This window comes from Coregonus clupeaformis, unplaced genomic scaffold (genome assembly GCF_020615455.1).
Source record: "Coregonus clupeaformis isolate EN_2021a unplaced genomic scaffold, ASM2061545v1 scaf0053, whole genome shotgun sequence".
NCBI classification, from domain to species: domain Eukaryota; kingdom Metazoa; phylum Chordata; class Actinopteri; order Salmoniformes; family Salmonidae; genus Coregonus; species Coregonus clupeaformis.
The window spans coordinates 179,398-323,576 of NW_025533508.1; the positions used below are offsets into that span (position 1 = coordinate 179,398).

The 144,179-nt window shown below is 44.6% G+C and overlaps 3 protein-coding genes across 4 annotated transcripts; all 3 read left to right on the forward strand.

Annotated features, from left to right (window-relative positions):
* The first annotated feature begins 11,096 nt into the window (after positions 1-11,096).
* Positions 11,097-51,166, forward strand: LOC121562834 (nephrin). Its single transcript, XM_045212816.1, has 29 exons — positions 11,097-11,187; positions 11,617-11,820; positions 14,295-14,417; positions 24,150-24,272; positions 25,708-25,801; positions 28,278-28,369; positions 30,167-30,291; positions 30,495-30,666; positions 32,060-32,217; positions 34,116-34,257; positions 34,688-34,812; positions 34,944-35,112; positions 35,335-35,464; positions 36,802-36,974; positions 37,771-37,911; positions 41,448-41,588; positions 42,737-42,861; positions 43,309-43,471; positions 43,701-43,857; positions 44,328-44,479; positions 45,657-45,768; positions 45,962-46,143; positions 46,412-46,456; positions 47,359-47,484; positions 48,269-48,314; positions 48,977-49,109; positions 50,183-50,261; positions 50,357-50,529; positions 50,762-51,166. Exons 1-29 carry the CDS (start codon positions 11,097-11,099, stop codon positions 50,882-50,884), a joined length of 3,819 nt encoding a protein of 1,272 aa, XP_045068751.1. The 3' UTR covers positions 50,885-51,166.
* A 14,435-nt stretch (positions 51,167-65,601) lies between these two features.
* Positions 65,602-80,670, forward strand: LOC121562835 (intercellular adhesion molecule 1). Of its 2 annotated transcripts, none has more exons than XM_041874996.2 (11): positions 65,602-65,816; positions 67,692-67,737; positions 72,360-72,458; positions 75,650-75,922; positions 76,009-76,335; positions 77,972-78,022; positions 78,659-78,721; positions 79,209-79,238; positions 79,387-79,461; positions 79,630-79,675; positions 80,362-80,670. In XM_041874996.2, the coding sequence occupies exons 1-11, from the start codon at positions 65,805-65,807 to the stop codon at positions 80,384-80,386; spliced, it is 1,047 nt and encodes a 348-aa protein (XP_041730930.2). In that variant the 5' UTR covers positions 65,602-65,804; the 3' UTR covers positions 80,387-80,670. The 2 variants fall into 2 exon arrangements, with proteins under 2 accessions (XP_041730930.2, XP_041730929.2); XM_041874995.2 differs by lacking the exon at positions 65,602-65,816 and adding an exon at positions 65,845-65,977.
* A 47,469-nt stretch (positions 80,671-128,139) lies between these two features.
* Positions 128,140-143,533, forward strand: LOC121543058 (IgGFc-binding protein). The gene is made up of 15 exons (XM_041852752.2): positions 128,140-128,412; positions 128,643-128,778; positions 128,976-129,274; positions 130,319-130,507; positions 130,666-131,037; positions 131,195-131,232; positions 131,358-131,549; positions 137,192-137,239; positions 139,254-139,820; positions 140,019-140,233; positions 140,344-140,589; positions 140,782-141,355; positions 141,564-141,595; positions 141,757-142,706; positions 143,046-143,533. Exons 11-14 carry the CDS (start codon positions 140,542-140,544, stop codon positions 141,802-141,804), a joined length of 702 nt encoding a protein of 233 aa, XP_041708686.1. The 5' UTR covers positions 128,140-128,412; positions 128,643-128,778; positions 128,976-129,274; positions 130,319-130,507; positions 130,666-131,037; positions 131,195-131,232; positions 131,358-131,549; positions 137,192-137,239; positions 139,254-139,820; positions 140,019-140,233; positions 140,344-140,541; the 3' UTR covers positions 141,805-142,706; positions 143,046-143,533.
* Positions 143,534-144,179: the final 646 nt, after the last annotated feature.

A 144,179-nucleotide genomic window follows, 5' to 3' on the forward strand; every position in this document is an offset into this window, starting at 1 on the left:
ATACTTGAGTTCCATAAAAATAACTCCAGTCAAGTTATTTGATAAAGTCTCACTCACTTCTCCCCACACCTTTGCATCATGCTCCCTTCACCAATGTTGCCATAGTAATGTTATGTGGTGTGTTCATTCAGACGTGTAAAGCCTTGCTTCATACACAGGGGGTCATAACAGGGTCAAATCTCAAACTACTCTTGACCTTCCTTTTGATTGGTCCACCCAGCGGAAGGCGGTGTGTTATTTAATATGCTGATGTCGAGCATCTGACTCACAATATCAATGTATTAAATAGCTGTTATGCACAAGCTTGTTAGGGGGTTTGGGGTAAATGGAACAGATTTGGGGAATAATCCTTCCCCAATCTGGCCACCACAGCTGGTTGTCTCAACCTCCCCCGCCGCCCCCCTCGACCCAGCCAACACCATCACCACCACCACCGCCACCCACCCACGCACATGCACACGCACACACGCAAAACACACACACACACACACACACACACACACACACACACACACACACACACACACACACACACACACACACAAACACTGCCACCCACACACACAGAAAGAGAGATAGAGAGAGGGATCGAGAGGGATAGAGAGACAGAGGCAGAGGGTAAGGGAGATGAAGAGGGGTCAGGGAGAGATATAGGGATAGAGGCAGTGGATGTCTGATTGGGTTCTCCCTCTTCCAAATCCCTCTTAACCCAGATACCCAGGGTCCCTCCACCTACTCAAACATGGCTGGGTCACACCAGGGAATTAGGATGGAAACCCTAGACACAAACACACACACGAATGCATGCACGCACGCACACACACACACACACACACACTATATTTCCCCTGAGGGATTGATGCTGAATGTGACGTCTGGCATGTAATCATACTGCCTTCCTCTTTCCTCTCTGAGTTATTTAGGCTGTCTCAAGACCTTTAGCTCCATCTCCTGTGGCTGCTTGGGAGCCAGATTGACCGGAGAAAAGCATTGTGACCTTGCCGTCTGACACGGAGCGTATCGCCACACAGATACGACAGCTAAAGCAGCTTTAGCAGGGAAACAACAGCACAACAAGAAATAATAGAAGCAGGTTAGCCTGTTGTAATTAGCAGTAGGCCAAAAGGGTTGGGATGTAATTATTTTGCTCAGGGTATGGAGAGACCCAGCAGCCCCTGTGGCGGGCCCTAGGAGACCCTGTAGGGTCACGCAGGGTCTTTTTTCATTAAACAGGCTCCCCTAATACCTACAGGGCTGAAAGCGTTAAACCCTGCTATTGGTGGAGATCACATATTGGATGTTGAACATACTGTATCTGTCTGTCTCTGTCTCGGTCTGTCTCTCTGCTCTAAGCCGATCGGCCCAAGCAGGCGCCGTTTGCATTTCATAATTAAACTATTTTTTTGGTGGTGACAAGTGGCACGCTCTGATCTGTTACGTTACAGACACTGATCCAACTGTCACCCTTAACTCCCCTGTCACACACACATCACACACAGGCAAACACACACGCGCACACACACACTTTCTCTTTCTCTCTTATTGCCCTCCTTTTTCATTGCAGTGCTTATTGTTTTCCTCTTTCTCTGCTGCCGCCCTCAGGGCCGGCCCTAACTTTTTGGGTGCCCTAAGCGAGATTTGGTTTGTTGATGGCGAAGAGAACAAATTGAAGTTTTAAAGTTAATTTCCTACATTTCTACACATCTTGACATGGGGTGGAGAGAAAATGTTGCTGTGAAAGGTCAGGGCCACTGGGCACATGCCCTGCGTGCCTGATCAGTAATTTGGCCATGATTACTACAAGGTGTAGATAGCTGGCTAGACTAACTTACCAATTAAATAATGTTTTGCTGACATGGGCAAATTGAATGAATTTCATTGACTGACATTACAAGAAAAACTGCTGATGCATAACCAAATTTCGAAATTGCACCTTGTGTATTCTATTATTCTAACTCTCAACAGTAAGTTGAGACCCCGACTGAGTTCCCATATATATATACATGTTTTGGGGTTGGGAACCCCTAGCGGCCGGGGGCCATAAGTGAATGCCTGCCCTGATTTGCATCTGAAGCCTTCCTGTTTCCTTCCTTATTTTTTTTCAAAACAACTTGTTCATGTCAATCATCTCTCCTGTAGAAACTCCTATCAGTTTCTCTCTCATTCCTTTCATTCCTTCTACTCCTCTCTCTTCTATCTTTAATTTTCCTCCTCATTTCTCTCCCTGTCTCTTTCTATCCATCTCTCGTTTCCCTCTTTCCATTATCTATTTCCCTCGTTCTTGTCTACCTTCCTCTCACTATTTTCCCACTACCTGTACAGCCTTCTGTCATCAATTATTTTCAACCCTCCTATTTTAAGCCATTTTCCTGCAGTTCTTCTCTCACCATCCCTCTCCTGGTTCACTCTCCATCTCCCCCTCCCCTCTGTATCGCTCTTTTCTCTCTCCATCTCTCTGTCACTCTCCTCTCCTCCTGTCTAGCCGCGGAGGCTCCTGCGTTAGCCGTGTTGCTGACAGTGCTGTTTGTGTGAGCAGTGAGCTCCTCCATGGCCTCCCTCGCCTCCTTGCCTCCTCCCCTATCTACCCCCTCCATGCAGGGTAATTAACCTTTCAGCCCTGGGCTACTGTATTTAATGACTGTCGGAGGGGCCACCTCCAACTACATGGCCCAGCTGTTAGCATCTGTCCCCACAGCACAACCCCCCACACACACACACACAGAGGAGCAGGCAACCACACACACACGCACACACACAGCACAGCACACACACTACAGGGGCTCCGTGCCGCTGCCCTCTCTTTATTACCTGCAGAGGCTGTGGAAAGCTTATTAACACCACAGACAATGCCTGCTGCAGAGGGTCTATGCCTAATGCATGGCTGTGAATACTGTATAATATATGCTGTATATGGTTGAATATGGCCTGAATACTGCAGATTGGACATAAAATGCAGTAAGTGGGGTCTATCCTAAGGTCAAATAAAACATACATACTGGTAGAAAACTAATGTGACCTTTGAGTTTTAGTCACTGTAGAAAGGTTCCAATTTGGCTCTCGGTCTCCAGCACCATTCACTTTCAGGTGTGTACTTTAATATATATATGAAAGTATACACCTTGAAAGTGAATGGTGACTGGAGACTGGGAGGCATATTGGAACCATTCAGCACGAAATCAAATATTCTGCAGTGGAAAATGAATTCTGTGTAAAGTCTCCAACTCTTCAGCAGTGCAGCTGAATCCCCCCAGGACTATTCAGTATATAAAATAAAGTAAAGTGGATACTCGCTGTCCCATGCATTATGTATGAGCATAAATGTTACAAAACGGGCGGCAGTGGAGACATCCATGTTGCCTTTGTATCTTTGAAGGTTCCCTTGCTCCCTCACACCCCAGACACTATGAGTTCCGTAGTCTCCATCTGAAAGGATGAGCAGGGGAATCATATCCTCTGCTGCTGCTCTAGCTGTTCATTACAGCTACAGTGAGGGAAAAAAGTATTTGATCCCCTGCTGATTTTGTACGTTTGCCCACTGACAAAGAAATGATCAGTCTATCATTTTAATGGTAGGTTTATTTGAACAGTGAGAGACAGAATATCAACAAAAAAATTCAGAAAAAACGCATGTCAAAAATTTTATAAATTGATTTGCATTTTAATGAGGGAAATAAGTATTTGACCCCCTCTCAATCAGAAAGATTTCTGGCTCCCAGGTGTCTTTTATACAGGTAACGAGCTGAGATTAGGAGCACACTCTTAAAGGGAGTGCTCCTAATCTCAGTTTGTTACCTGTATAAAAGACACCTGTCCACAGAAGCAATCAATCAATCAGATTCCAAACTCTCCACCATGGCCAAGACCAAAGAGCTCTCCAAGGATGTCAGGGACAAGATTGTAGACCTACACAAGGCTGGAATGGGCTACAAGACCATCGCCAAGCAGCTTGGTGAGAAGGTGACAACAGTTGGTGTGATTATTCGCAAATGGAAGAAACACAAAAGAACTGTCAATCTCCCTTGGCCTGGGGCTCCATGCAAGATCTCACCTCGTGGAGTTGCAATGATCATGAGAATGGTGAGGAATCAGCCCAGAACTACACGGGAGGATCTTGTCAATGATCTCAAGGCAGCTGGGACCATAGTCACCAAGAAAACAATTGGTAACACACTACGCCGTGAAGGACTGAAATCCTGCAGCGCCCGCAAGGCCCCCCTGCTCAAGAAAGCACATATACAGGGCCATCTGAAGTTTGCCAATGAACATCTGAATGATTCAGAGGAGAACTGGGTGAAAGTGTTGTGGTCAGATGAGACCAAAATCGAGCTCTTTGGCATCAACTCAACTCGCCATGTTTGGAGGAGGAGGAATGCTGCCTATGACCCCAAGAACACCATCCCCACCATCAAACATGGAGGTGGAAACATTATGCTTTGGGGGTGTTTTTCTGCTAAGGGGACAGGACAACTTCACCGCATCAAAGGGACGATGGACGGGGCCATGTACCGTCAAATCTTGGGTGAGAACCTCCTTCCCTCAGCCAGGGCTTTGAAAATGGGTCGTGGATGGGTATTCCAGCATGGCAATGACCCAAAACCCACGGCCAAGGCAACAAAGGAGTGGCTCAAGAAGAAGCACATTAAGGTCCTGGAGTGGCCTAGCCAGTCTCCAGACCTTAATCCCATAGAAAATCTGTGGAGGGAGCTGAAGGTTCGAGTTGCCAAACGTCAGCCTCGAAACCCTAATGACTTGGAGAAGATCTGCAAAGAGGAGTGGGACAAAATCCCTCCTGAGATGTGTGCAAACCTGGTGGCCAACTACAAGAAACGTCTGACCTCTGTGATTGCCAACAAGGGTTTTGCCACCAAGTACTAAGTCATGTTTTGCAGAGGGGTCAAATACTTATTTCCCTCATTAAAATGCAAATCAATTGAAAACATTTTTATCATGCGTTTACCTGGATATTTTTGTTGTTATTCTGTCTCTCACTGTTCAAATAAACCTTCCATTAAAATTATAGACTGATCATGTCTTTGTCAGTGGGCAAACGTACAAAATCAGCAGGGGATCAAATCATTTTTTCCCTCACTGTATACTGTACAGGCATATTTAAGCTTTTTATTATACATTTAGAATATTCTAGTAGACTTGAAATGATATTGCTTCCCTACTCCCTATCCCTAGCCTATATACTCCTTATCGCTAGATGTAAAACATCTAAAAGAGTGGCATCACTATTTAGTTGTCAGCTGTTTTCTTGTCATCTATTTTTCCTTAAGATGTCCCCCCCTAACCCTCCACACACACACTCCTCTCTCCTCCTCCAGTGTCTTTCACTGTCTAAGAAGAGGAAGATACAGTACATGTGGAGTCAGAGAGTGGGAGAGTCCTATTGGCATTCTTTCTCATCCACACGGCACACTTTTGTTCCAAGCGGCATCGTGAGATCAGGCGAGACATAGAGAGTGGCTCCCGGGCCTCGACGTTTCTCAACAGGTAAGCACAGCTCTTCTCTCTCTCTCTCATGCAAATCCCTACGCATATTCAAAGACTAGTGGCTTCTTTATGAGAGATGCACTCTCTTACTCTTTCTCTCTCTCACTATCGCGTCTCTTTTTCTCTCTCTACCTCTGTCTCTCTGTGAGCTCTCAGGAGACAGATAAGGATGAGTCAGTGGAGGTTTGAAAGGAGGTCTTCTCTCCTGTCTCTCTCTTTTTATCGCTCTTCCCATCACTTCGAGAGGTTTAACTTTCTCTCGAGGCAAGTGACATGTGAGGGAGTCAGAGAGAGAGACACATTGAGTTGAAGTTGACGACTCTGCAGACCAGAAACAGAAACCGAGCCAAGCAGACAAACACTCTGCTCAGGTTGGTGAGAAGAGCTTCTCGGAGACATGCTGTCCAGCTGCCACAGTAAATTGCTGGACGAGGCTGATGCAATCTGGCTCGTCCACCTGCCCGTCCTTGACTTGGCTTGAGGTTTGCTCTGTCTATTTGCGTCTGGACAAGCAGGCAGACTCACCCAGGCAACGCTAATCAGACTGTCAGAGGACCACCATGTTTTCATGCACAATTAATGACTTGGATTTGATTAAGCCATGTGGATAACCTAATCTGCATCTTTGGCCTATAACTGATTCTGCTGGTGAGTGTCAGTGGTGTAATGGGTTCACAACAGACCTCCCCTATGAGGCCCTGTAATTGGGCCCACAGGCTAATGGTGAGAATGGCGGTGTGTGGGCGAGCCTGTTAATAAGATGTAGGACCATATCTGAATTGCATGGTTGCATGAGGTTGAGGCTTCATTTTCTGCACATTGAGTGATTTCATGGGGTTTCGCATCAAATTGGTCCAGGATTGAGTGTATTGAGTCGTTTGATGATGTTATGAAAGAAGCCATTAAAAATCTACCTGTCGGGGTCACGCTCGATGCCTCTGCTCTCTCCAATACCCTGGAGGAGAGTACAGCTGACTTGTCTCCGAGAGCGAATCAAATTTCAAATCAAACTTTTTCATTTGCATCTGTGGAAAGCTACTGAGGGACTAGGTCAGAAACTGTAGTAGCAGTGAAGGTAGAATGTCTACTGACTTATACAGGCAAGTTACAACAATGCTTATCCTTGGTGGTGAGCACAATAGGTTTTCAATCACATCCTGACTCATACAACTCTATTGTTGTCAGTGAAATACAGATTATATTATACAGTACAATGTTTTCCTAGACAAATAAATGATTTAGTTTGATGGCACTTGCGTAAATGTGGAAAAAGTAAAGGGGTGTGAGTACTTTCTGAAGGCACTGTAGATACTGAATGAATGTAATTGTTCATGTATTCCATTATACTGTGTGCATGCGTGCGTGTTATGAAGCTTGTTGAGCTAGTTATGGATAATGACAGAGATCTGTACAAGGACAAGAACTCGAATAGCCGCCAGGGCTGAGGGCCTGGTTTGTAGCTGTCTGTTTGTGTCTCATATTGTGAATTTTGAATATGTGTTTGTGTGTATGCTTGCGTGCATGTGTTCATGCATGCATACTCGTGTGTATGGTTTTCTCAGGTAGCCTAGTGATTAGAGCGTTGGGCCAGTAAACAATAGGTACCTGAGCTGACAAGGTAAAACATCTGTTGATGTGCCCTTGAGCAAGGCACTTAACCTTAATTTGCTCCAGGGGTGCCGTACTACTATGGCTGACCCTGTAAAATGACACGTTTCACTGCAGCTATCCGTTTTTGTGACAATAAAACATATATTTATTTATTTGATTATTGTTTTCTGCATTCGTTTTCATTCTAACATGAGTTCATCAGAGTTCATCCGACAGACACAGCACTACAAATAACCGCGCCCAGACCCAACCCTAAAATAAACATTCTCATGTACAACGAAACTAAACAAAAACACACACACTCGAGAATGAACCAATTCTCCATTTTGTGCACGGACCTATTTTCCCAGTAATTAAGCCCTGTGTTTGGGTTAGCGGTGGTGGCGGTGGCGCAGGGAGGGGACGAGAGGTCAAAGTTAGTAGGCTGCGCCTCTTTTCATTAATATGTCCTGTAGAAAAGTGTTGAGTCATGTGGCCTTCCTCTCCAGACCAGTTTCATCTCTCTGCCTCCCAGCCCAGTCGGGGCCCTGCAGTTCTGCAGTTCTGCCGTAACAGCACCCGCTCCCACAATGGAGGAGGGAAGGCATGGGGAGCTTTCATTACACATATAGAAACCAACCAGCCAGCACTTTACACACTCTGGCATTTAGATCTCAGATGTGAGGCAAAGGGCAGACTGGGATGGAAAATAATGTATGAGGAAAATAAATTCATGAACATCGGTTGGGGTTGAAATGTTTATGGTGTTTTAAAGGGGCAATCTGCAGGTGAAATAAAAACAAAGCGCAACCCTGCCCCTGAGGGATGGGGCAGGAGAAATGTAACCAAATTCCTAAACAGAGCAAGGAATAACAATCCATGATATCAAAAGTATAATTTAAACATGTTTTAAGGCTATACAGTGTTAGTTTACATTTACTTTGTTTACAAACATTGGAGTAAAACAAGCGTTTATTTTGGGCTCTGAGGGGATATGACAGTTGAACCAAGCTCATGAGGTTAAGTTATATTGAATATAAGTAATATTCTTCAAGAATCAATGGGTACATATAATATATACAGTAAGTCCAAAAATGTATATACATGTAGCAACTTCAGATTGCCCCTTTAAAAGGTGTATTAGAAAGGGGGAAAGGTAGGCAGAGAGAGAGAGAGACAGGGAGCGAGTGAGAGAGAACGAGAAACAGACAGAGAGAGAAAAACAGAGAGAGAAAAAAACAGAGAGGGAGAGTGAGAGTGAGAGAGAGAAACAAAGAGAGAGAGAGAGAGAGTGAGAGAGAGAGAGAGAGAGAGAGAGAGAGAGAGAGAGAGAGGGAGAGAGAGAGAGAGCGAGAGAGAGAGAAAGAGAGAGAAGGCAGATGAGTTTTTGAGAGCTCAGAACAGACGTCTAATGTGGTGAAGGGGGAGCAAATTGCCCTTGTGTGTTCAAAGTGTATGTTGGGGGGCTCTGAAATGCACTGATGTTTCTGAGAGCCAGGAATAAATGAGTGTGAGCTAATTCTTATCAAAGCCTGTTCGAGTGCAACTAATCGACCAAGGGAAGATGCCTCAAAGAACCGTTGCTTTTAATTCATTTTGTTTATTCAGATGAGAAAATGTTTAGTTTTCAATTAAGTAAATCACAATTATTTGTTCCACCGCGACAGATAAATTGATTGATTGCAAACTAAGTGCACATCGGGTCCCTTTCCAAAAAGAAACAAGCAGAGGGGGACTGTTAGATTTTAGAACAGAACACAATGTAATGGAAGTAGACATAGTGTTCGTCATGAATTTAACTCAAAACTGTTGATGGGTTAATTCACTAATGCATGCAAGAGTCATCCAATGATCAGTAACCAGGTTAGTCTGTTTTCACCAACATAGCTAGCTACAGTAGCTAGCACAATATTTGGCTATGGCTTTGAGAATACTTTGTATGTGCTCAGGAAATTGACTGTAACGCAAAACTTGACATTGAGTCAACTTGACTAACTCAACTTTCAACAACATTGACTAACAGTTCACTGTCTGTCTGCTCTGTGATTGGTCGTTTCAGGATTCCGCAGGGCCTGGATTGAACGATTGGAGCCTGAGGTTTGAGATGGGTTTGTCGTCAACAACGTGTTCCCCTAGTCCCCTTCTTCTTCTCCTCACTCTGCTATGGGGTAAGATTAACAGCCACAATGGACCTATTGTCACCTTTAGAAAATCAGCAAGTCCTTCTATTAAGTTACACACCATTATAGAACTCTATAGCACTGTGCTCTCATTGACTTTGTGAGAGGCATAATCTAGAGTTCCGTTCAACTCAATGGATGAGTTTGCATCAAGGTTTCTGTGGACTGTTGTAGTGTTGTTGATAATTGTATGCAGCACTTCAGGAATTGTTCCTCGCTAATACCCTCGGCTGTTGCATTGCTTTTCACTTACCTTGCATTGAACACTTCTGGCATTGGGTTGTTATTTATCAACAACCACATTGATACAATTAGACATTGTGCTAAGACCTCACCATTTACCATTCTAGCCCATTATACTGCCATGCCAATGTACCAGCTGGTTCCCAGAAGAGCACAACCAACTGATTGGGAGCAAAAACAGGACAGCTTAACAACAGCACATTGTCAGAAGAGAAGGATCCTGTGACGAGTGGCTAATCATTTTCTCAAAATACGCTGTCGAATCACCAAACTGTCAAGGTTGTTGTTTTTCCAATCTGTAACCGTCTGTTTATTGCTGCTGGAACTCCTCAGACAATGACATCTGTTCGGATTATTTTGTAAATCATATTAAAACATGGTGGCCGTCAATCAACATGAAATCAAACAGTACTTGTAAGCCTTTGCTCTGTGAAACAAATATAGTTACAGTGCTCATAACATTATTATGCAGATTTACTGACACATACAGTAAATCATCTCCAAAATAAAACTAACAATCACAACCAATATTTATCATCCAAACTAATCTGGTAATGGAACAGATTCCACTGTACTGCTGACATAATTATTTCAAGTTAATGAGGTCTGATAGCATGCATTTATATTTAAATTCTCTCTCTCCTGCCTTTGAAAGCATCACAGAAAGAAACAGAGAGACATTGTAAGTTAACAAGTGCCAGGTATCATCTTCTCATAACCTCTACCTGCTTTCTGTCGACCCTGTCCAATGTTTTGATACTAATAACTTCAACTGCAATTATTACAGATGCTTTTCACAGCTGTTCAGCTGTTACACCATACCCCAGAGTATGGCTAGCCTCTGCTTCCATCTCGTTGTAACAGCGGATGCCATAGAGTTTTGTGGACAGCATCAGCGTCATAGCATAATCCCAAGCCATTATCTAGTTCAAATAGATGCCAAATCCTTGGATGAGGAAAGGAAATCAATGGCCTACGATGTTTGCCTGTCTTACCACCTCCATCCCCCATGCACCTCTCTAGGTAGTGGAAGAGAAGAATCCATTTAGTTCCTGTTTGTTTTTCAACTTCCTTTTACTGCTCTTTGGTACACTGAATTGTTGTGTATTCATTTATGTAAACTGATATGCAAATGTGATTGTGTGGCTGGTTGTTTGTATGCGTCGTCTATAATGGCCAATCTTGCCCTTCACGTTTGCCTTGAGGTGACTGATGTCCCCTTGATCTGAGAGTTCTCCCTCTCACTCATGTTGCCGAGGCGCAGCCGAGCATGCAGTTTGCAAACAACATTGTGATTGGCTCAAAGAGGGTCAAGATTCAAACAACCTTCCGGAATTAGGCGGTGTAAATAGCTGCTCTCCTCTCCACTGCATAGTTTAAAAATAAGATGCATGGTTATATATTAGGGCCCCTAATTAGCGTAGGACTTTGCATGCAGCTACAATCGCATTACCTTGTGATCCTGGTCTCATTGTTCTAGCCTCTACCTCACTCACTCACTCCCAGGCTGGCTGAGTGGTGGTAAGGTTACCTTCCAGCCACCAGTGCAGTGTACCGGAGCGTGTCACTTTATACAGGGAGTGAGGGATGGCCCACGCCCACCTCCTGACACCTCCTGACACCCCCACACCACCTATGACAAACGAGGGCATTAAACCAAATATCATTACTCTCATCTGTAGGAATTAGCCGAAGGGACATCGACAGTGAAGAAAAAGCAATGGGTGAATGAGGGCTTGGTGGGTTCGCCCCACTCCCCCCTCCTGCTCCTCCTCGTCCTCCTCCTCTTCCTTTTCATTCCTTATCTCCTGGACCGAGGAGGGGTTTAATTCGCAGTCATTACATTATTGACTCATTTGCAGGGCCGAATCGCTCCAATTTCCCATCAATAAAACATAGGATGTGATGAATAATGTGGCCCGACTCTACCGTGTTGATTTGAGCCCCCCTCATCCCCTGCCTTCCTCTTTCCCTTCTTCCTCTCCATCTTCTCATCCTCTCCCTCCATCCATTTTCCAATCCCCCTAACCCATCCCTCCCACATTTCCCTCTTTCCTCTCCATCCTCTCACCATCTTCCCTCCTTTCCCTCCCTCTCTCTTCTTCAGGTGTGATGGAGGTGGGGGCCCAGCAGGCGTTCAGAACCCAGCCCAAGAACATGACGGTACGTGCAGGGACTACGGTGATGCTGAGGTGTGAGGTGCTGAGGCCCTCAGGGGCCGTCCAGTGGGTGAAGGATGGCCTCCTTCTGGGTCCCCAACAGAGCCTGCCGGGGTTCCCTCGCTACAGCCTGTTGGGGGACCCTAAGAGAGGTGAGAACCTGGGGAGGGATGGGGTTAGAGTTAGGGTTGTGGTTGAGGGTTAGGGTTGAACCAGGATGTGGACTTGAAGCTAGGGTTAGGGTTATAGCCAGGGTTGAGCCAGGCTAAGGGCGCCTTATGTCAGCATTAAATTAATTGGCTGTATGACAGACATAGTAGCAGTAAGCCTAAACTGTATACAGTAGCCTTGATATGCATGGAGGACACAGTGATAGGCCTGAATGAAGTTACCATGGGGACCTGATGGTAGTGGCTTAACAGAGGACTTCTAAACAGAGGCCATCTTTGACTACAGAGACTATGTGAGTGTGAAATAGCCTTGTGTGTACCGCCATTGTCTCCCTCAGAAGTGAATAAAAGGAAAATGAAAGCGGCAAGAGAGAGTGTGAGAGAGAGAGAGAGAGAGTAAGAGTGAGAGTGAGAGTAAGAGTGAGAGTGAGAGTGAGAGTGAGAGTGAGAGTGAGAGTGAGAGTGAGAGAATGTGGCTCAGTAGAATGTGGATGAGAATAAGCAGGATCCGCACACGGCGTCTATAAAAAAGAATCGCCAATTAGAAGGCGATCCTAAATAAGAGCATCTGCTCATGATCAACCAGCACCGAGCCGCATGGTGCTATTCCACGGTGCCATGGCTGTCGTGAGACACACGACGCTAGCAGACTGGCACACGATAGCTGACAGACATACAGGTACGCACTGTACTCTATACATTGCACACATATTCACAGAGACTGATAGGTAGACTGGCATGCACTACACACTCACACACACAGACACACACACACACACAGACACACACACACAGGTGTCTGTGAATATGTAAGTGTCTGTATGTGTGTCTGTGTGAGTTCATGTGTTTTTCAGCTCCAGTGCGTGGCTGTGCTGGTCTGTGTGTGCCAGTGTCTGCCAGTGTTCAGGTTGCATCTGACCCCTACTCCTCTGTGAGGTCCCTCTTTCATGTCCCCTGCTCTACTCTCCACTGAAACTGGGTCAACGGATAAAAGAACAACAACCACACACACACACTGATGAACACACAGACACCTACATTTGCACGCACACACTTATGCACACACACACACACACACACATATTCACACAAACAAAGAGACAGATATATATGCTTAGAGCAAACATATATTTACATACTATAGAAGCAAAAACACAAGCGCTAACACTTGACGCCACTCCATGATACTTGTCACTGATTGTCACCGTCAGTGATGTCTGTTGGCGCTGAAAGAGCTCTCACACTCTCACATACGCTCACACACACACACACTTGGCAAGTTGATTGCGGCATTTGTGGTGAGTAATTTCAGGAAAGAGGAAAATGATTAATAATTCGAAGTCTTCCCTCTCCGCTGTATGATAGCATAGATGTGAAAATTGCTGCTGGATGGTATTAATTATCTTGCCAGCTTTGTTGATGAGTCCTTTTTTAGGCCTGGGAGGTTGTCACACCAAGATGCTATTTTATACATGTTAGTATGCTGTTAGTCAGAGAGCGACACAGAGCAGGAAAAACACTCCCTGACCCCAAACATCCTATAATACACACGTTTTATGGCATCAGTCAACATATTAACCCCTGGATGGTGAGACACTATCAGAAGAGAAATAAAGATGGAGAGGCACTTTGTCTGTCCTCCTCAATCGATACATACCATATTCCCTCCAATGCAAAACAACATGACAGATCTGGAGGAGTCAGACTTCATACACCACACAAGCTATCCCTCTTCATTGGTTAGTGTGTGTCTGCTATTTTCCAATCCTATGTAGCATAATGGTAAATGAACAGAGCGTGAGATCAAGTTGCAAGCAAAAATTTCCCCAAATTCGGGTACACAATGCTAAAGAAAATATTTAATGAATTGGACTAAAGCCTCCTGTGTTATAAACAGATGGAATTCCAGTGTGTATCTGGTGCGAAGATCCTCCTCTGTATGTGTGGAAACCAAGCTCTCTCACAGCGGTCGGTAGTCAATACAACTCTCTCTCCTCTTTTCAAAGGGCTTCGATTTGGTGCCTGATAAATGAGAATCCTACCAGTCTGTTTCCCCATAGGTAACAATGATGCAGGCAGACATTACGCTGAATCTACAGCATTATAACAGCTCTGTACCAACCACATAATCTGGCAGAATTACAGATATTCAAGTCTTTAATTTCCCACACAAAACATCTGTGTTCATTCAACCATATTTCCTCGGTTGAAAGTAATCCAAAGCTCAGTGCTTTTTGGACCCAGTGCCCCATAGAGACACAGGGGCTTGGTAGTAAATGTTCATAGATGTACATTGAACGTGTACAAAGAGAGCTATTTCAGATGAACAGTGAATGGTAGAGACTAAATGGACCACCTCTCATTGTAATTACAGTTCATTTTGTGAAGCCTCGCAATTACAAGATAATGTGTCATTACAACATGAATGACTGTCTTTGTGTCTCTCTCTACTCCAGGACAGTACCATCTCCAGATCGAGAAAACCGAACTGGAGGACGACGCCCCCTACGAATGCCAAGTGGGCCAGTCCGAGAGCAGCCGGGCAATCATCTCCCATACAGCGTGGATCAATGTGCAGAGTGAGTAAAACCACTGTTACTCCACGGGGAGGGGGGGCTGATATTATTCAAGACGAAGCATTACAATAATGTATGATGAAAATCTTCAGGAGCTCAGCCATACACTGGACCTCTTGACCTGTAATCTGCATTTAAAGAGGTGATTTGTTAAATATTCATTCATATTGGTAAGAATCTTTAATCCAGTTAAAATAAGATAGGAACTGTTGCAGCAGCACAGACTGGAGGCGCCTAAAATGTGGAGATGTATTATTTGTATTTGATACAATGTGTTATTTGTTGCTATGCAACTTGAGTCGGCTGTTTAGTCTTATTTTGGGCTCCTTTTTGCTTTAACTGTCACACTCTGGTTCTAGGACTTTTTGTGTTTAGTCAGGGTGTGTAGATTTCCGTGTGTTGTGTACTGTGGGTAGTGTCTAGGTGTTCGCGTTCTATGTTTGGTCAGTGACTCCCAATCGGAGGTAACGAGTGTCAGCTGTCGGCTCGTTATCTCTGATTGGGAGCCATATTTAAATGTCTGTGTTCACCTTGTGGTTGTGGGTTTTTGTTCATTGTTCAGTAGTATTCACTGAGGACTTCACGATCGTGGGTTGTTCTGTATTCTCGTGTGATTATTAAAGTCAAGATGTTCACTCCCAACGCTGCGCTTTGGTCATACTTCATTGGCGATCGTGACAGAAAAACCCACCACAACGAGACCAAGCAGCAGTTGGAATACGAGAGGAGAGACCCCCAGAAAATTTTTAGGGGGGGGCTCACGACGTCGGGGCAGAAGGTGTACGGCCCGGAGGAGTGCAAGAGGTTGGCAGATATGGCCGCCAGTTTAAGGGGGCCACTGGTTACGAAGGGGATGGAAAGTGTGGAGGCACGGCGAGAGGTACTGGGGGGTGTTTCCAGTCCGGTCCGGCCCGTTCCTGATCCCCGTGTAGGGCCAGGGGTGTGTGTCCCCAGTGCGGTTCTGTCTGTTCCTGCTCAACGCACCAAGCCTACGGGGTGCGTCGCCAGCCCAGCTCGGCCTGTTCCTGCGCCCCGCACCAAGTCTGTGGTGCGTTTCACCAGCCCAGCCCGGCCTGTCTCTGCTCAACGCACCGAGCCTACGGGGTGCGTCGTCAGCCCTGTCCAGCCAGAGCCGTCCGCCAGCCAGGATCCGCCAGAGCCGTCCAGCCAGGATCCGCCAGAGCCGTCCAGCCGGGATCCGCCAGAGCCGTCCAGCCGGGATCCGCCAGAGCCGTCCAGCCAGGATCCACGCACCAAGCCAGGGGCGCGTGTCGTCAGTCCGGTTCCGGCCAGCGGGGCTAGACAGGACCAGGGGTACTTTGGGGGGTTGGAGAGGAAGTGGGGAGCAAGCCCGGAGCCGGAGCCGCCGCCGAGGAGGAATGCCCACCCAGCCCTCCCCTGTTTGCTTGTATTTAGGCGCGGTCGCAGTCCGCGCCTTTAGGGGGGGGTACTGTCACACTCTGGTTCTAGGACTTTTTGTGTTTAGTCAGGGTGTGTAGATTTCCGTGTGTTGTGTACTGTGGGTAGTGTCTAGGTGTTCGCGTTCTATGTTTGGTCAGTGACTCCCAATCGGAGGTAACGAGTGTCAGCTGTCGGCTCGTTATCTCTGATTGGGAGCCATATTTAAATGTCTGTGTTCACCTTGTGGTTGTGGGTTTTTGTTCATTGTTCAGTAGTATTCACTGAGGACTTCACGATCGTGGTTTGTTCTGTATTCTCGTGTGATTATTAAAGTCAAGATGTTCACTCCCAACGCTGCGCTTTGGTCATACTTCATTGGCGATCGTGACATTAACAAACAGTTTACCAACAGATTAAAATAATGAGTGACATATTTTCATCAAAAACATTATTTGGATAAATCAGTTCATACTATTTCATCCTTTCACCAAAGGAAATAGTCAGCACAAAAATCTGGTTGCTAATTATTTTTCCATGATTGCTATGCAATCAAATAATGTTTTCTATTCAGGCTGGCTAACGTTCTTGTCTTTTGTTAGCTCGCCATCAACAGCAAATCAAATCACGTCAATCTCTGCAGCTGAAATGACAGCAAACTAGCAGTATTTTCATTTGTTAGAGTTTTTTTCTATTAAAAATCCTTTGGATATATCCATAGTAATGATTCTGATTCACGATTTCGCCTGGCTCAGTCAGAAAAGTTGCTGTCTCATCAGGACACCGTTCACTCTGTATGACAGAGGGCGATCTCATTTGTAAATTGCAAAAAAAATTGAGTTCAGAGTGGCAGACAGCAAGGTGAATACAGCAACCCCAACCCAACAGTTGCACAGTCCATCCGCTCCTCCTATGACCATGAACTGCAGGACATATCTAAGATTGTGGCTTTATCACACACATTAGAGAAATATGACAATTGAGATATGTTCTAGATTCTATGGGCCACAAACACACATGCACACGCACGCGCCACACACACACACACACACACACACACACACACACACACACACACACACAAGCAGTGACAGCCACTCATAGTGCTCCGTGTCAGTAGCTCCTGGAGAAGTAAATCATAAAAGAATGGGAGTGAATAAAAAGTTTCCACACAGACGTGGGAAGGAATGGATGTAATTGTGCGAGTATACCAGGCCGCCTGTTGTCACTTTATGATGAACAGCATACTCTCTCTCTCTCTCTCTCTCTCTCTCTCTCTCTCTCTCTCTCTCTCTCTCTCTCTCGCTCTCTCTCGACGCTGGCTTTCTCTGTCTCCTTGCTTTTGGGAGCTATGCCATATGTGGAGAGCACGGCGACTCTGAAAGAGCTTTTCTTCTCCTGCCACGGTGTATTCATTTCCCCCTTCTCCATTCATCTCTCCCTCTCTCTCTCGCTCTCTCGCTCTTTCTTTTTGATGGCCATGGAGTGTGTATACCGGGGTGCTGGGGGGGGGGGGTTGCCTTGGTGACTCTCTCGCTGCCTCTCTTGCTCTCCTGGGAAGGGAGCAGGTTTTTCTGACATTTTTTCTGAGAGAAAAAGGAAGGAGGGGGGGGAGTGAACCCCAGCTCTCTCTACACTTCCCCCAGTTCCAGCCAGCTCAGTCTTTATACACCTGCAGCTACAGCAGGACTCAGTCCCACATTTATCACTGCTGTGACGTGAAGTTTGTTGTTGGGTGTGTGTGTGTGTATGTAGGTGTACACACTCACTCACAATATGTAAAGGCGATCCACAGAGATGCCTATGAGGCACCAGGCCCAAATCAGAGAGGTCCAGGCCCAGATCAGAGAGGTCCAGGCCCAGATCAGAGAGGTCCAGACCCAGATCAGAGAGGTCCAGGCCCAGATCAGAGAGATCCAGGCGCAGATCAGAGAGATCCAGGCCCAGATCAGAGAGGTCCAGGCCCAGATCAGAGAGATCCAGGCCCAGATCAGAGAGATCCAGGCCCAGATCAGAGAGGTCCAGGCCCAGATCAGAGAGATCCAGGCCCAGATCAGAGAGATCCAGGCCCAAATCAGAGAGCTCAGGGTGTCACGAGACTGTAGTGTAGTAGTCTGTCTGGAGGAGACCCTGTCTGTTCATCATGCTCAGATCCTAATGCTCCCACACTTCCCAGCTGCTATCCCGGCATATTTTCCCTGCATGTTTTCCACCTGATTCCATGACAGATGGATCTATTGATACAATCAGACAGACAGACCAGCCTGAGGCCACAGACCAATCTAAATCCTGACTTTACAGCAGTGGTCAGTCCTGGTCCTGGGGACCCAGAGGTGTGCAGATGGTTGTTCCAGCATAACACAAAAAAACTTTCTTCAACTAATCACAGGCTTGAATATTAGTTGATGAATTGAATTCGATGTGTTATTATTGTAATTCTGGAATGGCTAAAGGATTGCAATATTTACCTGGAGCTAACCCTGCAGATAGCACTACTGGGTGATCTGAAAAGTCATAGTCAATCGATCAATAACATAATAATACTATTAGCAAAAATGTTTATTTTCAATTCACAATCTGTAGAAACAATGAGAATAGAAAGGTTCAGAACTTTTGTAAGACATCACAGTACAGTTGAAATATATATGGCAAATAGAAATCCTATATGGATGTGTTAAAAGATAGATGGGAGGTGTTGAATGGAATTGAAGGATGGGACTAATAACAACTAACAACAAACAATAACATGATAACTAATAATGTAGGCACGCTGTGTCCATAATAAGTGTATGGGTTGTAGGTTGGGAGCTTTTTCGAAGGAGCACAGTTAGAAAGATATGGCATATAGAAGCAAACTGGATGGACATCATGAAAATGATCGGAGAGGTTGAGAGTAGAAGAAGTACAGGAGAAAGAACAAACAAAATGTAATTACTGTAAAATTGACCGTGTCCATAAAATGTAGATAGTGGGTATGGGCTGGAAGTAGAGGCCTAGGCGTTGTTGTTCACTAGTTTACTCCAAGTGGGGAAAGGGTGGCGGGGTTGGAATGTAATAAAGGGGAATATATATATATTTCTTAAAGGATATGTATGTGTATGTATGTATGTGTGTGTGTATGTGTGTGTATGTATGTGTATGTATGTGTATGTGTATGTATATATATATATATATATATATATATATATATATATATATATATATATATATATATATATATATATATATATATATATTATGTATGTATGTGTGTATGCATGTATGTATATATATAAAAAACATGGGGGATTGGAAGTGATGCAGACAATTACATTGATGGAAGTTACAATCTATCTGCAATATTAAGCTGATCTTTTAAAAATAAAAAATATACTGGGTTAGAACCAAAGCCAGTACTGTACAACCTATGAGTGAAATGAATAACACAGTTTTACAGCCTTCCAATGAGTTAAGAGTTCCTCCAGACTACCACAGCTCCCATGATAACACAGACAGCCTTCACCAGTCAGCCAGCCAAAACACTATCACACTATCTCCTTTAAGAAGAGAGAGATAGAGGTAGAGATGCAAAGAGAGTGAGAAAGCAAAAGAAAGATAATGTAAAACCAAAAGAAAAGCGAACCTTGCTCTCTAATTGGATTCCCCAAGGTCGGAGTGGTGGGTTGTGGGTTTCATGACCAGCTAATTCTAGACGGATCACCACAGGCAGCTGAGAGGGAGGCACACAAATGTCAATAAGTCCTCTCAGTGGGCCAACAAAGGGACATTTTCGAGACATTTCTATCAGGGGCGACATCATTCCTGTGTGTTTTTCCCTTCCTGCCGAGTTCAGATAGGGGATTACGGCAATAGACAGATCAAGTGGCATCAAGTAATCCACGACAATAACAACCTCTCTGCCACCCCCGCTGAAACGTATACCCCCGGCCCCCGCCCGTCAGAATACCAGAACACCTGACACATCCACTGTCTCTTGTTTGAAACCATTAGTGTTACCATATAATCCTATTAATTAACAAGTCCTTCTTCCATTTTCTCCCCTCTCTCTCTCTCTCTCTCTCTCTCTCTCTCTCTCTCTCTCTCTCTCTCTCTCTCTCTCTCTCTCTCTCTCTCTCTCTCTCTCTCTCTCTCTCTCTCTCTCTCTCTCTCTCTCTAAGCACAGGCCTGCCTGCATATCTGGATCCTGCAAATAATATTGAAAATGTTTTTGTTTGATGTGTCCCCGTTTGTAAGAATCCGTTACTCATGCAGTTAAGCTGCAGTTAGGTATTTATGTGGGAGTAGATGGGGATTGGGGGAAAGGGGGGTGTTTAAGCTTGTTATCAGTGTTGGTTGGGGGTTAGAGAGAACAGTTAGAGCAAGGGAGGGTATGGTATAAGGTATGACGGTACGACGGTACGACAGTATGGTGGTGAGGTTTTTGCAGTTGGCTAACGAGTTTAGCGCATGAAGAGTATACTGTATAATGAGCATTCATATTATGGCACTTCGTTATGAATAATGTAGCAACTCTTAAACGGGGGCATTTACACAAGCAGAATGGAAGGCAGGGTGACTTTGTTCAATGAGTATATGTTTGTTGTATTTGCCTGTGAAATAGCCCGTATTTTTCAGCACAGTGAGCAAACAGGTACTAGCTGCCCAAGGCTGTGGACAAAACATGAGCCTTAGCTAGGTATGTGGTGTGCTGCGGATATGAGAAGGATTTGACGAGTTATTGCTCAATAATGTAAAATATGTGGCATTCAAGGCAAGGTAAAAAAGCTAGTGAGTGTTCTGTTGTTGTTTTGTCTGTCTCTAGTATCCAGTTCTCACTCACAGGGAAGATGCTGTGTCTGTGTGACAGCGGATGGAGGTGGGGGTTGTTGAGTAAGATATTATTTCTTATGTAATGTGGCTGAAAGATGAGGGGGAGAAGGACTGACTGAGGCCTATTTCTGTCCTGGACACCTGCTTCACTTCCTGTTCAGCACTGGGGAGAACGCAGGAGAGGAGGAGAGAGATGAGGAACGAGGGAGGAGGATGAAGAGGGGGGGACCACTTCAATGGCTTTCAGCCTCAGAGCTCACACACCTGAGTCCTTAGTGTGTGTGTGTGTGTGTTTTGCGCGTGCGTGCATGAATGCATGTCTGGTTTGATCTAGTGAGTCTGCACATGAAGAGTTTCATTCCAAAATGCTATATATCCATTTTCAGAAATGTTGCTAAATTAGCTTTTATTGTTTAAAGAAATTAGGAAATAGATTGGTGTGTTTTTTCACTATCTAATCATGGCATGGGGTTGTTCAATGACAGACATGTGTTTGTTTAAAATATAATTTGATGGTTTCATTTCAGAGAGACAAATAATCTTGTTTTTTGGGGGGCAAAATGCTATATATCCACCTCACTCTCAGATGAATATGTAGTACTGCTAGGTTTTACTCAGTAAAATGTAACATATAAGTACATTTAAATGTACTGTATGTAAAATAATTACATTTGCCATTTTACTAATTTAGCAGATGCTCTTATCCAGAGTAACTTACAGTAAGAGAGCGAGACAACCACATATCACAGTCAAATATACAGGATACGAACATTCCATTCCAGCTAAACAATGGATATATAGCGTTTTGCAAAAAAACACAAACGTAATTGACAAATGTCAATCATTTCTGAAGAAAATCTTTTTTTGTTAAAAATGTGTGGCTATAGCGTTTTGGAAATAAACTCTTCACATTCACGTGTGTTATCACAGGAGTGCATCTGTGTCTGTGTGTTCATGTGTGTCTGTGTGTTCATGTGTGTATGTGTGTTCGTGTGTATGTGTTCATGTGTGTATGTGTGACCGTCAACAATGACACTGATGTAAACACTCTCTAAACTGTGTTCTTGTTTATATGTTTCCTGTTGATCAGATTTTTTATCCAAACAGATCAGAGGAGCTTTGTGTTCTCTATGAAGTTACTGTATGGTGATCACCTGCTGTGTCGAAGACACACAGCTACCTAAATCAAAATAGATCAGGGGGATTCAGTCAGGGTTTGTGTGTGCAAATGTATTTTCAGACTTGTTCATCTGTCTGTCTGTCTGTGTGTGTGTTTGTGTGTGTGTGTATGCGTGTGTGTATGTGTGTGTATGTCTGTGTGTGTGTTTGAATGTGTGTGTATGTGTGTGTATGTGTGTGTGTGTGTATGTGCATATCGATGTGTGTGCGCTAATCTGCTTCTTATCTGCCTAATCCATCCATCCGTCTGTATTTGTCTAATGAATCAAATTTTGCGGCTCGTTGTCTCTCGCCTTCATGGCAGCAGCACGTCTGCATGTCTGTCAGTGTTGAGAGTGGGTGTGTGTGTGTGTGTGTGCACATGAGTGTGTGTGTGTGTTAATGCATGAGTGTGCATGTTTGTGCACATGTGAAAATGCATTTTTGTGTGTGTGGGGGGAATATGTGTGTGTATGTGTATGTGTTGGGAGGAACTCAGATGGGGCTCATTGGGGTCACATGGTCCACCTGAGTGGCTGTGGTGGATGCGGAGCTCTCGTTCCCAACACAAGCTACAGCACACCCTCCACCATACTTTCCCTCTGCAGATTTACCCGCAGTGATAGAGAAAGAGAGAGGGAGGGAGGTAGGGGGTTGGCTAGGGCTAGGGGAAGAGGGAGGATAGGGGATGATGGAGTGAGTGAGAGAGAGATAAGAAGAGGAGGCGAGCATGAGAGTGAGAGAGAGAGGGAGAAAAAATGACATACCTGCCCAGCTCGTTTGCGAACATCATTATTCTTATTTTAGGAGATTTGTTAGGCGGCGAGACGCTCCTGGAGCACAACAAGTGATGCAGCCGTGTGAATCATGTGGGCTTGAGTAGATTGAGCGTGCAGGGGCCTGTCAATAGACACATGGCCCAGTCATCGGCCCAGCATCCCGGGGAGTGGAGACCGGGATGCTTCCTTTAAATCAGTTTGAAGCTGCAGCCAGATCTCATCTGTCTCAATAGCAGGGCTGGAGCCAATATGACTACTCTAATGCACACAGCAACAGCTCCTCCTAGTGGCGCTAGGTGAATTACCCTGAGTCGAGGAGAGCAGAGAAACTACCTGTCTGGCTGACTGACTGACTGGCTGACTAGCTCGTGTTCTGTTTATCCAGCCATAACCATTGGATTTATGTCAGCATTCAGCAGCGGATGATGGAATTACCCCTTGATGAAACAGATAGCTCTTCCCCTGCATGACTCGCATGATAAACAAACAATAGCTGCTTGTTTGTCTCTCTTTCTGCCTCTACTGTTTAATTTTCTCTCTCTTTATATCTTTCTTTCTTTCTTTCTTTCTTTCTTTCTTTCTTTCTTTCTTTCTTTCTTTCTTTCTTTCTTTCTTTCTTTCTTACTTTCTTTCTTTCTTTCTTTCTTTCTTTCTTTCTTTCTTTCTTTCTTTCTTTCTTTCTTTCTTTCTATCTTTCTTTCTTTGTCTTCTCTCTCTCTCTCTCTCTCTCTCTCTCTCTCTCTCTCTCTCTCTCTCTCTCTCTCTCTCTCTCTCTTCTTCTCTATATTCCTCTCACTAAACCATGCTGTCAGTTGATATCTGTTGAAAAGTAGCGATGACCTTTGTTTCTTGTGTGCTATGTTGGCTCTCACCCACTCACAGAAATCTTGCATTTGCTTGGTAAAATATGTGTTAAAAGTTGTCTTTCCTCTCATCTACCATCTCCATCTTTTTTTCTACTCCTTTATCCTATTCTGTGACAGTTTGTTGTGGAGTAGATGATCACGTGTCCAGAGTAAATGACAGTTTGTTGTGGAGTAGATTATAATGTGTCCAGAGTAAATGACAGTTGTGCTGAAGCCTGTTTGATGATCAGCAAATCTGGTGACAGTTTCCCTCTGAATTCCCTTCCAAATAACTTCCACTCTCTTCAACAAAGTTTTCTTTCTCTGAATTCCCTGCATGGTCCGAAAGAAATGAAAGAGAGGGGGAAGAGAAAAGGAGTGGGAAGTGCTTTTATCTGCTGTGTAATCACATATTCAGCTGGGGGGTGATCTGAGAGAAGAACTGTTTGGCGCTATAACAGATTAGCATCTGTCTCGTCTCATCACCAACCCTACTGTACACCACACTAATGATATGGACCCACTGATTCTCCAGAAATATAACAGAATATGCCTTATTAGCTTGGTACAAGTCTCTTTCTTCAACATCTAAGGGTCACAAATGTTTTAATGCATTAATTACCAAAAGCTTATTTTTCTGTGATCTGTAAACAGATTAAACAATTCTGGTCAAAGTCTGTACTGCATATCTCTTAAGGCAACCCAGAACCACTGTGATAGACACCAGTCCTCTGTTCTCCCCTCAGTTCCTCCCTCTAAACCTTACTTTGAGCTGGAGACCACAGAGCCATGGGTAGCAGGGAAAAGCTACACTGTCACATGCATCGCTCCGGACGCAAAACCAGAGGCAATGATCACTCTGTTTAAAGGTAGGTCACAGAGTACAGTATCAACCCACTGCACACCAACTTAATAATGTTAATACATACAGGTTTTTCCATTGGGAATAGCAGAGACTTGAAATGTGAATCAGTACTGAGTTGAGAGAAAAACATGTTTGCAATGGACATGTTTCAACCTACACTATAATTGTATTACACTATAACTCAATTACCTGTTTTTACAAGAACATTTTAAAACTATGGCCGTGTCTGAAATCAGTCTTGCCTACTACTTATTAAAACTACATTCTGTGTACTAATAGTACTACATACTATTTAGAATGTACTGGTTAGTAAACCATATGCAGTAAGCAACAAATATCATAATACTTCTCATCCATGCTGAGAAGGCATCATCTAATGCGCAATAGTGCTTGTTCCCCGCCATTCATTCATTTTTGTAGCGCACATCCCCTATTTTGATTATCAGCTGTTGTCAAACACACGTGAGTGGGGAGCTGCCCCTCCCTACCTTCAGGCTATGCTCAAACCCTACACCCCAACCCGAGCACTCCACTCTGCCACCTCTGGTCTTTTGGCCCTCCCACCCCTACGAGGAGCCTGCTCCTACACATCCCAGGCAAAGCTCTTCTCTGTCCTGGCATCCCAATGGTGGAACAAGCTTCCCCCTAATGTCAGGACAGCTAAGTCCCTGCCCATCTTCCAAAACATCTGAAACCCCCAACTCTTCACAAAGTATCTTTGGAAAAATGGTGGGGGAAAAACGAACACCCTTGCCTTGTTTGCACTAACACTTCACTCTTTTTCCTCCTCCTCCCCCTCCTCCTCTCTTTCCTCCTCCTCCTTCTCCTCCTCCTCCTGCTCTCTTTCCTCCTGCTCTCTTTCCTCCTCTCCTCCTCCTCTCTTTCCTCCTCCTCCCCCCTCCTCTCTTTCCTCCTCCTCCTCCTCCCCCTCCTCCTCTCTTTCCTCCTCCTCTCGTTCATCCTTCCCCTCCTCCTCTCTTTCCTCCTCCCCTCCTCCTCTCTTTCCTCCTCCTCCTCCTCTTCCTCCTCCTCCTCTCTTTCCTCCTCCCCCTCCTCCTCTCTTTCCTCCTCCTCCTCCTCCTCCTCCTCCTCCTCCTCCTCCTCCTCCTCCTCCTCCTCCTCCCCCTCCTCCTCTCTTTCCTCCTCCCCCTCCTCCTCTCTTTCCTCCTCCTCCCCCTCCTCCTCTCTTTCCTCCTCCTCCTCCTCTCTTTTCTCCTCCTCTCTTTCCTCCTCCTCTCTTTCCCCCTTCCCCTCCTCCTCTCTTTCCTTCTCCTCCTCCTCTCTTTCCTCCTCCCCCTCCTCCTCTTTTTCTTCCTCCTCCCCCTCCTCATCTCTTTCCTCCTCCTCCTCTTCCTCCTCCTCCTCCACCTCCACCTCTCTTTCCTCCTCCCCCTCCTCCTCTCTTTCCTCCTACCCCTCCTCCTCTCTTTCTCTCCCAGACGGAGTTGAGCTGACAGGTGTAGAGTCTTTCCCTATGTCTGGCTCTGAGGACAAGCTCCAGAACACACACGCTACAAAAGAGTATGTGTTCCTGTTCTCTGTCTCCTGTGTGTGTGTGTGTGTGTGTGTGTGTGTGTGTGTGTGTGTGTGTGTGTGTGTGTGTGTGTGTGTGTGTGTGTGTGTGTGTGTGTGTGTGTGTGTGTGTGTGTGTGTGTGTGTGTGTGAGTGTATGTGTGTGCGTGCGTGCGTGTGAGTGTTATCCCTAATTGAAGAACTTCTGTATTCCCACAGAAATACAGTACAGTGTAATGAATTGGTGCTGACTGTGAACTGTTACTCAGTGCCTTGTGTCAAATCAAATTAGCTTTTATCATAGACACAGAATCACATTTCAGTTGCTAGACAGATTCACCTGGTGGTGCGTACATACATTCACCACTGCTGCAAATGAGTCTAATCCAGCTCCAGAGATAATAACCCCTTGTTATCTGCAAAGATAACACGCTGCAGAGGGTATTAAGGACATAGTTCAGCTCTAACGCAGAATAGCCTGGTCTCCAACTAAATCCTTTCACTATCCTATATGTGTAGATAGTGGTTATAAATAGCAACATTCTTTTGTAAAGGAGCTTTTAAATCTGGAGATGAATCTAGATAACATGGTGGACTTTGTGTTTGTCATGGGTCTGGAGGTGTAATGCCCACATTGTCATGATGTTTAGGGGGGTTATAATGCTGTTGATATTCAGACCCCACAGATTGTACAGTCGTGGTCAAAAGTTTTGAGAATGACACAAATACTAATTTTCACAAAGTCTGCTGCCTCAGTTTTGATGATGGCAATTTGCATATACTCCAGAATGTCATGAAGAGTGATCAGATGAATTGCAATTAATTGCAAAGTCCCTCTTTGCCATGAAAATTAACGTAATCCCCCAAAAACATTTCCACTGCATTTCAGCCCTGCCACAAAAGAACCAGCTGCCATCATGTAAGTGATTCTCTCGTTAACACAGGTGAGAGTGTTGACGAGGACAAGGCTGGAGATCACTCTGTCATGCTGATTGAGTTAGAATAACAGACTGGAAGCTTTAAAAGGAGGGTGGTGCTTGAAATCATTGTTCTTCCTCTGTTAACCATGGTTACCATAAAAAAATACCTGCAAGGAAACATGTGCCGTCATCATTTCTTTGCACAAAAAGGGCTTCACAGGCAAGGATATTGCTGCTAGTAAGATTGCACCTAAATCAACCATTTATCGGATCATCAAGAACTTCAAGGAGAGAGGTTCAATTGTTGTGAAGAAGAAGTCAGGGTGCCCAAGAAAGTCCAGCAAGTGCCAAGACCGTCTCCTAAAGTTGATTCAGCTGCGGGATCGGGGTACCACCAGTGCAGAGCTTGCTCAAGAATGGCAGCAGGCAGGTGTGAGTGCATCTGCACGCACAGTGAGGCGAAGACTTTTGGAGGATGGCCTGGTGTCAAGAAGGGCAGCAAAGAAGCCACTTATCTCTAGGAAAAACATAAGGGACAGACTGATATTCTGCAAAAGGTACAGGGATTGGACTGCTGAGGACTGGGGTAAAGTCATTTTCTCTGATGAATCCCCTTTCCGATTGTTTGGGGCATGCGGAAAACACCTTTTCCGGAGAAGCGATACCATCAGTCCTGTGTCATGCCAACAGTAAAGCATCCTGAGACCATTCATGTGTGGGGTTGCTTCTCAGCCAAGGGAGTGGGCTCACTCACAATTTTGCCTAAGAACACAGCCATGAATAAAGAATGGTACCAACACATCCTCCGAGAGCAACTTCTCCCAACCATCCAAGAACAGTTTGGTGACGACCAATGCCTTTTCCAGCATGATGGAGCACCTTGCCATAAGGCAAAAGTGATAATTAAGTGGCTCGGGGAACAAAACATCGACATTTTGGGTCCATGGCCAGGAAACTCCCCAGACCTTAATCCCATTGAGAACTTGTGGTCGATCCTCAAGAGGCGGGTGGACAAACAAAACCCCACAAATTCTGACAAACTCCAAGCATTGATTATGCAAGAATGGGCTGCCATCAGTCAGGATGTGGCCCAGAAGTTAATTGACAGCATGCCAGGGCGGATTGCAGAGGTCTTGAAAAAGAAAGGTCAACACTGCAAATATTGACTCTTTGCATAAACTTAATGTAATTGTCAATAAAAGCCTTTGACACTTATGGAATGCTTGTAATTATACTTCAGTATACCATAGTAACATCTGACAAAAATATCTCATAACACTGAAGCAGTGAACTTTGTGAAGACCAATACTTGTGTCATTCTCAAAACTTTTGACCACGACTGTATAAATCTGTCTGTTCTTATGGAGGTCTCAAGGGTTCAGTTAGAGTGTTAAGGGGTGAAGTATTTATGTGTCCTATGTTAAGCCATGACCTTTAATGTTATCCATCATCTATTCTTCTCTTCCATCAAATCCTTCCCCATGTCCCCCTTTCCCCCACTCTCCCCACCCACCTTTCCATCGCACACACACACGCACACACACACTCCCCACCCCCTGCAGGTTCATGGTCTTAAGCAGTTCGGACAATGGGAGGGAGCTGGTGTGTCGTGCGAAGAACCCGGCTCTTCCTCGTGCCCTGGAGACCAGCCTGGTGATGAATGTATACTGTGAGTGTGTGTTGTTCCTTACCTTATGGACTCTCAGACACCTTCACCTTTCCTTATTCCATTCTCCAGCCATGTGTGGACCCTAATCCCGGGCTGGCCTTGGGGCAAACATCCTCACACTGAGCGATCACTCCCAGGGGAGACTTTCAACCCCAGGCGTACTCACACCTACTGGGGACCAAGGCTCAGCCTGGAGGGTTAGAGGTCGACATGAAAGCATCAACATCTCTACTTCTGTCACATTCAACCCACTCAACTCTGTCAATTCTACTGGCATCAGTGCAATCCTAACTCCAACTCAAGTCCAACTGTTACACTCTGATAATACTGATCAGAGGGAATGAAACCCAAGCCTGGGAATGAAACCCAAGCCCAAATTCTAAACTCTGCTGCTGCTAAATATAATTGTCAGGACTGTGAGACCATAACATCTCCTACAGTGTGGGACCTACACCATATAATAGGGGTGGGTGATTTTACATCTCAAAGGATCGTTTCCTTGTTTACACTTTGTCTTGTTTGGGGATTTTTGGTTGTTGCTTTGAAACAATCTGGCAGCCCAGCGTATTGTTTTCTAGTTTTAGTTGTTCCTCAACACTTTGTAGATCAATTTCAGTAATTGATTGTTCTGGAGTCCACCCACCTGGTTCTCTCCCAGGTCTAAATCAGCTGCTGATTAAATGCTACTGTTACTGAAGACACTCAATGGTAAACATTCCCATTCTACTCCTTCCTGTCCTTCCACCTTCGCCATATTATCCACAGCCGTCCATATGAAATACTGTCTCTATCTATCTCCCTCTGCATTAGACGCTGTCCTATTCTATCTTTAACCACTGCCCATAACTTTAAATGCTTCTCCACCTCTCTTTCTTTCTTTCTTTCTTTCTTTCTTTCTTTCTTTCTTTCTTTCTTTCTTTCTTTCTTTCTTTCTTTCTTTCTTTCTTTCTTTCTTTCTTTCTTTCTTTCTTTCTTTCTCTCTTTCGCTCTCTCCGTCTGTCTCTCACTCGTCTCTCTCTCTCTCTCTCTCTCTCTCTCTCTCTCTCTCTCTCTCTCTCTCTCTCTCTCTCTCTCTCTCTCTCTCTCTCTCTCTCTCTCTCTCTCTCTCTCTCTCTCCACTCTGTATTAAACAACATCCCTCCACAGTAAGTGCTAATGTAGCAGAACCCGTCGACCACTGCAACAGTAGTCCTTACTCAGCAAGCCAGCCCATCAAAGCCTGGAGCACCGTGTCCATTTTCAGCCAGCTAGATTGTTAGCGAGGAGGCAATTTGTCACGCCGGCCCAGGGTCCACATACAGCCGCCTGTGCTGCCTGCGCTCCCAAACTGATTGCAGCAATAACAAAGGCTGGCCCTCCCCTAATTTATTTTACGGTGTATATTTTATTCAGGACGGCTGTAATTTACTCATTTCCAAACGTTGCTTTATTACTGTTTAAACATCTATTTTGCTTTATGGAGTCGATCTAGCCGGCTTCTCCCTTAATACTTAATGCTTTCATCAGAGCTAGATCCCTTATCCTGCAGTCTTGTGTAAATGTGGCCAATTTATTGGCCCTGTCTCGACAAATAGAGAGGATGCTTCCTTTCTCATAAAGCCAAGTGTCCGCTCATCCCAGTGCATATTTCATACCTTCTCTATCCTCTCTTTCTGTCATCTTCTCTGTTTCTGGTGCTTCATCTCTCCTCTCTCTCTCCCTCTCTCTTTCTATTGCTCCCACTCTTCCTCTCTCCTCACTTTCTGTCGTTCTCTCCCAAGATATTGCTTAATCTCCCTCTTTCCCTCTCAACATCAGTCCCACCCCAGCCTCCAGTAATCCAGGGCCTGGACAGAGAGGGCCTGGTGAAGAGGGGGACCATGTTGAAGCTGGTTTGTGTGTCCCAGGGAGGGAACCCACTGGCCACCCTACACTGGACCAAGGTACAGAGACCACACCCTGCTAAGGCTTAGAATCAGTCGTTTTGGTGTATTCTCCATCTTCTACCTCTGTTCTGTCCTCTCTCTTTCAGAACTCACTCCCTTCCTACTGCAGCCAGTCAGCCACCCATTATGTTAGTTAATAACCCATAGCCCTGTCCTGTCCTCTGCTTGTTACTAACCCATAGTTCTGTCCTGTGGATCAGAATGGGGAGGTGATTTCCACCAGCTGGGAGGTGGACACAGAGTCGCAACGGGCCATCAGCCACCTGACCCTGCAGGTTAAACCACAGGACAACCAGGCCGAGCTGCGCTGTGAGAGCGTCAACCAGGTGACCCCTGTCCCTCTGTCCGACAGCCGCAAGATCACTGTCCTCTGTGAGTCCCCGACTGCTAAGAGATACATGCACTTGGATGCTAGAACACACACACAGACACACAAAAGCGATTGGATGTTTGTGTTTATTCAAATGGTTGTTAACCCAATCATGAAAGTTATTTTCAATAACATTCATCCCAATAACAATGACATTAACATTAGTCCCAGCTCCAATACTGAAAACAATTCTGGATTAACACAAATTCTAATACCAATATCATTAATGAAACCAATAGCAATTATGACCCAGGCTCATATTTCACAGAAACAAATTTGAATTAGCTGAATCGCTTCAATGCACAATCCAAAGGCAATAAAGCCGGCACTTTCTGTGGCGATAATAATGCCAACAGGTAATAAATTACATTTTCACGTCACTGCATAAGAGATTTCTCTACTACCACGACTGAAAAACAAACTTCGCATCACACTGACTCTTCCTTCACGCCAACACTCGCTCTCTCGCTGCGTCAGTCAACCGTCTCAACCACTCTCTTCTTCCTCTCCTATCCCACGTAAAAGCCATGTTACCTCCTAGCTATTCGTATTCACCCCTCATACACGTTGAAAATGAGTTGCAGACCCTTTATCAATGTATCTCTCTCCTTTCAGTTTTGTCTTGAGAGCAGAGAGAAGAACTGGTGTGTTATGAATATGCCTGCGTCGCCCTAAGGCGTGTGTGGAACCTAACACACTGTCTGTCTGTCATGTCTGCCTGTGTCCCATACAATTTAATTTTTTTATTTATTTTTGTCATTTAGCAGACACTCTTATCCGGAGCGACTTACAGTTAATGAGTGCATACATAATAATAATTATTATTATTTATTTTTTCATACTGGCCCCCCGTGGGAATTGAACCCACAACCCTGGCGTGGCAAATGCCATGCTCTACCAACTGAGCTACCTCCCTGCCGGCCATTCCCTCCCCTAGGCCAATTGTGCGCCGCCCCATGGGTCTCCCGGTTGTGGCCGGCTACGACAGAGCCTGGATTTGAACCAGGATCTCTAGTGGCACAGCTAGCACTGCGATGCAGTGCCTTAGACCACTGCGCCACTCGGGAGTAACAATCATACATGATATGATGCATCCATGTGTGCTCATTCATTAGCCTGTCTTACTGCATCCCCTCTCAGGGCTTACTGCTCAGCTGCACTTCCTCTGTGCCAGTTAAGACCCATCCTGGTATAGCTGAATATAGACAGGCTTTGGTGACTAGTTTGGGTTTGGAATGGATGGAAAACCTCAGGAGAGGACAATACTTCTTAAATTGATGTTGATGGACTTTCTTTACTTCCTTTACTTTCAAATCCAGTCTTTCCATCCTTGCTATAAAACATTGATCCTGACACAGAGCACTTTATTGACTGAATTTACTGTGTGTGTCTCAGTTGAGCCAGAGAAGGTGATGGTGCTGGGGTTGTTCGAGGCAAGAGAGGGGGAGGAGGTGACCCTGTGCTGTTACACCTCCTCCAGTAACCCGCCTGTACACATCCGCTGGTGGCTGGGCTTCAGGGAACTCAACACCACCGTGGCCAATGTGGAAGAGGTAGGGGACTGCATTTACTTCGACACACTCTGCTCCTCACACTGCATCATACACTATAAACCTACTTGCATGAAATAGCTCTGGAAATATTTGAGTGAACTTAACCAGACAGGTTCCTGACAGGGGAGCACATGGGGCAGAAAGTAATTGCCAAGGTCAACCAGAAAGTAACATTTCTGGCCAGAAAAGCCACATTTCTAGATAAAGGAACCTTCCAGAAAACACTTCCAGCAGCATTAGTGCAACCTCACTTTGGGGTGTACTACCTGGTACAGCAGCTCCCCTAAGTTCATAAAGAACAAGCTACAGACAGCTCAGAATAAAATGTCTAGGGTCATTCTGAATCTTAGCCCTCAGGCTCATGTTGGCCCTTCTCAGCTCAGTGAACTACAGTGGGTATCAGTTGATAAAAGGGTCATTCAGCTAAAGCTGTGATTGGCCCATGAAATTGTATATGTACAGTCCCCCAGTGTCTAAAGAATTATCTTACTACTGTTAGGGACTCTCATTCCTACGCCACAAGAGGCAGTGCCACAGATTTTGTGCCATGTCGATTCAAGATCAGCACTGTCCAGAACACTTTTTTAAATATATATATATATATATATATATATATATATATATGGCAGTGGTAGAGCGGAACAAACTCCCGGCTGAGATAAAAACTGTTTCTGCCAGTCTTAGGTTCAAACACTCCTACAAGGCTTGGTTAATGTTGACATTGCCTCCTAGCCAAGTGTAAAGCCACTCTGCACTAGTGGAGTGATTTGGTAGATGTGCATATCTGCTTTTTTTTTGGTAAATATGTAAATATGTGGACATTGGGCATGATTGAATGTATGGCACAGCGTGCCCATGTCACTTGTTTTGCCCTACAACCCTCTGCAATATTGGGACATGTATTGGTTGCCTGGTGTGGCTTCTTTATGTGTTTTAAATAGTCAAATAAAATGAAATAAAATCAAACCTTTGACCTAAAGCACAAAAAGCATGTCAAGTATTGGGTCTATACATTTCATACTGTCTTTGAATTGAAAATGACCTTTGAAATTACACCTCGGAGGTCAATACACACTTAAATACTTAATTCAGATTTCAGACACTCTTATTTGTACATCTCGAGCGCCCAATGACAAGCATATGTGAGAGAAGCCTTTGATTCTGACAGAACTCGTATTAGTCTTCCCCGTGCAGTGTCCACCTTGACCAGGTAGAATCTGTTCTTCATTCTCTCTCCGCTCTGAACAAAGAACTTCTATTCAGTCTATACAACACAGGGCTTTGCCAGTGAGTGAAGTGTTGCCTCAAAAAGTGTTCCTGTATTCTTCTCTCTCTGCTTTTGCGTATGTTAATGAGATAAAAGTGAATAAAAGCTAACATGGGAGTTGAGAGAACCATTATCCCAGCTCTTTGTTCATTTGGAGAAATAATTTTCATTTGATCTAGCATTTACAGCTGCATGCGTAGGAGGGCTAATAAAGACTGACACCTCAGTGGTGGTTCTTTGTGAACGTGTTCCTTCTTGTGTCTGTTTCTCTCTGAAAAAAGGCTTTTGCACTAATCATCTCAATAAAAGCCTTGATAAACCCGGGGTGCAAAACAGACATGACTAGCATCATACAGGAGCAAATGGGTGTTTGATTCAATGTGTTACTAGTTTTGTGAGCAGGAAGAAGAGTATGAATGTGATTTATTTGTTTGTTTATTATCAGGGACCAGGCACAATGTAAGTAGAGCACAAGAGTTAGAGAGCCATAAAGCTCAATTCCATTATCAAAACAGTATTATTATTGTATTTCCTGTGAGCAGCTTAGTATGTATCTCCAAGGAAAATGTTCAGGGACACTAGAAATTCCTGTCTCTTCCTGACGTTGTCATGTGTCCTTTCCTGTCTTCAGGGAGATCACGGGGGGAAGACAACCATGTCTAACCTGACCCATGTTGTCTCTCGGGAGGAGAACGGGCTGCCCCTCATCTGTGAGACCTTCAACAAGGGCACACGCTTCTCCAAGAGCCAGTCCACCAACCTCATTGTTTTCTGTGAGTCTCTGGATAGAACTATGACAACAATAATAATGGTAATGGTAATAATGGTAATGGTAATAATGGACAACAATAATCCTAATGGTTGTTGTCAATTGAATGACTATGACAAGTACAACCTTGAACAAACCTTGCACAACCAGAACATAACTATAATAATAATATTTAATATGCCATTTAGCAGACGCTTTTATCCAAAGCGACTTACAGTCACTATGCATTGTACAGTAACAATCCCAACAATCTCAATGTGTGCTTTCTATAACTATAACAATACAGAGACAACCCTCCCCCCCCTCTCTCTCTCTCTCTCTCTCTCTCTCTCTCTCTCTCTCTCTCTCTCTCTCTCTCTCTCTCTCTCTCTCTCCCCCTCTCTACCCCTTCCCCTTTCCCCTATCTCTCTCTCCTCCTCCCCCTCCACTCTCAGACCCTCCTCAGAAGGTGTGGATAGAAGCCCCTCCCCAAGGGGTTCCTCTGAGATCAGGAACCATCGTCCGCCTCATCTGCTTCTCTAGCGGGGGAAGCCCCAAAGGAACCCTCAACTGGTACAAGGTGTGTATATGTGTGTATTGTACGACAACATACATTTTGATTGTTTAAGTTGTCACACGTTGTAGCGGTTAAGACCCTCTGTCTGTACAGCACCATGTCCTCCATTGTCTCCTCTCCTCTCAACCCGGCAGGATGGTAAGGCGTTATCAGACTACCCCAAACAGTTGCCCTCTGATAAAGGCATGTCCAAAGAACTGGTTGTGCGCCTCCAGCCCAGTGACAACATGGCTACCTACCGCTGTAACGCCACCAATAAGGCTAAGATGGTCCTCACCGCCACAGTCAAACTCATGGTCCAGTGTGAGTCTTACAGACCGGGCTCTGGGCATGAGTGGGTTAATGCTAGCCTTTATGGACCTGACTAATAGTGGAGGAAAGCATTAAGTACATTCAAGAAGATAGGTAGATTCAAGCTATAGCCTAACGTTATGCTACAAAGACACGGAATCAGCAGCCTCAGTAGGTTGACAGTGGTGTCTTGTCCCCTCTCCTCTACCCCTCCACCCCTCCACCCCTCCCCAGTCCCTGCAGTGAATGTGACAATCATAGCCAAGCAGAAGGAGCTGCGTCGGGGCCAAAACCTCAGTCTGGACTGCCTGTCTGGGAGCAGCAACCCCCAGGCCAACATCTCCTGGAGCCTGGGCCCAACCAGGTGAGGGGAGTGCAGGTTAAAGGGGAGCCGGCCTGTGGGCCATGGAGGAGTCTATGGAGACCCTGGACTACAGTCTTGTGCAGGTCAATTTTTTGCAACCCGCACCCGGTCCGCTCCCGCCACAGTACCGCGACTGCACCGTAACCCGCCAATCAGGACAGAGAGCTGCCGCAACCGGGCCCGTAATTTGTACCAAAACCCGCCGCAAACCGCCAGATCATATCAATTGATTTCATTGTTATTAGTAGTAGGCCTAGGGCATATAGGCCTACAGACAGTAGTAGCCTATCCCCATGTCATAGCCTATTCAAAGAACTATGCGATTGCATGCAGCCATTTGAAAAGACAAAAGCAAGTCTTAGCCTACTAAAGCAAGCAATAGGCCTAACTGAGTTGTGAAAAGCCATACCTACCTGCTGGACGAGGGGCCTGTTTTGGAACTGCCCTCATCAACACAGACTTGCATGCTGAATAAAAATCCATCTATGGGCTAACGTCAACGATTACGCAAAAATAGCCTGTTAACACAATTGTAACTTCACTTTTGAACTGTTTTCCATGAGTTGGCTTTACACTTGCACTAATTGTGTTATCAAACGCTGCCATTTCATGTATAAGTTAGTTAGCTAGCTAACTTGAGCAGGGTGTTGACCCTGGTTGCTTCTGTGTGTCGCTCTGGATGGGAGTCTGTTAGTTGACTAATGTGATGTAGTTGTTGAGCGGCTTCACTGCAAGTAGATTGTATGTTTTAAATATTAAATAAAAAGTTAGCTAGCTAGCTCAGGTAAGAACGGTGAGTCGTGAGTGAAAGTCACGTGAGGGGAAGAGCAAGGGGTGGGAAAGCAGGAGAGGGTAATACGTTTTACTCACAGAGATAGATAGAGGGCTCATCTTTATATCTGTGCCATTATAGCATCTGTGACAGCATGGGCACCACCATTGAGGCTACAACCCATAGGAATCCCCATCCAGTTGACTACTTTGACTACCTTAAAATGGCAGAAGCATGGTGGAAGCCCTCATTGGTGCTGCCCATGATAAAACTGCCATTTGGCTACTAGAGGCCTCTATCATTCTCTTATGTTTTACTCAGCAGCACTGTGAGCATTCTGCGCAAGTAGCCTGTCTCAGTGCCACTCTGATGGCAAATACACACTACATAATGAAATGAGTCAACTGACAAAACACAGTAAAAATAGTGAAGTTGTTATTTTATTATCATGATTAAAACCTCAACCGATCCGCAACATGTTTCGGACTGCAACCCGGCCCGCGGATTTATCGAATGTTCAAAATTGACCCGCTAAACGTTCTCCTCTCATCGCTCCCTCTCCCAGGCTGAAAGGGGTGGATCAGGCTCCTAGGAAAACAACGTTTGGGGGTGTGTCAGTACGCAGTACTCTGTCCCTCCCCCTGTCCTCCCAGCACCATGGCCAGAGGATCACCTGTCAGGCCTTCAGCTCTCTGCTGTCTGAGGGAGTCAACACCTTCTACAAGCTCAACGTCCTCTGTGAGTGGTGAAGAGTGTGGGTTGGTGGGTTGAATACGTGTCTATTTCTCTCTGTCTGTTATACACAGCTTTTGAATATTTTATTTGTTTCACTGTGAATACTTTATTTGTTTCACTGGGGATCTAAATCAAGTATTCAAAATATGTGTGCACAGTTATGAGTAGGAGAAAAAGAAAGTCTGTGCTGGTGTGTGTGAGGCTTATGTAATGTGACACGATAGTGTGCATGGCAGGCAGTTTTGTTTGCATGTGTTTGTGCTGTTCTCTGTGTTTGCGTGTGTATGTGTGTGTATGAGTGTGTGTTACTGTATTCCTTTGTTGTGACTGTGGGTTTGTCAGGCTCTGCGGCAGTGTGTCCTAATTGTGTGTATGCTTTGCAGCACAGCCATGTTATTCTTTGATGCTGTTTCGCAGGCTGCAGCCAGCCAGCTCTTCAAAGCCTGCTGCTCCGTGCAAGCATGAAAGAATGTCACTGTGTGTTTGTGAGCAGCTGCTGTTGGACAACACTACTGTCACTCGCTGTTTTAATGCCTGTCCCTCTCCCTTCCTCCCCCTCCCTCCCCCTCCCTCCCGCCCACCCTCGTTCTCTACCTACCTCCCTCTCTCTCTCCCTCCCTCTCACCCCAGACTCCTGTGTGAATTCAGTCTTTTTGTGATATTGGTGGGGATGCCGCTTCTCTACAGGTTTTTCTTTAATTTGCACTGCTGTCGCCTTTCATGGCTGACATGGTTTCTTTGTGTCTGGGCTTGTATGTTTTTCTCCCTTTGTGTGTGTGTGTGTGTGTGTTTGTGTAAGATCCCCCAGAGTTTAGCCCTGACCATCCCCAGAAGGTACAGGTAGTGGAGGATGAGACAGCCATCCTTCCCTTGCTGGTCTCGGCCAATCCAGATGACATCTCCTGCAGTTGGCTCTACCGCAAGGAGGAGCTGCACAACGGTGATCCACCCTGCTCTCTCCCCCTCTCCCTGTGGTATCTCTATATAGCCAGCCAACTAACTCTCTAGAGCTGAGCCAGTCTTATGACTTGGGGGTAGAAGCTGTTCAGGGTCCTGTTGATCCCAGACTTGGTGCATCGGTACCGCTTGCTGTGCGGTAGCAGAGAGAACAGTCTATGACTTGGGGGGCTGGAGTCTTTTAAGATTTTTAGGGCATTCCTTTGACACCGCCTGGTATAGAGGTCCTGGATGACAGGGAGCTCGGCCCCAGTGATGTACTGGGCCGTACGCACTATCCTCTGTAGTGCCTTGCAGTCAGATGCAAAGCAGTTGCCATACCAAGCTGTGATGTATCCAGTCAAGATGCTGAGCGCCCACGCCAAATCTTTTCAGCCTCCTGAGGGGGAAGAGACGTTGTGGTGCCCTCTTCACAACTGTGTTGGTGTGTGTGGACCATGATAGATCCTTACTGATGTGGACACCAAGGAACTTGAAGCTCTCGACCCGCTACAGCCACACTATAGCCCCGTCGATGTGAATGGGGGTGTGCTCGGCCTCCGTTTTCTGTAGTCCATGATCAGCTCCTTTGTCTTGCTGACGTTGACAGAGAGGTTGTTGTCCTTCCACCACACTCCCAGGTTTCTGACCTCCTCCCTATAGGCTGTCTCAACGATGTAGGTCGTCAGACAACATTATGATGGTGTTGGAGTCGTGCGTGGTCACGCAGTCGTGGGTGAACTGAGAGTACAGGAGGGGACTAAGCATGCACCCCTGAGGGGCCCCCATGTTGAGGGTCAGCGTGGCGGATGTGCTGTTGCCTACCCTCCTGACCTGGGTGCGGCCTGCCAAGAAGTCCAGGATCCAGTTGCAGAGGAAAATGTTCAGTCCGAGGGTCTTAGATTAGTGATGAGCTTGGAGAGCACTGTTGAACGCTGAGCTGTAATCAATGAACAGCATTCTCACATGGGTGTTCCTCTTGTCGAAATGGTAGTGTGGAATGCAATGGCTTCATCTGTGGATCTGTTGGGGCAGTTTGCGAATTGCAGTGGGTCCATGGTGTCTGGGATGATGGTGTTGATGTGAACCATGGCCAGCCTTTCAAAGCATTTAATGGCTACAAATGTGAGTGCTACGGGGCAATAGTCATTTAAACAGGTTATCTTGGCATTCTTGGGCACAGGGACTATGGTGGTCTGCTTGAAACATGTAGGTATTACAGACTGGGTCAGGGAGAGGTTATAAATGTCAGTAAAGACACTTGCAAGCTGGTCAGCGCATGCTTTGAGTCCGCGTCTTGGTAATCCGTCTGGCCCTGCGGCCTTGTGAATGTTAACCTGTTTAAAAGTCTTACTCACATCGGCTATGGAGAGCGTGAGCACACAGTCATCTGAAACAGCTGGTGCTCTCATGCGTGGTTCAGTGTTGCTTGTTTTGAAGCGAGCATAAAGGCATTTAGCTCATCTGGGCAGCTCGCGGCTGGGTTTCCCTTTGTAATCCGAGATAGTTTGCAAGTCCTGCAACATCCGACGAGCATCAGAGCCAGTGTAGTAGGATTCGATCTTAGTCCAGTATTGACACTTTGCCTGTATGATTGTTCATCAGAGGGCGTAGCGGGATATCTTATAAAAGTACGGATTAGTCTCCCGGATTAGTGGCAGCTCCTGGAACATATTCCAGTCTGTGCTATTAAAACAGTCCTGTAGTTTAGCATCCACTTCATCAAACCACTTCTGTATTGAGCACTTCACTGGTACTTCCTGTTTGAGTTTTTGCTTGTAAGCAGGAATCAGGAGGATAGAGTTATGGTCAGATTTGCCAAATGGAGGGCGAGTGAGAGCGTTATATGTGTTTCTGTGTGTGGAGTAAAGGTAATCTAGAGTTTCTTCGCCTCTAGTTGCACAGGTGACATGCTGGTAGAAATGAGATAAGACGGATTTCAGTTTCCCTGCATTAAAATCACTGGCCACTAGGAGCACCGCCTCTGGATGAGGATTTTCTTATTTGCTTATGGACCTATACAGCTGGTTGAGTGCGGTCATAGTGCCAGCATCAGTTTGTGGTGGTAAATAGACAGCTACGAAAAATTTAAATGAAAAATACTATGGCATTTATCTTATCATGAGGTATTCTAATTCAGGTGAGCAGAACCTCAAGACTTCCTTAATATTAGAGATTGCGCACCAGCTATTATTAACAAAGAGACACACACCTCCCCACTTCAGCTTACCCGACGCTGCCGTACTGTCCTGCCGATGCATAGAAAAACCAGCTAGATGTACACTGAGTGTAGACAACATTATGAACACCTGCACTTTCCATGACATAGACTGACCAGGTGAATCAAGGTGAAAGCTATGATCCCTTATTGGTGTCACTTGTTAAATCCACTTCAATCAGTGTAGATGAAAGAGAGGAGACAGGTTAAAGAAGGATTTTGAAGCTTTGAGACAGTTGAGACATGGATTGTGTATATGTGCCATTCAGAGGTGCCAGGCGCACCAGTTTGTGTCAAGAACTTCAATGCTCCTGGGTTTTTCAGGCTCGACAGTTTCCAATGTGTATCAAGAATGGTCTACTACTAAAAGGACATCCAGCCAACTTGACACAACTGTGGGAAGCATTGGGGTCAACATGGGCCAACATCCCTGTGGAACGCTTTCGACACCTTGTAGAGTCCATGGCCCAATGAATTCAGGCTGTTCTGAGGGCAAAGGAAGTGTTCTTAATGTTTTGTACACTCAGTCTACGTTATCCATGTGACTCCGAGAAACATAGGATATTAAAGTTCTTCAGGTCCCGTTGATAGGACAGTCTCGAGCGGAGCTTGTCCAGTTTGTTCTTGTAAGTTCGCCAATAGAACGGAGGGTAGAGACGTTTTATGTACTGGCCAACGTAGTTTCGTAAGGGTTCCCGCACGTCAGACTCTCATAAGCCACCTTTTTCTTTTACAAGTCGTGGATTAGGGCCTGGTCCAGGGTGAGCAGTATGTCCTGCGCCTACGACTCGTTGAAGTAGAATGCTTCAACCAAATCTAGGTTAGTGATCGCTGGTCTGACGGAAACATTATGTACAAAAAAAGTTAAGATCAGCGAAACCCCCCCCACAAAATAGCAGAATTAGTCAGGAGCCCGTAAAACAGCTGCTATCCATTGCAGCGCAATTCTCTGTAGTCAGCCCTAATGTATGCTGCCTAAATGAGGATCGCTATTTCTCTGAATACATCACAGCCGTTCCTCTCCTGGCCTGCCCTTTATTCCCTGTCATCGGGCCACAGCCACCACACTCCTGTCCCTAACCCCCCACCTCAACACCCTCCTCCTGGAGGGGTTACCCAGTGGTGGTCTGACACATGGGCTATTGTTTCTGTGGGATTGTTTCCAGGCCAATCAATAATATAGCATTAGATGTCACTTATAAGCCATGAGTGGCTTAGGGACATGTGGTTTATGTGTTTATAATGAATATTTGTGTGTGTGTGGTTGTGTGTGTGTGCGTGCGGATGTGCTTGTGTGGTTTTGTGTGTGTATCTATGAACAGAAATGGATCCTCGCTACCACTTTACTGAGAGCACAGCGTTTGAGATCTGGAATGTGACAAGGAGAGACACCGGGGTCTACACTGTGAACTGTACCAACGAGGTGGGGTCCGACAATACCACCATCACTCTGGATGTACAGTGTAAGTCTGACCCACTGGCCTTTAATCTGGTCTGTCTACGCACCTCAACACTGTGTTAGCCCACTGAGCTCAAGTCTACGCATTAGCTCAGGGATTGAAAACAAATCTTCAGGACTCAGGCAAGGTTTCTCAGTCCTCACGCGAGTGTGGTTCATCAAGCCACCTACATTACATGCCAGTGTTGTATACCCAATACAACCCCAATCCTGTCACAACCTTGAACCAACCGACCGACACATCCCCATCCCATTGCCTCCACTCTTAATGATGTAATAATAGCGCTGTTCTGAATGTAGGTCTGAATGTTCCACTAAAACCCACAGTGCAGTACAAGCCTAATGGACAGACAGCACAGCGCTATCCTGATCCGATGGAACCTGACAGTTGGAGGTATCCATAATGTATAGAGGATTGTAATAGCTTTTATGGCTGGCGCTGTAGCCCACTTAACAATGTCGTTCCTGTTTAAAACGACTGTGGTCTGTGAGAAGGCCATAAGTGTCTCTGGTAATTCCATCAGTGTGCTGTGTGTATGAACCCAGACAGGGGCTTGGGGCACTAATGCAACTACTGTTGTAAGTAGATGATACCCACAGGAAGAGAAGACCACACAGCCAGGTGAAAAGGGATTACATTACAGTATGTTGGTGGAGTCATAGTGCTGCTGTATCCAGGACATAGTGACTGACTGAAGGAGGGATGGAAGGAGGGAAAGTGGGCCATGATGATGGCACCCTGCCTGCCTCTGTCTCGCTCAAAGTTAAAGTGGAGGACAGGCGGCATGCAATGGAGAACCTCCAGGGTGACGTGGCCCAATTTAGGGACACTGAGTTGGGCAGGGGTGTCTGACAGTAGGGGGTTGGGACAGTTCCAAAATATGCTGGGGTTAAATTGATTGGCAAATATTTAATGTAAAGTGGTCCATAGAGAAAGGTCATTAGTTACAGTATGTATAGCGTGTCTGTAGGATCAGTGATGCTTAGAATAGAATAGAATGGAATAGAATAGAATGGAATATAATACAATAGAATGTATAGAATAGAATTGTAGAGAGAGTTGGGAGTCGGTGGGTGGTGACTGATTGCTCCCTAAGAATGTTACTTTGGTATTGTTTCTCTAGTCCTACTTTCTTATTGCCTACTCCCCAGATGCCCCTAGTGTGAAGATGGAGGAGGACCCAGTGTATGTGGACGTGGGGGAGACAGCAGACCTGTTTTGTGTAGCAGATGCCAACCCCATCATCAACACTGACATGTTCTCCTGGAAATGGCTGGTGAGAGACCCCATATCCCCATCTCATCTCACCTCTCCTTTCATTCGATTTTATTTCCCTTTATCTGGCCTCCTTTCTTTTATTTACCATTTCTTACCGTTTATCATTCACCCTCTTAAATGCGGAGTCATGCCATATTTCACCGGCTCTAACTATCCTTCCGCCCCACCTCTCCCTTCTCCCGGCTCCACACTCAGCCCAAATCCAGAAAAATAGCTTTCATTACGGCCCGGCGACTAAAGGGCACATTTATCAACGTACGCTCTCTATCCTGTATCTACTGCTCTCTCTCTTTTTCTCTCTCTCTCTCTTTCTCCGCTCCCCCTGGCGTACCTGTACTGGTCTTGCACAGGAGGGGGTGGGGGTGTACGAAGGTCTGCATGCTGTCCTCCTGTCTTCCTATCTTCCTGTCTTCCTCTTGTTTACCCCTCTGTCTGTCTTCTGCAGGGTGAGGGGGAGATGGAGGAGATGGGGGAGCAGAGCCAGGATGAGGCCACTGGGCAGCTGACCATCCAAGGGGCGACTCGGGCCCACGCCGGACACTACCAGTGCACTGCCGACAACAACATAGCACCCCCTGCCAGCGTGGCAGTCCAGTTGGTGGTACGCTGTGAGTCTAACGAGCTCTACCAAGATCTATCAATCATGTAGTGTGTTCACATCAAGGGTGCAATGGAGTGGAAAAGGGTTGTGGGTGTCTTTGCTTGTGTGGCACCATTAATTATTTCTATGCACATCTGTACGCATTTGCATGTATTCCATGTTTCTGTCTATCCATTTCTGTTTGTACATGTACAGTGTGAACATCTCTGGGTGTGTGTTTGTCCTGTCCTGTGTAGTTAAGCCAGAGCTCCAGAAGGGGGCTCAGTGGAATAAGGTGGCGAGCAGAGGGGATGGCACCAGAACAGCTGAGGTGGTGTGCCAGGGAGAGGGCATCCCGCGGCTCCACTTCTCCTGGGCTAAAAATGGCGTGCCCATGGACTTCATACACCCAAGGTGAGAGCATATCACACCCCTCACTCTCCATCTGGTTCTCACATTCACCCCATTTCACACACACACACACACACACACACACATGCTCGTACTCACACACACACACACACACACACACACACACACACACACACACACACACACACACACACACACACACACACACATGCTCGTACTCACATATAGACACACAGGCACACACTGTCCCTAAAACAGGCATGTTTAACAATGTAGAAACTTTAAACTACTGTGTCATGAGAATGTGGCAAAATATTCATGATGGTGGATAACTAGATTCGTTTCCATAGTTTATACATTCACTCAGTATCTCACCATTAAATCTTTACTTTGGGACTTTTCCCTCTCCCTATGCAAATACCTCTCACAGTGCCTGCTGTCTGCCCTATAGCCATATGTGTGTGTGTGTGTGTGTGTGTGTGTGTGTGTGTGTGTGTGTGTGTGTACTGCAGGTACCAGGAGAAGACAGTTAGGGAGGGCTCATTACACACCAGCACGGTAACCGTGGTGAACGTGAGTGCAGCGCTGGACTACGCAGTATTCACCTGCACCGCTCGCAACACTCTGGGAGAGGACACACTCAACATCCAACTTCTCAGCACCAGTAGTGTGTGTGTGTGTGTGTGTGTGTGTGTGTGTGTGTGTGTGTGTGTGTGTGTGTGTGTGTGTGAATGGGTAAAAGGTCAGAGGTTAGGTCAGACATCAGGGCCCAGGGATGTTGCTATGATGTAAAACACATATTTTACAGCCAACTGCTAGAGTCCCATTGGTCCTAATTTAGCTACATCCTCTCATATAATAGTGTGTGTGCGTTTGTGTATGTGCTGCTGTGTCCACGATTCTATTAGTGTGGGAGGACCCTCCAGCTTAGAGAGAAAATGTTCAGTCTCTCTCCACTGTAGGAAGAGCAAGCCCTCAGTGTCAGACACCCTTTAGCTATGTCATTTCTACAGAGTATCTCTCCTTTATCCCCTGCCTATAGCTCTAATTCCCCTCTCTGTCAGATAACGCTGCAGTGATACGCTTTCCTCTCTCCGCGCGCACAGGCTGAGTCGCCCTCTGGCTCACTAACAAGCGTATTCCTACGCCAGCGATGTCAACAAGGCCCCTGCTCCCAGCGAGCCCCCCGGCCTCCATTGGACACATTTAATGTTTACCATAAAAAGCGTGAAATACAATCCAATATTCACTGCTGTTTTTTTCTCTCCCTCCGTTTTTTTACTGCCGTGAATATTCATAATTAATCTGACGCAGCGATAATAAATGTTATATGCTTCCTTATCATCAGAAGGCCGGGAAAGGAAGAGAAGGTTGAATTCTCTCTCTCCCTGCCCGCCTCACTGCTGCGGTTTGGATTAAAAAAAGACAGATCCAAATAAGACTGACCCCTCTAACCTCGTGTCTTATGAGCGGAACTGATAATGGAAATGATTTACTCTGCAAACAGAGCTGCCTGCTTGCCTGCAAGCAAAGCTTCTCTCTCTCATTCTAGTGCTCAACTCTCTCCGTCTCTTCTGCTCTCTTCCTCTACCGTTCTCTCTTGTTTATTCCTTCTACCCCTCCTTCTCTCTCTCTCTCTCTCTCGTTCTCTTTCCCTACATTTTTCACCCCCTCTTTTCTTCCCAATTCTCTCTCCCCCCCCCTCTCTCTCTCTCTCTCTCTCTCTCTCTCTCTCTCTCTCTCTCTCTCTCTCTCTCTCTCTCTCTCTCTCTCTCTCTCTCTCTCTCTCTCTCTCTCTCTCTCTCTCTCTCTCACCTTCCATCTCTCTCTCTAACACACAGATCAACCAGATCCTCCCTCAGAGTTCCGCCTAGTCAGCTTCACCCATGCCTCTGCAACTCTAGAATGGATCCCAGGCTTCGATGGGGGCTTGGAGCAGAGATTCCGTGTCAGGTGATAGAGCGTTGACTACAGTTTGGCTAAACATGATTTGTAAAATATTGTGATCTCTTCTTTGCATTCATAAGCAACCAACACATCCTTGATAGGCATATTAGGAACAGGTCTGGATCAAGGGTCAATTCCATTTCACTCCTGTCAGGTTAGAGCCCATCCCTGGACTGACTAAGATACTGTTGATTGACAGGTACCGTTGGGCTGGCTCTGTGAGTTTCCTCTATGTGGATGTGTTCCCTCCGAAGGCAAACATCTTCAGTGTGACAGGCCTGTCCCCCGCCACCACATACAACTTTTCTGTCAACGCACTCAACTCCATGGGAGAGAGCAGCTACGCAGACAACAACTCAGTACTCACCATCACCACCGAGGGTCAGTCTAGAGCAAGTTCACAGCATGACTTCTGGGTCCTAGCTAGGAGAGGGACAATGGTCGGACATTGGATGGTTTGGACTCCTGCCCAGCTGGTACTGAGATCAGGTTATGTCTCTAATGATCCCCTATGCCCCATTTTGTAGAACATAAATAATCTTGGCACTATATGGGGAATAGGATCATTTGAGATTTCACCCAGGTTTATCTTGCAGCTGTAGAACAGCACTGATGGTTTTTTCCCTGTCTCCGTGGTTCTTCTAACCAGAGTGGGAAGGAGCAGTCCAGGAAGAGGATCCCTTACACACTGAGGGTAAGTTTATTATTCAAAACTCTATACAAAAAGGCTTTTTTTGGGACTGTGGAACACTGCTATTTGCAAAGCAGCTAGTTTAATTTGGCTAAATCATGTTAATGTATGTACCTCCCAAGGCACTTAATGTTTGTTCTTTGAGTAATGGTACTGTAGTTATGGCAGCTGTGGTCGTAAATGCTACCTTCTTTCCTTGTGTTAGTCCTCTATCAATGAAGGAAGTGAGAGACCAGCTTTCATACTGATTATTATTATCCCTTAATAAGTTTGACTCAATATGCAATAAACTCATTTACCACAAAAGAGTCAAAACTCAGAGTGAAGTTCAATTGTTTAATACCAAAGACGCAACAGCTGTAATGCGCGCCCATCGATTGGTGCAGCCGTATACGTGCCTTTCAAGTGGGCGCAGCACTCTCTTATATCCCAGCAAAGCTCCCCACCCATACAATGATATATCAGTAGTTTTCCACTAACATCACACAGCACTTTCCACTGACCCTTTCACCCTGATTAAGGACATGGTCTTCTGCTAACCATAACCCAGGAGTTGCAACCATCGCAATCACTGTTGGCACCACTTCCTCTTATCTAATTGCTGTCTAGACAATGGAGCATATCTGTGGTTTCTAGTCACCGGAGCCCTAACAGACAGTTACCTAAAACTACACACTCCTTAATATGCACTAACCCTTTTTCTCTACTTTCACTATAACCTTACAATACAAAAACATCCCCCAAGACTTAAGGCCTCATTCTATTTCTCCTTAGTCACAGAAAAGCTATTAATCACACAAACCGCAATTATTTACAATTGAACACCCTGTTCCTGCATCTTGCTACCTATGATGTTGTCATGGTGGATCAACTCATTTCCTGTTCTTGTTTCTCTTGTAAACCAGAGACGAGTGGGTTGTCGCTGTATCAGACTGTGATCATGGCGGTGGTTGGTGGGGCTCCGCTGCTGGCTCTCAACTGGCTGGGCTGCCTCCTGTGTCTGAGGTGGAAGAAGAGGCAGGGCCAGACAGGTAACCATGGTGATACCATGGTCAAGGTTGTGTGACTGTTTTCTTCTGCATCTCAGTCTCAGAAACCTCTCAGAGCCTGAATCTTAATGCAACTCTCATTTCTTTCTTTCTTTCTTTCTTTCTTTCTTTCTTTCTTTCTTTCTTTCTTTCTTTCTTTCTTTCTTTCTTTCTTTCTTTCTTTCTTTCTTTCTTTCTTTCTTTCTTTCTTTCTTTCTTTCTTTCTTTCTTTCTTTCTTTCTCCCGCTATTTGTCTCTCTGTGTCCTCTTATCTCTTCTCTTCCTCCTTTCCCTCCAAACATCCCCATCTGCCCCTCCCTCCCTCCGCAACCCTCCTCCAAGGCTGTCACTTCTTCCCTCTATCTTTCCCTTTATCTAATTTATTGTATTTTTTGTCCACCGTCTCTCTCCCCTTCCCTCCCCCTCCCTCCCCCTCCCTCCCCCCCCCCTCTCTCTCTCTCTCTCTCTCTCCCTTCATCTCTCCCTCACTTCCTTTATCTCTCTATCTGTCTCCCTCAGTTTCCGTTCCCTGCGACTGTCAAGTCGCCTATCTCCCATACCTGTCATCTCACTCTCTCCTCTCTACCCTTCGTCACCACACACCATCCTCTTCTCTATTTCTTCATCCATCCTTCTGTCAGACCTCTTTTAGTTCTTCAATAGTGCCCCTATCCCATTTCTAATCCCCACTCATTCATCCCCCTCCCTCTCTCTCTCTCTCTCTCTCTCTCTCTCTCGCCCTCACTTTCTCTCCCTCTCTCTCACTCTCCCTCCCTCTCTTCTCCAGAGAGTAAAGGCAGTGTTTCAGATGGGAAGAAGAGTGAAGGAGATGGGTGAGTCATCATCTTAATCTGTCTCTGTGAGTCCAGACTAGCCAGCACCCAGTCCAGTCCAGTGGGTACAGACAAATGACCACATGTCCAATCCCCTCTCAGAGGCCTAAGCCCTGCCCTACTGACAGACCACACCCAGCACCCACAACAGCAAAATTACAGGACCCTTTGACAGACAAAAGTCTCCCGTTTTGTATGATGTCATATAGCAACAAAATAGTAAAATGTACAGTAGCGTCAAATAGCAGACGCTCCTGTCAGTGTGAATTTGCAATTAGGGGGCAAAGCAACAACGCAAATGCAGGTGTCACATCCGAAAATAATTAAAATGTAATACGCCATATGGCATTGACAGGGCTATGCTCTTGTGCGCTGTACTGTACTGAACATGTCTTTGTATGTTGCTATTTTCTCCCTGAGGATTCAAAAAGAGTGACATACGACGTGTGGGTGGGTGATGGGATGGAGGGTGTTGATTGGATGATGTTGATATGCCTTAATTTAAAAAAGGGAAATTAAAGAAATAAAAGAGTAAGATGGGAGGATGTGAGTGGGTGGTTGGGGAGTTGGGATGTGATGCTGTGTTTTCTAATAAAAAAAGATACAGAAAAGTAAAAAAGAATGGAGGAGGTTAGACGCTTCGTTCTGTCTGTCATATCCAGGTCCACTGTGTCCACTGCCAGCGGCTCCACCAGGTACGAAGACAGAGAGCTGGTGAACCCTGCGGCCCAGCGCACCCTCCTCATCGACAGCGGATCAGAACCAGACAGCAGCGTCTACGAGAGCTACGCTGGGGTGAGATGAGAGAGAGGGAGGAGGTGGGGAGAGGCGGGGGGGAGACAGGGGGAAGAGGAGGCGGAGGACAGGGGGAGGGGAGAAGAGAGAGGAGAGAGAGGGCTGGGAGAAGACATAGGGGGTGATAATAGAGAGAGTGAGAAAGCACGAGTGGTGGATGAAGGAGCGAGAAGAGGAAGGTGACAAAATAAAGAGACATAAAGGGAGGGGCTTAGAGAGGAATAGGAGAAGAATAAAGGGAGAAAACAGGAGGGATGACAGTTGGGAGGATGCTAGCAGACAGAGGTGGAGAGGTGAGAAGAAAAGGAAGGATTAAGGAAGGGGGAGATCGGTCAGAAGAGAGGAAGTGGAGGAGTCAGGCATAACGAGGGAAACAGAGGAGAGATAAACAAATAAACACCTTTGGCTGTAGGAAAGGGAGATCGATAGCCCACAATTAGCATTCAAAATACACTTAGATCCTGGTGAAATTGCACATTTTAAAAGGCCAATAAGGCTTTGAACCCTGCAGAAAAATGTTAAGTAGAATATACCAACACTGGCAGAAAGAGAGTATTATTAGAATTGGCTCTAATGCAAGCAAATTCTCATTTTTTACATTTTAGTCATTTAGCAGACGCTTTTATCCAGAGCAACTTACAGTTATTATATATATATTTTTTCATACTGGCCCCCCGTGGGAATAGAACCCACAACCCTGTCGTTGCAAACGCCATGCTCTATCCAACTGAGCTACATCCCTGCCAGCCATTCCCTCCCCTACCCTGGACGACGCTGGGCCAATTGTGCGCCGCCCCATGGGTCTCCCGGTCACGGCCGGCTATGACAGAGCCTGGATTCGAACCAGGATCTCTAGTGGCACAGCTAGCACTGTGATGCAGTGCCTTAGACCACTGCGCCACTCGGGGCCTCGGGGCCATTCTCCTCAGAGATGTTAGCTAACCTTGAGTTATAGAACAATACATCTAGTCTAGGCTACAAAATATACTGTTTGTCAGGTATCTCTCTCCAGAGTCACCATGTGCATTATAGCATCTGTCTCTGTTTTTCACCAATGGTCGTTGTCCTCCCAGGAGAGCTCCCACTACTACTACCCCACCAGTGACTACTTCCCCTCTCTCTACACCCACCCCGAGGGAACACAAGAGCCAGGTGAGAGAAACCAAAATACTACTATGAATAATACATCACAAGAGCAACATTTCTCTGTTTAACTTCAAATTACCTCTTTGGCTCTCTTTTTCAAGATGGCCGCCGCTACCCACTAGAGCCCATAGGCCATGAGTATGAGGAGGTGAGAGACTGGGGCATGTATCAGGATGTGCTGGGGTTGTCGCTCCCACTGCATCTTTCCCAGTTTGACCCCAGGTTACCAGAGCAGAGGGGAGAGTGGAGACCACCACCACCCAATTACCCTCAGGTCAGCACAACCCCACTGGGATAAAGTACTAGTTATTGATCCCCTGTGGGGTGATGACTCTTATGGTTTCACATATTGGACTAGATGTGTTTTCTCAGCTTGAGTTTTTTCCAAATAATATTGGATGGGAAGTTTTGCATCAAAATTATTTCAAGTTAGGATTTGGCCTACAGTGCTGTATACTATTGTCACGTCTCTCACCTTCCTGACATATAGCTTCCCTCTCCAACAGGGAAGTGGGAGGGGCATGACTGCCCCGCAGCAGCCAATCAGAAGGAAGGATCCGGTGGTTGAGCGACGCCCAGAGAGAAACGATTATGATTTACCTTTTGAGCTCAGAGGACAGTTAGTTTAGGAAGCTTATGCCTTGATTCCAGAATGTGGACAATACCTCAGACTAAAATACGAACTCTTAGTGCTGTGCTGGTATTGAGTACTATATGAATAGGAAGCCTTTCAACTGATCAAATTTTTACTACCAAAAGGTACAGTATTTACAGTAGGTGATGTTGTGAGACAGTCATCAATACAAATTAGGCCTACTATCGATCCAAAGACCTCAAAGATGTCAAATGTAAAAGATGAAGCTTATCTTACAGATTTTTTAGTAACAATTTATTAAACTCTACTGTACAAATAAATTGTCAAGGATATTCTAGTCTTAGGCCTAACTGATACACAATTCCAACATGCCTCCAGTGTATTTTATACAGATACATGTCATATCCAAAATATTTCTCTAACAAGAGCCTTTACTGGAAATGTCACTCCAGCAAGATGAGAGATGAAGAGGAAGAGGGAAAGACAGAGAAAATTACAGTAAACTTCAATCAAGTTTGCAGTCGTGTGGTGACACAGGTTTCCGTCCCTCCCCAGACCATCTTCCTATACCCCAATGCCCCACTTCCCTCTCCTCCTCTCTCCCACCCTCCTCCCTCCCACTCTGCTTTCTGCTCTCCCACCATCCTCCCTCCCACTCTGCTCTCCTCCACCCTCCCACCCTGCTCTCCTCCCCTCTCCCACCCTCCTCCCTCCCACCCTGCTCTCCTCCCCTCTCCCACCCTCCTCCCTCCCACTGCTCTCCTCCCCTCTCCCACCCTCCTCCCTCCAACTCTTCTCTCCTCCCCTCTCCCACCCTCCTCCCTCCCACCCTGCTCTCTTCCCCTCTCCCACCCTCCCCCCCTCCCACCCTGCTCTCCTCCCCTCTCCCACCCTCCTCCCTCCCACTCTGCTCTCCTCCTCTCTCCCTTCCTCCTCCCTCCCACTTCCCTTTAGCCCAGTCAGTACTACATCCTGCACTCAGACAGGCAGAAAGACAGACAGGTAGACAGGGACACAGACATTCAAGGTAGACAGGGAGACAGTCAGACATCCGCTGGCACTGTTGGGCCATACGTGAAGCAGGACTCGCAGCGCCGCCCAAGAGGAAACCATCTTCCATGCGCCTGCTCGCCACGGGCACCTTGCCCTTTTGAACAATCTGCTTGTCTGTGACACACGTCCCTCACAGCAGCAGACGAAGCCTGGGATTATTACAACACATGGTCACTGCCCAAACCTCCCCCACCTCCCTCCCCCTCAACCTCCCCCTTTCCCTCCTTCTCCCCCCAACCTCCTCCCCACTCCTCTGAAACAAAGAGACCCTGAGCCCTCCCAGTGCGCCCCTCCAGCCCTGGGGTGAGCCTCTGAAGGTCGGGGATGAAGGCAGTAATTGAGCGTGGTAATGTGTTATGAAGGTAAAACCACCACACTGTATCAACAGGCTGCCTCCCTCCTGCTAATCCAGTTGTCTTTCACATTTCAGCTTCAACTCATCATTCTAGAGAGAGACCATGCAGGCCATTAGTCCTACGCTGCGACAAGAAAGAGAGAGAGAGAGAGAGAGAGAGAGAGAGAGAGAGAGAGAGAGAGAGAGAGAGAGAGAGAGGAAGGGAGGGAGGAAGGCAGAGAGAGAGGGTAAGCGAGTTGAGAGAGAGAGTATGACAGATAGATGTAATTTAAGATCTAGGTAGAAAGTCCACCCTCAGATAGCCCTCTAACTTAGTTTTATTGTGCAGATGGGTAGTTAGTTCAAGGTAGTTTAAGTTCATTGCAGGATATTGCTCCCTGGTCTGTACAGATCGAACTGATATGAACATTTTGACGATGTACCTGATTACAAAGACTTGGTGTTATTATTTAGGTGAGGGTTCAGATTAGGAATCTGAATCACGCAACATTGTCCTGAGAGCATTGCATCTACACAAACACACACAGGGATGTTCCTCCTCCAACTTCCCATAATATCAGGGGGTGGTGTGTGTGCATGCGTGCGTGCATGTGTGTGCGTCCCCCAGGAGGACAAAGAACAACAGTACTTCCTCATACCCCTCTGATAATTGCATAAAACTCACATTGAACACACACTTACACACTTACACACTCAAACACATACAATATTACACACACAGACACACACAATCAACACCCTACTTCCTCGTTCTCCCTCAAGCTTGATTTGTCAAATCAGTCAACAGTGCACACACACACAGACAAATACACACAGACAGACAAATACACACAGACAGACAAATACACATACACAGACAAATACACACAGACAGACAAATACACACAGACAGACAAATACACATACACAGACAAATACACACAGACAGAGTCGAAAACATCCTCTTTATTTACTCATTCCAAGGGGAAAAATAGAATAAGCCACTGGTTCTATTTTAATGAGGATCATTCCGCCTGCTTTAGGACCTATAGTATTTCTGGAGGAGGTCTCCCATGAGATCTCAGATATTGTTTATTATTACTACTCTGTATTGGGAAAATTCTCACCAAATCAGCCTAAAAGCATAACTGTTGTGAACACAGTTGTGGAAATATTGACAGTTAGGGTCTATTTGAGATCATGCACGTGACTGATAATGATGGTAGTAACAGTTTACTCTACATGCGTTTCCCCTACATTGCCAGGCATCTGCGGTTGTCTCTACCCAGCTACCCAGATGATATGAAATAAATTAATCCCATTGATTTACCAGACGGCTGGTGCTGTCTCTCAATTAGGTGTGCTATTTTCCATCATGGACTGTCAAGACACATTTGTCTCATCACTGAACAATTGTTTAAGTTCCAGTCAAAGTGACAAGCAGGTATTCAAATGAAAGCTTATTCTCTTCTGCTGCCGGTGCATCATCGAGGAGTGGAGAGGAACTATAATCTGCTAAATTGAAGGTTTGACAGCCTAATACAGGCACGTCAACGTCCATTTCCCTTCTTTCATGTCATGGGCGGTTTGATGTGTTATGTGCAGAAGGTCTCAACGGTACGAGTAGGAACGGGAAACAAATGGAGAAATTAATTAGCTTAATAATATCAGGTGGTTTTTCCTCTTTATACACCTCTTTTCTATACCCCTTTTTCTATTCAATATGTTAGAACAAAATACACCGGAATAAAAGTGAATAGACCTTTGTCAATCCCAGTTGACTAATAAGGTTGCTGAACCAATGCAGTAACACAAACCATACAATCAGTAAAACCTTACCCTATATGCTGCACCACATTTTCACTTCCTGAACTAAATAGAGATGAAATAGAAATTACCCCAGTCCTGCTGTACAAAAACCTGAGAGTACATCCAGGCAACTTTAGCGCAGTTTCCTGCAGCGGGTTATGTGAGAATGATAAAAGTGAATACAAAGAGAATGCAAACTGAGTTTTAGATTTGGATGAAACTCTAAAAAAATTCAAGAGTTGTCTTACGAAAGGCAGCTTTGAAATAAAAACAGAATTAATGGTTAATATTTGATGAAGGCTGATTTGAATCCATGCTAAAGCTAAAAGAGTATGGTGAAGCTCTTTAACTATTGATGTTGGCTAATGGCTTTGATGGCATACACATTCTTCCCTGCCCGGACCACGTGGTTAAAGAACACCAGAATACAATAAAACCAGTAATTCTAGCAGTGCATTTAGAGTACATGGTGACTAAATGCATTTGCATGTTGGGTAGGCTATAACAGCACAGGGCTTTTAAAGCTGTGTAACACGCATTGAGGGATGTCTATTGCCATTTAACAACCATAGAGGTAATAGAAAAACAATGCTTAACTGACAGTGTTTTATTGAATGTAAAGTATTATTTCAATGTCCAATGTTACATTTTTTACATTTACATTTTAGTCATTTAGCAGACGCTCTTATCCAGAGCGACTTACAGGAGCAATTAGGGTTAAGTGCCTTGCTCAAGGGCACATTTACGTCATTTAGCAGACGCTCTTATCCAGAGCGACTACAAATTGGTGCATTCACCCTATAGCCAGTGGGATAACCACTTTACAATTATACTATATTATTTTTTGGGGGGGTAGAAGGATTACTTTATCCTATCCCAGGTGTTCCTTAAAGAGGTGGGGTTTCAAATGTCTCCGGAAGGTGGTGAGTGACTCCGCTGTCCTGGCGTCGTGAGGGAGCTTGTTCCACGATTGGGGTGCCAGAGCAGCGAACAGCTTTGACTGGGCTGAGCGGGAACTATGCTTCCGCAGAGGAAGGGGAGCCAGCAGGCCAGAGGTGGATGAACGCAATGCCCTCGTTTGGGTGTAGGGACTGATCAGAGCCTGAAGGTACGGAGGTGCCGTTCCCCTCACTGCTCCATAGGCAAGCACCATGGTCTTGTAACGGATGCGAGCTTCAACTGGAAGCCAGTGGAGTGTGCGGAGGAGGGGGGGTGACGTGAGAGAACTTGGGAAGGTTGAACACCAGACGGGCTGCGGCATTCTGGATGAGTTGTAGGGGTTTAATGGCACAGGCAGGGGAGCCCAGCCAACAGCGAGTTGCAGTAATCCAGACGGGGAGATGACAAGTGCCTGGATTAGGACCTGTGCCGCTTCCTGTGTAAGGCAGGGTCGTACTCTCCGAATGTTGTAGAGCATGAACCTGCAGGATCGGGTCACCGCCTTGATGTTAGCGGAGAACGACAGGGTGTTGTCCAGGGTCACGCCAAGGCTCTTCGCACTCTGGGAGGAGGACACAACAGAGTTGTCAACCGTGATGGCGAGATCATGGAACGGGCAGTCCTTCCCCGGGAGGAAGAGCAGCTCCGTCTTGCCAGGGTTCAGCTTGAGGTGGTGATCCGTCATCCATACTGATATGTCGGCCAGACATGCAGAGATGCGATTCGCCACCTGGTTATCAGAAGGGGGAAAGGAGAAGATTAGTTGTGTATCGTCAGCGTAGCAATGATAGGAGAGGCCATGTGAGGATATGACAGAGCCAAGTGACTTGGTGTATAGGGGAGAAAAGGAGAGGGCCTAGAACTGAGCCCTGGGGACACCAGTGGTGAGAGCACGTGGTGCGGAGACAGCTTCTCGCCACGCCACTTGGTAGGAGCGACCGGTCAGGTAGGACGCAATCCAGGAGTGAGCCGCGCCGGAGATGCCCAGCTCGGAGAGGGTGGAGAGGAGGATCTGATGGTTCACTGTATCAAAGGCAGCAGACAGGTCTAGAAGGACAAGAGCAGAGGAGAGAGAGTTAGCTTTAGCAGTGCGGAGAGCCTCCGTGACACAGAGAAGAGCAGTCTCAGTTGAATGACCAGTCCTGAAACCTGACTGGTTTGGATCAAGAAGGTCATTCTGAGAGAGATAGCAAGAGAGTTGGCTAAAGACGGCACGCTCAATAGTTTTGGAAAGAAAAGAATGAAGGGATACTGGTCTGTAGTTGTTGACATCAGTGGGATCGAGTGTTGGTTTTTTGAGAAGGGGTGCAACTCTCGCTCTCTTGAAGACGGAAGGGACATGGCCAGCGGTCAAGGATGAGTTGATCAGCGAGGTGAGGTAGGGGAGAAGGTCACCGGAGATGGTCTGGAGAAGAGAGGAGGGGATGGGGTCAAGCGGGCAGGTTGTTGGGCGGCCTGCAGTCACTAGTCGCAAGATTTTATCTGGAGAGAGAGGGGAGAAAGAAGTCAAAGCATAGGGTAGGGCAGTGTGAGCAGGACCAGCAGTGTCATTAGACTTAACAAACGAGGATCGGATGTCGTCAACCTTCTTTTCAAAGTGGTTGACAAAGTCATCCACAGAGAGGGAGGAGGGGGGGATTCAGCAGTGAGGAGAATGTGGCAAAGAGCTTCCTAGGGTTAGAGGCAGATGCTTGGAATTTAGAGTGGTAGAAAGTGGCCTTAGCAGCAGAAACAGATGAAGAAAATGTAGAGAGGAGGGAGTGAAAAGATGCCAGGTCGGCAGGGAGTTTAGTTTTCTTCCATTTCCGCTCAGCTGCCCGGAGCTCTGTTCTGTGAGCTCGCAATGAGTCATCAAGCCACAGAGCTGGAGGGGAGGACCGAGCCGGCTGGGAGGATAGGGGACACAGGGAGTCAAAGGATGCAGAAAGGGAGGAGAGGAGGGTTGAGGAGGCAGAATCAGGAGATTGGAGGGAGAAGGATTGAGCAGAGGGAAGAGATGATAGGATGGAAGAGGAGAGAGTAGTGGGAGAGAGAGAGCGAAGGTTGCGGCGGCGCGTTACCATCTGTGTAGGGGCAGAGTGAGTAGTGTTGGAGGAGAGCGAGAGAGAAAAGGATACAAAGTAGTGGTCGGAGACATGGAGGGGAGTTGCAGTGAGATTAGTAGAAGAGCAACATCTAGTAAAGATGAAGTCAAGCGTATTGCCTGCCTTGTGAGTGGGGGGATGGTGAGAGGGTGAGGTCAAAAGAGGAGAGGAGTGGAAAGAAGGAGGCAGAGAGAAATGAGTCAAATGTAGACGTGGGGGAGGTTGAAATCCCCCAAAACTGTGAAGGGTGAGCCATCCTCAGGAAAGGAACTTATCAAGGCGTCAAGCTCATTGATGAACTCGCCAAGGGAACCTGGAGGGCGATAGATGACAAGGATATTAAGCTTAAATGGGCTAGTGATTGTGACAGCGTGGAATTCAAATGAGGAGATAGACAGATGGGTTAGGGGAAAAATTGAGAATGACCACTTGGGAGAGATGAGGATTCCTGTGCCACCACCCCTCTGACCAGATGCTCTCGGGGTATGCGAGAACACATGGTCAGACGAGGAGAGAGCAGTAGGAGTAGCAGTGTTTTCAGTGGTAATCCATGTTTCCGTCAGCGCCAGGAAGTCGAGGGACTGGAGGGTAGCATAGGCTGGGATGAAGTCAGCCTTGTTGGCGGCAGAACGGCAGTTCCAGAGGCTGCCTGAGACCTGGAACTCCAGGTGTGTTGTGCGTGCAGGGACCACCAGGTTAGAGAGGCAGCAGCCACGCGGTGTGAGGCGTTTGTGTAGCCTGTGCGGAGAGGAGAGAACAGGGATAGGCAGAGGCATAGTTGACAGGCTGCAGCAGATGGCTACAATAATGCAGAGGAGATCGGAATGAAATTAACTAAACATCAGGGAAAGGAGAGAGCAGGCCTCCCTCACCAAAAAAAAAAAATATATATAACTCTCCCAACTTCCACCTCAGAAACTATAATTGTTTCACTGAACCACCCGAGTAAAACTCTCCCAACTTCCACTTTAGAAATTAGAATTGTTGTAAACTACAGCAGACTGTTATCAGTAGCTGTAATTAAGTACAGCAGCTACCAACCACCTAACGTTAATGCCTCGGATGAGGTTAGAAAAACAGCTGAATGGTAGCAGCTAGCTGGCTCAATCACAGGTACTCTTAAGCATGAAATAACATTGGAAACAATTAACCACAGTTGCAAAAAGTTACCAGTAGCTACCCGCTAGCTAGCTAGCTAGCTAGCTTTGTTGGTCCAAGTAGTGGGTAAGCTAGCCTCGTGCTTCGCCGGGGTCCGCCGAATACAGTCCTTACCTACAATAATTACCTACAATAACCTTCAATAACTACCTGAGTAAGCTACCTATAATACCAAACTACAATACCTACCTACAATCTAAATACATGGTTTAAGCTTAACTCAACACCATATAAGAAGCCAAGTTTACCTTTCATAACGCAGCAATGATTAAACGTTGGGTAGCTAGCACAAAGATATTGTATTTAGCTACCACAGTACAGCCAGCTGGTAGTGTTGGCTGGCTAACAATGGCTACTGTGTTGACTTTGTTTGAAAAACGGCGTCGCTGCGAACGAATGTAGCTGGCTAAAAGGATATTGTTTTTAGTTGCAACCGTTGCTAATAGCAACTCGCCAGCTAATCCAGGAGGTGAGTTAGCTAGCTAGCTTCGTGCTACACCCGGCACCGCCGAATACAAAAGTAACCTACAATACTGTCAACATATTGTTCACCATTGTACAATATGTTGACAGCACTGCATTACTGTAAGCTTGCTGAAGACATCTGTAGAATACAGTAGCCTATGTGCCTGTGATTCTCAGCCATGGTCAGTGGATTATATTCACCTGTTTGAAGACTACCTGCTGAAATCTAAAAAAGGTTAAGAAATGTATTCTACCCCTGGTCTGATGCAGTGTGGCCAGTGACATGTCTTGTGAGGAGGAGGAGGAGGAGGAGGAGGATGTACAGCATGTTGAGAAGTAGAGAACGTGACTGGATGGGGACAGTCCAAAAGCCACCCCGACTCCTGCAGCGAAGACTGTCCTCTGTTTGGGGGCCTGAATTGGACCCTTTGTCCATTGTGACCGGCCTGGGCTGGTGTCTCACTATTGTGTAATTGTCACGGATTCAGCCGAGGCTGCCCCTCCTCCTTGCTCGGGCAGGCTTCGGCGGTCGTCGTCACTGGAGTACAAGCTGCTACCGATCTATGTTTCTGTGTTCGACTTGTTCTGTCTTGATTGTGTACACCTGTTTCCCATTATGTTGTATTGTCTTCCCTATTTAACCCTCTGTCTTACACTGTGTGTTGTGTGTGATTGTATTCGTTATCGGCAGTCGTTAGTGTGCGGGTTATTTCCTCCCTGTGTGGAGATTGTGTATTCTCAGTTTACTTTCTAGTAAAGTACGTTTTCTGATCAGCTCTGTGTCCTGCGTTTGACTTCGCCCACTGCATTTCACTGACACCTTTGACAGAATCACACACCTACGACATGGAGTCAGCAGGAGCAGCGGTGCCAGCCGGATCGATGGAAGAACGCGTACAACAACAAGTGGCCATGATCCAGGCTCTCGGCACCGCCATGGAACATGTGGTGAACACAATGGAGCGATGGGAGAGAGGAGGTCTTCCTATACCTCCTCCGATTACACCACCACCATCATCGATACCCATCGCTTCACCTCCGGGGTCCAGTGGGATTCGGCTCTCGCTCCCGAGGGCTTATGACGGCACAGCTGCCGGGTGTCAGGGTTTTCTGCTCCAGGTAGAACTCTACCTGGCAACCATCCACCCGGCCCCCTCGGGATACGAGAGCGTGTCCAACCTCATCTCCTGTCTGTCCAGTAAAGCGCTGGAGTGGGCCAACGCCGAGTGGGGGGGAATAGACGCCGCTACTGTCAGCTATGCAGATTTCACCCGCCGCTTTAGGGCGGTATTCGATCATCCACCAGAGGGAAAAGCGGTGGGTGAGCATCTATTCCACCTCAGACAGGGGAAGAGGAGCGCGCAGGAATTCGCACTGGACTTTCGGACTCTGGCTGCCAACGCAGGATGGAATGAGAGGGCCCTCATCGACCACTACCGATGTAGCTTGAGGGAGGACGTGCCTCGGGAATTGGCCTGCAGGGACACCAACCTAAGCCTGGACCAACTGGTGGACATGTCGATTCGACTGGACACCCTGTTGGCTACTGTTATGTGAATTTCTATCTCTAATTCAACCTAAGCTTGAATCATTACCAGAGGTTGTAAGGCTCTGGTTTTAATCATCAATGATTCAAGGTCCACAACCCACAAGGATTATCTGTAACTTTATTCATGGAGAGCTCTGCCGCCCAAAACACATACATACTGTTTTATACTCCTTCCACACAAAGGCACCCTGCTCCGCCCACCTCTACGAGGCCCCCTGTAACCCATTTTCTCAGTCCCCTTCACCCTGGAATGTTTAGTCCCCCCCCCGTCTGTTAGTAGGTTGACAATACATTATAATTCTAACACAGTTCACACATTTATACTGTATTTGGGGTGAAATCCTTTAGTCATTATTCTTAAAATACAAATTAATCTAACAGCTACCCGCGGACGTCCGGATCCGGGGCCTTCCATTCCATCCCCCAGCACCTCCGAGCCTACCCCTATGGAGCTCGGAGGTGCTGCTATGAGGGAGACCAGTAGAGGGGCCGTCCCCTGCACCAACTGTGGCCGCAGAGGACACACTGCTGGTCGTTGCTGGGGAGGGCCTCCTAGGAGTCGAGGCAGTAGGCAGCGCACTGATGAGCCATTCCAGGTGAGTAGGCACCCAACTCACCCAGAGCTCCCTGTTGCGCATGTGTGTATGAATGTTGTGTTTCCCGAGTTTTCTCCTCAGTCCCAGCATTAGGCGCTAGTAGATTCAGGCGCAGCTGGGAACTTTATAGATCGTCAGTTTACCCATAAGTTAGGAATTCCTATTGTGCCAACCGATGTGCCCTTCCCTATCCATGCCCTAGATAGCCGCCCTTTAGGGTCAGGGTTGATTAGGGAGATCACAGCACCTCTCAGGATGAAAACGCAGGAGGGGCATGAGGAAATAATTAGTTTGTATCTGATTGATTCTCCTGCGTTTCCCGTGGTGTTGGGGCTTCCCTGGTTAGCTTCTCATGACCCCACTATTTCATGGCAACAGAGGGCTCTCAAGGGATGGTCTGATCAGTGCTTGGGGAGGTGTTTCCGTAGGGGCAACGACGGTGGAAAGTCCAAACCAGGTTCCCACCATGCACATTCCGCCTGAATATGCCGATTTGACTCAATTACCACCCCATCGACAGGGGGATTGTGCGATAGACCTCCAGGTAGGCGCTGCGCTTCCCTGGAGTCACGTGTATCCTCTGTCACAGGAGGAGACGGCGGCAAAGGAGACATATGTCACCGAATCTCTGAGACAGAGATACATACGGCCGTCCACTTCCCCTGCGTCATCGAGTTTATTTTTTGTGAAGAAGAAGGATGGTGGTTTATGCCCGTGCATTGACTACCGTGGTCTAATCAGATCACAATAAAATACAGCTATCCACTACCTCTGATTGCTAGTATGATGGAGTCATTGCACGGGGCGCGCTTCTTCACTAAATTGGAACTCGCGTACAACCTGGTGCGTATTCGGGAGGGAGATGAGTGGAAGACAGCATTTAGTACCACCTCGGGGCACTATGAGTACCTCGTCATGCCATACAGTCTGATGAATGCTCCTTCAGTCTTCCAATCGTTTGTGGATGAGATTTTCCGGGACCTGCATGGACAGGGTGTAGTGGTGTATATCGATGACATTCTAATATACTCCGCTACACGAGCCGAGCATGTGTCCCTGGTTCGTCGGGTGCTTGGTAGACTGTTGGAGCATGACCTGTATGTGAAGGCAGAGAAATGTCTGTTCCAACCACGGTGAAGGAGGTGCAGCGGTTCTTGGGTTTTGCCAATTACTACCGGAGGTTTATCCGGGGCTTTGGGCAGGTAGCGGCTCCCATTACCTCCTTGCTAAAGGGAGGGCCGTTGCGTCTGCAGTGGTCAGCTGAGGCGGACAGGGCTTTTAGGCATCTGAAGGACCTGTTTACTTCGGCTCCGGTGCTGGCTCATCCGGATCCTTCCTTGGCATTCCAAGTTGAGGTGGATGCGTCCGAGGCTGGGATCGGTGCTGTACTGTCTCAGCGCTCGGGTACGCCACCAAAACTCCGCCCCTGTGCTTTCTTTTCTAAGAAGCTCAGTCCGGCGGAGCGCAATTATGATGTAGGGGACAGGGAACTGTTAGCTGTGGTTCAAGCCCTGAAGTACATCTGGGCGGCGAGGAGGTTGAACCCTCGTCAGGCAAGATGGGATATGTTTTTCACTCGATTTGTGTTTACGCTCACTTACAGACCAGGTTCCCAGAACGCTAAGGCAGACGCCCTGTCCCGACTATATGACACAGAGGAGAGGTCCATTGAGCCCACTCCCATACTCCCGGCGTCGTGTCTGGTGGCACCGGTGGTGTGGGAGGTTGATGCGGACATCGAGCGGGCGTTACGTACCGAGCGTACTCCCCCCCAGTGTCCGGAGGGTCGGATGTACGTGCCGCTCGAGGTTCGTGATCGATTGATCTATTGGGCTCACACGTCACCCTCCTCTGGTCATCCTGTTATCGGTCGGACAGTGCACTGTCTTAGTGGGAAGTACTGGTGGCCCACTTTAGCCAAGGACGTGAGGGTTTATGTTTCCTCCTGCTTGGTGTGCGCCCAGTGTAAGGCACCTAGACACCTGCCCGGAGGGAAATTACAACCCCTACCCGTTCCACAACGGCCGTGGTCTCATCTATCGGTGGACTTTGTCACGGACCTTCCCCCCCGATCTTGGTTGTTGTGGATCGGTTTTCGAAGGCCTGCCGTCTCATTCCTATGCCAGGTCTCCCTACAGCCCTACAAACTACTGACGCCCTGTTTACACACGTCTTCCGGCACTACGGGATACCTGAGGATATAGTGTCAGATCGGGGTCCCCAGTTCACCTCTAGAGTCTGGAGGGCTTTCATGGAACATCTGGGGGTCTCGATTAGCCTTACCTCAGGTTTTCACCCCGAGAGTAATGGGCAGGTGGAGAGAGTGAACCAGGATGTGGGTAGGTTTCTGAGGTCCTATTGCCAGGACCAGCAGGGGGAGTGGTCGGGATATATCCCCTGGGCAGAGATAGCCCAAAACTCACTTCGCCACTCCTCAACTAACCTTACGCCTTTTCAGTGTGTGTTAGGTTATCAGCCGGTCCTGGCACCTTGGCATCAGAGCCAGATCGAAGCTCCTGCGGTGGACAAGTGGTTTCAGCGTTCGGAAGAGACCTGGAACGCTGCGCATGTACACCTGCAGCGGGCTATCAGGCGACAAAAGGCGAGCGCTGATCGCCACCGCAGTGAGGCTCCGGTGTATGCACCGGGAGATCGGGTCTGGCTCTTGACCCGAAACCTGCCCCTACGCCTGCCCTGCCGGAAGCTGGGTCGGCGGTTTGTGGGGCCATTTAAAGTCCTGAGGAGATTGAACAAGGTTTGTTATAGGTTACAACTTCCTATTAATTACCGTATTAACCCCTCGTTCCATGTGTCTCTCCTCAGGCCGGTAGTAGCTGGTCCACTCCAGGAGTCTGAGGTACGAGAGGTTCCTCCGCCCCCACTGGACATCAAGGGGGCTCTGGCGTACTCAGTCTGTTCCATCTTGGATTCAAGGTGTTGGGTGGGGGGCCTGCAGTATCTCGTGGAGTGGGAGGGGTACGGTCCGGAGGAACGGTGCTGGGTCCCTAGGAGGGACATCCTAGATCCCTCCATGTTGAGGGATTTCCACCAGAGTCATCCGACTTGCCCTGCTCCGTGTCCTCCTGGCCGTCCCCGAGGCCGGCGTCGGCGCACGGCTGGGGCCGCGCGTCAAGGGTGGGGTACTGTCACGGAGTCAGCCGAGGCTGCCCCTCCTCCTTGCCCCGGCAGGCTTCGGCGGTCGTCGTCACCGGAGTACTAGCTGCTACCGATCTATGTTTCTGTGTTCGACTTGTTCTGTTTTGGTTGTGTACATCTGTTTCCCATTATGTTGTATTGTATTCCCTATTTAACCCTCTGTCTTACACTTTGTGTTGTGTGTGATTGTATTCGTTATCGGCAGTCGTTAGTGTGCGGGTTATTTCCTCCCTGTGTGGAGATTGTGTATTCTCAGTTTACTTTCTAGTAAAGTACGTTTTCTGATCAGCTCTGTGTCCTGCGTTTGACTTCGCCCACCGCATTTCACTGACGCCTTTGACAGTAATATTGTAGTGGCTGGAGAGGCTGTGCTAACAACTCTCCAAGAGCATCGCCCCACTGGGCTATAACTGATGGAATCAATGTTGTTTCCGCGTCATTTCAATCCCAAAAAATAAATGTGATGATGTTGAATCAATGTAGTAAACTAATTGCATTTGAAAAAAAGAATCATCAACATAAGGGCATTTAGTATTTTTTTCAACCAACCTTTAACCTAAATACAATGACATGGTGAATTTTTTGTTAGTTGACAACTCAACCAAATGTAAATCAAACCTAGACGTTGAACTGACTTTTGTGCCCAGTGTGGCTCTTCTTATTATTGTGTTTCTCAGTACAGTACAGTACTGTGCTTCTTCAATGCACTTCCTTACTGTACGTTCTGGACTAATTGAATCTGTGAAGGACAGTTCCCTTCCCACTCATCTTTGATGATGCTTAAAGGTATGAGCACTGTGTAGATTAAGTATTGTTTTAATGCACTTGCAGACCAGAAACATTTTTTTGTAAAATTGTTGCTGCATTCCCTGTATTTAAAGGTGTACAATACATTGAAAAGGCAACAGTATTGAAAATTCTCCAGGGTCACATTCTGACGTTTTCTGAAGAATTATTAAAATGTATTTTTCCATCTGTCTATCTAGTCTTCATACTGAGTACTGTAAGGCCAATGTGGGAGTACAGACAGACTGACTGGCAAGCACAAGCTGAGGTATAGTGCAAAAGAGAGACACGCAGACACACAGACATGGAGAGAGGCAGCCAAAAAGAGAGACATGCAGACACACAGACATGGAGAGAGGCAGCCAAAAAGAGAGACATGCAGACACATAGACATGGAGAGAGGCAGCCAAAAAATGAGACACGCAGACACACAGACATGGAGAGAGGCAGCCAAAAAGAGAGACACGCAGACACACAGACATGGAGAGAGGCAGCCAAAAAGAGAGACATGCAGACACACAGACACGGAGAGAGGTAGCCAAAAAGAGAGACATGCAGACACACAGACACGGAGAGAGGTAGCCAAAAAGAGAGACATGCAGACACACAGACATGGAGAGAGGCAGCCAAAAGGAGAGAAACGCAGACAAAGACAAGCAAACACAAACACAGAGAGAAATAGAGAGACAGACAGACAGACAAACACCAGGCGTCAGGCTATAAGACAGACAGACGAGAACCCCTAACACAGAGACGATTGAGGCAGACTGACTGAGAGTGAGAGAGTCTGGAAGACAGATAACAAAAAAGAAAGCAAGGAGGCCCACGTGTGAGAGCCAGCAAACAGAAAGAGAAAGAGTGGGTGAGAGAAAACAACTGCAGTGAGCAAGGGATGGAAGGAGGAAGTAATGAGCAGAAGGGTGTGGTCGATTAACGGTTCCTCACTGATTCCTGACTGACACACAGAGGAAAGAGGCCGTGGATACTGCTCTGGAACGAGCTCCGGAACTACGTGACAACTCAGTATGGACACCAAGGTGAGCTGAATGACTTTCATTGGGGACTCAAAGAGGGGAGGAGGAAGCGAGTGATGTTGGTACTCATGAGAAAGCGAGAGAGTAAGATATGTTGCGGATGTTCGAGATGGACAGACGGACGGACAAACAGAAAGATACACAGAAAGATAAACAGACAATGGGTGAGTGAGTGAGAGAGATAGAGATGGCCAGACAGGGGGTTAGAGGGGTGAGAGAGAGGCTGGTAGGGAGGCTGGGACAGCCCCAGGCGAACAGGCCCTTGCCTTGACATATGCTTCAGAGGCTTCAGAGTGAAATTAGGACTGGCGTGACCCGCTAATCTGAGCTGTCAAGCCTCATGATGCCCACTGACGATCACCTGTCACCGCCTCCCCTGCCCTGAGGACATGCTGCCATCAGAATAGGTCAGGGGTGGCATCTCAGCTAGGTCCTGATACAACACCAAAACACTCCTCTGGCTTTCCATCCCTCCCTCCTTCCCTACCTTCATCCACCCCGCTCTCTGCTCTCCATCCCTCTGGAACAAATAATAATTGGGTTCATCGTTGGTTTATTGTTGATGTTATTTTTCTGTATACACTACGGCTTTTTCTCATAACTAAAAGGTCATCAGGGCGATTGCGATTCTCCTCAGAATGAATGTGTTTACTTGTTTGCCTATGTTATTTTATGTGTACATTTACCATATGGTGCAGATGAAGAGGGACTCGAAAAAGCTATTATGACCCTGTACAATAGTTGTGTGTCTCAGAGAAAGCTCTGAGAGACTGTAGCACCTGACTGCTGTAAGTGTTGTTGTTGTGACAGAGCCTCATTCTGCAACTATGTTTTTAATTGGCGACATTAAGGAGTTCAGAGATTGGATTTACAGTGTGATGTCTGAGGGAGCGGCGGCAGCAACACAATGTGCTAAGGAGCATGTGGGAGGATTCCCGTTATAGCCATGGACTCCATCTCATCTCAACACATGACCTCAACCTTCCCCCTCAGCTAAATCAGGGGGATGTGCTGTGTGCTAGGTGATGATATGTGTAACTACACAAAGATCATGGCTTTCAGTTGGAAAAATAGAAACAGGGCTTCAGTATAATTCCATGGATTAGAAAATGCGAGTACACTCATCCAGTTTGTATATCGTACTATACGTTTTGTTTGAGATTGTCAGCCATCTTCATTGCGTGAAAAATGTGCTTGACTGCATTTAGGTGTGGGGGAGGGAAGTGGTAGAAACAACTGCTATGAGTACAATTTCCTGTGTTTCAAAAGACATGTAGCCTCAGTGACTGACATGAAACCAGTAACATGGGCACTTCCTCTTTATACTGATATTAGTCATGGGCCTACATGAACGCATCCCTTGTTCCACACAGTAGCTCGTAGGGACTATCTCATTGTGTAGAGTACCATTAGAAAACCATTAGAGAACCATTACAAAACCATTACAGCTAAAGATGGGAGCTGGTTCTGAAACCTGTTACTCAGCCCTATAATGGGCAGAGAAAACATTAGTGAGTGTGTGTACGAGCCTGCGTGCGTATGTGCGTGTGTGTTCGTGCGGGTGAATGTGTGTGTGTTTGTGTGTGTTTAGGTGCAGCGGGAGCTCACAAACAAGAAGGGTGGTAATGAAGGTTGATAGATTTGTGGTTGTCATGTGTCTGCTGTAATCTATTGTCGGTATAACAGATGTGCCTGTGTGGCTGCCTATAAGTGATCTGTATTCATTCCAGTGTCACCTGTGCTGTTTAAGGGCCTTTGCTTATCTTGCAGATTTCCAGCTGAAGTAGTAGTCAGCTTAATGCTGTATTAATTACAGACCCTGCTGAGAATCTCTCACACACATCTATCTCTCACTTTTTTACATGCTCTGTCTTTCAGATTCAGCTGAGCTGGATGGCTGTATGTCTGTTTCTCACACTACCAGGTAAGTCATCAAAAATAGCGATTTATTTCTCTCTCACACACATACACATGCATCACACACTGTTGTCATATAGAAACATACTGTAAACACACTCTCCCTTTCTCATCTCAAACTAAAACATGTCTAAACCAGGGGTCTTCAACCTTTCCTTGCCCAGGGACCCCCACCCAGGCAAACCCGGCGACCCCCATCATATGTTAGCAAAGTATGTTTTTCCACATGTCTTGTCTTATCATCTGGTGAATGATAATGACAAGGACAAGTAACCAACATTTTAGAATGAATAGATTTGGTAGATAGGTTTTCATTATTTTGACCTACATTTACATTTTAGTCATTTAGCAGAAGCTCTTATCCAGAGCGACTTACAGTTAGTGAGTGCATACATTATTTTTTTATTTTTCATACCCCCCGTGGGAATCAAACCCACAACCCTGGCATTGCAAACGCCATGCTCTACCAACTGAGCTACATCCCTGCCGGCCATTCCCTCCCCTACCCTGGGCCAATTGTGCACCGCCCCATGGGCAGCTGGCTACGACAGAGCCTGGATTCGAACCAGGATCTCTAGTGGCACAGCTAGCATTGCGATGCAGTGCCTTAGACCACTGTGCCACTCGGGAAACCACATTATACCCACATTATAATTGGAAAAAGTGTCAACGCTAACATAGCCTATTAGCTAGAAAGGTAACTCCAAACTAGGGCTGCGACGGTTATGGCATTTTGGGTAACGATTAAATGTAACGCAAATGGCCACAGTTGTCATAATTGTCAATTTTGTTTAAAAATGTTTTGAGCTTGTATTGCATCATAATGCATCTTTCAAAATTAGCTACGACATACCTAATGAATACAACACAGCTTTTGTGACACCCCTGTCTCAAAAACAAATTGTTTTGACCGCTTAGAACTTTTGGAAATTGAGCTTCTCCTCCCAACTGTGCCGTTCTGCTCGTAAAATGATTACTAACTTTACCCACTTTCTGTAAAAATGAAAAACTGCTATTGGGTGAGCTATATCTACGTGAATATGAAGTTCAATCTCTCCCTTCTACTAAAATGAATGTATTAAGACAATTGTGACAATTATTATACGATAGATGTGCTAGCCCTACTCCACACATATGTTCGTTAATAGCATCTGTTTAGCTGTTTAATCAAAGGTTAGCGATGTGTTGGCAAAAATGTATCTCCAAGTCAAGAAAGCTTGCTAGCAGCTAGCGTCAATCGCTGCAACTGGTACTCTCGGGAGCTTTTTTAAAGCCTATGTCAGATACTCCAGTGAGTGTAATTAGCTCCAATGAGTATAATTTGCTCAGTATTAGGAGTTGAGAAATAAAGACATAATAAAAAAATAAGATATTCCCCTCTTTTCTACTGTAGGCATGTATTTCAAAATGTTGTTTAGTCCGTTGTTGCTAGCGATATTCATACAAATATTGAAATAATACTTTTTTATTTACAGTGAGGGAAAAAAGTATTTGATCCCCTGCTGATTTTGTACGTTTGCCCACTGACAAAGAAATGATCAGTCTATAATTTTAATGGTAGGTTTATTTGAACAGTAAGAGACAGAATAACAACAAAAGAATCCAGAAAAACGCATGTCAAAAATGTTATAAATTGATTTGCATTTTAATAAGGGAAATAAGTATTTGACCCCTCTGCAAAACATGACTTAGTACTTGGTGGAAAAACCCTTGTTGGCAATCACACAGGTCAGACGTTTCTTGTAGTTGGCCACCAGGTTTGCACACATCTCAGGAGGAATTTTGTCCCACTCCTCTTTGCAGATCTTCTCCAAGTCATTAAGGTTTCGAGGCTGACGTTTGGCAACTCGAACCTTCAGCTCCCTCCACAGATTTTCTATGGGATTAAGGTCTGGAGACTGGCTAGGCCACTCCAGGACCTTAATGTGCTTCTTCTTGAGCCACTCCTTTGTTGCCTTGGCCGTGTGTTTTGGGTCATTGTCATGCTGGAATACCCATCCACAACCCATTTTCAATGCCCTGGCTGAGGGAAGGAGGTTCTCACCCAAGATTTGACGGTACATGGCGCCGTCCATCGTCCCTTTGATGCGGTGAAGTTGTCCTGTCCCCTTAGCAGAAAAACACCCCCAAAACATAATGTTTCCACCTCCATGTTTGACGGTGAGGATGGTGTTCTTGGGGTCATAGGCAGTAATCCTCCTCCTCCAAACACGGCGAGTTGAGTTGATGCCAAAGAGCTCAATTTTGGTCTCATCTGACCACAACACTTTCACCCAGTTCTGTTCATTGGCAAACTTCAGACGGCCCTGTATATGTGCTTTCTTGAGCAGGGGGACCTTGCGGGCGCTGCAGGATTTCAGTCCTTCACGGCGTAGTGTGTTACCAATTGTTTTCTTGGTGACTATGGTCCCAGCTGCCTTGAGATCATTGACAAGATCCTGCCGTGTAGTTCTGGGCTGATTCCTCACCGTTCTCATGATCATTGCAACTCCACGAGGTGAGATCTTGCATGGAGCCCCAGGCCGAGGGAGATTGACAGTTCTTCCATTTGCGAATAATCGCACCAACTGTTGTCACCTTCTAACCAAGCTGCTTGGCAATGGTCTTGTAGCCCATTCCAGCCTTGTGTAGGTCTACAATCTTGTCCCTGACATCCTTGGAGAGCTCTTTGGTCTTGGCCATGGTGGAGAGTTTGGAATCTGATTGATTGATTGCTTCTGTGGACAGGTGTCTTATATACAGGTAACAAGCTGAGATTAGGAGCACTCCCTTTAAGAGTGTGCTCCTAATCTCAGCTCGTTACCTGTATAAAAGACACCTGGGAGCCAGAAATCTTTCTGATTGAGAGGGGGTAAAATACTTATTTCTCTCATTAAAATGCAAATCAATTTATAACATTTTTGACATGCGTTTTTCTGGATTTTTTTGTTGTTATTCTGTCTCTCACTGTTCAAATAAACCTACCATTAAAATTATAGACTGATAATTTCTTTGTCAGTGGGCAAACGTACAAAATCAGCAGGGGATCAAATACTTTTTTCCCTCACTGTAACTATGCCCTGGTCTAAACAGTCCTGAGTCATTCCAACAAATGTTTCTGTTTTTTCAGTGACATCTCTCCTCCTCTGAACCACATTATAAATATCAAAAATGTTTATTCAGTTCTAATCACGTTTGCTTGTGGGAACCCAGTGGGCCCATGGGGTGGTTAATTTGAGGGTATTGATGGGGAGTGGAGTGTGTACAAAGGCCTGCTTGTCCCGTCTCTCAGGGCCAGGACAATCCACCTCTGTGTTGGCCAGAGCAGCCCCTTCACAACAACGCTACACTGCCTGCTCACGAGACTGTTATTATGACAGACTTTGCATACATTCGCACCACTCTATCTACCCAGCAAACAATTCTAGGGAGAGAGAACGTTTTTGTAATGTTTCCCATAATGTTTGCCTAATGTTTGAGTGTCCAGTTTTCCGTTAGTCAGGGGAACATTCTACACAATATATATCTACACGATATAATTGATCATAGTAATTCAGGAGAATCATTAAAACAGCTAACATGCCCCACCAACATTAGACAACTATGCAGAAAGCTCTTAAATTGCTGATAAAAGTAAACCAAATCATTGAGATCGCAGCATCGTGAACCAACAAATTGTGAATTCAAATCCCAGGTGAAGACATGTTGAATAATTATTGTGTAAATGCACATGCACAATGTAATCATCTATTTTAAAGTGTGTCAAATGTGTAAGTTAAAAACACTCTGCTAAAAGCACTGTGTGTGTGAGTATCCCTAATGTTCACAACAGACAAAGAGCTGTCAATGGTTCACCTTTCAGGGCCTTGATTGGCTCGGCAACAGTAAAAAGGCGTGATGTGTAATTCAAGTTTTTAGGGGGGAGAATGTTTCTTTGGGACCATCAGGCGACATCCTGACAACTGATACACAGAAATATTCCAGCAACGTTCCTATGAAACGTGTTTAGAACATTAATATATTGTGTATGTTTGGTAGGATGTTGATGGAATATTCTCCTAACCCTCAGAAAAAGGAACACATTAATGTTCTTGCAACGTTCCCATGAAACGTGTCTAGAACAATATCTTATGTTCTGAGAACATGGCAACCATGTTTGGTGGGACGTTGACGGAATATTCTCATAACACAGAAAACTGGACACATGAATGTTCTTGCAACGTTACCATGAAACGTGTCTAGAACATTGATATCTTAAATTCTGAGAACATGGTAACATTCTGGGCAAGTTCTATGTGGCATTAACGGAATGGTCTCTTGGAAACTTTCCTTGCACATCACCAGAACATTCCTATGAAAACATTAGTTAATGGCCTAATGAGACTCTTAAGGGAACGTCTTCTAAAGTTGTGGGAACGTTTGTTGTTAGCTGAGTAACTCCCTCCCTTTGTCCCTCCCTCCCACTTGCTGTGTGTGGACAAATTCTCAACCCTGGCTGCTGCTAGGAATACATTACTCAAGTGTTGTGGAGAATAATTGCAGCAGTAGCTATGTTTTGTGCTTCCGACTGTCTTGTAATGTGTTGTTTAGGTTTTACCCAACTGCTTTGTTTGTGTAATGCTTGAAAAGTAATTTGTTTTCTGTCAACAGGGTCCCTTGCTCAGAGCCCTACCACCACACACCCGAATCGACCGGTGAAAGTGACTCTGGTGGCGAACATTACTGCCGCCCCCTCTCCAGCCAGAACTGGTACAGTCCTCTTTGTCATTTCTAGATGATGTCACATGGGGCTATTTCATATTTCTCTGTAGCTTTCCACCTGCCACGACTCACCATTAATCTCAAGGACTTCACTATTAATAGGACCTTCTTTTAAATATTTTTCACCATTAGGATGAATGGAAATCAATGTCCGTATACAATGGGCAGCTAGCTTACCAATGTTTGTAATTACTTTGTCCCCCTCCTAACTAACTTTGTTTCAGTAGCTGTGATCAATTTTATGAATTAGTGCTTTAAATAATGTATAACTTATTTCTAACTATTTTATTAATGGAACTTGCGAAAGAAGAAATCTGACTTATTATTTGGAACAGTACTCCACTTAAGCTAGAAACACCATTCAACTTTTTTTTAACCAGGCAAGTCAGTTAAGAACAAATTCTTATTAACAATGACGGCCTAAACCAGCCAAACCCGGACAACGCTGGGCCAATTGTGCGCCGCCCTATGGGACGCCCAATCACGATACATTTACATTTTAGTCATTTAGCAGACGCTCTTATCCAGAGTGACTTACAGTTAGTGAGTGCATACATTTTCATACTGGCCCCTCGTGGGATCGAACCAGGGGGTCTGTATTGACGCCTCAAGCACTGAGATGCAGTGCCTTAGACCACTGCGCCACTCGAGAGCCCACTTTAAAACGTGCAGGCCAGTCAGGACTAGTGTGCTTGTATTCAACTTTTTGAAACCAATTACACTTTGTAACCTATTAAGCTTCTATTAAACCTCATCCACTTTAATGGGATTTCTTCAACATTCTAAAGCTTTCATTTAACTTGCATTTACCTGTTGTGATGCATGGATATTCCAATCTCCGTTGTAGACGAGACTGACTTTATGACCAAAATTATCCTATTTACACTTTGTAGTCAATTTGACACTGGAATAACTGTTTCTGACTCATATCGATACCACATAAGCCATTTTCAAAGGGATTTTTAAAGGCAGTCACTCTTTAAAAACTCCCATTCTGAAGCTGTGATTTCCAACATTCTATTCACTGTAAACGATGTGACTTTTGACAGCAATCAGCTACTTTGACCACTTTCCCAACAAGCTAGACAAAAACATAGAGCGTATGAAATCTTATTCTACTTCTCTCCTATGTAAATCTGATATCAGAACAGAAATATATTCTACCAATCAAACGATACAGCTGTTTTAGTAATCGAATCAACTACTTTTCCTCTCAACTTTTACAAACAACTGAAACTTTGACCACTTTCCTAGCAATTTAGACAAAAACATAGAGTGTATGAAATCTTATTCTACTTTTCTGCTATTCAATTCTGATATCAGAACAGAAATAACTTCTACCAACCAAGAGGTACAGCTGTTTTAGTAACCGCATAAACAAAGTTTTATCTCAACTTTTAAAAACAACTAGAAACTTAGTGTAGGAAATATTAGTCTACTTCTCTGCTATTTAAATCTGAAATCAGAACAGAAATATATTCTACCAGTCAAACGATACAGCTGTTTTAGTAACAACATCGACAACTTTTTCCAAAATTGTAAGAACAACTGCATTTTTGCCCACTTTCCCAACAACCTGGACAAAAACGTAGAGCGTATGAAATCTTCTACTTCTCTGCTTTTCAAATCTGAAATGAGACCATAAATATATTTTACCAATCAAATCACAGCACTGGGGGAGCACATAGGACTGATTATGCCACACAGCTCACCCCAACCCACTAAACCCTGTGTAGCTCAGTTGGTAGAGCATGGTGCTTGCAATGCCGCTGTTGTGGGTTCGATTCCCACGGGGGGCCAGTATAAAAAATAAAGTATGCACTTACTAAGTTGCTCTGGATAAGATTGTCTGCTAAATGACTAAAATGTAAACTAACCCATTATAACAAACCCCAATGTCACAAACTACAATACCAGCCCCACTTACTGTAGCACCTATGTGAACTGAGTCACAAAAACAATTGGCCACAATAGTGGAATTGTCTGTTTGCCTTCAAAATAGCAGTCCTGCATTGAAACTTATTCAAATAGTGGAATCATGCCATATTTTGACTAGATAAGGCAAAAAAAAAGTAATTTGACAAATCACCTCCCCAGTCAGCTTATTGTGCATATTGAACATTCATATTGCACTGTACAGGCTAACCTATGGATTGTGCACCAATGAAATGGGTTATCAGCCTACTCAGTGACACCCACAGAAAGACAATTCTGAACAGTTTACACAAATATTAGCGTCCTCTGGGTGGCAGGTTAGTTTTGTTATAAACCTTTGTGTGATTGTGTATGCAACATTTCACTGCACTTTGGATGTGTTCCAAAGTATTTAATAAATAAGTAATTCAGTTCATTGTGAAAGAAAACAAGAGTAGACTATGTTTTCATATTCTAATAGTTGACTATTGTAGCACGCAAAATTGAAAGCAGAACTGGATGGCCAGAGAGATGCACTAAGAACCAATAATTTTTGGAATAACCAGAAGAGGGCAATGTATTAGCGAATAAAATCTGTCTTCTCGCAGCGAAGATGATTTGATTCGACATGACACAAAATGACATTCTTAACACAGTAGACTTCTATGGTTTCTTAGTGGTATTGGCTTTTTACAATATGCTACTTTTGGTGGTCCTATATTTTAATTCAAGATGCATTATGCAGAAATTGCTCTGCCATTTCCTGGTTGCTAAAATTCTAATTGTTTGCCTAATTTCAATTTATGTGACAAAAAAAGCACGTACAGTGTAGAGAATCATGGTACCATCTAAACTGATGTGAAATGTATTTTCCATAGCCAAAAATCTTGAATTTTTAGCTGTTTGAAGCTGGTGTACAAAACTGAAAGTAAAAGATGCAAAAACCAAACTTAAGAACGGGAACCATAGCAATAGCGCACATAGAACTGATCTACCGCTTCTTAGACTTGCTTTCAATGAAGAATGACAGATCTGTAACTCACCTTTCCATGTGAATTTGGTCAGGTCGCCCAAAAAGTTGCGTTTTGCAGCTTTAACTTTACTGATTAGAAACTGCCTTCTGAAATAGGGAATTAATTTAACCTATTGCTAATTTGTTCTGCATTCTAGGCCTATACTTAGGATATTTATTTTGTGTAAAGCTAAGTCTGCTTGAGAAAGTAAATGAGATGATTATGGTCTCTGTCATGTGCTCTGAACTGTAGGTGGGCCTACACATGTCTCCTGTCCTGTTGAGCTCAACCCTCCCAGAGTAGTGGTGAGATATGGAGACTCAGTCTCAGTCAACTGCACATCGTCCATAGACTCTGAGGGGATGGGCTGGGAGGCCACATACGGAGGTACAGGTGTGCAGGAAGAGGTCAACTTTGTCACCTGGACTGTGAGAAGCCTCATAGACTGGACAATACAACCCGAATGCTACATTAATCCACACAATGAATCGCAGTGTACTGAGATTCTCCCTGTCATTCTCTACAGTAAGTTGTTTTTCTTTTTCTTATACTTGTGAGTTTTGTCAGTAAAAGCAATTATATTTCACTATATGTAACTATTTTGTCTCTAGAGACTCCAGACAGCGTGTCTATTCCTCCTCTGAACCACTCTGGTCCAATGGTGGAGGGGAAGGAGTACCAGCTGCAGTGTGACATCCACAACATCGCTCCTCTACAGAACCTGGTTGTGAGGTGGTACAAAGGGAATGAAACTATAGAGATTCAAAGGTTTAATGACTCCACAAAGAAACCAGTGAATATCTCTACCCACCTTACCATCACCGACAGAAGATATGGGGGTGAAGCAGAGTACAGATGTGAGGCAGAGCTGGACCTGGGACCAGAGGGACCAAAACCTTCTGCCTTGTCATCAAAGCCTCTTAATTTTACTGTTTACTGTAAGTATTTTTGTTTCCTTTTGAGGGTTGGTGGACTAAAGGGACCTTTTAACAGGCTGAGGGACTATTCCATTCTACATAGTATCTTCTACCAATCAGATTATAGCACTGAGGGAGCACATAAGACTGATTATGCCACACAGCTCACCCCAACCCATTAAACTAACCCACTATAACAACCCCCACACTCACTAACCCAACTACAATAGTGACCCCATTTACTATAGCTAACCCATGGCCTACCTACCTAAAACATTCAGAAGTACTACTGCAATGTACTGCTACTAGTACTTATGGGCTACTTACTACTACCTAGTCTGTCACTAAAGGGTACTATTAATTATTTATTAAACAGTCACTGCCTCTACCAAACCAGCCTCAATTCGTCAACACTAACAAACTTCTAAACTTCTTCCACTAGATGCAAAATAATAGCCTAAAACTTTTCTAATTCCTTATGAGTAAAAGTGTAGTAGTCCGAGTGTAGTTATTTGTGATGAAATATGTACTTTTGACTATATTTCCCTACTTTGCTTAAGTAAAACATTTTAAAAACGTATTCCACTACCATAAAAATACTATTAAAGAGCTAAAGCAAGTCCCACAATTGTTATTCATGGAGAATTACCATCTAGTTAATGTGGCTTGTAAAAGCAGCCACACTTTAAATGATGTACCACTTATTTCTGACTTATTATAGTTATTTGGAACGCTACTCCTCTTACACCGTTTAAGATAGAAATGCCACTCCATCTGGATTAAGTTTCTTTCACACAACTTTTTGATAATACTTATACTTTGTAAACTATTATATATTTTTTCCACCTAAAAAAACTTTATCCACTGTAATGGGATTTCTTCAACATTCTAAAGCTCCCATTGTTGAAAACTCCCATGACTTCAAACATTCTATTCACTGTTAACAACGTAGCATTTGATACAAATCAGCTACTTTCCCAATTTAGAGGCTATGAAATCTTAGTCTATTTCTCTGCTGTATAAATCTGCAATCAGAACATATGTAACTTCTACCAATCAAAATTGCTCCAGCAGAGAGGCAATGCAGCACTCGCTATGCTAACGTATAAACAGCTAACTCTCGACATTCCACCCAAACAATAATATATTTTAAAAGTGGTAATTACTTTAGTGTCAATTTCAATCAAGCACTGACGTTATCTACCTAAGAAACACAGATAACCCGGAAGCAGAAGCGCAAGCAACTGACCAGTGAGAATTCTCAAACTGTGAGCTTTTTCACACTGTGATCACAGCCAATCACAAGTGTAAAAATGCTCACAATAATCATCAAATGTGATTTATTTCACGCTGTGGGTATTTTTACATGACACCCCACACTCGAAAGTAATAAGGTTGATATAGTCGTCTATCAAAGTAATCAGACCAGATATAGTAATATATTTAACTTTGACTATATTTCACTGCTTCACTTAATTAAAACATTTAAAACTTCTTCAACTACCACACAACTAATTTTAAAGAGCTGAAGCAAGTCACACAATTTTATTTCATATAAAATTACGTTTCTAGTTCAAATTGTGTGTTTACAACGTTTCTGCCACAGACCAAGGCCACACTTCTAACTCAATGTCATCCTCTCTGCTTTTCTCTTCAGCTCCCACAAACAAGTCAACAACACCCACAGCTAAGTCCTTAACCACCACAGGTAAATAACAAACCTCTTATTCCCTCCTTGACATGTAGATATTACCTGTTCCCTGAAAAATAAACACTCCTATTGGTAGTCCCTGAAACACACTGCGACAGAGTGAATGGATACTTTGCTATCAAGAATCTCCCATAACCAGTTCTGTCTTTCACTTCAAGGGTGCACGCAACTTAAAATCAAATTAGCTCTGTAATTAGCAAGCGTTAAATTCCCCTTTCTCGTTGAGATAGACAGACAGTGGATTATACAGCACCAGACAGGGACACCACTGATACGCTTTAATAATAATAATAATAATATGCCATTTAGCAGACGCTTTTATCCAAAGCGACTTACAGTCATGCGTGCATACATTTTTGTGTATGGGTGGTCCCGGGGATCGAACCCACTACCTTGGCATTACAAGCGCCGTGCTCTACCAGCTGAGCTACAGAGGACCACCATTAAAAAGTGTAATTAGACCGACCCAATTTCCTATGAGAATCGTGCCATTGAAATATGCTGAAATTCAATTTAAAAAGGGAGTGTAATTATGTGTGGTTCCATATGACAGAGATATGGACTCAATACGCTGGCATAATTTTTTTTGTTTTTTTGTTTTTGCTGTATCTCTCGCTCTCTCTCTGTCCATAGTGACACCATCTCCAACCACCTCTGGAAATACCAAGAGAACCTTCGCTCCTCCTGCTGCCTGGGGTAACAAAGGCCTTTCCTAGCCTAACTTTGCCTTAAATCTGGAGGGGTTTTCTGAGTTTTGTTATTGTTATCTCACAGCAGTTTTGACAGTATCACAATTCCCTGTCTCCCAAACAAAACCCTTGGAGGAGTTGTGAAACAGAAACAGAACACCTCAGCTCACTGTCTCTGTCTTGTCCTCAGATTAATGCTTGATTGTGGCTGATGTAAGAGATAAGAAGTCTCTGAGTGTGTCCCTCTGCGCTGTGCAGGCTTATGTAAGGGTTGAGATGTGGCTTCAACAACACATCATCTGGACCAGACAGCTCTGTCCTCATCTCATTGTGTTGTTGTTTCCATGTGACCCACCTCTCTCTCTCCCTCTGTATTAACGATCATCATGTCATTGTTGTAGGAATATAGGCTACACCTATTATACTGTAAAAACACACAATGCAAGTAGTATCTTTTATCAACTAAGTGATATTGTATTTTTCTTTGATCACAGACGCAAAGTGGGATGAACCATTCAATTATGGTAAGAGGCTCTGATTTTTTCCGAAGTGCCCAAATACAATGATCAACCAAGCAGATAAAATCCACTTATCAATACCACAATGCCTCCAAACATGGGTTATAATCACATGGTAATAGACTCATCCATGTGTCACTGTGTCTGTGCTCAGACTACTGCTTCCTCCGTGTTGTTGGTCTGTCTATCGCTGCAGTGCTCTTCATCCTGGGTATTATGGTCATTAGCTGTGAGTAGAAAACATTTACCCTCTGTGTCTCAGCTTTCTTTTATTCACACATTACTCCTTACTGTTAATACTGTACTGTTATCATAAAAACATCTCTTTCTATCCCTCTTACTGTCCTCCTCGCTCTCTCTTTCGCTCTTTCTCTCTCACTCGTTCTCTATCACACAGGTGGTAAAGTATGCCGGATGCCTAGGTGTCATGTGGGCACAGGGAAGTGAGTAGTCCTCTATAGCCACTTATATCAATGTGACACGCACTCACATACACATATACACCCACCCACACACACACGTCACCTTCAGCTTCACATACTACAACTGACACAACTGTGGCTACGCTTGTGTGGCTGTGACATCATTATGGAACAAAGGCCAAATCATGCAACAGTATTTGTACTGGAAGTGTTCCAGTGAAGTGACTGACTATAAAGGGACAACGTAAATAGCCAAGTGGGCCAGCAGGGTTGCAATGGTTAGGGATATCATTCTGTGTTGGTATTGAATGCTATTGTATTCTATCTATAACATGAGTGAGTATCTGTGTGCCTAAATGAGTTTATGTAGATACAGTACTGTAAACATGGATAAATCACAGTATAGAGTAAGTGTTTAAAGTCAGTCTTGACGTCAGTCATAATCACTGAATGGAATGCTGACTTAGATCCTATTGTTGACAAATGGGCCATATACAAGCAAGCCTTAAAGCGTTGTTTGGCTGTAATGGATTGGTTTGTCAGCCATGTACAGTACAGTTCTGTAAATATATATTCGCATTGTTTGATGAATTGATGTTAGAATAATCAATGTTTGATGAATTTAAATGTGATTATCTGACCTTAGATGAATTGACCCTGGATAAATGGACATTTCATTAATTGACGTCATGTGTATTTTTTCCCAGGTCGTACCAAGTGGCCAGAGAGTAGTGAGGGGACAGACGTGTTACTGAGTGGCCTCAAGACACCAGGCACTCATGTTTCTATGTATATTTTCAAATGCTTACAAAATGTTACAGAATACATACCGTAGATGTTACATGGCTCAGAGGCGCCCCCAAGAGCACTGGAAGCGGTACTGATCCTTTTATGTCTCAGATATTCCAGAGATGGCAATTTCATGCCCAGCTTTTCACATATCATCGTGTAGATTTTATCTGTAGATTTGTCACCAACGTGGATGACATTTTCTCTAATAAATCACATACATGTCCTGTTCATGGTCTCATTTCCACAGATATTATGGAGATCCATCATGCCTCTGACAGCCTCATCTAAACGAACAGTCCCTCTGTTTCCGGGTAGGGAATTGCCAATACTACATGCCACAGGGATAATACAGTCATAGGTGTCTGAGAAGCTTCCCCGTTCTACCTTCAAAAGGAAAATCCACTCAAAAACTGTATTTGGTTATTTTTTTTTTCTTTAGTGCATACAGTCCCAAAATGTTTTGCACGTCAGCAGTCAAGTTTTCAAGATATTAGACTTTCAAGAAGCAAAGTGTCACGGCCACATCATGTTTGTCCCTTTAACAGAACAGAGAGGTGGAGAAAAAAATAGGGGCATTATTTTCCTGTTAGTCTTTACCATTACCTTCCATTACCAAATCCAACTTTGAAATTAAAATGAATTGCAAGTGTGGCTGGATATTGACGAGATGAGTCATGTTTGAAATCAGACTTCCACCTCTATCAAACAACCTGCTCAACTCTATCCAAGCTGTTTCTATGAAAACGATTAAAATCACTACCTCAGATACGGCCGAGCATCATACAAGCCAGTGAATAAAATGGCCCTAAACAACATTCCACTATCTGTTAATCTTCAAATACCCCTAAAGTTATCAGGATGTAAAGATAAAACATGTTTACTTCCCTTTCCTGTATTGTACAACTCACAAAGATAACAGATGGTCAGTAGTTCCAGCATGTTCTTTACTCAGAAAACAGACTGACAAAATGTTTTAGGAGGAAGCTATTTTAAGCTTCTTAGTGGCTTTTCACTGTACAATTTACAATTTAAATGAGCAAAACTCTGGATTATGCCACATAGTGTACCAGCTCTGTGTCCATATGGTGTATCGTGAAGCAATCACTTTGAGACAAAGCATAGCGCAACATATTTAATGTCAAAATAGTCATAATCCATAATATAGAAGAGCTATATGCAGAACATGAGTAATGCTAGTCTAAATTAAATGATTGGAAAATGTGTGGGATTATGTTTCTTAAAGGGTTGTGGAAAGCTACAGTACAAGTAGAACAGCAAGATTACACTTTTAGTGCAGGTCTAGTTAATATAAAATACACTCAGATTCAGAGACATAGGAATGGATGAGATAGAGTATTGTAGAAACACTTTGCTACTGTACATTACAAACAGTTAATGATCCTGAGCAAACATTATAATGTACAGGGTTTATCAGCATTGATTATGAGTACTGATGAAGACGTGTGCTTAAAAATTAAGACTAAATTATAATTTGAATATCGAGTTAACAATCCGACATCTCATAAAAACACAATATAATAATATACAAAGCTACTTCTCAAAGAAAACAGTTTTTTTGTACACACATTTGCATAACGTATTGCTGTGCAGAGGACACATCATCCCTGAAATTCATCAAGCCCATCAAACAAAATCTGCTGGTTGATAAATGTTCCTATTTTCATCAAAAGACAGAATGCACAAATCTAAACTCTCACCAAATGCAGTTTTTTTTTTAGAGCTAGGGTGGGTGTAAGGACTTTTGTGTAATAGGTCATGGCTCTTGGAGAGCCATGTATGACAGTGTCAGGGATTGGCTAATGGCTCTTGGAGAGCCATGGCTGACAGTGTCAGGGATTGGCTGAACTCGGTCATGCTTTCTCTTGAAAAAAAAGATTAGATGAAAAACGGGCCTTGAGAAACTTTTGCACAGCTGAAAAAGCCCATGGAGCCCTTTTCCAAATACATTATTTTTTCCAAAATTTGAAGATCTCATCCCCTTTTCAATGTAAGGCAGAAATAGACATAAATGGAGGACAATCAGTTTTGTTGCATTCACAATAGCAATGCAATAGATGAAGTGGCTTTGAAGGAGAATAATGCCATGGAGATGTATGAGTGTAGATGAACGTACAGAGCATTACACAGGTCAAACCACTTCTTTTAGGATTTTTGCACTTTGTTTGGTTTATGCTTATTCAACATGCTAGCTTGAATGGTTCTTAGATGTACTTTGTATCCCCAGCAAGAAAAACTGTTCTATGCAAAACTCATCTTAGAGATACTAGTCGCTGACTCGTAACCACAATGTCTGCTTTGTAGGTGAAGGGTATTTCTAAGGGTATTTCTGAGTAGGGAAAAAGGCTTTCTTGAATGTGACTGTGGTCATTATACAAAGAGAAAATGAAAGTTGTTTTGTTCTTTTACTGTATGTCAAATTAAACTCCTTTTGAAGTGCTGTCAGAGCTAGACTACATCTAAGAAAGGCTTCCTGGGCTAGTTGTGACGCTTCAATCAAACCCCACATACACAATCTCCCCAAACACAAACACCTGCAGAATGCAGACACACACATAACACACTGTATGCATTTACAATCTGTTTCTCACTATTAGTAGCACCAGCTACTAATTGAATTTCATCAACTTAAACAGATTGGGACAATTCTGATTGAGTAAACCAGAGAACACAAAGGGAGATGGAGGTGCTAATAACACAAAGGTGTTCCTGTATAGCCTGGAACCCAGCCAAGCCCATCGCCAGCTGATGACATCACAGCAGTATGGTTGAGTGGAGGAAGACAGTGGAAATGCTGTTTTGACAGACCCAGTGATTTCAACACTACACTAAACTTCTTGATCTTGGGTGTAATTTGCACACACTCACAACAACCCTTGTTCCCTCATGATAACGCAACAAATGAACAGCCCTGTCATGCCAAAGCACATCATGTCCACCTCCCACTGTCCTCTGATCCCTGCCAAAACAACTTCCTTTCTCTGTAAAGCAGAGTAAGAAATAAGCCAGCCAGCACCTCGGCCCTAAAGCTGTTGTTCACAGGGAACGATTGATTTCCATTTAAATGAAAAGAGAGAGAGGGAGCAATGGTGGAGTGGTCCTATACTCAGTATGAATGAAACATGGGCATCATGGGTATTTCCCCACTCACCCCCGACCCTACCTACCCCACTTTATTTGATCCTCTCGATTTCTCCCACCCCCATACCCCCGTCCCAGCACTATAAAGCATTAAAATCAGACTTCCCTCAGCCATCCGAGAGCTATTTACAATCGGTGATGTGGTTGACGTTTTGAACGAAAGCGTTTCAAAAAGGAAAAGAGAAATGGGGGTTAAAAAGGTTGATTAATTCTCCACCTCAGGAGGGTGTTCAAACAGACCTGACTGGCTTTTTCCACCCATTTCTTTTCCTTTTTTTCCCTTCAAAAGGTTGAGAAGAGGGGAGAACAAGCTTTATCTTTCAACTGCATTGGCTGTTGTCACTAATAGGCCAGGGACAGGAGATGTCACAGTGCTGAATGGGGAAATGAAGTGAGGACTGGTCTGGTTTAGGGTGGATTAAACTCGCTTGTCTCATTCAAACAAGCCCGTTCTGAATGCACCAAATTTAACTCTGAATACCGTCTAGCTTAGCGACGGAGCCGAGAAACCTGTCGGAACAATTGCAAATGACTTCTAGCGGGATATATGTTTTTCTTGTAAGATATGCCTTTGGACAAAAGGAGTTTGTCACATTTGGTCACATTCATTGGCTTCAGGGTTTCTCAATAGAATCCAATGACAAAACTTTGGTTCCAAATGTTGCTATGTGTCCCAAGCTTAAAGGGACAATCCGTAGTTGAAACAATAACAAAGCGTTCTCTCCCTATTTTGGTAAAAAACTGAGGGATGGGGCTGGAGAAATGTAACCATTCTCAAATTCATAGGATATGAGCTATGGATGCAAGGACTGATCATCCATGATATCAAAATTATAGTTTTAACTATGTTTTGAGGCTATATAGCATTTGTTTGCCAACATTGGAGTAAAACAAGCTTATGTTTTGGGTTCTGATGGGGCATGACAGTTGAACTAAGCTGAGGCATATATATTATTTAAGAATCAATGAGTACATCCAGAAATGGATTTAGCAACTTCAGATTGCCCCTTTAAATATTCACACGTAACTTGGGATATGTGTGACAGAAACAAACAAGAGACCAAATATAGAAAACGAAGTTACACTGGCTTTGGAGGGGACCCATGACATAGTAGCAGACGGTCCCAGAGAGGAGAGCAGTAGGGAGTGGTTCAGTAAGAGCAGGCTGGGGTGGAAAGTGTTCCCTTCCTGGGTCAAAGGGCAGTATGGTGTAGAGCTCAGTTCATTGGCCCTCCCCTGCAGGCGTCCAATGGGACTGGATCTCATCCTTTGGTTAGACCGTTCCTTTCAGTCCCTGTTCTGCAGGCGCTGAGTAGATCCTAAAGAAAGGACAGGAGAGAAGAGGGAGAGAGGGGGAGGGAGAGGGGAAAATGTATTATACCGTTCCTGAAAACTTTACACATCTGAAATATTATTAATTCACTACTGAAACTTTACACATATTGTCAGTGATATTTATTTCCTTGTTAGAAGTTAATGGGGGATATATCAATTCAGAAACATTGGATGTCCTTGGGAAATGTACAGACTACAGTGTATAAATATTACACGTTTTGGAGAATTGGGGATTACAATTTTTGAGATCCTTCCCATAAGACAGCCTGTTCGCGTTCGCACATGGAGAAGCAGGTAGCTACAATCCTTGTTTGTCAGAATCCAGGAAATGCATGTTGGTTTATAGCGCGCTGCAGGGGTTTGGCGTGCTACATCGCGACTGCATTACTTCCACACATCCCCTCCCCAGGTGGGACTTATGGCCCTGGCAAGCCTCCCTGTTGATCCAACAAGCTGGGGGTTGCTGTGCGAATAAGCCTCTTTTCAGCACACCTATCACTCAACACATACCACAACACAGCCAGAGCTGACTGCAGCCCTAGGAGCCCAGCATTAATCCTGCAGAGGAATTTAACCCCTTTCTCTTTCTAAGCCTGCATCATCAGATCTATAGCGCAGAGGTGGCTACGTGCTAGGTAAACTCTCTAACCTCTATCGTTGGTTAGGTCACGTGGCAGCTAGCATGGAACAAAGGAAACTGATTACTCTGCAGAACGCCAGCCCACAGCACAGTTACACAACCCTAAAGACAGACCCAGAGAAAGAAAGAGAGACAGGTAGAGCTATCAACTAGAACCGCCCCTCCTCCCTCCTCCCTCAGGGGCCCCAGGAGAATTACTAACTGACTATCTCTCACTGTCTGTTCAACTGGTTCAGGCTGTTCTCTGTGCTCTGATTGTTGTTGTCAGATAATGTTGTCATAACATAGTGACAGAGCTGGGATTTACTGCTCACTGTGCAATGTACTCTAGATTTCTATGGACATGTTATTCCTGCTCTGGGCTCTGGGAGCAGGCTGGGTCTTGCCCTGTAGGGGTCATGAAGGGCCGACCGCTCTCTCTGGGTCATTGTTGACAGTTAAGGGAGGGAGGGGCGAGGTAGAGCAGTGGATTGGGCTGGATGGCTTCAGGCTGTGCAGGTAATTGCAGCACAAGTCCAGACGGGCTCGACGGCTCAGGGGCTGGGTGGATCTGCTTCTCCTGATTGAGTTTCGCAACATCAGCAAGACTTTGTCTGGTTTTACATGACGCTGGCATGATGCCGTAGCGGAGCGTGTTGCCAAGCCAGCGGTGCGGTGGAGGGACTGTTACTCACTTGACTGGTTCTGTCACTCCCTTCCAGCCGGGCAGGCAGTCAGGTAGCGGGTGACTAAGTGGAACATGCATATCTCTCTGAGAGACACTGATTTCTATTATCTCTAGGTACTGGAGGAAGGCCCACCCAAAGCCTGTTCCTCTTAGGGAAAGTAAACACTCTGAGGGGAATAACATGGAGAGACTAGGCAGAGTGACTTACAGTTCAACGTGCTTTAAAAACTATAATTTAACTCAATTTCCATAACTGCTCAATGGAATCCCCCACGGACAAAAATTGCAGTCCTGATAGTTTTATAAGGAAGATAGTGTCATTGGAAAAGTGGTGCTAGGTTACACTGAGACCTAATATGCACAACATATTGTAAGACTTTCAGACAAACAGAATGAATGGAGAAGTGTGGCCTTACCCTTGCTGTCGGTTGTGCATGCGGCGCCGGACCAGTACTATGGCTGAAACCAAACAGAAAAGGTCACCATTTTCTCCTTGCCGCTGGAGAATAGTTCACATTTGCTTAAGTATTAGAGCTTACATCACACCCTGGAAGTGGAGTAAATCAGGTCAAGTACCTGACTCAAAGGCCTAACAGCCATAGGCCTGTGAACTCACTGACTTCAACAAACCACTTTTCTAAAGGTTTCTACATCTGGTCCCTTATCAAACCATCAGCAATAATGCGTTTGGCCCATACAGAAATTAACACATTTATTTGACAATCCAGATTTATCAACATGTCTGTAAATGTGCTAGATTTACAGAAGATAAGGAACATATTTCCACCTTTAGCCCCTGGGCATTTGAAATGATAACATAAAAAGCAGCACTACACTATAGGCCTCTAGACATACTCTAATAGTGAGGGAACAAACGGCACTAGAAGTACCTTACTTTGTCAAGAATTTAGTTCTGATCTGACTGACTGGGCCAAATACAGGCCCTGTAATGTGTTGTGTTGTGAGGTGTAAAAGAGGTCAGCCAGTCACGTAGCCTGTATATCTGGTCTGATATTGTCTCAGGGTGCCTCTGTCTTATCTTGACTTTTAATCCTTACCTACTATCACCACGATTGATAGTGCCACCACACTCACAGCTACGATGATGACAATGGTAGTGAATCCATCTGAGAGCAGATAACACACAACAAAAGGAGTTGATGGTTGCAACACACTGGGACGAAATGAACGTACAAGCTTAATGAACAAAATTATTTTAGTATGACATGGCTAATGTTCATACAAACCAAGAAGTGTGAATTTGCTAAAATATTTACTTATAAATGGATTTATAGCACATTGCAATTACAGTTCATCAAGTAAGAAGGAACCTATGGGCCTACTGACATGCAGAAATAAGGTTACTTACATTTTACATACTGTAAAAGTAGAACAAGTTGTAAACAAAGTTTTTCCTACCTTCCGCTACTTTTTCTCCTGTTGCCTTGTTTGTGTCCACAGTATCACCAGTTTCAGGTTTGACATTCACGGGATCTTGCCTGAGCCTTGGGATCCCTGAAACAGGCAACGACACACCTAATTATTCTCCGACCTCCATTTCCTGTTAGAAGGATATCACCAGTAGACACATACAAACAAACACACATTCATCTGCTCACTGACTTCATGGACTAATTCCATCACTGTCTGATCAACGTGGCAGGAGGAACAGAACCGGCAGATTTAACAGATCATCATTCTGATTGGATCGATTTCACTCCAAGCCAATCATTGCTCATTCAACATTCACTCCTGAATTCTGATGAGGAGGAGAGGGAGGAAGGAGGGCTTCGGCAGTGCAGCTCCTCTCCTGGCCAGGCTGAGAGAAGGTGTTTCTCCAGAAGACGTGGCCTGCCTGCCTGTCGGGCAGCAATCCCTGTCCTAAACAGCTCTGTAATTATATCGAAGCAACATCATGGGGAAGATGAAGAGTGACAGTGAGCGCCGGGAGAGAATGAGAATGCCAATGTGGATTAGCGCCCTGGCAGGGCGGAGGGGAGGGTGGGGATCTCTACGTGTCTGTCTAGTCTAACTCCTGCTGGATGGATCCACAGGGGGGTTCTCCCCACAGATAATTGATTCCATTCTGGGGGTAATGATGGGGGAACGGTGATGTAACAGGGGTGTGACCTCTCTCACTCTGCTGACTGGTCTGCTTGCCCATCACATTTCTAACAGGGGGCGAGCTAAAGGGCTAAACTAACAGGGGGCGAGCTAAAGGGCTAAACTAACAGGGGGCGAGCTAAAGGGCTAAACTAACAGGGGGCGAGCTAAAGGGCTAAACTAACAGGGGGCGAGCTAAAGGGCTAAACTAACAGGGGGGCGAGCTAAAGGGCTAAATTAACAGGGGGCGAGCTAAAGGGCTAAACTAACAGGGGGCGAGCTAAAGGGCTAAATTAACAGGGGGCGAGCTAAAGGGCTAAACTAACAGGGGGCGAGCTAAAGGGCTAAATTAACAGGGGGCGAGCTAAAGGGCTAAACTAACAGGGGGCGAGCTAAAGGGCTAAACTAACAGGGGGCGAGCTAAAGGGCTAAACTAACAGGGGCGAGCTAAAGGGCTAAACTAACAGGGGGCGAGCTAAAGGGCTAAATTAACAGGGGGCGAGCTAAAGGGCTAAACTAACAGGGGGGCGAGCTAAAGGGCTAAATTAACAGGGGGCGAGCTAAAGGGCTAAACTAACAGGGGGCGAGCTAAAGGGCTAAATTAACAGGGGGCGAGCTAAAGGGCTAAACTAACAGGGGGCGAGCTAAAGGGCTAAACTAACAGGGGGCGAGCTAAAGGGCTAAACTCACTGTTTTGTGTGACTAGATCTTCATCGTCGTCATCTGTGGGACATTCAGGACAGAGGAAGAGGGAAAAGCCCAGTCAGCATCAATATATAGTAGCTAGTATTAAACACGTTTAAAGATTATCAGAAGTTATATTGCTGTGCTTCATTTGAGGGTTCACTCATGGAAAATTATCGGCTCATCACGGTACTCGTAAACATAATCATAACTTTTGTAACATTTGCAAAACGCTTTTCATATACTCCTGATTTCATGCTACATGTGATTTTGTCCCCTTTGGTTTCCAGATGAAGATGTATTCCATACCTGCTACATCTGCTGATCCTTCACTCTCCTCTGAGGAAGCTGTATGGGAAAAGAGATGAGGAGGATGGGACCAGATTAACCCACAGCAGCATGTTACTGTACATCACTAAGGTTATTCAATGCATCTCTGCACCATACTGGAGCAGGGCTACTCTACTATGAACTACTACTGTGGGATATACAGAATGATTGAGCTACCATCTGTTCACTGGTATACTCACTCATGAACTCTATACCTCTGTGGCTAGGGCATTTAGCTCATGGTAAAGATATCAGTCTTAATATTATAACTAACTATCCCTTTAGATAGATAGTAAAACAATACTGTCGCATACACAGGTTCTTTCCTCAAAATATACTTAAGTATCAGCCTAGGTTCTTCTAAGGAGTTTTCCACTTAATATTCTGTTATCTCTGGAGCTATAGGACTCAGAGAGAGACGGTGTATATTTCTTGTGTGGAACACATACAGGCATAAAAAAAAAAAGCTGATCTGTGTGATTAGATCTTTATCAGTGTCTCAGTGTCTTCTGCCAGAGCATAGTGGGAAGGTGAGAACATACGATACGTACCAGCAGCTCCTCGCAGAGTCACAATCAGACACAGAAACAGCAATCGCAACATCTTCGAATGCTGGAGGGGAGAGAGGAGAAGAAACAAAGTTATAAATACCAGTCATTAATATTCTGCTATTGATGTGTGTGAAAAATTAAAATCTTCCCGTTTGAAAAAGCGAAAGCGAGAGTCATATATAGTCTTGTTGAGGCTGTCTGTTGTTTACTCAAACATTTAGGTTTACCTCAGAAGTCAATGGAAAATTACAAGTATTGGGAACACTATATTCTGCAATAACAACAGTGACTATCATGATGACACAACTCCATCCAGGTGGCACAAGCACTGCCCTGATGTTAGAGGACGATGTATATCTTGTCTCAGGGGGTAGGGGTGGATGTAAACTGTGTTTCCCAGTGCTCAGCAGAAAGTAACCCTGTCCCTCTCTGAGAACTCAGTCACAGCCAGCTGGCATGAAGTGCCTTTTCAACACTTTCCCCTCCCACCTGGGTAACTGTGTGTAACTGTGTGTGACTATGGGTGAATCGGTGTACCTTTACATTTTGTCTTGTGTGATTGTGTGTGACTGTGTGTACTGTGTGTGTAACGGTTTGAATGGTGCGTTAAGCCACAGCACTGTGTTCTAACCAGCCATTTTTCATCATTAGGATTGGTAAAGGTAATTCATTTATGCCGTATTAGCCATTAAACGCTGTCACCCTCTGTTTAGACACTGAAAAGTTATTCGTAACTAAACAAATATTTAAGTTTCTGTCAGCTCCACTTTGGAAGATGGCCTAACAGTCGCCTTCTTGAGAAACCTCACACTACTTCCTGGTGGCAGCAGGCCCAGAACAGAGTCTGTTCTCTTCCTCTATTCGCTCATCTCTCCAACACACAGATGTGGAACACAGATGTTCCTAGCTAAACAAAGCCTCGACCAGCTGGCCAGCCGCAGTACAATCGGCTGTATTTTTAAAAACGGGCCCAGGCTTGGGAATGACCTCTTCCCTAGTCAATGTCTGACTGGGAGGATGACGCTTCGGTGCTCAAATATAACACGGTTCCCTGGCATGGGCCCAGAAGCCTCTGCTCTACAAGGGAACCAGGGGTAGAGTGGTGGGAGAATTCCCCCTTAGAGAAATGGAGCAAATGCTGCTACTGCTGCCCTCCCCCACATTGTCAGCGATGCCCATTGTGTACAAGGACCCTGCTTCCTCTAGCTAATGACTACAGTACTATGTGAGGGCTCTGGGAAGTGAACGGAGATTAACTGCATTGTTGGGACATTGGACAGGCTGTACACCAGGGCTTTGAGAGGCTGCCTGGGGAGTTTCCACCAATCTCCTTCCCCCTATCCTTACTGCCCTCTACCCCCAATAATATGTTACGGAAGTCCAGTTGAACTTCCAGTTGGGACAGTGTTGCCATATATTTGTTTACCTTGGCAGTGTGAAGATATCAAGAGTCAAGGCAACATGTACAAATGTGATTATTGCCCATAGACTCCCCAACCATAATGGTGAGGGGAAGTCAGTAAAAAGAAAGAGGGAGAGGTGGACTAAAGTGGTGGTGGGGGAGGGAGTGGAGAGTAACTGAGTCTCCATCTCAGTTCACTCGTTCAGCAGGGGATTTGATGCTTGAGAAAGGCCTGAGGATCGGGAGTCTATGGGCTATAATCTCATTTGTACGTGTTGCCTTGGCTCTTGAAGTCTTCATACTGCCATGGTAAACAAATCACCATCCTGGAGGGCCGCAGAGGGAGAGGGGGAGAGGGAGAGATGCGTGGACTAGGCTTCAAAATTACCAGGGTTGAATCAGCAGGTCATGTAGGGAGACATATGTTGGTTTAAGGTGTTAATCAGATGACAGGAGAGAGACTGATTTCAGAGGGAGACCAGTGTGCTGCAGTGTACTGTGTTCTGCTCCGGCCTCACAGAGAGCTGCAGTAAATCTCTCAACAAACTAAGCAGCAGCCCCAAATAAAATCCCCCTCTGTATCCAATTTAGTTTAGTCAGAGATGCTTTAGGTGAAATAATAAGCTGATCCAATTTGTAAACATTTATCAACACAGTCCATTGCCTCAGAATCAAAACGCCTCCTACGAGACGGTTTTATTTCTCTAAATTGGGTAATATATTCTTGTATATTTGAATGCCGATTGAATTTGCTTTGGTATCCATCCAGGATTTTACTAGGCCCAAATTTGCACCTTATCATAAGCAGTGGCCTCCCAATAAAATAGAGAGAAGAGGCCTGTTTGGAAGCCACAGAGCTACAAAAATCAGACTATCATAAATCTATGCATCGTAAATCAAGAGCGCAGCACTACGAGGAAACTGCTTCTGCAACCTACACGCAGTGTACAAAACATTAGGAACACCTTCCTAATATTGACTTGCACCCCCTTTTGCACTCAGAACAGCCTCAATTCATCAGGTCATGGATTCTACAAGGAGTCAAAAGCGTTCCACAGGGATAGTGGCCCATGTTGACACCAATGCTTCCCACAGTTGTGTGAAGTTGGCTGGATGTCCTTTGGGTGGTGGGCCATTCTAGATACACACGGGAATCTGTTGAGCATGAAAAACCCAGCAGCACTGCAGTTCTTGACACATAAACCAGTGCGCCTGGCACCTACTACCATACCGGTTCAAAAGCACTTCAATCTTTTGTCTTTCCCATTCACCCTCTGAATGGCACACATACACAATCTGTGTCTCAATTATCTCAAAGCTTAAAAATCCTTAACCTGTCTCCTCCCCTTCATCTACACAGATTGAAGTGGATTTAATAGGTGACATCAATAAGGGATCATAGCTTTCACCTGGATTCACCTGGTCAGTCTGTCAGGGAAATGTGTTTTGTAAACTGGCCTTGTTTTACTGCCATTTGTTTCCCCTTGTGTTTTTGTCCCAATACACGCACGTTGAGCGGAGCAGCATACCTCGCTGGCTAAGCCCGTCCCAGATAACATCTTGATCTTGTTTATAGGGTTTAATTCTGAATGATAACAACCCCCCCCCCACCACCAACATCACTACCACATAAACCAACAAACACACACATTCAAAGGCTCAGACACGAGACATATGTTGCAGGGTCTACAGATATTCACGCACTACAAAAGGAAAACCAGCCACGTCGCTGAGACCGACGTCTTGCTTCCGGACAAGCTAAACACCTTCTTCGCCTGCTTTGAGGAAAACACAGTGCCCCCGACACGGCCCACTACCAAGGACTGTGGGCTCTCCTTGTCCATGGCCGATGTGAGTAACACATTTAAGCATGTTAACCCCCGCAAGGCTGCCGGCCCAGACGGCATCCCTAGCCGCGTCCTCAGAGCATGCGCAGACCAGCTGTCTGGTTTGTTTACGGACATACTCAATCTCTCCTTATCCCAGTCTGCTGTCCCCACATGCTTCAAGATGGCCACCATTGTTCCTGTACCCAGGAAAACAAAAGTAACTGAACTAAATGACTATCGCCCCGTAGGTCTCACCTCTGTCATCATGAAGTGCTTTGAGAGACTAGTCAAGGATCATATCACCTCTACCTTACCTGTCACCCTAAACCCACTTCAATTTCCTTACCGCCCCAATAGATCCACAGACGATGCAATCGCCATCACACTGCACACTGCCCTATCCCATCTGGACATGAGGAATACCTATGTAAGAATGCTGTTCATTAACTATAGCTCAGCATTCAACACCATTGTACCCTCCAAGCTCATCATTAAGCTCGAGGCCCTGGGTCTGAACCCCGCCTTGTGCAACTGGGTCCTGGACTTCCTGACGGGCCGCTCCCAGGTGGTGAAGGTAAGAAACAACATCTCCACTTCACTGATCCTCAACACTGGGGCCCCACAAGGGTGAGTGCTCAGCCCCCTCCTGTACTCCCTGTTCACCCATGACTGCGTGGCCAAGCACGCCTCCAACTCAATCATCAAGTTTGCAGATGACATACAGTGAGGGAAAAAAGTATTTGATCCCCTGCTGATTTTGTACGTTTGCCCACTGACAAAGACATGATCAGTCTATAATTTTAATGGTAGGTTTATTTGAACAGTGAGAGACAGAATAACAACAAAAAAATCCAGAAAAACGCATGTCAAAAATGTTATGAATTGATTTGCATTTTAATGAGGGAAATAAGTATTTGACCCCTCTGCAAAATATGACTTACTACTTGATGGTAAAACCCTTGTTGGCAATCACAGAGGTCAGACGTTTCTTGTAGTTGGCCACCAGGTTTGCACACATCTCAGGAGGAATTTTGTCCCACTCCTCTTTGCAGATCTTCTCCAAGTCATTAAGGTTTCGAGGCTGACGTTTGGCAACTCGAACCTTCAGCTCCCTCCACAGATTTTCTATGGGATTAAGGTCTGGAGACTGGCTAGGCCACTCCAGGACCTTAATGTGCTTCTTCTTGAGCCACTCCTTTGTTGCCTTGGCCGTGTGTTTTGGGTCATTGTCATGCTGGAATACCCATCCACGACCCATTTTCAATGCCCTGGCTGAGGGAAGGAGGTTCTCACCCAAGATTTGACGGTAGATGGCCCCGTCCATCGTCCCTTTGATGCGGTGAAGTTGTCCTGTCCCCTTAGTAGAAAAACACCCCCAAAGCATAATGTTTCCACCTCCATGTTTGACGGTGGGGATGGTGTTCTTAGGGTCATAGGCAGCATTCCTCCTCCTCCAAACACGGCGAGTTGAGTTGATGCCAAAGAGCTCAATTTTGGTCTCATCTGACCACAACACTTTCACCCAGTTCTCCTCTGAATCATTGGCAAACTTCAGAAAGGCATGTATATGTGCTTTCTTGAGCAGGGGGGCCTTGCGGGCGCTGCAGGATTTCAGTCCTTCACGGCAAAGTGTGTTACCAATTGTTTTCTTGGTGACTATGGTCCCAGCTACCTTGAGATCATTGACAAGATCCTCCCGTGTAGTTCTGGGCTGATTCCTCACCGTTCTCATGATCATTGCAACTCCAAGAGGTGAGATCTTGCATGGAGCCCCAGGCCGAGGGAGATTAACTGTTATTTTGTGTTTCTTCCATTTGCGAATAATCGCACCAATTGTTGTCACCTTCTCACCAAGCTGCTTGGCGATGGTCTTGTAGCCCATTCCAGCCTTGTGTAGGTCTACAATCTTGTCCCTGACATCCTTGGAGAGCTCTTTGTTCTTGGCCATGGTGGAGAGTTTGGAATCAGATTGATTGATTGCTTCTGTGGACAGGTGTCTTTTATACAGGTAACAAACTGAGATTAGGAGCACTCCCTTTAAGAGTGTGCTCCTAATCTCAGCTCGTTACCTGTATAAAAGACACCTGGGAGCCAGAAATCTTTCTGATTTACTTATTTCCCTCATTAAAATGCAAATCAATTTATAACATTTTTGACATGCGTTTTTCTGGATTTATTTGTGGTTATTCTGTCTCTCACTGTTCAAATAAACCTACCATTACAATTATAGACTGATCATTTATTTGTCAGTGGGCAAACGTACAAAATCAGCAGGGGATCAAAAAACGTTTTTCCCCTCACTGTAACAGTAGTACGCTTGATTACCAACAATGATGAGACAGCCTACAGGGAGGAGGTGAGGGCTCTGGGAGTGTGGTGCCAGGAAAATAAACTCTCACTCAACAAAACAAAAGGAGATTATCATGGACTTTAGGAAACAGCAGAGGGTGCATCCCCCTATCCACATCGACGGGACCACAGTGGAGAAGGTGGAAAGCTTCAAGTTTCTTGGCGTACACGTCACTGACAAACTGAAATGGTCCACCCACGCAGACAGTGTAGGCGCAACAGAGCCTCTTCAACCTCAGGAGGATGAAGAAATTTGGCTTGGCACCTAAAACCCTCTCAAACTTTAACTACACAATTGAGAGCATCCTGTCAGGCTGTATCACCGCCTGGTACCACAACCGCACTGCCTGCAACCGCAGGGCTCTCCAGAGGGTGGTGCAGTCTGCCGAACGTATTACTGGGGGCAAACTACCTGCCCTCCAGGACACCTACAGCACCCGGTGTCACAGGAAGGCCAAAAAGATCATCAAGGACATCAACCACCCGAGCCACTGCCTGTTCACCCCGCTATCATCCAAAAGGCGAGGTCAGTACAGGTGCATCAAAGCTGGGAACAAGAGAATGAAAAACAGCTTCTATCTCAAGGCCATCAGACTGTTAAATAGCCTTCACTAGCACACTAGAGGCTACTGCCTATATACATAGATTAGAAATCACTGGCCACTTTAATAAATGGAACACTAGTCACTAGTTACATATCTTGCATTACTCATCTCATGTATATACTGTATTCTATAATATTCCACTGTATCTTAGTCCATGCCGCTCTGTCATTGCTCGTCCATATATGTATTCTTAATTCCATTCCTTACTTAGATTTGTGTGTATTGGGTATATGTTGTGAAATTGTTAAATATTGCTTGTTAGATATTACTGCATTGTCGGAGCTAGAAGCACAAGCATTTCGCTTCACCCACAATAACATCTGCTAAACTCGTGTATGTGACAAATAAATTTGATTTGATTAAAAACAAAAAAAATCACACAAACATATACATAAATTTTTTCCCAGACAGGCAGCTAGATGGATAAATGCCAATATCTCTGTCTCTCACGAACACACGACTGACATAAATGACGTGAGTGAAAAAAAACCACTGATGTGGCAAGATAGCTGAGAAATGAGGGGAGAGAGAGAGAGAGTGTGGGACAAAGAGAGAAAGACAGAGAGACAGAGAGAAAAGCTAGATTAAACTTTTATCATACAGTTTTTATCATACAGCACAGCAAGAACAAACAGACAGAAATATAAAAAGAGAGCAAAAGAATAACAGATAGAAAGAAGAGAGAGAGAGGGAGAGAGGGAGAGATAGCTACCAGATGATTATTCATTGCCATTCAATTTCAAAATGTGGTAGCTCTGCTTTCTATTGTTCAGTGAAGGGAGAAAATATTTATATTGAAATGTTTACTCAACTGTCTCCTCCACAGAAGCCGTTTATCTAGGTGCGTTAAATGCAAATAGCCTCTTTCTATAACCCATAAACAACAAATGGCCCTTACACTATGGCAACAGGCCACAAACAACAATAATGGAGCAGGTAAATATGCACATAAACACAGTCAGAGTACATTACCTGCTATTGAGAGCATGCCCACAGGTTGCCATGAAGCAATTCAGCATCAGGCAACATCCGAGTGTGGCACTGGGCTGGCTGTGTTTGTGAACCAAATGAAGAAATGGGCAGTTTCAGGATGAAACCCACAGTAGCAAAGTACACAGAGAGGATGTGACCATCCCTTTGCAGACATGCTATCATCATCATCACAGATCCGAATGGAACATTTTAAACAAGGCCCCAGATTCTGCTGTCTGTCTGCCTGAGGATCTGTCTGAGGAGTATACTGTGTCTCACTTCAGTGTAGCGCTGTACCCTATCAGCGCCATCGTTCAGGGAAACTTTAATACTATTCAATTAGACAAAACATCTTCAACAGCCATCTGATGGAGAGATGCTGCTGCTGTTCTTTGTTTTGTTAATGCAACAGCACTATCACCATGACCAGACTAATCCCTACATACCTGGACCAGACCAGTGTTTTCTCTACATCTGTAAAGCTGTGGCGGGCTCCTCAGCCTAGCTCTGTGTTCTCTAAGAGAAGAAGTCTTCAAGTGATTTCAATTTAAACTTTTAGAAACCCTGGATATTGATTTATGGGCCTTTGCATCCTGCCTGGAAAATAATCGAGTGTAAACACTGACCTAGACACCCCCTCAGGTTTCAAGCTCACTGAAGGATTTCAGTATTCCATGTTCATCCGAGCCTCTTAATAATCTAGACCTTCACAGTTGGGTCTCACATCCCTCTCAGAAATACAGTTGATTCAAACAAATGTTCAATATCCTCTGCCTTGGCTGCTCTGTGCGCACAGACTTCTCCCAACAAGTTTGAACCATTTGTTGTCAATGTGGGCTTCCACCACTCTTTAGTATAGTAGAAATAAAGGTCTCTAAAAACTTGGTTGTTTGATCTGAGAAAATATTCAGGTCAGGCTGACACACACAAGCAAACACAAACACATTGCTGACACACAGGCACACACGTGTGCACAAGACAGGAAGTGAGAGAATGACTGTCTTGTCTGTGTTTCGTGTTAAGTCATAAACCCTGACTGTGTGATCGCTCCTTCTCTGTCTGAGGCTACAGCCCTTATCAACACAACTGGTTAAAGGCAACAGACCATAAATCTACTTCCTTATGGGACTAGTCTTTACATTTGAATTACAAATGTAGCTTACTGTAACTACATTTTACATTTTAGTCATTTTAGCAGACGCTCTTATCCAGAGTGACTTACAGTTAGTGAGTGCATACGTTTTCATAATGGCCCCCCGTGGGAAACAAACCCACAACCCTGGCGTTGCAAGCGCCATGCTCTACCAACTGAGCTACAGGGGACCATTTGGAGTTCATCATATAAAGGGCAGTGAGGCAGGTAGTAGCCTATAGGTCCAATGTGAATGACTGCTAATAAACAAACTTAGCAAAACACTAGGATCACCTCAACTATGTGGTTGAGAATGAATACACAAAAACGGAATAACTGCTTCAGTGTTTCAATCCAGCCACAATTTGAATGAGATAACTTTCTGTGAGTCATTATCATTACACAGTTAGGACAGCTTACAAACAGAACGTTTAGGTTCAGTACCCTGCCTTAGTCATTAGCTGGCTGATAAGATAGTTATAAAGGAAAACTCGTTCTGCTTTGGCAGCCGTACAGAAGAAAAGACAGGACACTGCAGTGCACAGAAAGGGTGAATGGTTTCTGCTCCAACAGAGAGCAATATTGGCAGGACAACAAAACACATACCAATAAGCCTATTTAGCCTAAGTAGAAATCCATAATACTATTTTCTCCAGCTTTTGCCAATGTTTTTGCTCTCATATTAATATGATCATTAAATATGCAATTTCACTGTTCACCTTGTTCAGGTAGCCAACACACTACAGAATCTGTGCAAAAGTGACCTGGTTTCCTATGTAGGAAAGACTGAGGCTACTGTAGCCTATTTTATAATGTTTGTATTAATATATCAGCCCCAGACAACCAACAACAGAACATGAGCTGACATTTACTCAACTTGTGTCGAGCCATTTCAACACCAATTAAACTATATATATATATTCAAAAACACCAAAATATTTTAAATAAAGCATTTTCACATAGTACACTTCAGACTGTCTTCTATAATATCATAGTCTATAAATGTTAGAGTCATTATAGATTTGGTTCTGTCTGCTGCCCATACAAAGGTACTCACCTACACTGACTTTCTGCACCGTGCGACCGGCTGTGTTTCACAATAGACTATTATGAGACTAAAATGAACCTGCAAGATGTTCACACGCCTGTGGCAGGAAGCACTATGCTGCTGCAAGGGCCAAGTTCAGAGGAACATGTTCGAAAAAACAAAAAGGGAATTCACTGGCAATTTATCACATCGCTTAGAAGAAAGAAATACCCTAAATAAGTCATTGACATAATGTTTGCGCAGATGTTTTGCAGGGAAGATATGAAAAATACCCTTGTGTTAGAGTACGCCTAGGCCTATACAATAAACAGACATATATGCGGCAGTTGTCTTTTATAGCAGCACTTACAGTGAAGACGTTGGTTTGAAGATGAAATTGAACGTTTGAATTTTCCATTGCAATGTTCTAAAATGAAAGCACTATCATTTGGTTGTGACACTGAAGTCAATTTTACAGCCCTTCTTCGAAAGAGAGAGGTATTACAGTGTGACACGTGGTCATGTTGTTCCCTCCTTGAGCGAAGCTCAAACTCACCTGTCAATCTGAGCTAATTAGGGCCAGCAATCAACACCTTGCCTGTGTTTGAGAGCATCAAATCTGTGATACGTTGTGGGCAAAGTGTCACTGTCTGACTGATCTATAAATAATAATGAATAGTTATTTATAATGCAAGGTGATTTGTAGATCAGTCACCAACTGCAATTCAGTCGATGGCTGCGTTTAGACAGGCAGACCAATTCTGATCTTTTTTTCCCACTAATTGGTCTTTAGAAAAAGATCTGAAGTGAAAAGATCTGATGTGATTGGTCAAAATACCAATTAGTGGAAGAATTATCAGAATTGTTTTCTGCCTGTGCAAATGCTTCAATTATCATGTGTGTGAATTTGGGGTTAGCAACGTATTTCTTCAACAAAAAATATGACAATCTAAATACAGTTGTTTTTCTGTTCATTTGATCCAACTAAACAACTGTTTCTGTTCCCAACAATTAAGTTTATGTTGCTGTTCCAGGTGTGCTACCTCTTAGGTATTGGTAAGTACTGCATCCCTCTTATGGTTTAGCAAGCCTTTGCCTGTTGCATATTTCCATACAATGTGTGTGTGACTTCTGTGTGCAAGGCCATTGGAAAACTCTTGAAATAGATTGATGGAGTCCTTCAGGGTATTTCCGTGTTCCCTCCAGGGCCGCCCCTGGGCATAAGTGACATAGCCTGTTGCCTAGGGCCCCGGCTGAGCCTAAACTTGTAATAATAATGGCTGAATTACCGACTGGGCACGTCAAGAGGGCGACCACTCAAACGTTTTACCCGCAAGGTGGGGGCCCCCAAAAGGCAAGGGCTGGCCCTGGTTCCCTCATGCTGCCTTTGCCTGTTACAAGGTGTGCCATTCAATGTAATTCCCATCATTGTGACTCAAGTGAAATATCACCCAATTTGTTTATTTATGCAAGATAAAGGTTGTAGGTCTTGGCCCAAGCCTTGGATTGACATGCAGGCCAATTAGGCCAATATAGAGTTGTAAGCTTTCTCTTAATAAGTTATGCCATAGCTATTTGAGATGTATTTGTAAATTTTGTTAGATGGGCCACTATGCTACAAGACTAACACAATGTGATTATTGAACAACAAAAAGTCCCTATATCTATATACCTTTTTAAAAAAGGTATCACTTTGAATGGATTTAAAATGGGACTGTACAGAATCGGGTAAGGGCAGGTATGTGTGGTGTGAATCATCACTCAGGGTAGACATTACATTTACATTAAATATCTTGTGAAGACTCATGTAATCCACACATGCAACATACTGTTATGTTGCCCTTCCCACTCCCTTAAGCCACTCAAGACTCAACAGTTATGCTCTGACTCTGAGTAACTATTTGTATAGTTTTGTGTTATTAGTGGGGTGGGGCTACCTGTGTCTCAGTTCTTAAGATAATGAAGACATTGACCTGCCTGGATATTGTGCCAGCCTGCCCTGGCTAGTGGATATTCTATCCCTTAGCATAGTGCCATTTAATGTCATGGTAATGCTGGGGGCACCTTAGTAGACTTCTAATTAGGCCCTTCTCTCCCATTTGTTAATCAGGTGGTCATGGGTCCTCCAATGGAAGCTTGCAACCATCTGACAAGCAATGTTAGATTAGTGCATTGTCTGGCAGTTTATAATGGCTTTTGACATGCAGAATGTAAAGTGCTGAAGCTACAGTTTAGACAGTCACCTGTCTTCCCTCTCTGTCTTATTCACATTGGTGTTGATTAAAACTAAGCTATTTAGGATTGTTGGCAGCGCAGTAACTGAGGTTTTGGTTTAAAATGAACATACTTGTTAACAGAGCACCTTTGTAGTCCCCTGTAGCTCAGTTGGTAGAGCATGGCGCTTGCAACGCCAGGGTTGTGGGTTCGTTTCCCACGGGGGGCCAGTATGAAAATGTATGCACTCACTAACTGTAAGTCGCTCTGGATAAGAGCATCTGCTAAATGACTAAACATGTTTGTTTTTTTAAATGTCTGTAGGTTATGCTTTAGAGGATGTCCATATTAAACCAAAGCTTTTCTGTAGTGGTTATCCCTCAATGTAAGCATTATAACCCACTTGTCGACTGTCAATTATTAACTAGTCTTGCCCCGGACCTGTGTTCTTACAAAATAAGTATTACAAAGATTTGTTTAACAGCTCAAACTGCTCATGCAAAGAATACTAAAGCAGTTTCTTCACAGTCCCACATCCTAAATTATACAAGACAGTGCTGAAAGTGGATAGTTTTAACGTAATGTTTGCCATACAGCTGACATCTTTTAATCAAGGCTCTTGTTACATTCTAAGTTTATACTGGAAAGCATCACTCACCTCAAGTCGTGTTGACACTTCTAGCTGTGCAGAGTTGATTCTAGACCACTGCTATGTTTTGTTCCACTGTCGTTATGATCCCTGGCAACATGGGAACTTCCTGAGAATGTGCGCACAGGTGCACATCAGACAGGGGTCAGGAACTAGGAACTGTGCTCTGAATTCTCTCATTGGCTGCTGAGCCAGGTGAAATCTGACACCTGCCCTGATTGTGTTATCTGTTTTCCAGTACTTACACACTGCTAAGTGCTCTTAGCTTGGCGTGAAACATCTACAGTAGGTTTTACTTACAGGTGATCAGTGTGAGCTGTGAAAGCAGTCACTTTTCTGCAAATGCAATGTTCCAACATTTAGCTTCATAAAATTTTTATTTGCTCTCCTCGACAAGTGTTTGTACAATTTATAGCTTTTTCAGATTGAAGACAACTCATTAGCCCAATTTTAGTTTTAACATGGGAATGTCCTATAGTCTGCCCATTTTAGTCACTATTACATTTTTGTAAATGTATTGCCTATGACTGCACTAGATGTATGAAGTTTAATATTTTTCTTCATCAGGCATATGCTGGGCCAGTTCAACTAGTGGGAAGTTCCTTATGATGTTCCCCCAGCATAACTATCCAGGTGCTGATGTCCATCATGAGGTCACCATCACGTCCAGATCATCGACCTCTGTCAGTGTGCAGGATCTCTACAGCAGCTTCACCCAGTATGTCTACCTCTCCCCTGGCCAAACAAAGACTGTGCCCATATGCCTTCTATTGTGGGCATTAACTGCACCCGCTCCTCACACCTCCTCAGGGTGTCGTCCGGTCAGTCCATTTCTGTCCTAGCCTCGTTCTGTGTCCTGGGGTTCTGCACCACCAGCCTGCTCCATGAGGTCTCCTCCTGGGGGATTCGCTACTGCCCCGTCACCCCTCACTCACTCCTCGGCCAAACCACTGTCAGTGAGGTTGTGATCACCAGATTTGAACAGGTGACGTTGTACACGTAGCCCTTCCCGCAGCGGTGGAGCTTGACAGGAGTGTGTGTACCAAGGGCACTATCCTGATCCTCTACATAGGCACTGGAGAGTGTTCAGCTTCAGAGTAACGCCACCCTGTCTAGGACAGGGATTTTCTCTCAGAAGGCTGTAGGTGTCGCAACAGGTTACACATGCTCTAAACAGGAGATTGACAACTGCACTTACGGCTTTGCTGACCTGAAGCCAGTTTCTATCTTGGAGTCTGACTTTGTTTTCCCTCCCCTGACTAACGCTAACATGAACTCCAACTTGCTGGCAATGGCTGCCGTCAACTTAAACTATCCAGCCATGTGTGAAAAATAAGGTATGTACGACAACTAGAGATGAGCTCATGGCTCCATAGGTGATTTAACTTTTCAACATTTTTAAGAAAATAAAATGCAAAATTTGGTTTACTACTTTGTTTTTGTATCTGCAGATCCCTGTGAGGTCCACAGTGCAGATACAAAAACAAAGTAGTCCGCGGTTATTTTGCGTGTACCTACCTGAAGAAACCACATTTTGCATTTTATTTTCTTAAAAATGTGTGTAAAGAAGGACGGAAAGCCTGTCTTCTCTTCAGAGTCTAAGATCTGCATTGGGGGATTCTTACTACTGCACCTTCGTCGGCAGGGCCTTTGTCCTCCGGGGCAGGGTGAGGATATAGTCATTTGAAAGTTATATCATTGTCGGTATCACTTTGCTTTGATTGTGGCTAGTATGTGTCCATACTGTCTTGTTGCTTTTGCAGATCAATAGTCAGAAGAGGAACCTGCCCCTAGCCCTGGCCACCGGCTCTGTGCGTTTATACCCTAGCAGCTCCAGCGTTGTCCTGGAAACAGACATTGGCCTGATGATGCGGTATGACTGGCATCACAACCTTGAGTTGGAAGTGGCTCCAGAGCTGTCCGGTTCACTGTGTGGTCTCTGTGGAAACTACAACCACAATGCAACTAATGACTTTGCCATCCCTGATGGAACCGTGGCGGCTGTGGACTTTGCGCTTTGCTGGAAAGTGAACACTTACGGAGCCCAGAGGACTGCGGCACCTCATGTCCTGTGTGCAGTACAGGCCAAGTGAACTCTAAACCTGCATTGGGTTCGGTTTCAGGTTGCTGCAGAGCCACGACCATGTTGATCCTGACCCGTATATCCGCAGCTGCAGGGCTGACCATTGTGCTGCCGATGAAGCTCCTTCTGCTGTCTGTAGGTCGATGCAGGCCTACTCTGACACACAGTACCAGTCAAAAGTTTGGACACACCTACTTATTCCAGGGTTTTCCTTTATTTGTACTATTTTCTACATTGTAGAATAATAATGAAGACATCAAGACTATGAAATAGCACATATGGAATCATGTAGTAACCAAACAAGTGTTAAACAAGTCAAAATATATTTTATATTTGAGATTCTTCAAATAGCCACCCTTTGCCTTGACGACAGCTTTGCACACTATTGGCATTCTCTCAACCAGCTTCATGAGGTAGTCACCTGGAATGCATTTCAATTAACAGGTGTGCATTTTTAAAAGTTAATTTGTGGAATTTCTTTCCTTCTTAATGCATTTGAGCTTATCAGTTTTGTTGTGAAAAGGTAGGGGTGGTATACAGAAGATAACCCTATTTGGTAAAAGACCAAGTCCATATTATGGCAAGAATAGCTCAAATAAGCAAAGAGAAATGACAGTCCATCTTTACTTTAAGACATGAAGGTCAATCAATATGGAAAATGTCAAGAACTTTGAAAGTTTCTTCAAGTGCAGTCGCAAAAACCATCAAGCGCTATGATGAAACTGTCTCTCATGGGGACCGCCACAGGAAAGGAAGACCCAGAGTTACCTCTGCTGCAGAGGATAAGTTCATTCGAGTTAACTGCACCTCAGATTGCAGCCCAAATAAATGCTTCACAGAGTTCAAGTAACAGACACATCTCAACATCAACTGTTCAGAGGAGACTGCGTGAATCAGGCCTTCATGGTCGAATTGCTGCAAAGAAACCACTACTAAAGGACACCAATAATAAGAAGAGACCTGCTTGGGCCAAGAAACACGAGCAATGGACATTAGACCGGTGGAAATGTGTGCTTTGGTCTGATGAGTCCAAATGTGAGATTTTTGGTTCCAACCACCATGTCTTTGTGAGATGCAGAGTAGGTGAACGGATGATCTCTGCATGTGTTTCCCACCGTGAAGCATGGAGTAGGAGGTGTGATGGTGTTGGGTGTTCAAGGCACACTTAACCAGCATGGCTACAATAGCATTCTGCAGCGATAAGCCATCCCATCTGGTTTGCGTGTAGTGGGACTATAATTTCTTTTTCAACAGGACAATCAAATATATTTCGATTTGTTTAACACTTTTTTTGGTTACTACATGATTCCATATGTGTTATTTCATAGTTTTAATGTCGTCACTATTATTCTACAATGTAGAAAATAGTAAAAATAAAGAAAAACCCTTGAATGAGTAGGTGTGTCCAAACTTTTGACTGGTACATTATGTCAGAGGCTCAGGGTCTTGCAAGGCCGGCTACCTGCTCAGTGGCAGCCACTGTGTCCCAGACAGCAGGTGTGGCTGCAGCCATCAGCGTCTCTACTACCTCCCCAAGGAGATGGTCTGGATGGACCGCCAGTGTCGGAACCAGTGCACCTGCCAGCTTTCCTCTAAGAACGTCACCTGTGTCCAGGCCCAGTGTCGGCAGGACAAGGAGTGCAAGATACTGCCTGGGCTGCCGTAAGGAAGGGCTTGGTGTGTGCACAGCTCAAGGGGATCCGCATTACACCACTTTTGACGGGCACAGGTATGACTTCCAAGGCACCTGTGTGTACCAGCTGGTGAGGCACTTCCCTAGCTCGGGAGACCTGCCTGGTTTCAGTGAGGCGGTGCAGAACGAGAGGAGGACGACACCAACATGTCTTATTCCAGAAGGGTCAATATGTTGGTCCATGGTTACTCTATTGAGATCTCTCATTACTGGGATGAAGTAGTTGTGGTGTGTTGGCCTGCACTATTGTCTAAAAACTATCAGTCAGAAGATTTGTAATACCACCTCGTCTTGGACATGCCCTTTTGTCTACTTCTCAGTCTTGTTTCAGGTGAATGGGATTATTTTGAGCCTTCCCTCAGTGTTGAGCAAAGGCAAAGTGAAGATCTACATGACTGGGCTCTCCACGTGTATTGAGACCTACTTCGGTGTCCTGCTCACATACAACCGGGACCTCCTGACTGTCCAAGTGCCTAGGGTCTTCTCCGGCTCCCTCTGGCCTGTGTGGGAACTTCAACGCGGACCCAGAGGACTATCTAACAGACGACGGGGACATCTATGGCTGTGAGGCGCTGGAATACTAGCAACGTTGTTGGATGTGTGGACGTGACGACTGTGGACAACCCCCAGTTCCCCCTCTCTATTTAACTTCTGACCCACTGGAATTGTGATACAGTGAATTATAAGTGAAATAATCTGTCTGTAAACAATTGTTGGAAAAATGACTTGTGTCATGCACAAAGTAGATGTCCTAACCGACTTGCCAAAACTATAGTTTGTTAACAAGACATTTGTGGAGTGGTTGAAAAATGACTTTTAATGACTCCAACCTAAGTGTATGTAAACTTCTAACTTCAACTGTAGTGGCCCTGACTTCATACAGCTGTCAGCTCGTCCTGCCTACGCTGGCAAGGCATGTGGTTTGTGTGGAAACTTCAACAGTGCCACTACAGATGACACTCAGATGATCAGTGAAGTTTTCCTGTCTGGGGCCAACTGCTCTGATGACTGCGGAGACCACTGCCCATGGTGTAACTCGACCATGTCGGCTGAGTTCAAGCCAGAGCATTTATGTGGAGTCCTCTCAGCTCCTGCTGGCCTGTTCAGAGACTGCTATGCCATGGTAGACCCACAACCTTTCTTGGACAACTGTGTGTGTCTTGAGGGGATATGGCAAAGTACTGCAGCAGCCTACCAATTCCTGCCCTGAAACCTGTTCCAATACCTCTGGTTTGGTTACCTGTCCGTCTTGTGTGGAGGGGTGCCAGTGTAATGCTGGGTAATGCGTTCAGTTGTGATCACTGCGTTTCCAAAATGGACGCTACTATGAGGCGTGTGTGTTCAGTCAACTGCCTCTGTATTGTACTGGCCAATCCCAAACTACATTTTCTGGGTTGTAGTCATTGGTGCACACCGTTGCAAAACGTTTTGCCAGAGAAAATAATTTTGTATATACTGTAGTAGTCCTGTTTGGTTCCTAGGGAATACATTGCTGTTATACATGCTATGGCCAAAATATTAGACTGTTTTATCATGTTCCAAAACAAGTGGTTTGATTACTCTGAGGGCGTAGTCAGTAATGACACATTGTCACATTTATTATGGCACATTATTTATCATTAATTCCCAAACCTGAATTTATATTTGCAGCTGTAATCCCTGACATGTTGCCACAACTACACCACAGACCAAAATGTGCCATGCTTCATTTAGCCCAGGCTGTCACAAACAGCCCTATGATGAATGTCTTAACAGTATGTGAGTCACTACACCTGTGTACAGGGCTTGACTAATCCCAAAACCTTTGTGGGGTGTCAGCTGGAGGGAGGGTTGTGTAACGAACACACACTGACTCATTGTGTTTCTGCAGAAGGGGGAGGTTTCCTGGTTGGTTTCCTGGTTGGAGGGGTGCTCTGAGGTGTACATGCTCCACCCCTGGCTCCCTGCGCTGTGAGGCTGCCTCTGCCCTAAGTGGGTGAGCTGCACCCTCATTGGGTCAGCTGGATTCACTGACAACACCCAGAAGCACTAAAGTTACCGAACTTGGAGGGCTTGGTTGTTTAGTTGAACTAAACCACTTCACTGATATGCTTTTTTATGAGTTGTGTTGTACCACTGAACAAAAATATCAACACAACATGTAAAGTGTTGGTCCCATGTTTCATGAGCTGAAATAAAACATCACAGAAATGTTCCATATGCACAAAAAGCTTATTTCTCTCAAATGTTGTGCACATTTGTTTACATCCCTGTTAGTGAGCATTTCTCCTTTGCCAAGATAATCCATCCACCTGACAGGTGTGGCATATCAATAAGCTGATTTAAACAGCATTATCATTACACAGGTGCCCCTTGTGCTGGGGACAATAAAAGGCCACTCTAAAATGTGCAGTTTTGTCACACAACACAATGCCACTGATGTCTCAAGTTGAGGAAGCGTGCAATTGGCATCCTGACCAACATTTCCATTTACGTCATTTAGCAGACGCTCTTATCCAGAGCGACTTACAGTTAGTGAATACATTTTTTTATTTTTTATTTTATACTGGCCCCCCGTGGGAATCAAACCCACAACCCTGGCGTTGCAAACGTCATGCTCTATCAACTGAGCTACATCCCTGCCGGCCATTCCCTCCCCTACCCTGGACGACGCTGGGCCAATTGTGCGCCGCCCATGAGTCTCCCGGTCGCGGCCGGCTGCGACAGAGCCTGGATTCGAACCAGGATCTCTAGTGGCACAGTTAGCACTGCGATGCAGTGCCTTAGACCACTGCGCCACTCAGATGCATATCTGTATTTCCAGTAATGTGCAATTCATAGATTAGGGCCTAATGAATTTATTTCAATTGACTGATTTCCTCATGAACTGTAACTCAGTAAAATCTTTATTGTTGCATGTTGCGTTTATATTTTTGTTCAGTTGGATGTATTCAGCCTGACGTGTATTTACTAGGATTTATATTAGACATATGATTCATACTTCTTCAGTGCTTTCATTCTCCCTGAGTTGGCAATGACCTTGTTTATTTCACAATTTTGCACACTCTTTAGACCAAGAGTGCACACTCAATAGTCGACGCATTTATATTTAATCTTGTTTAAACGAACGACTGTAATAATCACAAGAATAATGGACAATTTTGATATGCTTTGTGAAATGTAATACATTCAATTAGGAACACGGTCAACTGCAGTAGTCGTCACATCTGTGTGAATTCTCTCAAAAGCCTAATTCTTGTCTCCTGTCTTTCCAGTCAAAGCCCTTAATCTGTTGACCCTGCCCCAATGGGACCTGGCACAGAAGGCTGATTGCTGGGTGCTCGGAGGCCACCACTACTAAACCTTTGATGGCCAGGTGTTTAACTACCATGGAAACTACAACTACACTCTCGTCCAGAAATGCACCCACTCCAGTACTACAGAACCCTTCTCGGTCATGGTGCAAAACAACCGTGCTCAGAACCACTTTCCATCTATTAAAGCGCTACACCTCACCGTGTACAAGGACCACATTGTTATCCAGAAAGGGGAGAGAGGTGGGTTTGTGTACGTTACAAATACACACATGCACTTTACATTCAATATAATGTTACAACATACTCTCAGGCCATAGACCATGCAGTCATTTTCCTCTGTGGCATGTCTATTTGTCAACCGTTCTGTAATTGTTTTCCATTGAGTGATTGTTTAATATCCCTTTTGTAATAAGAGCTCACTGTGTCATTTTCTGGATGACTGATGGGCTGTGTTTGAATAGTAATTAATGTCAAGTTCAAGTGCATGTCTGTATGGCATTTTAGCCAGACTGGGTGAAAAATGGAGAATACAGAATTGTACAAAGCCTTGCAGGGAGGTCATTTTTAATAAGATAAAGAAAAGCTATGTTTCAGTTGAATGACTTTGAAGTGGAATGATTACTCGGGTTGATTGCACATAATTTGAGAGCTGCCAATCACATGTTCATATGCCATTTTAGTTAATCATTGGCTATTGACACGTTTCATAATTCCACACAAGTAAATGTTAACATGAAACACATCAACCCTCTACTCTTAAATGACCCTTTTTTTCCCCTTTCTCTCTTTTCTCTCTGGTGAATGGCCAGAGAAGGCTCTTGGCCGTGACTCTCCATTCTGGCTCGGTGAAGATCCATCAGAGCAGTCTGTTCTCTGTCGTTGACACCAGCTTCGGCCTCCATGTCAAATGCAACTGGTTCCGCTACATCCTGATCAGCCTGCCCAAGAGCCTCTCTGATGTGTATGGCAACAACCATGGCAACAAGGACAATGACCTCCACACACCAGAGGGCGCTACTACTGTGGACGAGGCGGCCTTCGGCTGGAGCTGGAGGAGGGTCCTGGACCAGGAGGGTCAGTCCTGCCATGCGGACTGTAGAGGCCCCTGCTCCGACACGGATCTACAGTACAACAAGGGAAGTTACAGGACGTCTGGGATCTGGTCGCAGCAAAACCCTCTCAGTCGGTGCCATGATGTGGTGGACCCTACGGTCTACTGTCATCAGTAAGGGCAAGAACCAGGAAGTCCTGTGCCAGGCTCTGCAGGCCTACACCGCTGCCTGTCAGTCCACCCAGGTCCCCGTCAAGCCATGGAGGAACAGCATATTCTGCCGTAATAGTATTCCCGACTGGTGTTACATCGGGGCATGTAAATGCATGAGTGTTGCTATAGGCATTTTACATGGCTCTGCAGTGATGACATTATTTGTTTTTTGTTTATCTTTCATGTAGTTTTAATGTCACGTGCATAAGTACAGTGAAATGCCTTTCTTGCAAGCTCCAAACCCAACAATGCAGTAATCAATGTAGGCCTAAAAATAACATAAGGTCAGTGGTGGGAAAAGTACCCAATTGAGTCAAAGTAAAGATACTGTACTTTAATAGAAAATGATTCAAGTAAAAGTGAGTCATCCAGTAAAAGTCTGAAAGTATTTGGTTTTTAAACTAAATGTAATTGCTGTTAGACTCTAGCTTGAAATGTACTGATTAATGTTACCATACTAGAAAGCATTAATTACTTGACATGTATAAGGAATGTAAATGTTGGGGTCAATGAAGGTTAGATGGGAACTAGGAATATGGAAAGTTACAGAGAGCAGGTAGATGGGAACTAGGAATATGGAAAGTTACAGAGAGCAGAATGTAGAAAATAGTAAAAATAATGAAAAGCCCTTGAATGAGTAGGTGTTCTAAAACTTTTGACCGGTAGTGTGTATATATACACTGCTCAAAAAAATAAAGGGAACACTAAAATAACACATCCTAGATCTGAATGAATGAAATAATCTTATTAAATACTTTTTTCTTTACATAGTTGAATGTGCTGACAACAAAATCACACAAAAATGTTCAATGGAAATCAAATTTATCAACCCATGGAGGTCTGGATTTGGAGTCACCCTCAAAATTAAAGTGGAAAACCACACTACAGGCTGATCCAACTTTGATGTAATGTCCTTAAAACAAGTCAAAATGAGGCTCAGTAGTGTGTGTGGCCTCCACGTGCCTGTATGATCTCCCTACAACGCCTGGGCATGCTCCTGATGAGGTGGCGGATGGTCTCCTGAGGGATCTCCTCCCAGACCTGGACTAAAGCATCCGCCAACTCCTGGACAGTCTGTGGTGCAACGTGGGACTGGGAAACTGATCAGAATTGAATGAATGATGGATGGCGCTAAATACAGGGAAATTCTTGAGGGAAACCTGTTTCAGTCTTCCAGAGATTTGAGACTGGGACGGAGGTTCACCTTCCAGCAGAAAAATGACCCTAAGCATACTGCTAAAGCAACATTCGAGTGGTTTAAGGGGAAATATTTAAATGTCTTGGAATGGCCTAGTCAAAGCCCAGACCTCAATCCAATTGAGAAACTGTGGTATGCCTTAAAGATTGCTGTACACCAGAGGAACCCATCCAACTTGAAGGAGCTGGAGCAGTTTTGCCTTGAAGAATGGGCAAAAATCCCAGTCGCTAGATGTGCCAAGCTTATAGAGACATACCCCAAGAGACTTGCAGCTGTAATTGCTGCAAAAGGTGGCTTTATAAAGTATTGACTTTGGGGGGGGTGAATAGTTATGCACGCTCAAGTTTTCAGTTTGTTTGTCTTATCTCTTGTTTGTTTCACAATAAAAAATATTTTGCATCTTCAAAGTGGTAGGCATGTTGTGTAAATCAAATGATACAAACCCCCCCAAAATCAATTCTAATTCCAGGTTGTAAGGCAACAAAATAGGAAAAATGCCAAGGGGGGTGAATACTTTCACAAGCCACCGTACACACACACACACACACACACACACACACGTGTTTTTTTTAATAGTTTTTTATTATGAACTCATTCCGGCTTTAAATGTACTCTTGAAAGTTGTAAAATAGTTCATCATCATTTCCTCTTGTTATGTTAGTCATTGCATACCTTGCATAACTGTTCCCCAATGCTGGAAGGGGGACCCCGAGTGAAAAAGTTTGGGAACCCCAGGTCTACATGGTGTCATGGCGGCAGTTTGTGCTCATGTAGTTCTCTCCCTCCCCTCCATCATTCTCTCTTTCCTCTCTCAGGGGTGGCTTGTCCAACACACAGCCACTATGAGCCGTGTGGCTCAACCTGCACTGCCACCTGTGAGACCCCCTGAGCTCCAGCCCATGTACCCTGGCTTCTGTGGAGACCTGCCAGTGTGACCAGGGCTTTGTCCTGGAGGAGAACAGCTGTGTTCCTGTGTCCCAGTGGGCTGCGCAAACAATGGCTTCCTCTACCATGCCAATGATGCCTTCTGGTCCCATGACAACTGCGCTGAGCACTGCGTCTGTGAGCCACACACCCATCGGGTCCTGTGCCACCCGGCCTCCTGTGGCAACGGGTACTGTGGCCTCAGTGAGGATGGGGTCAGGGGCTTACCTCTGGCAGATGTGCTGGTAGAGCAGCAAACACCTGTCCAACTTTGACCAGGTTTTGTATGACTTCCAGGGGATCTGTAGGTATCAGCTGGTGGGAATGTGTGGGGACAGGGATGGCCTGACTCCAATTGAAGTGCATGTCCAGACTGACGGGCATCAAGACTCTCCTATGAATGTACTGGTCAAGGTGAACGGCACCATCGTGGAGATGACCAGTAAAAATACTGAAACTGTACAGGTACGTTTTCACATTGCTAATAGTTTAATTAAACATTGCCTGTATAGCCTACATCTATTCAAAGCACGCTAACAACGGGCTGATTTACTTGGGGCGTCTTTGACCGAACAGTTTTTCAATAATTTAGCATTTGGAAACTATTCAGACCCCTTGACTTTTTCCACATTTTGTTAAGTTACAGCCTTATTCTACATTTCACTAAATAAATGTTTTTCCTCATCAATCTACACACAATACCCCATAATGCCACAGTGAAAATAGGTTTTTAGACATTTTTTGCAAATGTATTAAAAATAGAAAACTGAAATACCTTATTTACATAAGTATTCAGACCCTTTGCTATGAGACTCGAAATTGAGCTCAGGTGCATCCTGTTTCCATTGACCATCCTTGAGATGTTTCTACAACTTGATTGGAATCCACCTGTGGTAAATTCAATTGATTGGACATGATAAGGTTCACAGTTGACAGTGCATGTCAGAGCAAAAACCAAGCTGTGAGGTCGAAGGAATTGTCCGTAGAGCTCAGAGACAGAATTGTGTCGAGGCAAAGATCTGGGGAAGGGCACCAAATCATTTCTGCAGCATTGAAGGTCCTCAAGAACACCGTGGCCTCCATCATTCTTAATTGGAAGAAGTTTGGAACCACCATGACTCTTCCTAGAGCTGGCAGCCCGGCCAAACTGAGCAATCGGGGGAGAAGGGCCTTGGTCAGGGAGGTGACCAAGAACCCGATGGTCACTCTGACAGAGCTCTAGAGTTCCTCTGTGCAGATGGGAGAACCTTCCAGAAGGACAACCATCTCTGCAGCACTCCACCAATTATCTGGTCTGATGAAACCAAGATTGAACTCTTTGGCCTGAATGCCAAGCGTCACATCTGGAGGAAAAATGGCACCATCCCTACGGTGAAGCATGGTGGTGGCAGCATCATGCTGTGGGGTTTGTTTTTCAGGGGCAGGGACTGGGAGACTAGTTAGGATTGAGGCAAACATGAACGGAGCAAAGTACAGAGAGACACTTGATGAAAACCTGCTTCAGAGCACTCAGGACCTCAGACTGGGGTGAAGGTTCACCTTCCAACAGGACAATGACCATAAGCACACAGCCAAGACAACACAGGAGTGGCTTTGGGACAAGTCTCTGAATGTCCTTGAGTGGCCTGGACTTGAAACCCGATCGAGCATCTTTGGAGAGACCTGAAAATAGCTGTGCAGCAACGCTCCCCATCCAACCTGACAGAGCTTGAGAGGATCTGCAGAGAAGAATGGGATAAACTCCCCAAATACAGGTGTGCCAAGCTTGTGGCGTCATACCCAAGAAGACTCGAGGCTGTATCGCTGCCAAAGGTGCTTCAACAACGTACTGAGTAAAGGGTCTGAATACTTATGTAAATGTAATATTTATGTTTTTCATTTTTTATAAATTAGCTAAAAATTCTAAACACCTGTTGTAGCTTCGTCATTATGGGGTATTGTGTGTAGATTGATGAGAAGTATTTATTTTTTAATCAATTTTAGAATAAGGCTGTAACCTAACAAAATGTGGAAAAAGTCAAGGGGTCTGAATACTTTCCGAAGGCACTGTATATAAACTTCCGTTGTACTTTATCAAAGGCTTTTTCAAAGTCAGCTATGAATACCAGGCCTGGTTTCCCAGATTTTTCATAGTGTTCTATTGTTTCCAGTACTTGTCTTATATTATCTCCAATGTATCGTCCATGTAAAAAACCTGTCTGATTAGGATGAATAATATCCGACAATACCTTTTTAATTCTATGCGCTAAGCATTTTGCTCGAATTTTTGCATCACAACAATGAAGTGTAAGAGGCCTCCAATTTTTTAAATAGACTGGATCTTTATATTTACCACTTGGATCCTGTTTCAGTAATAATGAAATCAGACCTTCTTGTTGAGTGTCCGATAATCTACCATTCATATAGGAGTGGTTAAAACATGCTAATAACGGTCCTCTGAGTATATCAAAAAAGGTTTGGTATACCTCCACTGGTATGCCATCCAGCCCTGGAGTTTTCCCGGACTTAAAGGCTTTAATTGCATCAAGAAGTTCCCCCTCTGTAATTTGGCCTTCACAAGTCTTTCTGTACCGCTGTTAATTTTACATTATGAATAGAAAAAAAATCCATACAATTAGCTTTGGTTAGTGGAGACTGAGGAGACTGAAATGAAAACATATGCTTAAAGTACTTTACTTCCTCTTTCAAAATATGGTTTGGTGAATAATGGGTGACTCAGTAATTTGTAACAACTTTCAGTAAATTATTTTTGGTAGCATTTCTATATTGAAATGTGGTGCATTTTTCCCCATATTCCATCCAGTTCGCTTTATTTTTATAATATATTACACTTGATCTTTCGTGAATAAGTTCCTCCATTTCTTTTTGATTTTCCTCTAACTTATTCTGAGCCTCTACGGTACAGTTTTTATTGCTATCTATCTGTACTGTTAGTCCTTCCATTTCCTTTGTTAATATGGACTCTTTTGACCTAAATTGCTTTTGTTTTAGAGATGAGTACTGAATTGCATGGCCTCTAAAGGCACATTTAAAATTGTCCCATACAATAAGGGGATCTGCTCCCTATGTTATGTCGGAAAAAGTAAGTTACAAATTATTCTATCCTAGTTAAAAACAAGTTATCATCCAATAGGCTTTGATTCAATTTCCAATAACCTCGCCCACGTGGAAATTCTGTAAGAGTAGTATATATGCCAATTATGTGATGGTCCAACCGCATTCTGTCCCCTATCAACACTTTTTAAAAACTTTTGGTGACAGAGAGAATGACATAAGAAAGTAATCAAGATGACTAGCTTGATTGAGCCTCCGCCATGTATATCTCACTAGGTCAGGATATTTAACCCTCTGATTGAGCCTCGGCCATGTATATCTCACTAGGTCAGGATATTTAACCCTCTGATTGAGCCTCGGCCATGTATATCTCACTAGGTCAGGATATTTAAGCCTCCATATATCCACTCGTTCCAATATATCCATCACATTCGTGATTTCCTTAAGTGCATGAGGGTGATAGTTTGTAGTGTGATTTCCTTAAGTGCATGAGGGTGATAGTTTGTAGTGTGATTTCCTTTACGGTCCATAGAGGTATTTAAAACCGTATTATAATCTCCCACCATCTTGTATTGCTTATAGGGTTGATCAATTATTATATATATTTTCAAAGAAGTGTGGATCCTCATTATTTGGACCGTATAGGTCAGGACTGCCCAACCCTGTTCCTGGAGAGCTACAGTCCTGTAGGTTTTTGCTCCAACCCTAATCTAGCACACCTGATTCTAATAATTAGCAGGTTGATAAGATGAATCAGGTTAGTAACACCTGGAGTTGGAGCGAAAACCTACAGGAGGGTAGCTCTCCAGGAACAGGGTTGGGCAACCCTGGTATAGGTTAATGAGCCGTATCTGTTTATGGTCCAATAACATATTTTAAATCATCCATCTACCTTGAGGATCAGTTTGGACAATTTGCACATTCGGATCAAAATTACTGTTAATCAATATCATCACTCCTTTTAAATGTATTTTACCCCCCAGTCCTTTTTCCACACAACTTCATCTAAAATTGTTGAATGAGTTTCCTGTAAACAATAGATATTATGTTCCTTCTCTTTTATCCAGGTAAATACTGATCGTATTTTCTTATTGTCTGCTAAGCCATCACAATTATAACTGGAATGTGCGGTATTAACATGTCATTGTGTTTGGTTAGTTGATATTGATCACACATCGTAGGGAAATGCCAGAGCAGTGGTATTATTTGCATTCAGATACTTGCCTTGTAGTTTTACACCATGGATTTTTAATGTGTAGTTTATTCTCCAGCTAAGCTGTTGATGGATTTTATAAGGCTGAAAGTGAATAGCAGGTGCTTGTTTAGTAAACGGTTACTATTATTAAGGCCAGTGCCTCTGCTGCCTCTTTACCACTAGATGGCAATATCACATCATTGATTTACCCAGTGGAGCCAAAATCACTCATGCCTATTCAGTGTATAACAACTAAACAATGTAATTCTCCCTTCACAGACACAGCCTGTCCAAAAGGCACAAGCTACAACCAACACTCCTCTGGTCCTACTCTCATCTGCCAAGGTTGGCTCAACAACACTGTGGTGCTGCCTGCAGACCACTGGGAGAACTGCTTCTGTGAACCAGGCCTAGTGCTCAGTGGCTCCCTCTGTGTCCAGCCCGGGGACTGCTGCTGCTTCCATCATGGAGAGTACCTGAAAGCAGGGCAGCTGGTGGCGTCCTGTGAGAAGAGATGTGTGTGCCGGGCAGGTGGACACATGTCCTGCCATAATAAAATAAAAATAAAATATTTAACCTTTATTTAACCAGGTAAGCCAGTTGAAAACAAGTTCTCATTTGCAACTGCGACCTGGCAAAGATAAAGCAAAACAGTGTGATTAAAAACAACAACAACACAGAGTTACACATGGAATAAACAAAAACAAAACGTACAGTCAATAACACAATAGAAAATCTATATACAGTGTGTGCAAATGTAGTAAGTTATGGAGGTAAGGCAATAAATAGGCCATAGTGCAAAATAATTACAATTTAGTATTTACACTGGAGTGATATATGTGCAGAAGATGATATGAATTGAACCCTGTGGCACCCCCATAGAGACTGCCAGAGGTCCAGACAACAGGCCCTCCGATTTGACACATTGAACTCTATCTGAGAAGTAGTTGGTGAACCAGGCGAGGCAGTCATTTGAGAAACCAAGCCTATTTAGTCTGCCAATAAGAATGCAGTGATTGACAGAGTCAAAAGCCTTGGCCAGGTTGATGAAGACGGCTGCACAGTACTGTCTTTTTTCGATTGCTCGTTATTATATCGTTTAGGACCTTGAGCGTGGCTGAGGTGTACCCATGACCAGCTCAGAAACCAGATTGGATAGCGGAGAAGGTACGGTGGGATTCGAAATGGTCGGTGATCTGTTTGTTAACTAGGCTTTCAAATACTTTCGAAAGACAGGGCAGGATGGATATAGGTCTGTAACAGTTTGGACCCTTTGAAGAGGGGTATGACCGCGGCAGCTTTCCAATCTCTGGGGATCTCAGAAGATATGAAAGAGAGGTTGAACAGGCTAATAATAGGGGTTGTGACAATTTCGGCGGCTAATTTTAGAAAGAAAGGGTCCAGATTGTCTAGCCCAGATGATTTGTAGGGGTCCAGATTTAGCAGCTATCTGAATTTGGTTGAAGGAGAAGCGGGGGGGGCATGGGCAGGTTGCAGCGGAGGGTGCAGAGCTGGTGGCTGGGGTAGGGGTAGCCAGGTGGAAAGCATGGCCAGCCGTTGCAAAATGCTTATTGAAATTCTCGATTATTGTAGATTTATCGGTGGTGACAGTGTTTCCTAGCCTCAGTGCAGTGGGTAGCTGGGAGGAGGTGCTCTTATTCTCCATGGACTTTACAGTGTCCCAAAACTTTTGGAGTTAGTGCTACAGGTTGCAAATTTCTGTTTGAAAAACCTAGCCTTTGCTTTCCTAACTGATTGTGTATATTGGTTCCTGACTTCCCTGAAAAGTTGCATATCGCGGGGGCTGTTCGATGCTAATGCAGTTGTCGTATCTGATGAGTGGTGGCCATTATTGCTGTCAACAAAGAGTCCGTTCATGCTGCATCGTGTTAGAGGCTTTTATTAAAATCACGAGGTTACAGCATAAGTACAGACCCGCGGTGTCCGGAGAACGGCTCCTCAGATTGCCATGGCCGTTCTGCCTTCTCATCGTTTAACCCCTATTTATAAACAATGCAAAAAGATGGGTGGCTCCCTCTTCTGGCCAATCACCAGTCTCCCTGAAGGCGTCACCCTCCAAACGCTACATTTGAACTAAGATCATAAAACAACATTCTTTGTTCCTCCAAAACATTTAACAAAGACATAATCTTCAGATACGATATTCCCCCCTTCGAGACGAACTAAACGTCTCGAAAACAAACAGAATAGGATTATGACTAGTAACAATTTATCTTATTGAGTATCTTTAACATTAAACCAAAAACATTCTCCTCTAGAGTGTAAATACCTTTCTATGAAATAACTGTTTATGAAGTGTGAATACATTACTATGAAATATGAACAAATCTCTATGGAGTGTAAGAGCGAAAAACTGTCCGGCAGCCATCTTTTCAGATATCCATCCATCAATCAAGACAGTAAAATTCTCTCACGGTCCCTCTGCCCCAGGCAACCACCTCGGTACTCCAGATAGCCTCATAAACCATGTAAATGCCTTTAAACTATGATGCAATTAAATACACATGTAAGCCCCTGCAAACAAAATCCTATCCAAAAACATCCACTCTAAAGGCTGGTCAACCCATTGGACCCAAAAGTGGAACTCTCCCTACCTAAATTTCCTCTGTCCCTAAGCATTCACGAAATAAACAAAAACATCTAAGATCCTCACATGTATTCAATAACATCAAACATCATTCTACAAAATTAATCCCTGAGGCTATTACACAATTATGTATTACACATGTCTATATTTCATTGCAAACACTGGAATGTAGTCCACTACACTTCATCTCCCTGTAGTCTCCTCTTCCAATGGATTGTTGATGATGGAATCGACCACACCCTCCTTGTTTCATCTCCTCCAGTCATATTGTCCCATCATATTGTCTCTGTTTTGAGTATTTCAATCCCCCCATGTTCCCCCAAATGCTTCTGGAAGAAAAGAAAAGAAACGACCAAACAGTATCTTTTGCAAAACAACCCTTTCAAATTGACCATCAATATCAACTAAGAATATAAAAATGATCTATAAATGATGCATGAATCACATAAACCTATTCCCCCCTTTGATTCATAAATCATACCAAAATCACCCCAATATTGAAAAAAAAATTTGAAAAATGATCAAATAATCAAAAATGATATTTATCCATTCAGTTCCACTGGTCCATCTTTATCCAGATCAGGAACAGTCAACACCGGCATCTGAGTGTTGTCTCCAGGCACTCTCCAACCTATCTTAATATCATAGCTTTCTCAAAGGTCAGTAACAAATTACAAACATCACACAGTGTTATCAAAGCTGAAACTAAAATCTGACCCATCACTGCCCTAACTGATTTTGCAACCAAGTCTTCTCAGACCTCCCAATCCTTCAATGCATCTATAACCCCAGTGATATTATCTGAACTATCTGGACTCAAAGTATAACTAATATTTATCAATATGATCTTCCCAAATGTTACACCATACCATGAATAAAGTCCCCCCTTCTCCCTTAGACTTATCCTTCAATGATAGGCTTGAAGACTATGACATGTCGCCATGTCACCCTTTTAACCCTAGATTTAGCTGTGTCCGGTGCTATCCCTCTTATAATGGTAAAACCTCATATGGAAGCTTCAACGTTGACATGTAACAAAATCCTTTCCATCCATAATGTAAGAATATATATGCTTTATCACCACAAACCCTCCAAATATCTCAAAAATCCCCAATAGTCACATTGTCAGTCAAAAGCTAATCGTTTAACCATCAAAGTCCTGCTCTTCTTACTACCTGGTATATTAAAAAGTAACCTTATATTTCTCATTACTACCCTTAATGTCATGCTTATCCAAAGTCATCATATAATCATCACAATCTGATATTCCCATAAACATACCCTTTACCTCATATGTTTTATTAGAACAAAAACAACTTTTAGCCCTCAATGTTTCACCTGAATACTTCAGGGTTCCGTTGTTACCTGATTTTCCTTTCCCATTTAACAATTCCCATAGGGTAATTCATTTAACCAAGAACACTTAAACCTAGGCTTAAACCACTGTTCTGACAACGACATTATTTTATCTGTCAATGACTGTTGCTGATACCACAGTCATGACAAAGCATAAGACTGACCCATACCTGATAGAGGCCGCGCGACCGTCTAACATGTTTGGTGCTGGAATTCTCAACAGACATGGACCCTCAAGATTCCTCACTGATCTTACAGAATGAGTTAATCTATCTCTAATTTCCACAACAGAAGAACGAGCGGTACTGATCAGATACCTCTCCTTGTCTGTCATTAAAATCAAAGACCTCATCCTGTCCTCCATGATGAATCTATATTCTCTCTACTACTATCTGTTCTCCTATTTTAACCCTATTCGTACTATCATTGACAGCACTCTCCATCCGTAACATAACCCCTTAATTTCAGAAAAGTTGTTGTCGATGTCATACTCCCTACATTTGCTATTGCCATCGTATCATTAATCCCTTCCAAAGTTACCATTAAAGTAGTTGACTTAGTTGCTGTATCAACCCTAATTACTTCTAGTGCAACAGTTCCCATTATCCTCTGTGTATTATCTACTGTTGGAGTGACTGCTATAATCTACTCTTCCTGAACTCCCTCGGTGACTGCGGAAGCTTCAACAGATTTCAAATCTTCCATCCTAAGCGTCACTTTACGAATTACATAGCCTTTTAACCAATAATTCTTAACCGGAACAACTTCTAATGCTTGCCCTAGATAAGTATACATATATTCTCCCTGACCTTTCGCTGTAACATTACGCCAAATAAGTGAACAGTCACTCCTAACCTCTTCCACTTCATATCATTGTACAAACTATCCCTCCTTTGACTAGGTGCACCAGCTTCTACTCCTGGTCCTGATAACAATACTTCTTCTCCCTAATTATCTCTCTATGTGGGAGAAACGTCACCATCCTAACCCTAATAACAGTCTTTTCCCCCTATAATTGGTGCTGGACCCTTATAATCAAATGCGATATATTTATGACTTTAATAACTATCAATGTTGAAAGAGTTAAATTGCTTCTCACTGTTGTTTTACTAGACTCACGTGTTGATGTCCTTATTGTTGTTACTTCTAATTTCCCCAGTTTTCCCCCTAAGACTTTGAACTCTTTACTTGTACTTCCATCTATCACCACTAGTGTCACTTTTTCCCACTCTCAGTCCTACCTCTAAACTTTCAAACTTTTGATTATAACAAATACACCTATAATTACCTTGATCTTCCTACTCTACAGTGTCCTTCACCATTGTTCTCTCTCTTACTACTAACTTTGAAACTTAGCTTACTGTCTCAGAGTTCCTTCAACCCTAATCTACTCCTAACTTATTTTAATCTAATATTTTCTCTCATAACATTTACAACTTTTTCCCCTGATTTATTCACAAAATCCCTTACCACCAAATGTTTAGAATATGTGATTGGGAAAGTTCCCCACCTGCTTCTGACTCATTACACACAGACTTGGCAAACTACTAAACACCTTTTAGCCTAGCCTGAAATCTCTTAGTGTAAGAATGTAACCCAGAATAAACAGTCCCCCCTTTTAACTTTTCAGACAGATTGTCTAATAGACAGTCGTCTAGTGTACATCTTATTGTACAATTCAATTTAAACAATGCATCTCTTCCCAACACTGCAATAACAGTATCTTCGAATATTAGTACCTTAAGAGTAATTAACTGTTTTACTACCTCAAATCCCTATCCTAATTAGTTATCAATTAGTGAGATGTTTAACCTCTTTAGGCTGAACCCAGATAAGTTTTCCCCTATTCACTATCACTTCTAATGGTCGGTTGTTTCAACTGTTAGCTATTTTCTCTTCTTCTCTAATCGATGCTCTCAGCTGATACCCCCCTTCCGGATCTTCTAAGCACTCTAGAATTCTTAGGATTCACCTGGAGAACAGGTGATCTTGAATTGCCCCTGTATCTTCCTTAAAAATGTTCTCTGTTTTTCCTCCTGACTTGTTGCATTAACAGGTAAAGTACCCAATCTGTCCACAATTATAACAGTCTTCTGAAAGTTGCTGGAAGTGTAGCTGAAATCTTCCTCCTCCTATTTCTTCTCGTCCTCTTCAATTCTGTGTCTGTCCAGAAACTGGCTTTGGATATGAATCAACTGGTGCCGCCCTTGGTGGCTGATACAATTGCATTTGATATTGTTCAGTTGAAGCTGTAACAGTGATTGTTGATTTGGTTCACTCTGATTCTTCATAACCAAAACTTATCTTCTCCACCCGTTGTATGATTGAGTTTTCAGAGTTTCTTCATCCTGTTCTTTCTTCTTCTCCAATTCTTGGGATCCTTTTCTCAGCAGTTTCTCCTCTTCTGTATCTTCAGCTGTGTTACTTCTAAACTATTTGCTTTATCCAGGCATGATAAACATCGGTCTATATCTCCTTTCTTCTTTGCTAGTCATTGTAGGATAAAATCCTCTTGAACATAAAGCACCTTTAATCTCCAAATCTTCATCGCTTTCTTCATCTTCAACTTCCATCAGAGATCAAATCTCGTGTATCCTTCTTCTTTCCTCTTGCCAACTTCCTTCTGATCACAGAGTCATATCCACCCATGCATGACCTCTTCATCATCACTCATCTTCATCATCCTCGTCTTCTTTAACCTCACTCTTCTCTTCCAGACATCTCATTTCCTTCCTTCTGGAGTTCTGGATTCATCTTTATCGTCGTTTCTGCTTGTCCTCTATCTATTATCCGTCTTCATCTCTGATGTACCAATCACCCTGCTGGATGATCACTGGAAGCTTCCTTCTCATAAGGTGGGTGTCTTTTTGCTGAATCCGTATGTGAGAAAGGTGTACTAACTTCTGCCATTAGTTTTTCTAACACTACTTTCTAACACTCCTTTAGTTAAAGGATTACTATTTTTTTCCCTATATCAATCGGTGTAATCACCTTCATCTAGCCTTGCTGTCCTTTCTCCCCATTGTAACAACCCTTTTATATTCCTTTATTATGAATTAGCTTATTTTAGACTGTATAGCCTAAGGCTTCCCCCCCTCTAATTATTAATATAAACCTAACAACTCCAAAAAAAAAAAAAAAAAAGTTTTTTTTATTTTTTTCTATTTAAATAAATTCATTAAAAATCCTGAATAATTAAAACCAATTTTTATTCCTATATTACCAATTTATCAATTAGTGTTGGCTATCCTACCACAACCCATCAAATGCAAGTAAATGCAAGTTAGTCATCTTCAGACTAAAATACCCATAAACAAAGCCTGTAACCCTTCAATACTACAATTCCCATCAAACCCCAGTGATGCAGAGCCTCCAAAATGCAATTTTTCATGAAATAGTATTTGCCAAGCCTATGTGAAATTGTCATCAAATATTTTGTAAGGGATGATTTTTGTGAACTAGCCTGATATCTGATCCTCTCGTCTGCCTCGTCACACCTTGTCACGTGACGCACGTCAGTCACACGTTAGCCCCTCCTCACTCCTGTCTCTCATGACAATGGAACAAAGACACAGAAACAGCTTTTAGTAGTTAATGCAATCACTGAGTATTTCCAACCATTCAATATTCGTTCGTTCTACATTATTCACTCTAAGACTAAACTCAGAACTAAATAGATCGCTCAAAAACATTATTTTATTTTAATCCGTTATTTAATTATTTAATTCATTTTATTATAATCCGCTACCATATATCTAATTTATAAATTCAATAGGTTACAAAACAAGTTTCATCTTTAACCAACCGCAGTTTAAACTAGAATAATCGTGCTAAAATCTATCTTCTCTTTGTCCGTGTGTTTCTGTCTGCCCCTGCAGCTCCCAAATGGGACCTATGACCTCAACCAACCATTTTGTTTTGTAGGCTGAGCACAACCGCATGTCGTAGTTTTAGTGCCGTAAACCAAAACGTGTCCTAATCTCGTGTCATAAACTCCCCCTTTCTGTAGTGTAGTGTCGCAAAATTAAACGCATGCGCACAGCCATTCAAAAATCCCTTTTCACCGTGGAAGGAAGATTTTCTACTCCCTCCCCCTTATAGTCAAACAACATTTAACAGCGCTCACAAAACATATAACCTGACTTAAACACAGAGACAAATTTAAGAGACTTTAATCCATCGCAATGGAGTCTCTAAGGATACATTAGCAGGTAGCACACAACACAATTAGCATTTAGCATTAACCTTAGCCTTAGCCTCTAGCTAACTGCGGCCTACTACACAAACAAACATATCCTGCACTGCCCTATTTCCTTTTAAACATATTTATCCTACCGTTTTTTCTACCGGGACTAATGAGCATTACACCGAGAAATTAGACCCAATCAGACATCCCGTCGGACGAAAGTCAAATCATAATCACAATCAGATAAACCTCATTAATCCGAGCTCTCTTTAAAAAAAAAAACACCGTCCACCCATTCTATCGTGTAAACGGATTTGCCGGCCCAACATCTAAAATGGCCCCCCCTGGAGGTCTTAAAGCGGTACAGTGCCCTAAAGAATGCGCATATCTGCCTTAATCGTCACTTCAATACTTAAATCCTACCGTTTAATGCTCTAAAAACTCCCAATTATCTGCCGTTTCCAATGGAATAAAGTTTAGCAGACTCTAGTCGACCGCAATAACGCCACCCGAGGCAAGGTCGGAATGGTACATCTCTCCAGTGTACACAAGTCGTATCCAATCTAACAAACTCCGAAGCGGTAAGAAAAACTCACCATTTTTTGGCCATGCTTCAAAGCGAGTTAGCCTGGCGGTTGACTGAAACAAGGAAGAGACGCAAACCCAGCCCCACGTTGGGCGCCATTATGTCGTATCTGATGAGTGGTGGCCATTATTGCTGTCAACAAAGAGTCCGTTCATGCTGCATCGTGTTAGAGGCTTTTATTAAAATCACAAGGTTACAGCATAAGTACAGACCCGCGGTGTCCGGAGAACGGCTCCTCAGATTGCCATGGCCGTTCTGCCTTCTCATCGTTTAACCCCTATTTATAAACAATGCAAAAAGATGGGTGGCTCCCTCTTCTGGCCAATCACCAGTCTCCCCTGGGGCGTCACCCTCCAAACGCTACATTTGAACTAAGATCATAAAACAACATTCTTTGTTCCTCCAAAACATTTAACAAAGACATAATCTTCAGATACGATACAGTACACCACAGGATGTTTTTGTGCTGGTCAAGGGCAGTCAAGTCTGGGGTGAACCAGGGGCTAAATCTGTTCTTAGTTCTGCATTTTTTGAATGAGGCATGCTTATTTAAGATGGAGAGGAAAGCACTTTTGAAGAACATCCAGGCATCCTCTACTGACAGAATGAGGTCAATATCCATCCAGGATACCCGGGCCAGGTCAATTAGAAAGGCCTGCTCACTGACCCATTACGGACGCAGGCAATGAGGCAGTGATCGCTGAGATCCTGGTTGAAGACAGCAGAGGTGTATTTAGAGGGTAAATTAGTCAGGATGATATCTATGAGGGTGCCCATGTTTACATTTACATCATTTAGCAGACGCTCTTATCCAGAGCGACTTACAGTTAGTGAATACATTTTTTTTTTTTATACTGGCCCCCCGTGGGAATCGAACCCACAACCCTGGCGTTGCAAACGCCATGCTCTATCAACTGAGCTACATCCCTGCCGGCCATTCCCTCCCCTACCCTGGACGACGCTGGGCCAATTGTGCGCCGCCCATGAGTCTCTCGGTCACGGCCGGCAGCGACAGAGCCTGGATTCGAACCAGGATCTCTAGTGGCACAGTTAGCACTGCGATGCAGTGCCTTAGACCACTGCGCCACTCAGGAGTACAGATTTAGGGTTGTAACTGGTAGGTTCCTTGATCATTTGTGTGAGATTGAGGGCATCTAGTTTAGTTTGTAGGACGGCCGGGGTGTTAAGCATATCCCAGTTTAGGTCACCAAGTACTACGAACTCTGAGGATAGATGGGGGGCAAGCAATTCACATATGGTGTCCAGGGCACAACTGGGGTCTGAGGGGGGTCTGTAGCAAGCGGCAACAGTGAGAGACTTATTTCTGGAAAGGTGGATTTTTTGAAGTAGAAGCTCAAACTGTTTGGGCAGAGACCTGGATAGTATGATAGAGCTCTGCAGGCTATCTCTACAGTAGATTGCAACTCCGCCCCCTTTGCCAGTTCTATCTAGACGGAAAATGTTGTAGTTCGGAATGGACATTTCTGAATCTCCTGTGGGGAGGGGGAGGAGTGTGGGGTACAGAAGGGGGTACATGCCTGCTACCCAAGGACCTGAGTGGCACACTGCCTAATGGATGGCAGATCCCAATACAACACGTTTGATGGGCAGGCGTTTGAGTTCCATGCGACGTGTGACTACATCTTGCTCCATACCTGCCAGCTGCACTCTAAGACTGTGGAGGAGTTTGTGGTGGCTGTGCGTTATGGCAGTGAGAATGCATCCCAGGAAATATACATGGTCATCAATAGGATGAAGATGGTTCTCTCAGAACATCTTGGAGAGGTTCAGGTAATGGATGGGTTTCACCATCAGTATTCATTTATTTTATGTAGTTTGGTCCAGATACTGTACAATATGTAATCAATAGTGATCTCAACTTTCCCTTTTCCCCCAGGTCATTGGAGTCCTTGAGAACCTGCCCTTCTCCTACAGTGATGTGAGTCTCCATCGGAATGGTCATCTGGTAACCATCCAGGCCCTGGGGTCAGTCCAGGTCATCTCCAATCTACACAACCTACTCCTGGTAAAGATCTCTGACTCCTCCTACAGGAGCACGACCTGTAGCCTGTGTGGGAACTACAACAATGACCCCATGGATGACCTCCATCTGCCTAACGGAACCCTGACCTCTGACTCCGATGTGTTTTATGCCGTTGTTGAGATGGGTCATGCACAGGCCTGCCTCCCTTTGCAGTGATGGGTTTGGGGCTAACTGACCGCTCTGTCAGTGTCCCTGCATGGCCGTGAGCGCTACAGTGGCCCCTTCTCCTCCTGTCACTCTGTAGTCCAGCCACAGACCCACTACTCCCACTGCATGGCTGACCTGTGCGTGTCAGGGAACCAGACCCAGCAGCCGCTGTGTGAGCAGCTACAGGCCTACCATGTGGAGCCTTGGGAGGCAGGGGTCAAGGTGGGCCCATGGAGGAACCACACTGGCTGTGATATGTTTCCCCTCTGATAGAAAATGGCATCATATTGCCCAAATGTGGCCCACACAATGCATTCACTATATAAAACTCTGCTGATTGCCGTTTAATAATTAGAATACGTAAACTTAAGCTAAATATATATCCTCACTAATGATGCCATAAATGTCTAATTAGTCCTCTAGGTCTACACTGGAGAGCTGTTTAACATTAATGTGGGCCTATTTACAAATGCATGTATTAATCATGAATATTCTATTCCTCAGCTCATTGCCCCCAGTTCAGCCACTACAGCCTGTGTGCCAACGTCTGTTCCTTGCTGTGCCCTGGAGCGGCGGGGTCTGTGTGAGGAGGGGTGCCAATGTGACCAAGGGTACCACTACAATGGGCAGGCCTGCATGCCAACAGGGCAGTGTGGCTGCTGTCAGGACGGGAGGAGGTTTTAGGTACGTTTTACAGAAAAGCCTATTGATGGAATAAGCAGAGCTGATTATTTATCAAATAATAGCAAATATTGTGTCAATCTCAATATACTTCCCTGGTTAAGTATAAAATAAAAACCTACTCAAACAGCACATCATGCGTATCAAAGTCATAAGTCTATGCTATGGTTGAACTGGTAATGTTTAATTACTGGGTATAATTTGTTTATTCAAACCTGTGTCTTTTATCCTAGGCCACAGAGAGCAGGCTACTCCAGAACTGCAGTATGATCTGCACCTGTGGGGCTTCCCTGGTCTGTGAGCCATTTGCTTACCCTGACCAGCATGTCTGCACTGTCTCAAATTAAGTCCTTGGCTGCCACAGCACAGGTACAGTAGGTAACATTGCTGCTCTGGTTCCTGCACTAACTTAGTCATTTACTGTAGTCAGCAATATGGACTGTTAGGCTATGAGTTAAAATGGAGAGGATTGGAAATATGGACAACCCTGTACTACATTAATTTCCCTTGTTGGAGTACACATAGTAGGATGTCTTAAAACGTTTCAAATTGATTTCTCTCCCCAGATGTGATCTGTCCAGCGACCAGCTACTATGATGACTGTGGCTCAGCCTGTCCACACACCTGTGAGTCCAACTCCAAAATGTACATCCAGATCTGTGTGCAGGGCTGCTTTTGTAATTCCGGCTTCGTCCTGGGGGGTGTGTGCATCCAGAGCAGTGTGGCTGTACTGATCCCAGAGCAAACTACCACAGACTCAACACCACCTTCTGGACACCAGAAGACTGCTGTCAGCTCTGCCTCTGTGACCCAGCCACCAGGGAGATCCGCTGCACCCCTGCCCAGTGCCCCACAGGTCACATCTGTAAGTAGCTGGAGGGCAGGCGAGCCACTAACTCTCAGGACCCCTCAACTGTACCTTGATGGGTGGCAACATTTAAATCGTTTTTACGGGTAAGAGTTTAACTTCAGGGATAGCTGTTCATACACGCTGGCTCAGTCGAGCTCCAATCAGACAGGGTTGATCCCCTTTACCGTCAGCATCTCTGCTGCCAGCTGCAACAGCAGTTTCACTTTTTCTACCTCAGGTTAATGGACTGCACAAGCCCTTACCATACTCCTTCCAGAAAGGCCTTGTGGTGGCCTATCTCACCCCCTCATCCATTGTCATCCAGACTGAGTTCGGCCTGCAGCTGATTCTGTACAAGACTGGCACCACCATGGTCATCCTTCCCCGCATCTATGACTCTGCTGTGTCCGGTCTCTGTTGCAACGGCAACAGAGAGGACGACTCCCTGCTGCCGGACGGCGAGCGTGCTCAGAACACCCTGGAGTTGGCCCAGAACTGGATGACGGGAGGGTCTGCAGCCTGCAGGTCCACCTGTGGCTCCAGTCTGCTTTGGTTAGCGAAGAGCAGGACCTCAAAGAGCTGTTTGAGACCACTGATTTTCTGTGGGGTGCTGCTCAACGATCTGGGTCTGTTTGGAGAGTGTGCCGCAGCGTTGAACCCTGAGCCTTACTTCCCCTGAGGCCATGGCTGCCTGTGACATAGTGATGGCCAGGAATAGTGTGTTTGGAGTCTGCTGGAGCAGGGTGGAGGTCCAGCCCTACAGGGACGTATGTGTGAGGGCAGTGTGTGGCAGGGTGGGCCACATGGAGGCCACCTGCCTCTCCCTGGAGGCCTACGCCTCAGCCTGCCACTCACAGGGAGTCACTGCTGGGCCGTGGAGGGAGAACAGCTCCTGCCATAAGTTTCAAAGGATGAAGAACATAAATGTTTAGATGTAATGCAGCCCACCACTAACAGGGCTATATTCAGAGGTGAAACATTCGTATTGGAGATATTTAAGTAATACCTTTTCAAAATGTTTTCTCCTTACTGAACACAACCGTCTGTCTCCCGCTCCAGAGGGCAGCAGCCCTAGTGTGTGTTGACTCCAGCTTTGCCTCCTGCCCTGCCCTGCCTTGCACTGCTCCAGCCTGGCTACCCAGGAGGCTGCTCAGAGGGCTGCCAGTGCCCCACTGGAAAAGTCATGGATGGTGACCAGTGTGTGCATCGCATGCAGTGTGGCTGTGTCATCAGGGAAAATATATAAAGGTAACTCGAATACCTTGTGTAATGAATGGGTGAATTGATATTTGGTGGGAACACAAGACATTTAATTCATTTAAATGTATGAATGCCACGTGAAATCTATTGTATTTGGTGTTCCAGTCAATTTGCTGTGGCTCAGGTGTCACTGTCCTCTTCCTCAGGATGAGGAGCACCTCTACATGATGGGCTGTGCTGAGAAGTGCTGGTGTCACCCCCTGGGATGGGTGGTGTGTGAGATGACGGCCTGCAGCCCCGGGCAGCAGTGTAGCCTCCGAGACGGGGTTTGGGGGTGCTGCTGCGAGGCCTGGGTCTGTTCCCTCCAGGATGGCTTCCAGCTGACCACCCTGAGCGGGCTTCAGCAGACCCTGGAGCCCCAGGCCCCCTACCTGCTGGTGTCCCTGTGTGACATAGCTAGTGACACGTGGTTCAGAATGGTGTCCTACCACGGGGCCTGTGGAAACTCCAGGCCTGTCAACGTGCTGCATGTCTTGCTGAATGGCAACAACTCTGTGACCCAGGATGGCCATGTGGAGGTGAGTGTAATGTGAAGATAAAAGCGAAAGAAACGCACACCTATTTAGGCGAGGTGCTGGCTGACGGCGTAAAACACTTCAAAAAGAAAAGGAAAGCCGCACACTCTAGGAGCTCAGATGCAATAATGTAATATCTTAATAACCAATGTTTCGACAGACAAGCTGTCTTCATCAGGGTATAATGGCCATGTGGAGGTGAGTGTAGTGTGAAGACCTTTGCTTGAATTGTAATGTTTAGTCACTCTGGACAGTTTTAATAAAATAAAGCTTAAATGATCCAATGATTGACTAGTTCTATAACACCTCCCTTTCACCACCAGGTGAACAGACAGACCTTGTCCCTCCCCTACTCTCTGTCCTCCTCGTCCCTGTCCCTCAGTGTTCGGCGTCTCTGTGGTGACGGTGAAGCTGTCCCCGTGGTCTGCCGGGGAGCTGTGCGGTCTTTGTGGAAACCACAACAAATTGCCCTCTGAGTAAGACCAGGCCACTGTCCTCGTTGACTTCCCTAGCTGGTACGTGTTCAAGTCCATCTAGTACTTATCCCTAGAATCCTTATTTGGCAGTACAGCAAGTCATTTATGTTACTAAATAACAGTTATCTCTCTCTCTCTCTCCTCACAGTGGCTTCAATAGATAAAAGATGACGACTGACTATTGTATGCTAATCTGTTGTAAAAACTTTGAAATACAAAACTTGTGGTTGTTCATTAATACATACTTGAACCTTGAATGTCACATGAGTGCCATGCTTATGGAACCGTCCCATTCAATATGAACTACTGTAGGCTGGTTGTTGGGTTCAGTGGTAGCCATCCTACTGAATCTTGACACAATGGTCTTCACCGCTGCTCTAGTTGCTTACATTACCGGAGTGTAAAGAAACTTCACATCCTAGTTACATTGAGTTAAGCTCCTCAGAAGCCCAGATTACAGTGCATTTGGAATGTTTTCAGACCCCTTGACTTTTTCCACATTTTGTTACGTTACAGCCTTATTCTAAAATGTATGAAATAAAACATTTTCCTCATCAATCTACACACAATACCCCATAATGACAAAGTGAAAACAGGTTTTTAGATAATTTTGCAAATGTATTTAAAATAAAAAACTGAAATACCTTATTTACATAAGTATTCAGACCCTTTGCTATGAGACTCAAAATTGAGCTCAGGTACATCCTGTTTCCATTGATCATCCTTGAGATGTTTCTACAACTTGAATGGAGTCCACCTGTAGTAAATGTAATTGATTGGACATGATTTGGAAAGGGAGACATCTGTCTATATAAGGTCCCACAGTTGACAGTGGAGGTTGAAGGAATTGTCCGTAGAGCTCCGAGACAGGATTGTGTTGACGCAGAATTGAAGGTCCCCAAGAACACAGTGGCCTCAATCATTCTTAAATGGAAGAAGTTTGGAACCACCAAGACTCTTCCTATAGCTGGCCGCCCAGCCAAACTGTGCAAGCGGGGGAGAAGGGCCTTGGTCAGGGAGGTGACCAAGAACCTGATGGTCACTCTGACAGAGCGCCAGAGTTCCTCTGTGGAGATGGAAGAACCTTCCAGAAGGACAATCAGGCCTTTATGGTAGAGTGGCCAGACGGAAACCACTCCTCAGTAAAAGGCACATGACAACCTGCTTGGAGTTTGCCAAAAGGCACCTAAAGGACTCTCAGACCATGAGAAACAAGATTCTCTGGTCTGATTAAACCAAGATTGAACTCTTTGGCCTGAATGCCAAGCGTCACGTCTGGAGGAAACCTGGCACCATCCCTACGGTGAAGCATGGTGGTGGCGGCATCATGCTGTGGGGATGTTTTTCAGCGGCAGGGACTGGGAGACTAGTCAGGATCGAGGGAAAGATGAACGGAGCAAAGTACAGAGAGATACTTGATGAAAACCAGTTCCAGAGCGCTCAGGACCTCAGACAGGACAGCAACCATAAGCACACAGCCAAGACAACGCAGGAGTGGCTTCGGGACAATTCTCTGAATGTCCTTGAGTGTCCCAGCCAGAGCCCGGACTTGAACCCAATCAAACATCTCTGGAGAGACCTGAAAATAGCTGTGCAGCGACGCTCAACATCCAACCTGACAGAGCTTAAAAGGATCTGCAGAGAAGAATGGGACAAACTGTGTGCCAAGCTTGTAGCGTCATACTCAAGAAGACTTGAGGCTGTAATGGCTGCCAAAGGTGCTTCAACAAAGTACTGAGTAAAGGGTTGAATACTTACAGTGGGGAGAACAAGTATTTGATACACTGCCGATTTTGCAGGTTTTCCTACTTACAAAGCATGTAGAGGTCTGTAATTTTTATCATAGGTACATTTCAACTGTGAGAGACGGAATCTAAAACAAAAATCCAGATAATCACATTGTATGATTTTAAAGTAATTAATTTGCATGTTATTGCATGACATAAGTATTTGATACATCAGAAAAGCAGAACTTAATATTTGGTACAGAAACCTTTGTTTGCAATTACAAAGATCATAAGTTTCCTGTAGGTCTTGACCAGGTTTGCACACACTGCAGCAGGGATTTTGGCCCACTCCTCCATACAGACCTTCTTCAGATCCTTCAGGTTTCGGGGCTGTCGCTGGGCAATACGGACTTTCAGCTCCCCTCCAAAGATTTTCTATTGGGTTCAGGTCTGAGACTGGCTAGGCCACTCCAGAACCTTGAGATGCTTCTTACGGAGCCACTCCTTAGTTGCCCTGGCTGTGTGTTTCGGGTCGTTGTCATGCTGGAAGACCCAGCCACGACCCATCTTCAATGCTCTTACTGAGGGAAGGAGGTTGTTGGCCAAGATCTCGCGATACATGGCCCCATCCATCCTCCCCTCAATACGGTGCAGTCGTCCTTTCCCCTTTGCAGAAAAGCATCCCCAAAGAATGATGTTTCCAACTCCATGCTTCACGGTTGGGATGGTGTTATTGGGGTTGTACTCATCCTTCTTCTTCCTCCAAACACAGCGAGTGGAGTTTAGACCAAAAAGCTATATTTTTGTCTCATCAGACCACATGACCTTCTCCCATTCCTCCTCTGGATCATCCAGATGGTCATTGGCAAACTTCAGACGGGCCTGGACATGCGCTGGCTTGTGCAGGGGGACCTTGTGTCCGCTGCAGGATTTTATTCCATGACGGCGTAGTGTGTTACTAATGGTTTTCTTTGAGACTGTGGTCCCAGCTCTCTTCAGGTCATTGACCAGGTCCTGCCGTGTAGTTCTGGGCTGATCCCTCACCTTCCTCATGATCATTGATGCCCCACGGTGTGAGATCTTGCATGGAGCCCCAGACTGAGGGTGATTGACCGTCATCTTGAACTTCTTCCATTTTCTAATAATTGCGCCAACAGTTGTTGCCTTCTCACCAAGCTGCTTGCCTATTGTCCTGTAGCCCATCCCAGCCTTGTGCAGGTCTACAATTGTATCCCTGATGTCCTTACACAGCTCTCTGGTCTTGGCCATTGTGGAGAGGTTGGAGTCTGTTTGATTGAGTGTGTGGACAGGTGTCTTTTATACAGGTAACGAGTTCAAACAGGTGCAGTTAATACAGGTAATGAGTGGAGAACAGGAGGGCTTCTTAAAGAAAAACTAACAGGTCTGTGAGAGCCGGAATTCTTACTGGTTGTTAGGTGATCAAATACTTATGTCATGCAATAAAATGTAAATTAATTACTTTAAAATCATACAATGTGATTTTATGGATTTTTGTTTTAGATTCCGTCGCTCACAGTTGAAGTGTACCTATGATAAAAATGACAGACCTCTACATGCTTTGTAAGTAGGAAAACCTGAAAAATCGGCAGTGTATCAAATACTTGTTCTCCCCACTGTATGTCAATGTTATATTTCTGTTTTTGCTTTGTCACTACGGGGTATTGTGTGTAGATTGATGAGGGGGAAAAAAACGATTTAATCAATTTTAGAATAAGGCTATAACATAACAAAATGTGGAAAAAGTCAAGGGGTCTGAATACTTTCCGAATGCACTGCATGTACACAGTGGCGTTGGTTTCAGAAGCTTTACTTGGGAATATTCCATAGAATCACTCACAGGCCTACATTATTTACCCAACCCCACTACCTGCAGACTAACTTCACACCAAGGAAATATTTGACCTTTCGGTCATGTTTTATTTGATCAAGCCAAATAGTGTTTGCGTTCCCTCTATTTGCAATAATTGGTTGCCCCAGACACTCTATCTCCCTGGGTTGCACAAGGTGTCGGCTACTGCCACCCTTTACACCGGGACTGTTCAATGTCGGTCATGGAGAGCCAAAACACTTGTTTTTTGTTTATACCTGGTAGTTAATTGCACTCACCTGGTGTCCCAGGTCTGAATTAGTCCCTTATTAGAAGAGGATGAAAACCAAAAATGTTTCGGCCCTCCAGGACTGACATTGAACAGTCCTGCTTTACACCAACATTGAGCAAGAGCCCAGAGAGTTATCAGGGTTGTGTAGAAGGCCTAAAATCACAGCTGCTATCAACTAGGTTACTATTCCCTCTCCCCCTCATACCAGGCCTTTAATCATGGCTTTGGGATCAATAGAGATGCAGTATTTGGAGACCACAACTGGGACTTTCCATGTCTGATTCATACTCCTTCCTTCACTTCACACATCCATTAATCGGTTTTAACGCCTTCAGAAGACTTAGTTTCAGCTCAACACCTACACTTATACAAAAGGAGGTTGACTTTCATGAATAGTCAGTGTTGGAGTTTCCCAGATTAATTGTATTGATCATCTCTGTGAACCACAGGATTGCTCCTTGTTTATAAATGTATTATTTTGCAATACTTTTACCTTAGTAGTGGACTATTGCTTAGATTTCACTTATAATGGTCTTGTCAAATAATGGTCTATAGTGGTACCCCTGACTGAGTTACATTAGGCACAGGGGAGCATGGAAAAGGTTTCAATTATTTCCCTATTAAGTGTGATTATACATGGCTTATAGGATGGGCAGCCAAACCTTGGTTATATAAAGATAAATATGACTAAGGAATACTGAAAAGCAGTGGTCCCGTAACGGTCAAATCTACCTGTGGTAGGATTTGCGCAAACTGCCATTGACTCACTTTAATGTCTGTTTTATTTGGTTACACCTGATATTTTGCAGGTGCAGCCTACATTCTGGTTGGTTTGACCAGAATCTCGCGGGTGTTCAACAAATGTTGAAGGTTCTTATTGTAGCTGGAGGTGTGATGGCAGTAGGTGTACTTGTGTAAATCATGAGACATTGAATCAGCTCTGACTCATCTGGAGCAAGTGTAATCAAGGTGTCAACATTGCCTAATGGCCGATAGTAAATAGAATGGTATTTTTACATAAATATGCAGAATGCATAGCAAGCACCAATCTTGGCTGCTACAGTTTTTGTAAACGTTGTTAGTGGCGCTAATCATTTAGATGTTATTTTTAATTGAGCCAAAGCAGCAGGTTGGTAGCTTTCATGCTGTTGGTAAGACCCTCACAAACTTTTGCGGATGCACCGTTGAGAGCATCCTGTCGGGCTGTTTCACCATCTGGTACGGCAACTGCACCGTCTGCAATCGCAGGGCTCTCCAGAGGGTGGTGCAGTCTGCCCAACAACTATGGTCATCAATTATTGTGTTAATTCATTCATTTGAAATTGTTTACGAATATGTCAAGTTTTTCCCCGATGAGGGGAAATTCCATGTACTGTACAGTATCTATGAGAATTACTCACAGGTAGGAGCTGCTTTTCTCATACACTAAATATTGCTAATGCATTCCATATAATCTAATCTGTGGGTGTCGGGCCTATGTCAATACAGGATCCCAATGGCATAGAGTCGACTGACACGCCCTATTTTGTGGCAGAGAGAATGTGATCATTTGTTTAGTGGATCAAATGCTTACCTCAAAGCTTGTAAGGGCTCTGATTGGTTATCAGCTTGGATTCATATTAGCATTTTTTGGTTTCCTCATGCCAAAGTCTGTTCTCAGTTAAGATCTATTGCATTTTTATCTTGTTAACAAAAACTTTGTGACGATTTTATGACTACATTTCAAAAATCTTTTCATTATAATAAGTTTCTTAACTTAAGAAATAAGTGAGTGATGTGGTGCAAATAATATTTTATAATGAGGATTGTATTGACTGTATTTCTTTGGTTTCAGCCATGGGGACCAAACTACTGGAAGGTGTTGTGGCTCTATTCCTCTGTGGTAAGTGGCTTTAATTAATTGTTTACTAATTATCTGCATTATGTGATAATTAGTAATTATGAATATGGAATGTTGACAAATAATACTTCCATGAGAATATGAAAACAGGAATATTAGGATTATTTTGCATTCTATTAATCTTACCATTTATTTTTTGTGCCAATTTGCTTAAAATGTATGACTACTCAAAAAATTTGTAATACAAATGAAGTATTGTAACCATTTTTCAAAAGATGTCTAGTGTTCTGACTGCTATGCATAGTTTTGCTTTTATATGCAGAATTAAACTGGAAACACAAACTGTTCCTCGATCAAAAGTTTCCAAAGTAAGCCGTGGTAAGCAGAGTGGAGATATAGACATCTCACCGGCCCTACTGTACATGTCATTGACCATATAAGAATTGCTTCACTTCTATTTTGCTACCCTGTGAGACCCAAGCATAGATGCAATTACGTTTTTTTTTATTACCCTTCAGAAATACTTGTAATAGGTCTCTGATTATGAAGATAAATTTTATTTTTTGGAAAAGTTTCAAAAATGTAACATTGGGCTTCAATGATATGACAATTTTGTGGTAAGAACTGTGAAATTATATAAAAATCATATCAAAATGGATCAAAACTGCTGACGTGATGGAAAATCTTGTGTAATTGTATATACATTAAGTCATATTTTGTCTGAAATAGCTAAATGTATCAACTTGTCCAGTTCAAATTGTAGTATTTTACTATCAAAAGCATCAACTATTTTGTGAATTTCCATCTACACGTCTAACTTACTTTTTGTAATATTTAGTTGTCCTTTATGACTTAACTTGCAGAGATAACCTCCTATCTTACCTCTTTACTATAAAATGAGTGGTCGTCAATGGCAGCATTCTGACAATAAACTACATTTTTTTATGTGTAGAGGTAACATCAAATTTACTCTTGAAGTATTGGTTGTCCATATTTGCAGAATTTGGAAGGGAAACCATCTCTATGTCTCACTACCTCTAGCTCTGGCTCAGAATGTTTGTTTCTTGATTTTCTTCTTCTACTACATAATCACATCTTAGAGAAGACAGGAAAAAATATTTCAATTCATGCACTTGGAGGGATTGCTTACAACATATGCAGTGTGGTCTCAGAAGAGTGGGCAGGTTTCTAATGTTTCAGAGGCTACTGATGCCACAATAATCATACTGACACACAACAAATACTACTAAGAGACACATCTGGGTCTAAGGAGATGCACTAGGTAGTGTTTTACATATGTTTTTAGTTTAGGACCGGTACAGGATGCAATTCAGGAAAAGTTGAATTTTTGCATCTAACCATCCCTGATACCTAGTTCATTACCTTTTTAATCCATTTCTGTATCATAGTTTCAAATTCCCCCCTTTAAATGAATGGAGTTGATTATTGAACCTGACTCATGCAGCAGGTTCGGCTCACTTTGTCAAAGTTAGTGCTTTGGGCTGAGTGGATGAATACTTTCAATTACTGTCACGATCGTTGACTGATGAAGCGGACCAAGGCGCAGCGTGATAAACGTACATACTTTATTCAGTACTTAACACGAACAAAACAACAAACGAAACGTGAAGTCCTAGGTTAACACAAAACCTTAACGGAACAAGATCCCACAACCTAACATGCCACAAGGCTGCCTAAGTATGGTCCCCAATCAGAGACAACGAGCTACAGCTGTCTCTGATTGGGAACCACCCTGGCCAACATAGAAACTAAACGATCTAGAACAAAAACCAATGAAAACTAAACATAGAAAATCCACACCCTGGCTCAACAATTAAGAGTCCCCAGAGCCAGGGCGTTACAATTACGCTCTGGTTTTCAGGGCACACAGTATAATAATTAACACTCAATAGCAGCTCAAGATAAATGTCACTCTGAACAAAAGCAAATCTCAATTTAGATGCTCATCCTTTACATGCCCCTCACTCGGATTTGTCCCCCATGTAATATTCCAGTCCACTCACCTCATTATTTATATTCCTTGATGTTCTTCCAGGTGGACAATGAGTTGGTCAACCTGCCTATATACCTTAACAACGGTCAGGTATCCATCTACTGGAGTGGCTGGTACGCTGTGGTCACCACCAGCTTTGGCCTTAAGGTCTCCTTCGACTGGAACAGCGCTATGTTTGTCACCCTGCCCTCCACCTACCAGGGTGCTGTCTGTGGCCTGTGTGGCAACTACAACACCCAGCCCCAAGATGACCTTGTACCCAGAAACGAGGCCACCCCTGCCTGGCCAGAGGACTTCGGGGCCAGTTGGCACGTGGAGGAGATCCCTGGCTGTGTCCAAGGCTGTAAGGGGCCTATCCCAGCTGTGAAGTCACCCAGAAGAGGCCGTTTGAGACGGGGGAGTTCTGTGGGCTCCTGAGGGACCCCAAGGGGCCTTTCCGGGACTGCCTTGCCGCAGTGGACTCGGCGGGATACTTTGAGGACTGTGTGTATAACGTGTGTCTGTATAAGGGCAGGAGGGATGTGCTCTGTCAGACCATCACAGCCTATGCATCAGCCTGTCAGGCAGCCAGGGTTAAGGTGTACAGCTGGAGGACTGCCCAGTTCTGGGGTGAGTAGTCCACACACTGTTACATTATAAAATATCTGATTTTTGCTGTGAGTGTTGGAAGTGGATGACACACTGATGAAATAAGGTTTCTGTGGAAAGTGCTGAGATATATTTTTATAACCATTAAATTGAATTGCCTACATGTCACAGTAAGATATTTTTTAGTTAATTAACTCCTTCCTGTGTCTCCACTATGAGGTGTGTGCTCCTGGCTGTCCTGCCACTTGCCAGAGCGTTTCCCCTACCCCAGGCTGCCTGGCACAGTGTAAGGAGGGCTGCTCCTCAGTGTTGACCATTGTGTCCCCTTCACCCAGTGCGGCTGTGTCCATGGCGACCGCTACTACAACACCGACCAGGTGTTCTAGCCCAACAGGAAGTGTGACGAGGAGTGCAAGTACACCCAGGATGGACAGGTATAAACAACTGAAAGACAATAACTTTAATAGGATTTTTATTGAGATATTTCCTTTCTATTTGCTGTATAGATAGCTGTACAGAAATTCCATTGAACTTGTATTTTCAGTCATGTTACAGAAAATAAAGTTACAGACTATCTGATCATCCATAAATGGAATGCAAGAAGTTCTCCTGAGGCCCCAACGAGAAGTGTGAAGTGGCGAACTGAGTCCTCAAGTGCCATCCAGTGGGGAAAGGGGTGTGCCATGAGTCCGGTGACCCCCATTACTCGTCTTTCGATGGGCTGGTGTATGACTTCCAGGGCATGTGTACCTACACTCTGGTCCTCAGGAAGAACATGATGGGAGTCCTGGTAAGTAGGAGAGGGCTTGTTGGTTTGTCTTACTTTGAATTAATAAATAATTGTTTTCACATAACCCGTATTCTGTGTTTTGGTGATCATTGGAGCAAATCGTGATAGAGCATTTATTCTTTAGTGCTGTTTTGACAAGGTTTGACCATGTTGACCAGTTGTCCATGTAAGACTGCCCATCCTCTCCACTAGGTGAATGGAGTGTTCAACCACCTGGCCCTGAGTCTGAGCGGCGGGGCAGTGCAGGTCTTCCAGGAGGGCTTTCGCTATGCCATCACTACAGGCTTGAGCCTGCATGTCACCTATGACCTTGTCTTCCACGTTACAGTCATTGTGCCTGGAAACTACCGCGGCAACACCAACAGCCTCTCTGGCAATTTCAATGGTAACCGTGGCGATGACTTCCTCCTGCCCTACTGCAAGCTGACAAAAGACGTCAACACCTTCGGGAAGTTGAGGAAAGTGGCGATCCCGGGCAAGGTGTGTGACAACGGTTGCGCCCGGAACACCTGTCCCAAGTGTGACCCGGCACGGAGGGCCATGTTTGAGAAACCCCTCTACTGCGGGGTCATCACGGCACCCAAGGGCCCCTTCGCCACCTGCCATAGCAAGCTGGACACCGAGCCCTACTTCAACAACTGCATCTTTGACGTGTGTGCCTCGGAGGGTGATGGAAATGTCCTGTGTGACAGTGTGGCTGCCTACTCCTTCAACTGTCACATGGCCGGGGTTGACATCAAGAACTGGAGGACGGCGTCATTCTGTCGTGAGTGCCCTCTAAGAGTTACTACTGTTCCCTGAGAGACTTGTACTTAGGTTACTCTATGTATGATGTATATGAAGAATAATGCTGAATCCAAATGTCCAACACAAGCCCTGTATATCTCTGTAGTCTACTCTTCCTTATAGTGTTGTATTCATGTGTATGGCCATAACTTTCTCTCAACTATCTCTCTCTGTTTTCTCTACCTAAGCCATGAAGTGCCCAGCCAATAGTCAAAATGAGGTGAGTGTGGATGCCTGTTCTAAAGCCTGCCCAGGCCTCACATAAATAGTCTGCAATGTGTTTTTATAATGCACGCCAAGATACATAAATTTAGCTTATGTTAGGGGAGACATCATCATGACTCACTCACTTTAATGCAACCTCTGTCCTCATGTGGACAGGGAGGTAGTGAACCTGCCTCTCAACCTGGGCCAGGGTCAGGTGATTGACTCCCAGCTTGGCAACATGGCCATCCTGCAGACTTCGACCTGCAGGTCTCCTACGACTGGACTGGAAACTGGTCATCCTACTTCCCAGCAGTTACTACGGCAACGTGTGCGGCCTGCGCGGCAACTTCAACGACAACCCCGGAGATGAGCTGCAGGACCTGGCCAGTAAGGCAGTTATGACGGTGGAGCAGTGGGCCAATGTTTGGAGGGTGAGGGGCCTGGCCGAGGATAAGTACACCCCCTGCTTTGACAGCTGCCAGGGGAAGGACTGTCTGACATGTGACGTGACCCAGAGGAAGCAGTATGAGTCAGAGGCCTTCTGCTGGGCCCTCACGGCCAAGACAGTGTTCCAGACCTGTCATAATAAACTGGACCCCCAGGCCTTCATGGACAGCTGTGTGTAAGATATATGTGTGAACAAGGGGGACAGGAGGATGCTGTGCCAGGCCTTGGCCACTTATGCCGATCTGTGTCGGCAGGAGGGCGCTGTGGTCAAGGACTGGAGGACCATGTTTGGCTGCTGTAAGTAACTGACAGGGATAAAAAGGCTCAGAATGATCAATATTGTCTTTGCACATTAGGAGACCAGCGTACTAAATTATGCACTTCAGCATCACTGTGCTGAAATAATGTTTTTTTAAGTTTTCCTGCTTACCAATCAGCCACGCCACTTGCACAGCTGCGGGTGACCCTTATTACCATACCTTGGATGGGCGCCGATTTGACTACCAGGGGACGTGTGTGTACCAGCTGATGACGCTGTGCACCCAGACGCCGGGTCAAGGTGACGGTGCAGAATGACCACCGCGGGAGCAAGACCGTGGCCTACACTAAGACTGTCATCTTCACCATCTACGGGGATCTCTCTCACCATCAGCAGGGACTACCCCTTCAGGGTCCTGGTGAGTGTTGCTGGATAGGGACAGATAATGTATAGAGGGGGGTTAGTATATTTACAGGAGTTTACCTGGTAAAAGTATATCAATAATACATATTGATGATAAAATTAGTATTTTAAGACTCTTGGTATTTAACACTGGGTGGTAATTTATTTTCCCCCATGTGTTAAATTTTACCACTCATGGTGCTGTTACAGCTATTTAATTAAGCGTTCTAGGCCTTAATCCTTGTGGATTTAATTAAACTAAGATTTAACTGTGAATTATTCTGGATTAGTGAACAATGGAAAAATATTTAATCTATAGGCTCCCATATAATTCTCCTTTCTCTTTCGTCTCCAGTAGGATGGACAGCTTTAGTCCCTGCCCTGTACCTGGAGGACTGTGTTTTTGATGCATGTTATAATCATGGTTACCAGGGGTCGGTGTGCGACGTGGAACGGCCTACGCCTCTGCCTGTCAGAGCAAAGGGGAGGAGCGACGGCTTCTGTCGTGAGTTTGAGTTACTTTGTTACCTTACCATCATATATGCAGTTTAGCATACATTTTTATCCAAAGCCATGTCCCCCTCGCTAAAGAGGTTTCTAACCTCAATGGTCTTTTCCTGGTTAAATAAAGGTTAAATGAAAATAGTTACTTAGTCAAGCAAGCATACATTTTCCGTATGGCTGGTCCCCGGAATCTAACCCACAATCCTGGTGTTGCAAGCACCATGCTCCAACAACTGAGCCATGATGTCATAACATACATTAACTGTTAACATATTGTAGTGTATTAAGATTATGTCTTTGTTAAATGTTTTTCATGAAGAAATGGAATGTTGGTTATGTTAGTATCAAAAGGCAATGTTTAGTATAATGTCACATACAATAGACAGGAAGTGTGTTGTAAACTGGTGATTGGCCAGAAGAGGGAGCCCATCTTGTTGCATTGTTTATAAATAGGGGTACACGAAGAAGAAAGGGCAGAGCAGCCATTAGAATTGGAGGACACTGCTCTCCAGACCTCGCGAGTCTGTCACTCACGCTGAAGCTTGTGATCTGAATAAACCTTATGATCAACGTTCCGTATGAGCAGACTCCTTTTGTTCATCAGCAATAATTGCCACCACTCATCCGATACGACAAATGGCGAGCTTGCCAGGAGTGGTTCTGCAATCCTTCTTTGCTGCATTTGGAGTCGCCAAGCTAACTCAAGCTGACTTCGGTCTGGAGTCATGACCCGACCAGACACAGCTAAGTTGTTGGTTTTGTTACTGCTTGTGTACACTGGAGGAATGTACCATTATGACCGTGCCTCAGGTGGTGTTTTTGCTGATGACTGGGGTCTGGCTAATCATTATACAAATTTTAAAAATAGCGCAAAAGTGGTTAGAGTTTAGGGATTGTTTATAGAGATGTGTTGCTTGAATAGTAAGTCAAGAACAGTCGGGGCCAAGATATGTATACAATTTTAGAGCATTGCAGGTTTAGATAA

What these genes read in the sequence shown, in the direction of transcription:
- LOC121562834 (XM_045212816.1), top strand. Translation starts at nt 11,097, where the DNA reads ATGGCCCACGCCCACCTCCTGACACCTCCTGACACCCCCACACCACCT. An exon ending in CCGTGGCCAATGTGGAAGAG is followed by an intron (nt 32,218 to 34,115) that starts GTAGGGGACTGC and finishes TCCTGTCTTCAG; the next exon opens with GGAGATCACGGGGGGAAGAC. An exon ending in ACTCACCATCACCACCGAGG is followed by an intron (nt 46,144 to 46,411) that starts GTCAGTCTAGAG and finishes TCTTCTAACCAG; the next exon opens with AGTGGGAAGGAGCAGTCCAG.
- LOC121562835 (XM_041874995.2), top strand. Translation starts at nt 65,870, where the DNA reads ATGTTGGTACTCATGAGAAAGCGAGAGAGTAAGATATGTTGCGGATGT. An exon ending in TCTGTTTCTCACACTACCAG is followed by an intron (nt 67,738 to 72,359) that starts GTAAGTCATCAA and finishes TTCTGTCAACAG; the next exon opens with GGTCCCTTGCTCAGAGCCCT. An exon ending in CGCTCCTCCTGCTGCCTGGG is followed by an intron (nt 78,722 to 79,208) that starts GTAACAAAGGCC and finishes CTTTGATCACAG; the next exon opens with ACGCAAAGTGGGATGAACCA.
- LOC121543058 (XM_041852752.2), top strand. Translation starts at nt 140,542, where the DNA reads ATGTGTACCTACACTCTGGTCCTCAGGAAGAACATGATGGGAGTCCTG. An exon ending in AGAACATGATGGGAGTCCTG is followed by an intron (nt 140,590 to 140,781) that starts GTAAGTAGGAGA and finishes CCTCTCCACTAG; the next exon opens with GTGAATGGAGTGTTCAACCA. An exon ending in GAGGACGGCGTCATTCTGTC is followed by an intron (nt 141,356 to 141,563) that starts GTGAGTGCCCTC and finishes TCTCTACCTAAG; the next exon opens with CCATGAAGTGCCCAGCCAAT.